Source organism: Taudactylus pleione, unplaced genomic scaffold (genome assembly GCF_031769625.1).
Source record: "Taudactylus pleione unplaced genomic scaffold, aTauple2 ptg000258l, whole genome shotgun sequence".
Taxonomy (NCBI): Eukaryota; Metazoa; Chordata; class Amphibia; order Anura; family Myobatrachidae; genus Taudactylus; species Taudactylus pleione.
The window spans coordinates 553,906-697,157 of NW_028284660.1; the positions used below are offsets into that span (position 1 = coordinate 553,906).

Here is a 143,252-nt window from a genome sequence, read left to right on the forward strand (position 1 = left end):
TACTATTGTCTAATTTTTGCTCCTTTTGTCCACAGGGAAAGGCCAGGGGTCAATTTTTCCCCAGGTTCCAGCGCTCTACCACCAAGAGTTCCAAGCCCAGGGGTAAACAAACCTGGACTACCAGACACCCTGCTACCAAGCCATCTGACAAGCCTACCACATGACAGAACAGGCTTCTACTTGGGAAGCCCCAGCGTGGGAGTCCAGCTTCTGCTTTTCTCAGAAACATGGATGGCGACCACGATGAACGCCTCGGTCAGAGGTCTAGTTTCCCAGGGCTGTGCCCCAACCTTTCTGGAGTTTCCTCCAACCAAATATTTTTTAACAGGTCTTCCAGTAGATCCAGGAAAAGCAGGAGCACTGCAGGAGTCTCTCTGTTCCCTTCTGACCTCCAAGGTCATCTTCCCAGTTCCCCCGTCACAGAAAGGCACGGGCTTCTAGGTCAACCTCTTCCTAGTTCAGAAGCCGGGTGCCTTCTTTAGACATATCCTCGACCTGAAGTTGCTCAACAGGTATTTACGTGTACCCAAATTCCACATGAAGTCTCTGGGCTCTATCATTCTGGCTCTAGAACCGAGGGACTTCATGGCCTCCCTGGATAACCAGGATGCTTATTTGCATATCCCCATCAGGGACAGTCACCAGCACTTATTGAAGTTGGCGTTGCGGGAGGAACATTTCCAATTTCAGGCATTGCCGTCTGGTCTTTCCACTGTTCCTCATGTCTTCACGAAGGTCATGGCAGTGCATCTCAGCCGAAAGGGGATACGAAATCTACCTTATTTGATCCTGGTCCAGTCTCCGGAGATCCTATGGGACCATATCCGTCTCTCAGTGGACCTTCTCCAGTCTCACGGGTGGCTAATCAATTGTCAATAATCCTTATTGACTCCATCTCAGGAGATGCTTCATCTGGGAGCCTGACTGGACTCCAGGGTCCAGCGGGTGTTCCCTTCCAGAGACAAATTGCAGTCCCTACAGACCAAGATTTACACTTCTTAGGCCAAGAATGGGTGTCCATCCACTCTTGCATGCAAAACCTTGGCTCTCTGGTCTCAACCTTCACCATGGTGGAGTATCTCCAGTTTCAATCCTGGCTCTTATAGTTAGAGATCCTGGCCCAGTGGAACCAGTCCCCTCTGCATCTGAAGTCGCAGATGAATATTCTTTCTCAGGCGGTCCATCACTCTCTCTTGTGGTGGCTCCAACAGTCTCACCTGGACAAGAGCCGCCCCTTTTGGATCCAGGATTGGGTCCTGCTTACCACCAATACCATTCTTCGGGGTTGTGGACAGTAACTTGTGATCAGACATTTTAGGGTTGTTGGATGGCTCAGGAGAGCCGGTTACCAACAATATTCTGGAACTCAGAGCGCTTTGTCTAGCGCAGGCCTTTCTCCAGCATTGACCGGTCAAGGTCAGTCAGACAACATGACAGCAGCCACCTATTTAAACCATCAGAGCGGCTCGCTGTAGCGCCTCCGTGGAGCAGCTTTGTAAAGCAACCATATGGTCCTATGCACATCCTCAGGTCTTATTCCTTTGATACCTTCGCTTCCGCGGATGTGGCCAGTGGTTTGCACAAGCCCCCATTACAGGGCCTGTTTTGTGGCGCCCCATGGTTAAGCCTGTGTCCCCCATGGATGAGAAAAGGTCATTTTTGCTCTTGCCTGTAAAATCCTTTTCTTTGAATCCATGGGGGACACAGGGCACCCGCTCTGACACTCCTGGCTTGCGGGGTTGTTTTGCACTGTTGTTGGTTCACCTGTTCTCCGCATATCTGTATGTTTGAACTGTGTGTTTGCCTGGGCTGCTGGGAAGAGAAGTTTAACTGTTTGGTGGTCGGCCAGCCGCGTTAGTCGGCTGCCGGCCACCAGGGTGAGAGGAGGGGGCCTGTGACGGGGGATGCGCAAGGGCGCCCTCCTCTCTAAAGACGCCCCTGATGCTGCTCATAATTCCCTCTGCAAGTGCCAGCACAGCTACAATATAAACGACAGGACGGTCTTCCTCTAGTTGCATCACAGGAGCTCTGAAATCATTTCAGGAAACTGCAAGGGGAAAGTAACCAGTCATAACCAGACATTACATGAAAAGGTCTTATTATAGATATAGGAAGAGAAAGTGGTCATGCCATCCATAGTCTCACCAAACATGTTATTCACAGATCACTATGTAAGTGAAAGCATCTGTACCAGATTAAGGGTGAGATGTACTAAGCCTTGGAGAGAGATAAAGTACCATGGTACAGACGGTCTGGCATATCTTCACCAATCAGCAAAATAGGTGTTTTTTTTCTTCAGGTTGCTATTAATTTGTATGTCATTACCATGGCAACCACAGTGACATGCTGGGCCATTGAGACAACTGCAGGGTAGGGATGGGAAAAGCATTCAACATCGGCCATAAACCATCGATGGGGGAGAACCTAACCGAATAGTTTTTGTTTTTTTCAAGGTGACAGGACACGGAGCATAGCTCCGCCCCTGACACCCGCGAAGCCACACCCCCGGTTCTGATTGGCCCACGAGCCAGTCAGTTATGGAACAGGGAGGACCACCGGTTGGTGAAGCCATCGATGGTCATTCATTACATAGTTGATTACCATCGATGACCACTTTATATTTTACCATCGATGGTAACCATACCAATGGCCATCCCTACTGCAGGGCCTGGGTAATGAAGAGGCATGACCAAATCCGGGTGGAGTGGCCATGCCCCTTCCAAAGAATTGTAAAATACTATGCGCAGCACTGTAAAGGGGGGCGTTTGTTCCCCTCAGCCACTGGCCCGCGCCCCTCCGAGAGGCCCCGGTAATTTGTACCTGCTTTCCCCCACCACAGCTTGCATGATGTAGTGAGAAGGGAGGCTTTGGAACACCCCTCTAAGCTCTGCACTGTGACATCCTCCCTCTCCTTCTCCCCCTACTGCCATCACATTACATGCTGAGAGATATGAGCCTGTGTCAGGCAGCCATTGTAGTTTGTCCACCAGAGAAATTTTGAAAAGGCGATAATTTAAAGGAGGATATCTAAAATGAAGAAAGATGATACATGCTTTAAAGGTACTTGGCGTACTAATAACAAAATTAACAAATGTAAGATTGCTGCTTTAAATTGTTTATATGGAAGTTATTATTTTATCTAAATTAAAATATTAAGACATTTTTGGATTTCTATCACTATACTTGCGGGTTCTGATGCGCGCTGTACTACTGTGTCACTGGCATCAGGCCGCGTATGGGCATAGAAACATGAGGGAGAAGAGGAGCGCGCTGCCTGCCGGGGAGGATTTTCCTCTCCAGCCGGGCATTCCTTATACTATAGGAACAAGAATTATGGCCTAAGTCACTTATATATTAGGCCCCTAAGACTAACCGGGATGTGCATTGTGTTTTCTAGAATCACTGCTCCAGACTTTGGTCACTAAACCAACTTTTCACACAATAAACAGCTGTCTGGAGACATGTGTTCCAATTCCACTGTTGGAACCCAGGCTGTAAGAACCATAGGGCCTGATTCAGAGCCGTTCGCTATTTGCGTTCGTTCGTTCAAAAACAAGGGGTGGCTATTCAAATGATCCGTTCGCACATTGCAGTCTGTTCACACCTCTAAGTCTGAACGAGCGAGCAAAACATACGCTCTTTTATTTCTTAAAAACGCCCCCTGGCCGCTCGCACCATACGTCATGTCCGCTATTTATTAGATTAATCGAGTACATCGAACAGGATATGAACTGCTCGCTATTCTTGTGGTTGGTTTTTTCAACCGCTATTTTGCGAGCAGTTCTGAGTTAAAAAAAAACAAATGACGTGGTCATTGACGCTGCTATATTAATTATGCAGACCCATAAAACGCCCGTTTTGACCTTTAAGCACGCCTGCGTTCGGATCTCCACTCCCCGTTTTCAAGCACCTTCCCCTGTTACCACCCACATACGCCTCATTCTGTCACTCAAAATAGCAGGCACTCGCTATATTGCGTACAAACGATTTTCGGCCGCACTGACTGGTTCGCGCATGCGTACTAAAAACCGTACGCATGCGCAGATGTGCGAACATCGCTCGGAACAAGCGTACTGCCGCTAGCGAGTGGCTCTGAATGAGGGCCATAGTGTCTATATAAATCCAAGTGTAACTCTCTATCTATAAAGAAAGCAATCTCATTATGCTGACTATTGTACAGGTAGAACACATGTATTTCTAGTTTCACCTTCCTCTGACATAAAACCATTTAGGGAACACCAAGATTCAAACCATGGTCTCTGGTCAGTTTTCTAGAACCACCAATCCGTGGTGGGGAGGCAAACCACTACCCCTGCACTGGTTTAGGAGAGGTAAAGTGCATGACCTGCTAAGGAGGAGAAACTAACACTTGTTACTCAAAAAAAAAGTTTACCATAGAGAACGGTGAAGGAGCCATCTTACAAGTCTTCCTGAGGACACTGGTTCTCCCAGTGTCATCTCCTTGTAACCTTGGATAAGTCACTTAATCTCCATCATGTCTAAGATTTCTAAAATGTAGGTTATAGTAACCTGCGTGTTATGCTGGAACATACCAGAATTGTTCTATATGAATCAAGGTGTCTCTAGGAGGCAGCTGTTACTTAAAAAGAACAAAACAAATTTTGTTATGCTATTTACTAAACAGACCTCACAGCACTCATAGCCCACAATCTTCTTACTCTTGGAGATGACCATCAAACTAGCCAAGGAGCAAATACCAAGGCTCGAACCAAGGTCTCCATCAAGAATATTAGGGCCAGCGACCCATAGGCTGAGAAGCTAGCCACTTAGCTCCTCTGAGGTCCTTGGCTCACCTGTCTATTGTTTTTTTTTCTCCACCTGATTGGATTTTGGATGGGTTCAACCTGACTTCTCCAACCACTCTCCTACTTCTTCACCCAAATCATCCTCCCTAACTTCCTGATACATGCACATCTTCAATGCCCCAATACATAGTATGTCACACTATAGTGCCCCCAATACATAGTATGTCACACCATAGTGCCTCCAATCTATAGTATGCCACACCACAGTGCCCCAATACATAGTATGTCATACCATAGTGCCCCCAATATATAGTATGCCACAACACTGTGCCCCCAATACATAGTATGCCACACTATAGTGCCTCCAATACATAGTATGCCATACCACAGTGCCCCAATCTATAGTATGCCATACCATAGTGCCCCCAATACATAGTATCCCACAACACTGTGCCCCCAATGCATAGTATTTAACCCCACAGTACCCCAATCCATAATATGCCATACTGTAGTGCCCCAATACATAGTATTCCACTCAACAGTGCCCCCCAATACATAGTATGCCACACCATAGTGCCTCCAATACATAGTATGCCATACCAGTGCCCCCAATCTATTATATGCCATACCATAGTGCCCCCAATACATAGTATGCCATACCACAGTGCCCCAATCTATAATATGCCATACCAAAGTGCCCCCAATACATAGTATGCCACACCACATTGCATCCAAAATGTGTCAATGTGTATAAAGTAAATAAATGTGTACAGGGAGGCTAGGCTGCTGTCCCTGCATCTCCTGCCTTGGCTGGGTTCTGAGACACCAGCAGAATGACCTGGCTGGGCCACATTGACTCTTCACAGGTGGGCAAGTACTTTACTTGTAGCTGGGCAGCTGCAGGAGCACCGGGAGCTCATCTTTGTCAAGGTGGCATGGTCTATTAAGGAGCTCTGGGAGCTGGTCTCATTCTGCAGCCTTAGCCCACTCTGTCCCTGCTATTGTTGGCAAGTGTACATTTGTGTTGTGCAGTAAGAGCTCTTGCAGAATGAGCAGTCCAGGGAGCTTTCTAACAAACCAGTGAGTGACAGTCACACAGCAGCCCTGTTCCCCGCATAACAGTCCTCCACATCTTCAACCTGCCTGGGACTCTGTGCGACTGTAACTATTAGGGACCGTTCTGGGAAGCCCAACACCGTCCTCTACGCTCAGGGACCCATGAGCTAGCCTGTCTTGTGATGGCAGAATGGAGGATGGAAGCAGCTGGGGACAGCATCAAGGCGGATCTAAAGCTTTGAGCGGCCAGGGCCAGGTGCCACCGTGCCAAAACTCTTGGCAATGCTGCTGCGTGTCCTTACTTAGGGATGGCCATCAACGATTTGAAATCATCAATGGTTTATCACCGATGCTGAATGCTTTTACCATCAATGGAAGAGAGCCAATGGTTCTTAGCCATCGATGGACAAGTGGGAGTAGTTTTTTTTTAAGAACTGGATGAAGCGTAGCCCTGCCCCAGGCACTTACTAAGCTCCACCCTCATTTTTTATTGGCCTGCGACCTGGAGATAAACCAGAAGGAGTGACCATCATAGATGGTTTGTGTGCCATCAATGGTAACCATCGATAGACACCCCACCGATGGCCATCCCTATCCTGACTCCTGCAGGACCCGCGCTCATTTTTAAACAGTGGCACTAATCACAAAACGGGGGTGGGTTCTCATTTGCACGATTACCACTGAAAGCAATAGTCATGCAGAGCTGTGGAGTGGAAGGACGAAGCAGAGTTTCGTTTCAAAACTAAACCTAGTTGTCATCACTGATGGGCTGGGGTTTCTGCAAATCATGGCGACCAGTAGACCGGGATTTGTCGAGCCCTGCATTAAATATCTAGTGTACCATGTGCCTGATTCAGAGGCGCTCGCTATTTTGCGAGCGCTCGCTCGCTCTGAATCAGGGCATATTTTTTTTTTAAATCCGCCTCCAGACCGCTCGCATAGCTGTGTGCGGGTGGCCTGGCGATAGTCGCGATTATCGCGACCATCGGGCTTGCGACGAGACCCTTGTGGTAGGGTCTCGTCCACCGCAAGCCCCAGTGAACTGCCTGCTCTAATAGAGCAGGAAGTTCACTACTGACGTCACGTGTGATGTCAGTAGGGCCGCCCACAAACGGCAGGCGCTCCTTCGGGAATGCCTCAGTTTGTGCAGCCACCACCCCTGCACGCCTTCAAAATGGGGCGAGCTGTCAATCAACATCGACAGCCGCCCCGTTTTGCTGCGAGCCCCGAGCGAGTGAAGTTCTTACTCGCTCCGGGGCTCGCACATGCCGCGCGTGCGCACTGCCCGACCATCGACCCGCTTGCGAGCCAAATGCGCTCGCAAGTGGGTCTGAATCAGGCCCCATGTTCTTTAAACAAACAATTGTTAGCCTGTACCATGTAGACCGATGTTTCTAGTGATGGGATTCAGGGCCACCATCAGAAATTTTGGGGCCCGGGACGGACCAAATAGGCAGGGACCCCTAGCCCCCATTATACAGAGCCTCACAGCAACCCCCCCCACCTCCCAATGAGGGGCCTGCCCAGCCCGCGTACTACTTCCCCCCCTGCCAAATTTACAATCACTGACAGGCTCGGCCCAGGGGGTCCGCTTCTACCAGCGGGCAGACGCCCACGCCCACTGCTATATCCCCCTCCTTACCTCTCCAACCACCCGCCGCTGCTGCCTTGTTTATGGCTGGCTGTGGGAGGCAGGCAGAGAAGATGCTCCCGGCTGCTCGATTGTGTTGTTGGCTAGCAGAACAGAGCAGGCAGGGAGCATCCACTCTGCCTGCCTCCCACAGACAGCCATATACACGGCAGCAGCGGCGGGCGATTGGAGAGATAGATAGAGGACATAGCAGTGGGAGCGGGCGGCTGCGGACCCCCAGCCGAGCCTGTCAGTGAATGTAAGTTTGGCAGACTGGAAGTAGTGGACAGGCGGAAGGGGCGGGCCCCCAGAGTGTCAGGGCCCGGGACTCCAGGCCTGGCAGTCCCCCCCTGATGGCAGCCCTGATGGGATTACAAGCTTGGAAACTGCAGGGTGAAAGAGCCACGTCACAGGTGAAATAATCTGGGGGGGAATGTATGAAACCTTCTAAAAAGAGAGGAGAAGATGCCCATATCAACCAATCATTCAGTATTCATCAAGTCCATTCAATAAATGAAGGGTAGAAGCTGGTTGCTATGGACAACTTAAACGATTGTCCATCTCTTCACTCTTTAGAAGGTTTGATACATTTCCCAGCCCTATCCGGGACTGAATACCTGGCATATCATCCTGAAGCCATGGGATCCAAACTGACCTCCAGGTCTTAGTGACCCGGGACGAGTTACCTAATCCCCTTATGTACCAAGCTATGGAATGTAGACTGTAGGAACCATTTCTCTGCAGGTTATTGCAATAAACAAGTTCTCTCTCAGAGGCAGTTGTGCTTTACATAGCTTCTTATTACGCTGTTTCCCATAGTAGGTGTCACTGTGCGAAGAATATATTGCTGTCTCCTTATTCCTGGGACAGAGGGAAGACCTGCCAACTATGCCCACCAAGATACAGATCAGCGTCACCAACAGGTTTATCCTGACCTCCATAAACGCAGATCAGAACCGTCAGGCTTTGGGTCTCATTGTATACCTATAAAGGGAACCATTGTTCTCCTCCACCTTGCACTTCGGTGGAGGAGGGAAGGTGCACTCCGATCAATGTGATAGAAAGTCGCACAGACATATGCACACAAGTGTGACAAAGACAGTCCCGATACATGTTTCCTAACTCTCATGTTATAAATGAGGCTAAACAGGAGCTTAGGAGCAGCAGACAAATGTTATCTAATGAAAGAGGTCTGGCGCTGAATTGGCAGAAATTTTGATGTGTTGTTAAAGGGGGTGTGGCCTCGCGGGGAATGGCCTTGCGGCACAAACCCGTTTTCATCGCTTTGATGGTGAGCGCGGCACTCCCGGAGATGCTGGGCTGCCCTCAGGGCACTCCCTGTGCGCATCTGGCCTCCAGACTGGATATCCTTCAAACCTTGACTGTAATGGCGGAGTTTGGGAGCCTCTGACATCGAGTATATGAAATAGCTCCTGCATTTTCTCCCCCACCTCCTGCCTCCAGCCCTCAGTTAAATATCAGTCCAGTTGCCAGTCTGAGGACTTGGTGGCATGCCCAGCTACGCATCGTGACTGTTTACTAGGAGGAACTGCAAGTTGGGAAGCTCATTGTAATAGCCGGGGACTTCCACAGTTTTTGGTTTTGCTGCAAAGTCAGAAACGTTAACCCAGAGCTTTCCCAAACTGAGCCGTTACAGTCCACGTTTTAAGGATATCCATGCTTGAGCACAGGTGACTGAACTAGTACCTCAGTCAATTTGATGTAACCATCTGGACTCAAGCATAGATATCCTTAAAACCTGGACTGTAATGGGGGAGTTTGGGAACCTCTGCTTTAACCAATGAACTAAACATTTTGGAGCTTTTTATTTGCACATATCTAAATGAAGTAAGTTTTATCATGGAATAAGTTGTGTTGCATTTAAATGAAGATAAATGCAGTACTATATGTACAGAACACAGAACCACAATATGCCCGCAGGTCAGGCGTACAGCCCCACTCTCTCACATCATAACAATATTTATTTTCTTGGTCATGTCAGTCTAAACAATGAGTGTCCTGTCCTATCCAAGAAGAGATAGAACTAAAGATAGCAGGAAAAAAGACGGACTGCTGTCACTTTGTCCTAATTGGTTAGAATAGTCAGGAAACCCTTTCTATTCCTGTGGCGCAGTGACTTGGTGGTACAGGGGCTCAGCAGCAGACAAAGGGTTAGATGGGGGATGTGAATGCTCAGTCTCGGTGTTTACCATGTTACTAAACGGGGCAGACATAAGGTGGGTACACACTACCCCATCCCCCCGATGCGATGCCTGATGGTACCGATGAACGACATATCGGGTGGTTGGTGCACACTGCATGATTCAGTGACCGGCCGGCCGATATGTTCACTGGCACCATTGAACTTGCCGGCGTTGGCAGCTGGGTCGCCCCGTTGTCCATGCATGCCAGATGATGGAACGACCCCGATGTCGGGAAGCAGGGACACGCATAGCGAGTACACACTAGACAATGTGCCTGACGTGTCGGTACGATCCGCGGGATCGGACTACATATCGTCTAGTGTGTACCCGGCATGACATGATACATATGAATGGACCTTGGAAGATTCTATTCTGTTCTGAGAGTACACCAGTCTGGCCATGTAGCATTTCTTAGTGCATACTGTACAACAATGGATTTTGCATCACAATAATTTCTTATTGATGGCCCTATGACATGTGTGTGTGAGTTTGACACCCGCTGGTGGTGGAGGGGGGACCATACTGGTTAAAAAGAGAGACTCCAGATTACTGGAGGGCTTGGGCCTTATGAGAGATAGAGCTGATGTTTCGGGGATGAGTACATTGTCTAGTCTGAGTTATCACCCCCACCCCTACCTCTGACTATTATAGAGAAAGCTGGCTGCTATGTGACCATGGGGGAGATGTATCAAATCTTGGAGAGAGATAAACTACCAACCAATTAGCACCTGTCAGTTTTCTAACACAGCCTGTACAGTCACAGTTAGGAGCTTGTTCATTGGTACTTTATCTCTCTCCACGGTTTAGTACATCTCCCCTACAGTCTTTAACATGACAGTTAGGAGCTGATGGGTTTGTACTTTATCTCACTCCAAGCTTTGATAGAGCTCCCCTCCAGTGAGTCAGGGTACTCAGAGGATACGGTGCAGAGAATCAGGGAGTGAGCTCAGGAGAGATGACAGGGCTGGATAATGCTGACCTGTCAGGGAATGTGAGTGTGACACAAGTGACAAGTGAGACAGCAGAGAGGAGTGTACGGTGCCCGGTGTGGGAGAGAAAGATGGTGTGCGCTAACACACAGTAGTAAAACCCTCCATCCCCTGTGTGTCTAAAGTGGAAGGTAAGAGCTCTGCAGTCAGTGCCACCTCCCCATAGCCATAGAGCAATCATTACTATCACACTTGTCAGTTCTGCAGCGCACGACTGCACGTAACCAGTCATTCGCTGTTCTGCCAGTGTCTGCGATACTCAGTCATGCGGGAGCACATCGTCTTACTCACCCTGTAGGGCAGTGTTGGCTAACCTTGACACTCCAGCTGTTATGGAACTACATAATCCAGCATGCACGGCTACAGTTTTGCTATTAGGGCATGCTAAAACTGTGGCAGGGTATGCTGGGATATATAGTTCCACAACAGCTGGAGTGTCAAGGTTAGCCAACACTGCTGTAGGGCATACTCACATTGTTGGGAGGAACGTTTGTTATATTGGGGCCTTCTGTCCAGGAGACGTGACTCATGTATAATCTCTCTTCACCGTTACAGGTTTACATGTTATTACCAGGAAATAATGAGCAGACTTGATTTTTTTTTTTTTTTAAGATATAGATCTGTATTTATAGAGATGTATATTTACATAATGTATAGAGAGCTCTGTGACGGTATGTATAGATTATATACACACATACTTAATGTACATATCATTTCAACACACTTATTTACCAGGTTTTAATGTCCAACATAAAGCCTAGAAGGTCAAAGCAATTCATCTATGAGAACCCCTGATTACATTACAGTAAGTCAGGATACGTATCACCATATATACATGAGATAAGAGTCTTCTACAGACCCCGCGACATAAAGATATATTTCTCTCTCTATATATATGTAGGTAGAGAGCGAATCGCACTCCCGGTCTCTTATATACAGGGCGCCCTTCGGTATCACATTGCTTGTATCGCCGCAGATCATTGAACGCCATTGGCTTGCGACATTCGTACATTCCCAGTATTAATCCCAGGAGACTAAAGTGAATTCATGCCTAGCACCCACAGCTGTACAGACAGTATCTACAGACAGTATAGCAGCTATTCACACCCAGCATTGGCAAAAGCATCACACCCATATATATATATATATAAACCAAACCTCTGACAGCATTGCACCTCCATATACAGGGTATGAGCGTTAATCGCACCCCTTTATATACCCAAAGTCTAACAGCTTCGCTCCCCTGGTATATTTCAAGCATTTTTGCAGGATTGCACCCTCTATGTACCCAGCATCTTTCCTAAGAAAGTAATATATATATACACATCCGGTGTCACACAGTTCCCGAGGCAGTGGCAGCAGGTGCACGGTGGTCTACTCCTATCATCTGGCGGAGCTGTCTGAAGATGGGGGGTCACGATCTGAGTCTTCAGGGTCCTCATTGCCGGCAGATTCACTACTGGGGGGCGGAGACCTAATGAAAGAGAGAGGGGTCACCGGTGATGGCTGGTCCCTGACTTCATACACATTAATTATATATACATGTTATTGGATGTCCAATATCACACAGCCCTTCTAACTGCGGGGTGCCGATGGTTTAAATACTGGCGCCGAAATCCCGACAGCGTCGGGATCCTGGCCCGCTATCACAGCATGTGTGGCCAAAAATCAGCTGCGATGCCCAGTAGTGGTTTTCTGGGTCTACGTCCCATGCAATTTGCCCACAACAGCACCAATTCCTCTTTGTGTTTGGCCAGCATAATCCCTTATATCTGATACACAGTTGTCCCATCTGTCACGATCACCAAAGAGATGATTAGTTCTTCACTACTGTACAGGTGTCCAGCCCCTCAGCATCACACCTTATTGGGTGTCTTCTGTCGATATGTACCAGCATCTGCTGTCATAGAACAACTTCCTTTATTTTTTTTGAATGGGTGGCGGGTCACTTACTTCTCCTCCTCCGATTGGTTGATCAGCCTCCGGCATGTCTCCATCTGGACGTCGAGCCCTCTCTTCATGCTGCACATCTCCATATATTCGTGGAGGTGGCGCGTCATGTCGTCCTTGGCTGTCGCCAGTTCCAGCTGCAAACAGTGCAAAGTTAGGTGTCACTCCCGAAAGCCTTCTAATCCTTCTCTCACGCTCCCCTTTCCCCCGGGCCATGAGCTGGCCGTCCATACTGCCCTTCCATACTGCCAGTCCATACTGCCCGTCCAGAGCACTGTAGCCCCATTTCATTCAAGGTATGTTCTCACTTTCTTACCTCTATCTGGCCAATGGTTTCCTGGTATTCTTTCTCCCGGCTCTTAAAGAGAGACTCTGTGTCCTTTATCACCTCCTCCAGGCTGTCATCCTGAGCCTGGGACAAAGAAACACAGAGGGTTAGGGGGGTCTCGGGTATCCTTTCTACAATGGGGCCTCAGATTAATACGAGGTCCCCCCACAGTTCCCGGGTCTCACTCTCCCATCAAATATACATGGGAGATTGTAGCACAAATACGATGGAGTTTTGGCCACAGATGTTTTTTGTTACTTGTCTATTGACATTTGCACCCAAATGTGGTCAAGCTCCACGTCGTTTTCCTAACGGACAGCAGGCTGAGAAAGCCCATCAAGGCTGTGGCTGGCAACTTCACCATCCAACATTGTCAATGTTTGGGAGAGCCCAAGATCTATATAAAACTTTTTTTTTTTTTAAATTGACCCAGGTGGGAATTTACTTGTGCCGAGAGAATATACTATGTGGCCAGTGGTTATATGAGGGTCAATAAGTGAGAGTGGGAGTGGGCAGAAGTTGAGTTCACAACTCTCAGCATGCCTCGTATTGCTCTGGTACCTGGCTGAGACCAGTGGCGTAACTAGGGTATTTGGAGCCCAGGGTAAATTTGAAAATGGTGCACCCCACCACACTATGTATGAGCACCGCAGAAGCGCTTAAAAAATTGGGTATGGTCACAAGGGGCGTGGTCACTGAAAAATGGGGCGTGTCAACATGACACACACCCCTTTCTTGTCACTGGGACCATTTCTTTCCATTTGCACCTTAATGCAGTGCCCCTTATACAGTCCCCCCTATGCAGTGCCCCTAGTAGTGGTCCCCCTTATGCAGGCCCCCAGTAGTACCCCTTATATAGTACCCCCAGTATACAATGCCCCCAGGAATGATCCCCCCTTATGCAGGCCCCCAGTAGTGCCCCTTATACAGTACCCCCAGTAGTAGTCCCCCTTATACAGGCCCCCAGTAGTTATCCCCCCTATGCAGTGCCCCCTGTAGTGGTCCCCACTGGGCAGTTCCCCCAGTAGTAAGCCCCTTTTATAGTGCCCCAGTAGGAGTCCCCCTTGATGCAGTGCTCCCAGTAGTAGTCCACAGTAATGGTCCCACCCAATGCAGTGCCCCCCGTAGTAGTCCCCCTTATGCAGGCTCCCAGTAGTTATCCTCCCTATGCAGTGCCCCCTGTAGTCGTCCCCCCTGTGCAGTTCCCCCAGTAGTAAGCCCCTTATATAGTGCCCCAGTAGGAGTCCCCCTTGATGCAGTGCTCCCAGTAGTAGTCCCCCTCCCCAGTAGTAGTCCCCAGCAATGGTCCCCCCCAATGCAGTGCCCCCAGTAGTAGTCCCCCCTATACAGTGCCCTTTATATAGTGGCCCCAGTAGGAGTCCACCTTGATGCAGTGCCCACTGTAGTAGACCCCAGTAGTGGTCCACCCCCAATGCAGTGCCCCCAGTAATTTCCCCCCCAGTAGTAGTCCCGTCCCCCGAACCCGAAGCAGTGCCCCCAGTAGTAGTGCCCTACTTAGTAATAGCCCCCCCCTCCACCGATAAATACACACTGAAATGAAACAATAAATAAAGGAAAAATTCTTACCTGAATCCACGCTCCGGCTCTCGCCGCTGTCCGCACGTCAGTCCTCCTGGGCTGGCGTGCTCTGCATTATGGGAGAGACGTCATGACGTCTCTCCCATTACCCACTGCAGGAGCCGGCTCTTACAGTGGGCGCTGCGGCTGCAGTAGCCAATGAGAGTCTATCTGACTCTCATTGGCTGCTGATTCACACACACATCGCTCCCGCGCGCCGGTCCTGTGTAAATGTGTAGTGCTGACCACACTCACTGCGATCGGCACTACACTGGCTGACTAGGGCGGACCGGGACCGTGGCCGGCGGCTGAAAACCGATCACACCTGAACTTTGGGGTTCCAAGTAGAACAGAGTCCTGGCTCGGATCACTTTTGGGGTTCCGAGTAGAACAGAGTCCTGGCTCGGATCACTTTTGGGGTTCCGAGTAGAACAGAGTCCTAGCTCGGATCACTTTTAGGGTTCCAAGTAGAACAGAGTCCTTGGTCGGATCGCTTTTGGGGTTCCGAGTAGAACAGAGTCCTTGGTCGGATCGCTTTTGGGGTTCAGAGTAGAACAGAGTCCCGGCTCTGGTCTTCCCGTAAGTCCGAAACTCAGATCTAAAAACCGGATCTCGGGTTTTGGATTGCAGGTACACAGATCCAAATTACATGATTTTATCTATTTTTATCAATTTTGAAGAAATCCAAAACTGAACCAAAACACATGTGCGTGGTTTTACCAAAACCAAAACATGAGGGTCCGTGCACATCTCTATTTAAAACCTCTAAGCCTGTGCTTTCCAAACTTTTTGAATCTCGGCACCCTAGTGTATCAGAATTGTTTTCATGGCACCCTTAAGCCAAACGTTTGTTATTGAGAAATTCTGAAAGAAATGTAGTAAAGTGAAGTAAATTGTGCTGACCACTCATCCTTAGGGTCAGTTATGTGATGGGGACAGGTTTGCGTTTCTGTTTGTCCACATATTTACATTACATTGACCATAAATAATATGATTTGGTGCTGGACCACCAACCTGAGGCACCTCTGCAAGTGTCCTGAGGCACCCCAGGGTGCCACTGCGCACAGTTTGGGAACCACTGCTCTAAGCAGTCTTTCAGGTAACACTTCCTGTATGTATAGCCATGGATATTACCAGTATTTACGTGGTGGAAAGTATCTGACTTGTATCTCTATGTCAGGGTAAGCAGCTAATACCTCTCCTTGGTTCTCCCCTCCAGACACTGCATATCCAGAGAAATCCTCCCACAGTAACAGAGTTTCTTCCGTCTCCTCCCAGGCAAGACTGTCACAGTCATCCTCAAAGTCGTAATCGCGCCTGGCATAGACAGACAATCGTTATACGAGGTACAGCACATGCGCATCGTACAGTAACAGATGGGCTTCTTGTTTTTTTTTTTTATACTGTACATATTCCTGTGGGTCTATCTGCTGCCTGAAGTTTATTTGTTTCCAAACAGTGATGTCACTAATTCCTAGAGAAATTATGAACTGCATTCCCACTGATATTACTATGTCTTAGTGAAAGGACAGGCTCATCGTCAGTGATGTCATGTAGCCCTAGTGAAATAATAGTCTGCATTGCCAGTGATGTCATGTAGCCCTAGTGCATTGTTAGGCTGCATTCCCAGTGATGTCACTCAGTCCCAGTTAGATGACATACTACACTCTCAGTGATGTCACGCAGTCCTAGTGAAAGGATAGGCTGCGCTCTCAGTGATGTCAATCAGTCCTAGTGAAAGGATAGGCTGCACTCACAGTGATGTCACTCAGTCCTAGTGAAAGTATAGGCTGCACTCTCAGTGATGTCACTCAGTCCTAGTGAAAGGATAGGCTGCACTCTCAGTGATGTCACTCAGTCCTAGTGAAAGGATAGGCTGCATTCCCAGAGATGTCACTCAGTCCTAGTGAAATGATAGGCTACATTCCCAGTGATGTCACTCAGTCCTAGTGAAAGGATAGGCTGCATCCAAATTAACATTTGTACAGCTGACAAAACTGATGCTCCTACTGTGGGTGGTGACAGGTGAATGTTAAGGCAATACATCCACAGTGCACATAAATGTTTATTGGATTCAGTTTGGCATCTTGTTATCACTGTTGCGATTGGTTTCGCCACTAGGTCATAAGCTAAAGCTATTCAACAGGAAGAATTACACAAAGTATTAAGGATGCGCTTGTTTTGCTAAGAAACCCTGTAAGCCAACAGCTCACTTCTACATTTATACCGAGAGTACTTAGGCTGTGATGTGTAAGTATGCTTAACTATATTGGAAATCAATTATATTTTCTGATGCAGAAGAGTAGACCAACATGTAGACGTGTGTGTGTGCACTGGTTTGGAACTCTGTTACACAGTACACAGAAAGTGAGTTTGGAGAATATATATATATATATATATATATATATATATATAAAAAATCACGTACAGCTGGTTCAGCATTCTCTGCATCTCCTCGTTGATGCTCAGCGCTGTACTTTCATCTTCCTCTCCTCCCCTGGCGCTCTCGCTCTCACAGGCGGATGTCTCATCATCGGCCACAGGCTTCCTCTCTTTTCTTCTCCCCAAAACTTTCATGGGAGAGAGGTGGACAGTCTGGAGAGAAAGGATGGGAATATAATATTACCAACATCATCACTTATCCATCCTGTGCACATATAAGAGGGACGCAGTCACCAACATCATCACTTATCCATCCTGTGCACATATAAGAGGGACGCAGTCACCAACATCATCACTTATCCATCCTGTGCACATATAAGAGGGACGCAGTCACCAACATCATCACTTATCCATCCTGTGCACATATAAGAGGGATGCAGTCACCAACACCATCACTTATCCATCCTGTGCACATATAAGAGGGACGCAGTCACCAACATCATCACTTATCCATCCTGTGCACATATAAGAGGGACGCAGTCACCAACATCATCACTTATCTATCCTGTGCACATATAAGAGGGATGCAGTCACCAACACCATAACTTATCCATCCTGTGCACATATAAGAGGGAAACAGTCACCAACATCATCACTTATCCATCCTGTGCACATATAAGAGGGACGCAGTCACCAACATCATCACTTATCCATCCTGTGCACATATAAGAGGGACGCAGTCACCAACATCATCACTTATCCATCCTGTGCACATATAAGAGGGATGCAGTCACCAACATCATCACCTATCCATCCTGTGCACATATAAGAGGGACGCAGTCACCAACATCATCACTTATCCATCCTGTGCACATATAAGAGGGACGCAGTCACCAACATCATCACTTATCCATCCTGTGCACATATAAGAGTGACGCAGTCACGAACATCATCACCTATCCATCCTGTGCACATATAAGTGGGATGCAGTCACCAACATCATCACCTATCCATCCTGTGCACATATAAGAGGGACGCAGTCACCAACATCATCACTTATCCATCCTGTGCACATATAAGAGGGACGCAGTCACCAACATCATCACTTATCCATCCTGTGCACATATAAGAGTGACGCAGTCACGAACATCATCACCTATCCATCCTGTGCACATATAAGTGGGATGCAGTCACCAACATCATCACTTATCCATCCTGTGCACATATAAGAGGGACGCAGTCACCAACATCATCACTTATCCATCCTGTGCACATATAAGAGGGACGCAGTCACCAACATCATCACTTGTCCATCCTGTGCACATATAAGAGGGCCGTAGTCAATAAGTCAACAGTTTAAGATGTTGACATACTTAAAATGTCAACATCATTAATATTGACACCTAGAAAATGTTGAAATTGACATATGAGATGCCGACATTTTCATAATGACGACGTGCATTAAGATCATATGAAAGACATTGTCGACATTACATATTATGTCGACATTATGCACATGTTGACTTGTTCACTGTTGACATAACAACCATGTCATGTGAACCCTATGAAAGTCGACATAACTGGTGACATGATATATCGAACCCCATACATAATGTCATCAGGGTATTACATTTCAGCCTAAGGAGTGTACAGACCTAATCTGGGCTCCTGAATAATGGTTCTCACCCAAGTCACATGGGGCACATTTAAATGGTGTAAAGCTACCAATCAGATTTTTCCAGTGTAACCAATCATCAGTTGTTGCTAAGGGCAAGTCCATTCTTTCCCCCTTTACGCCATTATTTACGGATTTTCCCCATAGGTCAGAACCACACGCAGACCTGTAGCATGTTTATCATGTCCTCACAGCTCCGCTGCTGAGCCACGTCGCACAGTTTGGCCGTGATATCAATACGGCGGCAGATGTCCATGTCCACCTTCATTGCCTTCTCCTGGATCTTGGTGTCCAGGTCAGTCAGGTTCTAGGACAGAGATTAGAAGATGTTACATTGGGAAAGGTTTTAGAGAACATGTTTTTGCCTGGCTCCCCATGATGAATAAATGAATGGTCCCGCGACTTGGAGGTGCTACATTCCAAATCTAATGCTTATTGCTTACACACAGTGGAGACGGCCATAATGTGGGCTGAATCAACGTCAATAAGAAATCAGTGAACTAGGGGTTTGTTTAGTAAACATAGCTTTAATTGTGCAGGTCTTTGACTTGGTATTGAATAGTTCCTGCACCTTGTCTGAGGTCTGGGCTGCACCGTTTCTCTGAGCTAGATGGGCCAAGGGGAACCTGATGAAGATGCACCTGAAACAAAAGGCTAAAGACCAAATACTCACATTGCTCATTAACCCTTTGAAGACCACCAGCTCAGCTTTCAGCTGCTTAACCTTCATCGCCAGCTCCTCCTGGTAGAGTGCAGACTCTTGGGCCTCCTGCATGGAGAGGGTAAATATAGAAACCAGGTGGCACCAAGGTCAGGAGGGAGAAGGGGGGGGGACAGTATACAGCAAAGGGGAAATGGTGGTTCCTGCCGTGATTGGATAACTTTGGCTGGTCTGTTCCCCAATAACAATAATAATGTACTACCTGGCACACCTGCCCAGCTGTGAGGAGAAGGCTCATGGCTCAAGGGGGGGCTCTCTGAGGCCTAGTCGGGAGGGTCCCCACTCCACAATTCTGTGTGGAGGATTAGGATGAAGTGGTAGGCAGGACAAGAGGAAGGCGATGCAGCTGAATTCAGACAATGGGCTCCAACAACGCTGCCATTTTAATTGCTTTACTAATGGGAATGATATATGGGAGCAGTGTCTCAAGATTACTACACTTAAAAGTTTAGCCAAGGGAGTCCAAGGGTGGTTATTTAAGGAGACTAGTAATACTCAGGGCCACGTGTCCTGACCATACCTTGATGGCTAAAGGAACCTTCTTCTTAGAAAGACTCAGCCAGAATTTCACCATTGCCTCCAATTCCCAGGGTATCTTACTCAAGCGTGGAGCAATTACTGACTTCTGCCCCAGTGCTTGTTTTGGATACAACTGTAGTCAGACATCATCTTTATGTAATGCCCCAGGTTAACAAACAAGCTATATTTCCTGATGATATAAATACAAGGCTGAAAACCAGACATGGATCATCCATTAGGCAAACTTGGTACCTGCCTATTTTTGCACTGGTGGGCCCGGATTACTCTGATACATGTTGTTGGTTTTTTTGATGAATGAAGGGGAGGGGGGCAAACCAGTATATTGCCCAGAGCCCCATGTGTTTTTAATCAGGCTCTAAAGGGGTCCAGTAAATGAGAAAAATCATTGTGCTTAGCAATGGCAGAAGGGCGGTTACAATATACGGACTTTACACATTCTTGATGTCATAGTCACTGTTTTCCATGGAGAACATACACGGCTGACACCACGGCTGACACCTGGATCCTATTAGAGCAGCCTGTTTGTGTGAGTTGTGCTTTCAATAACCCCAATGAAGCAAGAGGAGGCACATAATTCTGTAGGTGGGCTACATCTGGCGCAGGGCATCGCTATGAACGAGACCCAATCATAGCACCCTGTAACACTTCTGATTACATGGATTAATGGCAGTATTATAGGTAGCAGATCTAGAAATATGTACAAACAGTACAGTTTTTCCTTTTCAGTATTCGCAATTCTGAACCTGGTAATTACTATGGATTAAAAAAAATAATAATAATTGAAATGATACTATAGGGATGCCGACCGACCGCGGCGAATCCGGCGGTCAGAATACCAGCGCCAGAATCCCGACACCTTTCAGAATCGAGGTGCCGGCATCCCGAAGGTAAGAAGCGGGGTTAGAGGGAGGGTTAGGCCTAGGGGTTAGGCACTATGGGAGAAGAGTTAGGTTTAGGGTGCGTGGAGGGAGAGGTTAGGTTTAGGCACTAGGGGGGAGGTTAGGTCTAGGCAATGGGGAGGGAGGGTTAGGCACTAAGTGTGCAGGGAGAGGGAGGTTAGGTTTAGGCACCAGGGAGGGAGGGTTAGGGAGAGGGTTTAGGAATAGGATACTGACCGACAAGTGTCAGTATTCTAATGCCGGCGTTGGGCATTAGCGCACCCAACCCGTTACAAATACTGTATGTTGCATCCTGGAAAGCGTTTCATTAGCTTCTCTGTGGGAGACTGTTTACCTTGAAAAGGCCTCATGTAATAGATACATATTACTCTGCTTCACATTCACAATCTTCATAGCCAGATACCATAATAGAAAAGGTAATAATACAACAGCAAAGAGATAGCCAGTCAGTCAGCATACAGTACATGTACAGGGGACACAAAATAGCCTGTCAGTCAGTATATATGTACAGGAGACACAGAATAGTCAGTCAGTATATATGTACAGGAGACACAGAATAGACAGTCAGTGTACTAGTACAGGAGACACAGAATAGTCAGTCAGTCAGTCAGTATATATGTACAGGAGACACAGAATAGTCAGTCAGTCAGTATATATGTACAGGAGACACAGAATAGTCAGTCAGTCAGTATACATGTACAGGAGACACAAAATAGCCTGTCAGTCAGTATATATGTACAGGAGACACAGAATAGACAGTCAGTGTACATGTACAGGAGACACAGAAAAGACAGTCAGTGTACATGTACAGGAGACACAGAATAGACAGTCAGTATACATGTACAGGAGACACAGAATAGACAGTCAGTATACATGTACAGGAGACACAGAATAGCCAGTCAGTATACATGTACAGGGGACACAGAATAGTCAGTCAGTCAGTATATATGTACAGGAGACACAGAATAGTCAGTCAGTATACATGTACAGGAGACACACAATAGCCAGTCAGTCAGTATACATGTACAGGAGACACAGAATAGCCAGTCAGTATATATGTACTGGAGACACAGAATAGTCAGTCAGACAGAATACATGTACAGGAGACACAGAATAGCCAGTCAGTATACATGTACAGGAGACACAGAATAGCCAGTCAGTCAGTATACATGTACAGGAGACACAGAATAGCCAGTCAGTCAGTATACATGTACAGGAGACACAGAATAGCCAGTCAGTCAGTATACATGTACAGGAGACACAGAATAGCCAGTCAGTCAGCGTACATGTACAGGAGACACAGAATAGACAGTCAGTATACATGTACAGGAGACACAGAATAGCCAGTCAGTCAGTATACATGTACAGGAGACACAGAATAGACAGTCAGTATACATGTACAGGAGACACAGAATAGTTAGTCAGTCAGTATACATGTACAGGAGACACAGAATAGTCAGTCAGTCAGTATACATGTACAAGAGACACAGAATAGCCAGTCAGCGTACATGTACAGGAGACACAGAATAGCCAGTCAGCGTACATGTACAGGAGACACAGAATAGACAGTCAGTATACATTTACAGGAGACACAGAATAGCCAGTCAGTCAGTGTACATGTACAGGAGACACAGAATAGTCAGTCAGTATACATGTACATGTACAGGGGACAAAGAATAGCCAGTCAGTCAGTATACATGTACAGGGGACACAGAATAGCCAGTCAGTCAGTATACATGTACAGGAGACACAGAATAGCCAGTCAGTCAGTATACATGTACAGGAGACGCAGAACAGTCAGTCAATCAGTATACATGTACAGGAGACACAGAATAGCCAGTCAGTCAGTATTCATGTACAGGAGATACAGAATAGCCAGTCAGTCAGTATTCATGTACAGGAGACACAGAATAGCCAGTCAGTGTACATGTACAGGAGACACAGAATAGACAGTCAGTATACATGTACAGGAGACATAGAATAGCCAGTCAGACAGTATACATGTACAGGAGACACAGAATAGCCAGTCAGTCAGTATACATGTACAGGAGACACAGAATAGCCAGTCAGTCAGTATACATGTACAGGAGACACAGAATAGACAGTCAGTATACATGTACAGGAGACACAGAATAGACAGTCAGTATACATGTACAGGAGACACAGAATAGCCAGTCAGTCAGTATACATGTACAGGAGACACAGAATAGCCAGTCAGTCAGCATACATGTACAGGGGACACAGAATAGCCAGTCAGTCAGTATACATGTACAGGAGACACAGAATAGCCAGTCAGTCAGTATACATGTACAGGAGACGCAGAACAGTCAGTCAGTCAGTATACATGTACAGGAGACACAGAATAGCCAGTCAGTCAGTATTCATGTACAGGAGATACAGAATAGCCAGTCAGTCAGTATTCATGTACAGGAGACACAGAATAGCCAGTCAGTGTACATGTACAGGAGACACAGAATAGACAGTCAGTATACATGTACAGGAGACATAGAATAGCCAGTCAGTCAGTATACATGTACAGGAGACACAGAATAGCCAGTCAGTCAGTATACATGTACAGGAGACACAGAATAGCCAGTCAGTCAGTATACATGTACAGGAGACACAGAATAGACAGTCAGTATACATGTACAGGAGACACAGAATAGCCAGTCAGTCAGTATACATGTACAGGAGACACAGAATAGCCAGTCAGTCAGCATACATGTACAGGGGACACAGAATAGACAGTCAGTGTACAAATGTAGTACAGGATACACCAAATAGACAGTCAGTATACATGTACAGGAGACACAGAATAGACAGTCAGTGTACATGTACAGGAGACACAGAGTAGACAGTCAGTATACATGTACAGGAGACACAGAATAGACAGTCAGTGTACATGTACAGGAGACACAGAATAGACAGTCAGTGTACATGTACAGGAGACACAGAATAGACAGTCAGTGTACATGTACAGGAGACACAGAATAGACAGTCAGTGTACATGTACAGGAGACACAGAATAGCCAGTCAATCAGTATACATGTACAGGAGACACAGAATAGCCAGTCAGTCAGCATACATATACAAGGGACACAGAATAGACAGTCAGTGTACACATGTAGTATAGGATACACCGAATAGACAGTCAGTATACATGTACAGGAGACACAGAATAGACAGTCAGTGTACATGTACGGGAGACACAGAGTAGACAGTCAGTATACATGTACAGGAGACACAGAATAGACAGTCAGTGTACATGTACAGGAGACAAAGAATAGTCAGTCAGTCAGTATATATGTACAGGAGACACAGAATAGTCAGTCAGTATATATGTACAGGAGACACAGAATAGACAGCCAGTGTACTAGTACAGGAGACACAGAATAGTCAGTCAGTTAGTCAGTATATATGTACAGGAGACACAGAATAGTCAGTCAGTCAGTATACATGTACAGGAGACACAAAATAGCCTGTCAGTCAGTATATATGTACAGGAGACACAGAAAAGACAGTCAGTGTACGTGTACAGGAGACACAGAATAGACAGTCAGTGTACATGTACAGGAGACACAGAATAGACAGTCAGTATACATGTACAGGAGACACAGAATAGACAGTCAGTATACATGTACAGGAGACACAGAATAGCCAGTCAGTATACATGTACAGGGGACACAGAATAGTCAGTCAGTCAGTATACATGTACAGGAGACACATAATAGCCAGTCAGTCAGTATATATGTACAGGAGACACAGAATAGACAGTCAGTGTACATGTACAGGAGACACAGAATAGACAGTGTACATGTACAGGAAACACAGAATAGACAGTCAGTATACATGTACAGGAGACACAGAATAGACAGTCAGTATACATGTACAGGAGACACAGAATAGCCAGTCAGTATACATGTACAGGAAACACAGAATAGCCAGTCAGTATACATGTACAGGGGACACAGAATAGTCAGTCAGTCAGTATATATGTACAGGAGACACAGAATAGTCAGTCAATATACATGTACAGGAGACACAGAATAGCCAGTCAGTCAGTATACATGTACAGGAGACACAGAATAGCCAGTCAGTATATATGTACAGGAGACACAGATTAGTCAGTCAGACAGTATACATGTACAGGAGACACAGAATAGCCAGTCAGTATACATGTACAGGAGACACAGAATAGCCAGTCAGTCAGTATACATGTACAGGAGACACAGAATAGCCAATCAGTCAGTATACATGTACAGGAGACACAGAATAGCCAGTCAGTCAGTATACATGTACAGGAGACACAGAATAGCCAGTCAGTCAGCGTACATGTACAGGAGACACAGAATAGACCGTCAGTATACATGTACAGGAGACACAGAATAGCCAGTCAGTCAGTATACATGTACAGGAGACACAGAATAGACAGTCAGTATACATGTACAGGAGACACAGAATAGTTAGTCAGTCAGTATACATGTACAGGAGACACAGAATAGTCAGTCAGTCAGGATACATGTACAAGAGACACAGAATAGCCAGTCAGCGTACATGTACAGGAGACACAGAATAGCCAGTCAGCGTACATGTACAGGAGACACAGAATAGACAGTCAGTATACATGTACAGGAGACACAGAATAGCCAGTCAGTCAGTGTACATGTACAGGAGACACAGAATAGTCAGTCAGTATACATGTACATGTACAGGGGACACAGAAAAGCCAGTCAGTCAGTATACATGTACAGGGGACACAGAATAGCCAGTCAGTCAGTATACATGAACAGGAGACACAGAATAGCCAGTCAGTCAGTATACATGTACAGGAGACGCAGAACAGTCAGTCAGTCAGTATACATGTACAGGAGACACAGAATAGCCAGTCAGTCAGTATTCATGTACAGGAGATACAGAATAGCCAGTCAGTCAGTATTCATGTACAGGAGACACAGAATAGCCAGTCAGTGTACACGTACAGGAGACACAGAATAGACAGTCAGTATACATGTACAGGAGACATAGAATAGCCAGTCAGTCAGTATACATGTACAGGAGACACAGAATAGCCAGTCAGTCAGTATACATGTACAGGAGACACAGAATAGCCAGTCAGTCAGTATACATGTACAGGAGACACAGAATAGCCAGTCAGTCAGTATACATGTACAGGAGACACAGAATAGCCAGTCAGTCAGCGTACATGTACAGGAGACACAGAATAGACAGTCAGTATACATGTACAGGAGACACAGAATAGCCAGTCAGTCAGTATACATGTACAGGAGACACAGAATAGACAGTCAGTATACATGTACAGGAGACACAGAATAGTTAGTCAGTCAGTATACATGTACATGTACAGGGGACACAGAATAGCCAGTCAGTCAGTATACATGTACAGGGGACACAGAATACCCAGTCAGTCAGTATACATGTACAGGAGACACAGAATAGCCAGTCAGTCAGTATACATGTACTGGAGACGCAGAACAGTCAGTCAGTCAGTATACATGTACAGGAGACACAGAATAGCCAGTCAGTCAGTATTCATGTACAGGAGATACAGAATAGCCAGTCAGTCAGTATTCATGTACAGGAGACACAGAATAGCCAGTCAGTGTACATGTACAGGAGACACAGAATAGACAGTCAGTATACATGTACAGGAGACATAGAATAGCCAGTCAGTCAGTATACATGTACAGGAGACACAGAATAGACAGTCAGTCAGTATACATGTACAGGAGACACAGAATAGCCAGTCAGTCAGTATACATGTACAGGAGACACAGAATAGACAGTCAGTATACATGTACAGGAGACACAGAATAGACAGTCAGTATACATGTACAGGAGACACAGAATAGCCAGTCAGTCAGTATACATGTACAGGAGACACAGAATAGCCAGTCAGTCAGCATACATGTACAGGGGACACAGAATAGACAGTCAGTGTACAAATGTAGTACAGGATACACCGAATAGACAGTCAGTATACATACACAGGAGACACAGAATAGACAGTCAGTTTATATGTACAGGAGACACAGAGTAGACAGTCAGTGTACATGTACAGGAGACACAGAATAGACAGTCAGTGTACATGTACAGGAGACACAGAATAGACAGTCAGTGTACATGTACAGGAGACACAGAATAGCCAGTCAGACAGTATACATGTACAGGAGACACAGAATAGCCAGTCAGTCAGTATACATGTACAGGAGACACAGAATAGCCAGTCAGTCAGTATACATGTACAGGAGACACAGAATAGCCAGTCAGTCAGTATACATGTACAGGAGACACAGAATAGCCAGTCAGTCAGCATACATGTACAGGAGACACAGAATAGACAGTCAGTATACATGTACAGGAGACACAGAATAGCCAGTCAGTCAGTATACATGTACAGGAGACACAGAATAGACAGTCAGTATACATGTACAGGAGACAGAATAGTTAGTCAGTCAGTATACATGTACAGGAGACACAGAATAGTCAGTCAGTCAGTATACATGTACAAGAGACACAGAATAGCCAGTCAGCGTACATGTACAGGAGACACAGAATAGCCAGTCAGCGTACATGTACAGGAGACACAGAATAGCCAGTCAGTCAGTGTACATGTACAGGAGACACAGAATAGTCAGTCAGTATACATGTACAGGGGACACAGAATAGCCAGTCAGTCAGTATACATGTACAGGAGACACAGAATAGCCAGTCAGTCAGTATTCATGTACAGGAGATACAGAATAGCCCGTCAGTCAGTATTCATGTACAGAAGACACAGAATAGACAGTCAGTATACATGTACAGGAGACACAGAATAGACAGTCAGTATACATGTACAGGAGACACAGAATAGTCAGTCAGTATACATGTACAGGGGACACATAATAGACAGTCAGTATACATGTACAGGAGACAAAGAATAGACAGTCAGTGTACATGTACAGGAGACACAGAATAGACAGTCAGTGTACATGTACAGGAGACACAGAATAGACAGTCAGTGTACATGTACAGGAGACACAGAATAGCCAGTCAGTCAGTATACATGTACAGGAGACACAGAATAGCCAGTCAGTCTGCATACATGTACAAGGGACACAGAATTGACAGTCAGTGTACACATGTAGTATAGGATACACCGAGTAGACAGTCAGTATACATGTACAGGAGACACAGAATAGACAGTCAGTGTACATGTACGGGAGACACAGAGTAGACAGTCAGTATACATGTACAGGAGACACAGAATAGACTGTCAGTGTACATGTACAGGAGACACAGAATAGTTAGTCAGTCAGTATATATGTACAGGAGACACAGAATAGTCAGTCAGTATATATGTACAGGAGACACAGAATAGACAGTCAGTGTACTAGTACAGGAGACACAGAATAGTCAGTCAGTCAGTCAGTATATATGTACAGGAGACACAGAATAGTCAGTCAGTCAGTATACATGTACAGGAGACACAAAATAGCGTGTCAGTCAGTATATATGTACAGGAGACACAGAATAGACAGTCAGTGTACATGTACAGGAGACACAGAATAGACAGTCAGTGTACATGTACAGGAGACACAGAATAGACAGTCAGTATACATGTACAGGAGACACAGAATAGCCAGTCAGTATACATGTACAGGGGACACAGAATAGTCAGTCAGTCAGTATATATGTACAGGAGACACAGAATAGTCAGTCAGTCAGTATACATGTACAGGAGACACAAAATAGCGTGTCAGTCAGTATATATGTACAGGAGACACAGAATAGACAGTCAGTGTACATGTACAGGAGACACAGAATAGACAGTCAGTGTACATGTACAGGAGACACAGAATAGACAGTCAGTATACATGTACAGGAGACACAGAATAGCCAGTCAGTATACATGTACAGGGGACACAGAATAGTCAGTCAGTCAGTATATATGTACAGGAGACACAGAATAGTCAGTCAGTATACATGTACAGGAGACACAGAATAGCCAGTCAGTCAGTATATATGTACAGGAGAAACAGAATAGTCAGTCAGACAGTATACATGTACAGGAGACACAGAATAGCCAGTCAGTATACATATACAGGAGACACAGAATAGCCAGTCAGTCAGTATACATGTACAGGAGACACAGAATAGCCAGTCAGTGTACATGTACAGGAGACACAGAATGGCCAGTCAGCGTACATGTACAGGAGACACAGAATAGACAGTCAGTATACATGTACAGGAGACACAGAATAGCCAGTCAGTCAGTGTACATGTACAGAAGACACAGAATAGTCAGTCAGTATACATGTACATGTACAGGGGACACAGAATAGCCAGTCAGTCAGTATACATTTACAGGGGACACAGAATAGCCAGTCAGTCAGTATACATGTACAGGAGACACAGAATAGCCAGTCAGTCAGTATACATGTACAGGAGACGCAGAACAGTCAGTCAGTCAGTATACATGTACAGGAGACACAGAATAGCCAGTCAGTCAGTATTCATGTACAGGAGATACAGAATAGCCAGTCAGTCAGTATTCATGTACAGGAGACACAGAATAGCCAGTCAGTGTACATGTACAGGAGACACAGAATAGACAGTCAGTATACATGTACAGGAGACATAGAATAGCCAGTCAGTCAGTATACATGTACAGGAGACACAGAATAGCCAGTCAGTCAGTATACATGTACAGGAGACACAGAATAGCCAGTCAGTCAGTATACATGTACAGGAGACACAGAATAGTCAGTCAGTATACATGTACAGGAGACACAGAATAGACAGTCAGTATACATGTACAGGAGACACAGAATAGCCAGTCAGTCAGTATACATGTACAGGAGACACAGAATAGCCAGTCAGTCAGTATACATGTACAGGGGACACAGAATTGACAGTCAGTGTACAAATGTAGTACAGGATACACCGAATAGACAGTCAGTATACATGTACAGGAGACACAGAATAGACAGTCAGTGTACATGTACAGGAGACACAGAGTAGACAGTCAGTATACATGTACAGGAGACACAGAATAGACAGTCAGTGTACATGTACAGGAGACACAGTCTAGACAGTCAGTGTACATGTACAGGAGACACAGAATAGACAGTCAGTGTACATGTACAGGAGACACAGAATAGCCAGTCAGTCAGTATACATGTACAGGAGACACAGAATAGACAGTCAGTATACATGTACAGGAGACACAGAATAGCCAGTCAGTATACATGTACAGGGGACACAGAATAGTCAGTCAGTATACATGTACAGGAGACACATAATAGCCAGTCAGTCAGTATATATGTACAGGAGACACAGAATAGACAGTCAGTGAACATGTACAGGAGACACAGAATAGACAGTGTACATGTACAGGAGACACAGAATAGACAGTCAGTATACATGTACAGGAGACACAGAATAGACAGTCAGTATACATGTACAGGAGACACAGAATAGCCAGTCAGTATACATGTACAGGGGACACAGAATAGTCAGTCAGTCAGTATACATGTACAGGGGACACAGAATAGTCAGTCAGTATACATGTACAGGAGACACATAATAGCCAGTCAGTCAGTATATATGTACAGGAGACACAGAATAGACAGTCAGTGAACATGTACAGGAGACACAGAATAGACAGTGTACATGTACAGGAGACACAGAATAGACAGTCAGTATACATGTACAGGAGACACAGAATAGACAGTCAGTATACATGTACAGGAGACACAGAATAGCCAGTCAGTATACATGTACAGGGGACACAGAATAGTCAGTCAGTCAGTATATATGTACAGGAGACACAGAATAGTCAGTCAGTATACATGTACAGGAGACACAGAATAGCCAGTCAGTCAGTATACATGTACAGGAGACACAGAATAGCCAGTCAGTATATATGTACAGGAGAAACAGAATAGTCAGTCAGACAGTATACATGTACAGGAGACACAGAATAGCCAGTCAGTATACATATACAGGAGACACAGAATAGCCAGTCAGTCAGTATACATGTACAGGAGACACAGAATAGCCAGTCAGCGTACATGTACAGGAGACACAGAATGGCCAGTCAGCGTACATATACAGGAGACACAGAATAGACAGTCAGTGTACATGTACAGGAGACACAGAATAGCCAGTCAGTCAGTGTACATGTACAGGAGACACAGAATAGTCAGTCAGTATACATGTACATGTACAGGGGACACAGAATAGCCAGTCAGTCAGTATACATGTACAGGGGACACAGAATAGCCAGTCAGTCAGTATACATGTACAGGAGACACAGAATAGCCAGTCAGTCAGTATACATGTACAGGAGACGCAGAACAGTCAGTCAGTCAGTATACATGTACAGGAGACACAGAATAGCCAGTCAGTCAGTATTCATGTACAGGAGATACAGAATAGCCAGTCAGTCAGTATTCATGTACAGGAGACACAGAATAGCCAGTCAGTGTACATGTACAGGAGACACAGAATAGACAGTCAGTATACATGTACAGGAGACATAGAATAGCCAGTCAGTCAGTATACATGTACAGGAGACACAGAATAGCCAGTCAGTCAGTATACATGTAAAGGAGACACAGAATAGCCAGTCAGTCAGTATACATGTACAGGAGACACAGAATAGTCAGTCAGTATACATGTACAGGAGACATAGAATAGCCAGTCAGTCAGTATACATGTACAGGAGACACAGAATAGCCAGTCAATCAGTATACATGTACAGGAGACACAGAATAGCCAGTCAGTCAGCATACATATACAAGGGACACAGAATAGACAGTCAGTGTACACATGTAGTATAGGATACACCGAATAGACAGTCAGTATACATGTACAGGAGACACAGAATAGACAGTCAGTGTACATGTACGGGAGACACAGAGTAGACAGTCAGTATACATGTACAGGAGACACAGAATAGACAGTCAGTGTACATGTACAGGAGACAAAGAATAGTCAGTCAGTCAGTATATATGTACAGGAGACACAGAATAGTCAGTCAGTATATATGTACAGGAGACACAGAATAGACAGCCAGTGTACTAGTACAGGAGACACAGAATAGTCAGTCAGTTAGTCAGTATATATGTACAGGAGACACAGAATAGTCAGTCAGTCAGTATACATGTACAGGAGACACAAAATAGCCTGTCAGTCAGTATATATGTACAGGAGACACAGAAAAGACAGTCAGTGTACGTGTACAGGAGACACAGAATAGACAGTCAGTGTACATGTACAGGAGACACAGAATAGACAGTCAGTATACATGTACAGGAGACACAGAATAGACAGTCAGTATACATGTACAGGAGACACAGAATAGCCAGTCAGTATACATGTACAGGGGACACAGAATAGTCAGTCAGTCAGTATACATGTACAGGAGACACATAATAGCCAGTCAGTCAGTATATATGTACAGGAGACACAGAATAGACAGTCAGTGTACATGTACAGGAGACACAGAATAGACAGTGTACATGTACAGGAAACACAGAATAGACAGTCAGTATACATGTACAGGAGACACAGAATAGACAGTCAGTATACATGTACAGGAGACACAGAATAGCCAGTCAGTATACATGTACAGGAAACACAGAATAGCCAGTCAGTATACATGTACAGGGGACACAGAATAGTCAGTCAGTCAGTATATATGTACAGGAGACACAGAATAGTCAGTCAATATACATGTACAGGAGACACAGAATAGCCAGTCAGTCAGTATACATGTACAGGAGACACAGAATAGCCAGTCAGTATATATGTACAGGAGACACAGATTAGTCAGTCAGACAGTATACATGTACAGGAGACACAGAATAGCCAGTCAGTATACATGTACAGGAGACACAGAATAGCCAGTCAGTCAGTATACATGTACAGGAGACACAGAATAGCCAATCAGTCAGTATACATGTACAGGAGACACAGAATAGCCAGTCAGTCAGTATACATGTACAGGAGACACAGAATAGCCAGTCAGTCAGCGTACATGTACAGGAGACACAGAATAGACCGTCAGTATACATGTACAGGAGACACAGAATAGCCAGTCAGTCAGTATACATGTACAGGAGACACAGAATAGACAGTCAGTATACATGTACAGGAGACACAGAATAGTTAGTCAGTCAGTATACATGTACAGGAGACACAGAATAGTCAGTCAGTCAGGATACATGTACAAGAGACACAGAATAGCCAGTCAGCGTACATGTACAGGAGACACAGAATAGCCAGTCAGCGTACATGTACAGGAGACACAGAATAGACAGTCAGTATACATGTACAGGAGACACAGAATAGCCAGTCAGTCAGTGTACATGTACAGGAGACACAGAATAGTCAGTCAGTATACATGTACATGTACAGGGGACACAGAATAGCCAGTCAGTCAGTATACATGTACAGGGGACACAGAATAGCCAGTCAGTCAGTATACATGAACAGGAGACACAGAATAGCCAGTCAGTCAGTATACATGTACAGGAGACGCAGAACAGTCAGTCAGTCAGTATACATGTACAGGAGACACAGAATAGCCAGTCAGTCAGTATTCATGTACAGGAGATACAGAATAGCCAGTCAGTCAGTATTCATGTACAGGAGACACAGAATAGCCAGTCAGTGTACACGTACAGGAGACACAGAATAGACAGTCAGTATACATGTACAGGAGACATAGAATAGCCAGTCAGTCAGTATACATGTACAGGAGACACAGAATAGCCAGTCAGTCAGTATACATGTACAGGAGACACAGAATAGCCAGTCAGTCAGTATACATGTACAGGAGACACAGAATAGCCAGTCAGTCAGTATACATGTACAGGAGACACAGAATAGCCAGTCAGTCAGCGTACATGTACAGGAGACACAGAATAGACAGTCAGTATACATGTACAGGAGACACAGAATAGCCAGTCAGTCAGTATACATGTACAGGAGACACAGAATAGACAGTCAGTATACATGTACAGGAGACACAGAATAGTTAGTCAGTCAGTATACATGTACATGTACAGGGGACACAGAATAGCCAGTCAGTCAGTATACATGTACAGGGGACACAGAATACCCAGTCAGTCAGTATACATGTACAGGAGACACAGAATAGCCAGTCAGTCAGTATACATGTACTGGAGACGCAGAACAGTCAGTCAGTCAGTATACATGTACAGGAGACACAGAATAGCCAGTCAGTCAGTATTCATGTACAGGAGATACAGAATAGCCAGTCAGTCAGTATTCATGTACAGGAGACACAGAATAGCCAGTCAGTGTACATGTACAGGAGACACAGAATAGACAGTCAGTATACATGTACAGGAGACATAGAATAGCCAGTCAGTCAGTATACATGTACAGGAGACACAGAATAGACAGTCAGTCAGTATACATGTACAGGAGACACAGAATAGCCAGTCAGTCAGTATACATGTACAGGAGACACAGAATAGACAGTCAGTATACATGTACAGGAGACACAGAATAGACAGTCAGTATACATGTACAGGAGACACAGAATAGCCAGTCAGTCAGTATACATGTACAGGAGACACAGAATAGCCAGTCAGTCAGCATACATGTACAGGGGACACAGAATAGACAGTCAGTGTACAAATGTAGTACAGGATACACCGAATAGACAGTCAGTATACATACACAGGAGACACAGAATAGACAGTCAGTTTATATGTACAGGAGACACAGAGTAGACAGTCAGTGTACATGTACAGGAGACACAGAATAGACAGTCAGTGTACATGTACAGGAGACACAGAATAGACAGTCAGTGTACATGTACAGGAGACACAGAATAGCCAGTCAGACAGTATACATGTACAGGAGACACAGAATAGCCAGTCAGTCAGTATACATGTACAGGAGACACAGAATAGCCAGTCAGTCAGTATACATGTACAGGAGACACAGAATAGCCAGTCAGTCAGTATACATGTACAGGAGACACAGAATAGCCAGTCAGTCAGCATACATGTACAGGAGACACAGAATAGACAGTCAGTATACATGTACAGGAGACACAGAATAGCCAGTCAGTCAGTATACATGTACAGGAGACACAGAATAGACAGTCAGTATACATGTACAGGAGACAGAATAGTTAGTCAGTCAGTATACATGTACAGGAGACACAGAATAGTCAGTCAGTCAGTATACATGTACAAGAGACACAGAATAGCCAGTCAGCGTACATGTACAGGAGACACAGAATAGCCAGTCAGCGTACATGTACAGGAGACACAGAATAGCCAGTCAGTCAGTGTACATGTACAGGAGACACAGAATAGTCAGTCAGTATACATGTACAGGGGACACAGAATAGCCAGTCAGTCAGTATACATGTACAGGAGACACAGAATAGCCAGTCAGTCAGTATTCATGTACAGGAGATACAGAATAGCCCCTCAGTCAGTATTCATGTACAGAAGACACAGAATAGACAGTCAGTATACATGTACAGGAGACACAGAATAGACAGTCAGTATACATGTACAGGAGACACAGAATAGTCAGTCAGTATACATGTACAGGGGACACAGAATAGACAGTCAGTATACATGTACAGGAGACAAAGAATAGACAGTCAGTGTACATGTACAGGAGACACAGAATAGACAGTCAGTGTACATGTACAGGAGACACAGAATAGACAGTCAGTGTACATGTACAGGAGACACAGAATAGCCAGTCAGTCAGTATACATGTACAGGAGACACAGAATAGCCAGTCAGTCTGCATACATGTACAAGGGACACAGAATTGACAGTCAGTGTACACATGTAGTATAGGATACACCGAGTAGACAGTCAGTATACATGTACAGGAGACACAGAATAGACAGTCAGTGTACATGTACGGGAGACACAGAGTAGACAGTCAGTATACATGTACAGGAGACACAGAATAGACTGTCAGTGTACATGTACAGGAGACACAGAATAGTTAGTCAGTCAGTATATATGTACAGGAGACACAGAATAGTCAGTCAGTATATATGTACAGGAGACACAGAATAGACAGTCAGTGTACTAGTACAGGAGACACAGAATAGTCAGTCAGTCAGTCAGTATATATGTACAGGAGACACAGAATAGTCAGTCAGTCAGTATACATGTACAGGAGACACAAAATAGCGTGTCAGTCAGTATATATGTACAGGAGACACAGAATAGACAGTCAGTGTACATGTACAGGAGACACAGAATAGACAGTCAGTGTACATGTACAGGAGACACAGAATAGACAGTCAGTATACATGTACAGGAGACACAGAATAGCCAGTCAGTATACATGTACAGGGGACACAGAATAGTCAGTCAGTCAGTATATATGTACAGGAGACACAGAATAGTCAGTCAGTCAGTATACATGTACAGGAGACACAAAATAGCGTGTCAGTCAGTATATATGTACAGGAGACACAGAATAGACAGTCAGTGTACATGTACAGGAGACACAGAATAGACAGTCAGTGTACATGTACAGGAGACACAGAACAGACAGTCAGTATACATGTACAGGAGACACAGAATAGCCAGTCAGTATACATGTACAGGGGACACAGAATAGTCAGTCAGTCAGTATATATGTACAGGAGACACAGAATAGTCAGTCAGTATACATGTACAGGAGACACAGAATAGCCAGTCAGTCAGTATACATGTACAGGAGACACAGAATAGCCAGTCAGTATATATGTACAGGAGAAACAGAATAGTCAGTCAGACAGTATACATGTACAGGAGACACAGAATAGCCAGTCAGTATACATATACAGGAGACACAGAATAGCCAGTCAGTCAGTATACATGTACAGGAGACACAGAATAGCCAGTCAGTGTACATGTACAGGAGACACAGAATGGCCAGTCAGCGTACATGTACAGGAGACACAGAATAGACAGTCAGTATACATGTACAGGAGACACAGAATAGCCAGTCAGTCAGTGTACATGTACAGGAGACACAGAATAGTCAGTCAGTATACATGTACATGTACAGGGGACACAGAATAGCCAGTCAGTCAGTATACATTTACAGGGGACACAGAATAGCCAGTCAGTCAGTATACATGTACAGGAGACACAGAATAGCCAGTCAGTCAGTATACATGTACAGGAGACGCAGAACAGTCAGTCAGTCAGTATACATGTACAGGAGACACAGAATAGCCAGTCAGTCAGTATTCATGTACAGGAGATACAGAATAGCCAGTCAGTCAGTATTCATGTACAGGAGACACAGAATAGCCAGTCAGTGTACATGTACAGGAGACACAGAATAGACAGTCAGTATACATGTACAGGAGACATAGAATAGCCAGTCAGTCAGTATACATGTACAGGAGACACAGAATAGCCAGTCAGTCAGTATACATGTACAGGAGACACAGAATAGCCAGTCAGTCAGTATACATGTACAGGAGACACAGAATAGTCAGTCAGTATACATGTACAGGAGACACAGAATAGACAGTCAGTATACATGTACAGGAGACACAGAATAGCCAGTCAGTCAGTATACATGTACAGGAGACACAGAATAGCCAGTCAGTCAGTATACATGTACAGGGGACACAGAATTGACAGTCAGTGTACAAATGTAGTACAGGATACACCGAATAGACAGTCAGTATACATGTACAGGAGACACAGAATAGACAGTCAGTGTACATGTACAGGAGACACAGAGTAGACAGTCAGTATACATGTACAGGAGACACAGAATAGACAGTCAGTGTACATGTACAGGAGACACAGTATAGACAGTCAGTGTACATGTACAGGAGACACAGAATAGACAGTCAGTGTACATGTACAGGAGACACAGAATAGCCAGTCAGTCAGTATACATGTACAGGAGACACAGAATAGACAGTCAGTATACATGTACAGGAGACACAGAATAGCCAGTCAGTATACATGTACAGGGGACACAGAATAGTCAGTCAGTATACATGTACAGGAGACACATAATAGCCAGTCAGTCAGTATATATGTACAGGAGACACAGAATAGACAGTCAGTGAACATGTACAGGAGACACAGAATAGACAGTGTACATGTACAGGAGACACAGAATAGACAGTCAGTATACATGTACAGGAGACACAGAATAGACAGTCAGTATACATGTACAGGAGACACAGAATAGCCAGTCAGTATACATGTACAGGGGACACAGAATAGTCAGTCAGTCAGTATATATGTACAGGAGACACAGAATAGTCAGTCAGTATACATGTACAGGAGACACAGAATAGCCAGTCAGTCAGTATACATGTACAGGAGACACAGAATAGCCAGTCAGTATATATGTACAGGAGAAACAGAATAGTCAGTCAGACAGTATACATGTACAGGAGACACAGAATAGCCAGTCAGTATACATATACAGGAGACACAGAATAGCCAGTCAGTCAGTATACATGTACAGGAGACACAGAATAGCCAGTCAGCGTACATGTACAGGAGACACAGAATGGCCAGTCAGCGTACATATACAGGAGACACAGAATAGACAGTCAGTGTACATGTACAGGAGACACAGAATAGCCAGTCAGTCAGTGTACATGTACAGGAGACACAGAATAGTCAGTCAGTATACATGTACATGTACAGGGGACACAGAATAGCCAGTCAGTCAGTATACATGTACAGGGGACACAGAATAGCCAGTCAGTCAGTATACATGTACAGGAGACACAGAATAGCCAGTCAGTCAGTATACATGTACAGGAGACGCAGAACAGTCAGTCAGTCAGTATACATGTACAGGAGACACAGAATAGCCAGTCAGTCAGTATTCATGTACAGGAGATACAGAATAGCCAGTCAGTCAGTATTCATGTACAGGAGACACAGAATAGCCAGTCAGTGTACATGTACAGGAGACACAGAATAGACAGTCAGTATACATGTACAGGAGACATAGAATAGCCAGTCAGTCAGTATACATGTACAGGAGACACAGAATAGCCAGTCAGTCAGTATACATGTAAAGGAGACACAGAATAGCCAGTCAGTCAGTATACATGTACAGGAGACACAGAATAGTCAGTCAGTATACATGTACAGGAGACACAGAATAGACAGTCAGTATACATGTACAGGAGACACAGAATAGCCAGTCAGTCAGTATACATGTACAGGAGACACAGAATAGCCAGTCAGTCAGTATACATGTACAGGGGACACATAATTGACAGTCAGTGTACAAATGTAGTACAGGATACACCGAATAGACAGTCAGTATACATGTACAGGAGACACAGAATAGACAGTCAGTGTACATGTACAGGAGACACAGAGTAGACAGTCAGTATACATGTACAGGAGACACAGAATAGACAGTCAGTGTACATGTACAGGAGACACAGTATAGACAGTCAGTGTACATGTACAGGAGACACAGAATAGACAGTCAGTGTACATGTACAGGAGACACAGAATAACCAGCCAGTCAGTATACATGTACAGGAGACACAGAATAGCCAGTCAGCATACATGTACAAGGGACACAGAATAGACAGTCAGTGTACACATGTAGTATAGGATACACCGAATAGACAGTCAGTATACATGTACAGGAGACACAGAATAGACAGTCAGTGTACATGTACGGGAGACACAGAGTAGACAGTAAGTATACATGTACAGGAGACACAGAATAGACAGTCAGTGTACATGTACAGGAGACACAGAATAGACAGTCAGTGTACATGTACAGGAGACACAGAATAGACAGTCAGTCAGTATACATGTACAGGAGACACAGAATAGACAGTCAGCGTACATGTACAGGGGACACAGAATAGACAGTCAGTGTACATGTACAGGAGACACAGAATAGCCAGTCAGTCAGTGTACATGTACAGGAGACAAAGAATAGTCAGTCAGTATACATGTACATGTACAGGGGACAAATAATAGCCAGTCAGTCAGTATACATGTACAGGGGACACAGAATAGTCAGTCAGTCAGTATACATGTACAGGAGACACAGAATAGCCAGTCAGTCAGTATACATGTACAGGAGATGCAGAACAGTCAGTCAGTCAGTATACATGTACAGGAGACACAGAATAGCCAGTCAGTCAGTATTCATGTACAGGAGATACAGAATAGCCAGTCAGTCAGTATTCATGTACAGGAGACACAGAATAGCCAGTCAGTGTACATGTACAGGAGACACAGAATAGACAGTCAGTATACATGTACAGGAGACATAGAATAGCCAGTCAGTCAGTATACATGTACAGGAGACACAGAATAGCCAGTCAGTCAGTATACATGTACAGGAGACACAGAATAGCCAGTCAGTCAGTATACATGTACAGGAGACACAGAATAGACAGTCAGTATACATGTACAGGAGACACAGAATAGCCAGTCAGTCAGTATACATGTACAGGAGACACAGAATAGCCAGTCAGTCAGCATACATGTACAGGGGACACAGAATAGACAGTCAGTGTACAAATGTAGTACAGGATACACCGAATAGACAGTCAGTATACATGTACAGGAGACACAGAATAGACAGTCAGTGTACATGTACAGGAGACACAGAGTAGACAGTCAGTATACATGTACAGGAGACACAGAATAGACAGTCAGTGTACATGTACAGGAGACATAGAATAGACAGTCAGTGTACATGTACAGGAGACACAGAATAGACAGTCAGTCAGCATACATGTACAAGGGACACAGAATAGACAGTCAGTGTACACATGTAGTATAGGATACACTGAATAGACAGTCAGTATATATGTACAGGAGACACAGAATAGACAGTCAGTGTACATGTACGGGAGACACAGAGTAGACAGTCAGTATACATGTACAGGAGACACAGAATAGACAGTCAGTGTACATGTACAGGAGACACAGAATAGACAGTCAGTGTACATGTACAGGAGACACAGAATAGACAGTCAGTCAGTATACATGTACAGGAGACACAGAATAGACAGTCAGTGTACATGTACAGGGGACACAGAATAGACAGTCAGTGTACACATGTAGTACAGGATACACCGAATAGACAGTCAGTATACATGTACAGGAGACACAGAATAGACAGTCAGTGTACATGTACAGGAGACACAGAGTAGACAGTCAGTATACATGTACAGGAGACACAGAATAGACAGTCAGTGTACATGTACAGGAGACACAGAGTAGACAGTCAGTATACATGTACAGGAGACACAGAATAGAGAGTAAGTGTACATGTACAGGAGACACAGAATAGTTAGTCAGTCAGTATATATGTACAGGAGACACAGAATAGTCAGTCAGTATATATGTACAGGAGACACAGAATAGACAGTCAGTGTACTAGTACAGGAGACACAGAATAGTCAGTCAGTCAGTCAGTATATATGTACAGGAGACACAGAATAGTCAGTCAGTCAGTATACATGTACAGGAGACACAAAATAGCGTGTCAGTCAGTATATATGTACAGGAGACACAGAATAGACAGTCAGTTTACATGTACAGGAGACACAGAATAGACAGTCAGTGTACATGTACAGGAGACACAGAATAGAAAGTCAGTATACATGTACAGGAGACACAGAATAGACAGTCAGTATACATGTACAGGAGACACAGAATAGCCAGTCAGTATACATGTACAGGGGACACAGAATAGTCAGTCAGTCAGTATACATGTACAGGAGACACATAATAGCCAGTCAGTCAGTATATATATACAGGAGACACAGAATAGACAGTCAGTGAACATGTACAGGAGACACAGAATAGACAGTGTACATGTACAGGAGACACAGAATAGACAGTCAGTATACATGTACAGGAGACACAGAATAGACAGTCAGTATACATGTACAGGAGACACAGAATAGCCAGTCAGTATACATGTACAGGGGACACAGAATAGTCAGTCAGTCAGTATATATGTACAGGAGACACAGAATAGTCAGTCAGTATACATGTACAGGAGACACAGAATAGCCAGTCAGTCAGTATACATGTACAGGAGACACAGAATAGCCAGTCAGTATATATGTACAGGAGAAACAGAATAGTCAGTCAGACAGTATACATGTACAGGAGACACAGAATAGCCAGTCAGTATACATATACAGGAGACACAGAATAGCCAGTCAGTCAGTATACATGTACAGGAGACACAGAATAGCCAGTCAGCGTACATGTACAGGAGACACAGAATGGCCAGTCAGCGTACATGTACAGGAGACACAGAATAGACAGTCAGTATACATCTACAGGAGACACAGAATAGCCAGTCAGTCAGTGTACATGTACAGGAGACACAGAATAGTCAGTCAGTATACATGTACATGTACAGGGGACACAGAATAGCCAGTCAGTCAGTATACATGTACAGGGGACACAGAATAGCCAGTCAGTCAGTATACATGTACAGGAGACACAAAATAGCCAGTCAGTCAGTATACATGTACAGGAGACGCAGAACAGTCAGTCAGTCAGTCAGTATACATGTACAGGAGACACAGAATAGCCAGTCAGTCAGTATTCATGTACAGGAGATACAGAATAGCCAGTCAGTCAGTATTCATGTACAGGAGACACAGAATAGCCAGTCAGTGTACATGTACAGGAGACACAGAATAGACAGTCAGTATACATGTACAGGAGACATAGAATAGCCAGTCAGTCAGTATACATGTACAGGAGACACAGAATAGCCAGTCAGTCAGTATACATGTACAGGAGACACAGAATAGCCAGTCAGTCAGTATACATGTACAGGAGACACAGAATAGTCAGTCAGTATACATGTACAGGAGACACAGAATAGACAGTCAGTATACATGTACAGGAGACACAGAATAGCCAGTCAGTCAGTATACATGTACAGGAGACACAGAATAGCCAGTCAGTCAGTATACATGTACAGGAGACACAGAATAGACAGTCAGTATACATGTACAGGGGACACAGAATAGTCAGTCAGTCAGTATACATGTACAGGAGACACATAATAGCCAGTCAGTCAGTATATATATACAGGAGACACAGAATAGACAGTCAGTGTACAAATGTAGTACAGGATACACCGAATAGACAGTCAGTATACATGTACAGGAGACACAGAATAGACAGTCAGTGTACATGTACAGGAGACACAGAGTAGACAGTCAGTATACATGTACAGGAGACACAGAATAGACAGTCAGTGTACATGTACAGGAGACACAGAATAGACAGTCAGTGTACATGTACAGGAGACACAGAATAGCCAGTCAGTCAGTATACATGTACAGGAGACACAGAATAGCCAGTCAGTCTGCATACATGTACAAGGGACACAGAATAGACAGTCAGTGTACACATGTAGTATAGGATACACCGAATAGACAGTCAGTATACATGTACAGGAGACACAGAATAGACAGTCAGTGTAGATGTACGGGAGACACAGAGTAGACAGTCAGTATACATGTACAGGAGACACAGAAGAGACAGTCAGTGTACATGTACAGGAGACACAGAATAGTTAGTCAGTCAGTATATATGTACAGGAGACACAGAATAGTCAGTCAGTTTATATGTACAGGAGACAAAGAATAGACAGTCAGTGTACTAGTACAGGAGACACAGAATAGTCAGTCAGTCAGTATATATGTACAGGAGACACAGAATAGTCAGTCAGTATATATGTACGGGAGACACAGAATAGTCAGTCAGTCAGTATACATGTACAGGAGACACAAAATAGCGTGTCAGTCAGTATATATGTACAGGAGACACAGAATAGACAGTCAGTGTACATGTACAGGAGACACAGAATAGACAGTCAGTGTACATGTACAGGAGACACAGAATAGACAGTCAGTATACATGTACAGGAGACACAGAATAGCCAGTCAGTATACATGTACAGGGGACACAGAATAGTCAGTCAGTCAGTATACATGTACAGGAGACACATAATAGCCAGTCAGTCAGTATATATGTACAGGAGACACAGAATAGACAGTCAGTGAACATGTACAGGAGACACAGAATAGACAGTGTACATGTACAGGAGACACAGAATAGACAGTCAGTATACATGTACAGGAGACACAGAATAGACAGTCAGTATACATGTACAGGAGACACAGAATAGCCAGTCAGTATACATGTACAGGGGACACAGAATAGTCAGTCAGTATATATGTACAGGAGACACAGAATAGTCAGTCAGTATACATGTACAGGAGACACAGAATAGCCAGTCAGTCAGTATACATGTACAGGAGACACAGAATAGCCAGTCAGTATATATGTACAGGAGACACAGAATAGTCAGTCAGACAGTATACATGTACAGGAGACACAGAATAGCCAGTCAGTATACATGTACAGGAGACACAGAATAGCCAGTCAGTCAGTATACATGTACAGGAGACACAGAATAGCCAGTCAGCGTACATGTACAGGAGACACAGAATAGCCAGTCAGCGTACATGTACAGGAGACACAGAATAGACAGTCAGTATACATGTACAGGAGACACAGAATAGCCAGTCAGTCAGTGTACATATACAGGAGACACAGAATAGTCAGTCAGTATACATGTACATGTACAGGGGACACAGAATAGCCAGTCAGTCAGTATACATGTACAGGGGACACAGAATAGCCAGTCAGTCAGTATACATGTACAGGAGACACAGAATAGCCAGTCATTCAGTATACATGTACAGGAGACGCAGAACAGTCAGTCAGTCAGTATACATGTACAGGAGACACAGAATAGCCAGTCAGTCAGTATTCATGTACAGGAGATACAGAATAGCCAGTCAGTCAGTATTCATGTACAGGAGACACAGAATAGCCAGTCAGTGTACATGTATAGGAGACACAGAATAGACAGTCAGTATACATGTACAGGAGACATAGAATAGCCAGTCAGTCAGTATACATGTACAGGAGACACAGAATAGCCAGTCAGTCAGTATACATGTACAGGAGACACAGAATAGACAGTCAGTCAGTATACATGTACAGGAGACACAGAATAGACAGTCAGTATACATGTACTGGAGACACAGAATAGACAGTCAGTATACATGTACAGGAGACACAGAATAGCCAGTCAGTCAGTATACATGTACAGGAGACATAGAATAGCCAGTCAGTCAGCATACATGTACAGGGGACACAGAATTGACAGTCAGTGTACAAATGTAGTACAGGATACACCGAATAGACAGTCAGTATACATGTACAGGAGACACAGAATAGACAGTCAGTGTACATGTACAGGAGACACAGAGTAGACAGTCAGTATACATGTACAGGAGACACAGAATAGACAGTCAGTGTACATGTACAGGAGACACAGAATAGACAGTCAGTGTACATGTACAGGAGACACAGAATAGACAGTCAGTGTACATGTTCAGGAGACAGAGAATAGCCAGTCAGTCAGTATACATGTACAGGAGACACAGAATAGCCAGTCAGTCAGCATACATGTACAAGGGACACAGAATAGACAGTCAGTGTACACATGTAGTATAGGATACACCGAATAGACAGTCAGTATACATGTACAGGAGACACAGAATAGACAGTCAGTGTACATGTACGGGAGACACAGAGTTGACAGTCAGTATACATGTACAGGAGACACAGAATAGACAGTCAGTGTACATGTACAGGAGACACAGAATAGACAGTCAGTGTACATGTACAGGAGACACAGAATAGACAGTCAGTCAGTATACATGTACAGGAGACACAGAATAGACAGTCAGCGTACATGTACAGGGGACACAGAATAGACAGTCAGTGTACATGTACAGGAGACACAGAATAGCCAGTCAGTCAGTGTACATGTACAGGAGACACAGAATAGTCAGTCAGTATACATGTACATGTACAGGGGACACAGAATAGCCAGTCAGTCAGTATACATGTACAGGGGACACAGAATAGCCAGTCAGTCAGTATACATGTACAGGAGACACAGAATAGCCAGTCAGTCAGTATACATGTACAGGAGACGCAGAACAGTCAGTCAGTCAGTATACATGTACAGGAGACACAGAATAGCCAGTTAGTCAGTATTCATGTACAGGAGATACAGAATAGCCAGTCAGTCAGTATTCATGTACAGGAGACACAGAATAGCCAGTCAGTGTACATGTACAGGAGACACAGAATAGACAGTCAGTATACATGTACAGGAGACATAGAATAGCCAGTCAGTCAGTATACATGTACAGGAGACACAGAATAGCCAGTCAGTCAGTATACATGTACAGGAGACACAGAATAGCCAGTCAGTCAGTATACATGTACAGGGGACACAGAATAGACAGTCAGTATACATGTACAGGAGACACAGAATAGCCAGTCAGTATACATGTACAGGAGACACAGAATAGCCAGTCAGTCAGTATACATGTACAGGAGACACAGAATAGCCAGTCAGTCAGCATACATGTACAGGGGACACAGAATAGACAGTCAGTGTACAAATGTAGTACAGGATACACCGAATAGACAGTCAGTATACATGTACAGGAGACACAGAATAGACAGTCAGTATACATGTACAGGAGACACAGAGTAGACAGTCAGTATACATGTACAGGAGACACAGAATAGACAGTCAGTGTACATGTACAGGAGACACAGAATAGACAATCAGTGTACATGTACAGGAGACACAGAATAGACAGTCAGTCAGCATACATGTACAAGGGACACAGAATAGACAGTCAGTGTACACATGTAGTATAGGATACACTGAATAGACAGTCAGTATACATGTACAGGAGACACAGAATAGACAGTCAGTGTACATGTACGGGAGACACAGAGTAGACAGTCAGTATACATGTACAGGAGACACAGAATAGACAGTCAGTGTACATGTACAGGAGACACAGAATAGACAGTCAGTGTACATGTACAGGAGACACAGAATAGACAGTCAGTGTACATGTACGGGAGACACAGAGTTGACAGTCAGTATACATGTACAGGAGACACAGAATAGACAGTCAGTGTACATGTACAGGAGACACAGAATAGACAGTCAGTGTACATGTACAGGAGACACAGAATAGACAGTCAGTCAGTATACATGTACAGGAGACACAGAATAGACAGTCAGCGTACATGTACAGGGGACACAGAATAGACAGTCAGTGTACATGTACAGGAGACACAGAATAGCCAGTCAGTCAGTGTACATGTACAGGAGACACAGAATAGTCAGTCAGTATACATGTACATGTACAGGGGACACAGAATAGCCAGTCAGTCAGTATACATGTACAGGGGACACAGAATAGCCAGTCAGTCAGTATACATGTACAGGAGACACAGAATAGCCAGTCAGTCAGTATACATGTACAGGAGACGCAGAACAGTCAGTCAGTCAGTATACATGTACAGGAGACACAGAATAGCCAGTCAGTCAGTATTCATGTACAGGAGATACAGAATAGCCAGTCAGTCAGTATTCATGTACAGGAGACACAGAATAGCCAGTCAGTGTACATGTACAGGAGACACAGAATAGACAGTCAGTATACATGTACAGGAGACATAGAATAGCCAGTCAGTCAGTATACATGTACAGGAGACACAGAACAGCCAGTCAGTCAGTATACATGTACAGGAGACACAGAATAGCCAGTCAGTCAGTATACATGTACAGGGGACACAGAATAGACAGTCAGTATACATGTACAGGAGACACAGAATAGCCAGTCAGTATACATGTACAGGAGACACAGAATAGCCAGTCAGTCAGTATACATGTACAGGAGACACAGAATAGCCAGTCAGTCAGCATACATGTACAGGGGACACAGAATAGACAGTCAGTGTACAAATGTAGTACAGGATACACCGAATAGACAGTCAGTATACATGTACAGGAGACACAGAATAGACAGTCAGTATACATGTACAGGAGACACAGAGTAGACAGTCAGTATACATGTACAGGAGACACAGAATAGACAGTCAGTGTACATGTACAGGAGACACAGAATAGACAATCAGTGTACATGTACAGGAGACACAGAATAGACAGTCAGTCAGCATACATGTACAAGGGACACAGAATAGACAGTCAGTGTACACATGTAGTATAGGATACACTGAATAGACAGTCAGTATACATGTACAGGAGACACAGAATAGACAGTCAGTGTACATGTACGGGAGACACAGAGTAGACAGTCAGTATACATGTACAGGAGACACAGAATAGACAGTCAGTGTACATGTACAGGAGACACAGAATAGACAGTCAGTGTACATGTACAGGAGACACAGAATAGACAGTCAGTCAGTATACATGTACAGGAGACACAGAATAGACAGTCAGTGTACATGTACAGGGGACACAGAATAGACAGTCAGTGTACACATGTAGTACAGGATACACCGAATAGACAGTCAGTATACATGTACAGGAGACACAGAATAGACAGTCAGTGTACATGTACAGGAGACACAGAGTAGACAGTCAGTATACATGTACAGGAGACACAGAATAGACAGTCAGTGTACATGTACAGGAGACACAGAGTAGACAGTCAGTATACATGTACAGGAGACACAGAATAGACAGTCAGTGTACATGTACAGGAGACACAGAATAGACAGTCATTGTACATGTACAGGAGACACAGAATAGACAGTCAGTATACATGTACAGGAGACACAGAATAGACAGTCAGTGTACATGTACAGGAGACACAGAGTAGACAGTCAGTATACATGTACAGGAGACACAGAATAGACAGTCAGTATACATGTACAGGAGACACAGAGTAGCCAGTCAGTCAGTATACATGTACAGGAGACACAGAATAGCCAGTCAGTCAGCATACATGTACAGGGGACACAGAATAGACAGTCAGTGTACATGTACAGGGGACACAGAATAGTCAGTCAGTATATATGTACAGGAGACACAGAATAGACAGTCAGTGTACATGTGCAGGAGACACAGAGTAGACAGTCAGTATACATGTACAGGAGACACAGAATAGACAGTCAGTGTACATGTACAGGAGACACAGAATAGACAGTCAGTGTACATGTACAGGAGACACAGAATAGACAGTCAGTGTACATGTACAGGAGACACAGAATAGACAGTCAGTGTACATGTACAGGAGACACAGAATAGCCAGTCAGTCAGTATACATGTTCAGGAGACACAGAATAGCCAGTCAGTCAGTATACATGTACAGGAGACACAGAATAGCCAGTCAGTCAGTATACATGTACAGGAGACACAGAATAGACAGTCAGTGTACATGTACAGGGGACACAGAATAGACAGTCAGTGTACACATGTAGTACAGGATACACCGAATAGACAGTCAGGATACATGTACAGGAGACACAGAATAGACAGTCAGTGTACATGTACTGGAGACACAGAGTAGACAGTCAGTATACATGTACAGGAGACACAGAATAGACAGTCAGTGTACATGTACAGGAGACGCAGAATAGACAGTCAGTGTACATGTACAGGAGACACAGAATAGACAGTCAGTGTACATGTACAGGAGACACAGAATAGACAGTCAGTGTACATGTACAGGAGACACAGAATAGACAGTCAGTGTACATGTACAGGAGACACAGAATAGACAGTCAGTATACATGTACAGGAGACACAGAATAGACAGTCAGTGTACATGTACAGGAGACACAGAATAGACAGTCAGTGTACATGTACAGGAGACACAGAATAGCCAGTCAGTCAGTATACATGTACAGGAGACACAGACTAGCCAGTCAGTCAGTATACATGTACAGGAGACACAGAATAGCCAGTCAGTCAGTATACATGTACAGGAGACACAGAATAGACAGACAGGAGGGGCGGGCTCACCTCATCTAGCTCCGACACTCTTTGCTGCAGCTGGACGCGAGCAGAATATTCTTCCTCCCATCTGGAATAAAAACACCTCATACTATCAGGTCTTATACTATGCTATGGCCGGATAATGGGCTGGCAGGACCATTGTAATGATGATACTGGTCATGTGTATAACATCTAATAAAGATCCAAATTAAAAAAACAATAATAATAATAATTTTGTAAAATAAAATGGGTCTATCATGAATGATTGGTGGTTATTTGAAGAACAGCGTGAGATGTAGTTATCTACGAGAAAAGAGAAATGTCTGAGGGACACCGAGCCTGGAACAGAGCTCAGCAGAATTAAACACCAAGCCTGGACAAATGCCTGTACAGCAGCCATATTTGATAAGGGGAACATGAGGTGACGGAGCAGATGACGGGTGTCTTGGGAAGGAACATCTACGGTTTTCTCCCTTTTTTTAAACAAATTTTTTATTTACCAATAACAGACAAGTGGAGTTGGACACAGGGACACAAAAGCAGTAACCTATTGCAGATTGGCCACTGGACACTAATACTGACCATACACCTACGCGATTTCGGGCCAATTACCCAATTTTCGACGCGCCGTACGATGGATCGTGTGGAAATCGTGCATTTTTAAAGTAAGATACGATCTGATGCGCGCTCCCGCAGCTCCTAAAACGGATCGTATGATCAGATGAACAGCCCATATTGTCCATCGCATCGTGTGCAGATCGTACCGTTTATTTTCTGCATGCGATGAATCGTGCGTCCATTCACTTTTCCCTGATGAGTGCGTGAGGCACACGATCGATTGTACGACAGATCGTGTTCAATGGAAAACAACAAATCGTGCCGCCGGGACGGCCAGGGAGCTCCGGGGAGTCGTGAGATGATTCTTATCTTAAGTTGGTCGTGTAGGTGTATGGCCAGCATTAGGAATATAGTGATGTGTCGTCAGGCTGAATGGCCCAGTACATTGTGCTACAGCCAACATTGTAACACATTGTGCTCTAACTGCTGAAACTCTGTAGCCTAAACTGAATACAATTACTAGAATCACAACATAATGAGGTCCATTTGCAGGTCACAGGACCCTCTGATGTTATTATATTGACTTAACTACATGGTGCCATGTACATAGCAGTATAACCCAGGGGTCACCACAGTGCTCTCTACTGTGACAGCTGGTCCTGACATCGGCTGGAGCTTTCATACTGTACTATTCAGGAGCAGAATAGCCTAGGCCCTAGGGCAGTGTTGGCTAACCTTGACACTCCAGCTGTTATGGAACTACATAACCCAGCATGCACTGCTTACAGTTTTGCTATTACGGCATGCTAAAACTGTGGCAGGGCATGCTGGGATATATAGTTCCACAACAGCTGGCGTGTCAAGGTTAGCCAACACTGCCCTAGGGCATCATTGGCCCATATAAAATTTTTGGGTTATACAGTAACAATGTAACATAGGAAGGCTCTAAAGTATATAGTAAAGTACACACACATATATATATATATAAATATATCCAAGTGGAGGCACTCACCAGAAAGATATAGCTAATAACGATTATTTTATTTCAAGGTATGCCAGAATCATAGCGACGTTTCGGTCACATCCGGAACTTTCTCGAGCCAACAGCATACTACAATAGCAGTCGAGTGTAGGTATCATACAGCCTCAGTCCCTGGGGCTGAGGCTGTATGATAAAGGTCAGGATGTGACCGAAATGTTGCTGCTATGATTCTGGCATACCTTGGAATAAAGTATTCGTTATTGGCTATATTTTTCTGGTGAGTGACTCCTTTTGGAACTTTTATTAATGCCCTCTGTCTAGTACCTGGACCGATTTGGCTGGAGTGCACAGTCTCTCATCCCCACGCATTACTTGCTCCCAATCACTGTTACAGGACTTTCTTCGGCTGCACTCACTCTATGGAATGCCTTACCACGCACAATAAGACTTTCCTCTAGTCTCCAACCCTTCAAGCGTTCCCTGAAAACTGACCTTTTCAGGCAAGCTTATCAGATTCCAGAACTGCTCACATAACCTTCATAGCTTTCATGTCTAATTACATCCCCTCTCACAGTCCACACATAACCTCACATATTGTCTTTCTTTCACATCCTCCTGACATTTGGCCGACATTCCTGTGTGACTGGATCATGCAGCCCACCAAGAAACTCTGCATTCTGGCTGGACCAAAATGCAATATATAGCACCTATCCTTGTGTATCAATGCCTATTTTCCTATAGATTGTAAGCTTGCAAGCAGGGCCTTCCTGCCTATATATCTGTCTGTTATTACCCAGTTTTATTCTATTACTGGTTCTAATTGTAAAACACAATGAAATCTGCTGCACTATTTAAGAAACTGTTAATAAATAAATAAATATATATACACTAATATAATAAGAACTTTGTGTCTGTTTGTTCCAAGTAAACGTAAAAAAAAATGACTGAACCGATTTCGGGGTGTAAACTCCTAGAAATAACCTGCACTTTGTTTCATCTCGATCCGTCAAGTTAAAACTGAGCAATAACAAATTCAAACTTTATTGACATCATCAATGCAAGAGACAGGTGCAGCACCATGCACATGGCCGGTAAGGGGTGGGGGGAGAGGTGCTTTTAGCCCGCGGTCACTGGAATAGGCTACATAGCAGTCATGGGTGACATTGGTGGGAGTGGTGGGTGAAGGTGCTGCTGGTCACGTGGGCCATTCCCACAGCAGGGGCCCTATGCAAAGCAATACAACGAGAATACTTCAAATAAAAAAAATATGTTGGCAGAAGCGATTTAATCATGGACGAAGCCGCGGGCAACAGCTAATCTATGTATATAATACATGAATGCCACACAGGGAAAGGATGAATGCTGATGTAGAATAATAATGGATACTGAGAACAACACCCATTATGTGACACAGTCTGGACGCCATGCAGTCGCCTGTACACGTGTAAATAAGAACAGGTACTTAGGGAGAGATGTATAAGGCCTAAGGAGGAGAGGCGGAGAAGTTGGATAGCAGCCAATCGGCTTCTACCTGTTATTTTACAGAATGTTCTAGATTATTGATAGGTAGTAGCTGATTGGTTGCTATGGGTTATCTCCACTCGCCCTTTCTAGAAGATTTGATACACCTCCCTGTAAGAATGATATACAGAACCCGGAAGTGGCACTGTGCACATGTCTATACATGCAGAATCAGAAGACATCTTCAGGGTAACAGCACATGGCACAGTGCGGCTGCCCACACATGCAGATGCTAACACTGTCTCAGGCCATACAGAAAGAGATCAGTAGTACTGTGCACTAATGTCTTAGGCCATGCAGAATGAGATCAGTGGTACTGTGCACTAATGTATCAGGCCATGCAGAACGAGATCAGTGGTCATGTGCACTAATGTCTTAGGCCATACAGAAAGAGATCAGTGGTACTGTGCACTATTGTCTCAGGCCATGCAGAACGAGATCAGTGGTACTGTGCACTAATGTCTCAGGCCATGCAGAACGAGATCAGTGGTCATGTGCACTAATGTATCAGGCCATACAGAACGAGATCAGTGGTACTGTGCACTAATGTCTCAGGCCATAAAGAACAAGATCAGTGGTACTGTGCGCTAATGTCTCAGGCCATACAGAACGAGATCAGTGGTACTGTGCACTAATGTCTCAGGCCATGCAGAACGAGATCAGTGGTACTGTGCACTAATGTCTCAGGCCATACAGAACAAGATCAGTGGTCATGTGCACTAATGTATCAGGCCATACAGAATGAGATCAGTGGTCATGTGCACTAATGTCTCAGGCCATACAGAACGAGATCAGTGGTACTGTGCACTAATGTATCAGGCCATACAGAACAAGATCAGTGGTACTGTGCACTAATGTCTCAGGCCATATAGAACGACATCAGTAGTACTGTGCACCAATGTCTCAGGCCATACAGAATGAGATCAGTAGTACTGTGCACTAATGTCTCAGGCCATACAGAACGAGATCAGTGGTACTGTGCACTAATGTCTCAGGCCATACAGAACGAGATCAGTGGTACTGTGCACTAATGTCTCAGGCCATACAGAACAAGATCAGTGGTACTGTGCACTAATGTCTCAGGCCATACAGAACAAGATCAGTGGTCATGTGCACTAATGTATCAGGCCATACAGAATGAGATCAGTGGTCATGTGCACTAATGTCTCAGGCCATACAGAACGAGATCAGTGGTACTGTGCACTAATGTATCAGGCCATACAGAACAAGATCAGTGGTACTGTGCACTAATGTCTCAGGCCATATAGAACGACATCAGTAGTACTGTGCACCAATGTCTCAGGCCATACAGAATGAGATCAGTAGTACTGTGCACTAATGTCTCAGGCCATACAGAACGAGATCAGTGGTACTGTGCACTAATGTCTCAGGCCATACAGAATGAGATCAGTGGTACTGTGCACTAATGTCTCAGGCCATATAGAACGACATCAGTAGTACTGTGCACCAATGTCTCAGGCCATACAGAATGAGATCAGTAGTACTGTGCACTAATGTCTCAGGCCATACAGAACGAGATCAGTGGTACTGTGCACTAATGTCTCAGGCCATACAGAACAAGATCAGTGGTACTGTGCACTAATGTCTCAGGCCATATAGAACGACATCAGTAGTACTGTGCACCAATGTCTCAGGCCATACAGAATGAGATCAGTAGTACTGTGCACTAATGTCTCAGGCCATACAGAACGAGATCAGTGGTACTGTGCACTAATGTCTCAGGCCATACAGAACAAGATCAGTGGTACTGTGCGCTAATGTCTCAGGCCATACAGAATGAGATCAGTGGTACTGGGCACTAATGTATCAGGCCATACAGAACGAGATCAGTGGTACTGTGCGCTAATGTCTCAGGCCATACAGAACAAGATCAGTGGTACTGTGCACTAATGTATCAGGTCATACAGAATGAGACCAGTGGTACTGGGCACTAATGTATCAGGCCATACAGAACAAGATCAGTGGTACTGTGCGCTAATGTCTCAGGCCATACAGAACAAGATCAGTGGTACTGTGCACTAATGTCTCAGGCCAAATTCTATTTGTTTCAGAATATTTTTTTAAAATAATTATACGTATTTAAACTGTTGACTATAGGCTTCCATGTTGTTTTGTCTTTTCAAATTCCATGATAAATACTGTAGCAGCTTCTGCTGCGTTGCCATGGTAACAGTCAGTGGCATGCAGGGTCGTAAGTTCATGCCAGGCACCCAGGGGCGAAGTAGAGGGTAGTGCCCCCCATCCCACCCCCTTTTGTCTCATCGTCGGTGGAGAGTTAGGTAATGTGGGATACCAGTGGCATATTTGTTAATATGTGATTGGTTGGTACTTTCTCTCTCTCTCCGCGGTTAGTACATCTCCCCCGTAATATCGATAGTTATATAGACATTGTTTTGTTGACATTCTGAGCATGTTGACATTTCATCGGTGCCGACATGCTGAATGCCAGCATGCTAAAGTTCTAGTCATTACAACCACATCGACAAAACATACCAAACCCGTATAGATTATCAGAGAGAAGTATTACAGTAAAAAAAAAAAAAATACATGCATAAGCTATATCCTATATAATATCCACATAAACTTGAACGTATTTTAAACTAAAAGTTATTGAGAGTCTAAAACCCCTCTAGACTCAAAGCTGCACATTCTGATCAACTGAATCACTAAAATTATTTTAATTCAATCACATTACAGATGAATCATCGCTGTGCTATGTGATCAGACACATTCTGACCATTCCAGAAAATGTTACTGAGTTACTGGAAGTGTCAAAGTTGTTGTTTTATTTTATTATTATTTAATAAACTGTGATGCTGTTGTTTGGTGTCTGTTTATTGAGTTACATCTAATGCTGGGCATACACGGCCAGATAAAATGCCTGCCAGCCCGCAGATGTCGCCGGCATACAGCCCGACATCCGCGCTCCGCCCCCGGGGGAGGAGACATTTCCCTGTTCCTTCCGTAGGAAGGAACATAGGAAATATCTGTCTGTCTGCCGTGGCTGGGCATACACTGCCCGATGCGGCCGACAGTTTACCGGAAAATATCACATTGGACGGGCATGCTGGACAATCCGGCATGCCCGACCGAGCAATATTTAACCCTCGGTCGCCCCCCCCACACGCTACAATTATCGGGCGATCTGCTTATATCAGGCGGATCGCCCCGATAATTGTAGTGTGTATGGCCAGCTTAAGTTGAAGATGAAGTCGGACGCAGCAGCGATATCGGACGCAGTGGAGAAATGGTTTAGTCTGTGCATGCGTCGGAGTGGCATCACACATAGATAGCCTGATTCAGAGATGGAACGCAGATCACACAGCGCAGAGGCCGTGTGGTAATATGCTGACGCCTCAGGAAGCGTCCTCTGTAAATAGATGACTCGTGTTGGCTTCTCGGATCCGCTGCGGTGTCCGTATTGAAAGCAAGAGAGGTTGTGTGAAAAACGGTAACTACCAGTTCAGTGCTATCGGTATAACAACTGTGCCTCATACATCTCAGCTCTGTTATTCCTGTATCCGCGCAAAGACATTGACTCGCACACCAGCAACACAAACTCTCATGTAAAGGTTTTTTTAAAATATTAAATAAAAATACTTGTGAGTCCCCCTCGGGGTCAGCTGTCAGCCAGTGCTTAGGCGGGAGATTTAAAAATGGCAATTCATATAATGCTTCCTCCCCCCACCCCCCACTGAGGAAGACTCCGAGGCCATTCTGTCTTACCCAAAGCAACACTTTCATAGCTCTAGGCCTACGCACATTCGGACATGAAGCTTCCCCCGTTCTGCTGGAGGCGTGGTGTGACCTGGCACATCTGCCGAAATAGCTGATGTCAGTTACTGGTAAATGATCTGAGATGGATAAACAGCTACAGTGCTCAGTCACTATAAATCAGGGAGTTCATAGGAATAGCAGGGAGGGAAAAGAGAGACCTGTAAATGTTATCACAGGGCCTGATTCAGAGAGTGCGCTATTCCGATGTTTACGCAGTAGTGGGCAATAGGCAGCCCTTCAGCTGTTGTTAAACTACAAATCCCAGCATGCCTTGCACCAGTTTTAGCATGGCCAAATAGCAAAACTGTGGCAGGGCAGGCTGGGATGTGTAGTTCTACAACAGCTGGGGATGGGGCGCTTATTGCCCACCCCTACGAGTAAGTATAGTGATTATCTGCAATCCGCGCATGCATCGGAGTTGCACTGCTCTTGCGTCAAGGTGCATTACCATATTCGCTCGCAGCGAGATTGACAGCCAGTGAGCGTTTGTGGGAGGTAAATAAGGAGAGTGGTGGCAAATAAGGTGACTGCGTTTTGGGGTGTGTCACAGCGCTGCGTCTGAGATCCCCTACACAGTGAAAGTGGCTCCGGAGTCGCAGTACACGCGGCCATTCTGCGCGACCTTAGGGCTACTTAGAAATCCGGTCATGAAAGGATCTGCGACCGAGGCTTCGTCTTTGTACGCGGACGCTTGGATTTGCAAACTGCGGGTGGGCGTCCCACTACATTCCTCAGCGTCTGCGACATTTGCACAGCAGCTGTGATGACATTAGCGTACATCTCAGAATCAATTAAGTGGGGCACAGAGGCGTTCACATGTAGGATGCGCTCAGTGGGCGTGTAGGTGGAATTGCACGCTATTCGGAGGCGAGCGTACGCAGGGATCCATCCGATAGATCTCTTGCACCAAGAATGGGACTGGTGCAAATGCGCATTGAAAGTGGTGGCGGCTACTCCCACAAGCGGATGTTTAGGGGCGTGCGGCCAACTCTGAATTCAGATGGAAAGTTATTTCCGAGCATTCAATGCGGCCGAACTGCACACAACTCTGAATCAGACCATTTATATGCTTCCATAACGGAAAACCTGATGGGAGCTTCACTGTGAAACGCGTGGACCCCACTGACGGTCAGAGTGAGGCTGCCAGAGTGGATGGACCTATATCACCAGGCTGCCAATTTTGTGATGGGGCTCAGTGGTCACATCTAAAACACCTGGATGAAGGGGGGGAAATTGGTTCTCAAAAGGAAACATATTGATGACGATATCCCTAATTATTCTGCCACCTGGGACTGCAGCCAAAACGCTCCCTTACCCAGGCTACTGAGAACATATTTGTATGAGGTGAGGCGGCTTAGGGCAATAAGTAAGTAGATGGGAGGAGGGACTGTGAACGTGTTGGGTCCCGGAGTTGAGATGGATTCTGAAATGCTCCGCTGCCCGCCATTCTGCGCTGGAGAAAAGGAAAGAGAACCAAGAGGGTGGGGGGACCTGTTTGTGAGAGCTTGAAGTATAAAGTGTTAGGGGGTAAAACTGGGAGAAAATGGGAGGGAGGGCACAAGGCGTGAAGTTAGGAGTGTGAGGAGGGCTGGTAGGCATAAATTAACAGGTGCCTTTTGAGGGAACGTTTGAAGCCCCTGCAGGCTGGCAGACAGTCAAGGAGGTGGAGTGAGTTCCAGAGTAGATGGGCAGAATGGGACGTGTCTTGGATGTGGGAGGAGGTATTCAGTGAGGCGGCAAAGGCGAGGGTGAGAGGGAGTGTGGAGTGGACTGAGATGAGGTCGGAGATGTAGGACGGGGAGGATTGATTGAGTGAACGTGAGGATGAGGAGAGCATAACCTGGACTCTGTAGGGTGAGGGGTGCCAGTGAAAGAGTTGAAAGAAAAGAGAGGTTGAACGAGAGCGACAAGATAGGAAGACGAGGTGAGCAGCAGCATTGAGGATAGATTTAAGAGGGGAGAGAGGAAGACTAAAGAGTAGGAGGTTACAGTGGCTGAGACGGGAGATGAAAAGGGCATGAATTAGAGATAGTCATAAGATAAATGACACAAATTTAGACATTTACATCAAAACGATTGGTATTTAATAATTTTCATTGTGCTGCCCGACAAGACTAACAACGTATAACATTATACAAAAGGCCATCAGGAAGAGATCAGGATTTTAGCCTGAGAGTATACTGTATTCTCTAGACTGCATTTAGCATGGTTATTATAGAGGAAGATCAAACAAACCTATTTAGCAATTCTAAAACATAAGGCCTGGGGTCACGCTGAATTCCTGGTAACTTACTACATTTCTGTCCTGTAAACAAAACAGACCGAGGAACATGGGGCCTTCATCACACATAAGAAATAAAGTGTGGAAGAAACATGAGACTGTTGAACAATTTTGTCTTATTCTGTAACAATCACAATGAATCATTTGGAATTCAGATTACAGAGAGATTTAACGGAGACGGTGAATTGGCGTGCAGCGAGGGGACCGGGGGGCGACAACACAAGTATAGGTCTGGGCATGCACTCTACCTTTAGGATACAGCTGCGAAGTACGTCCAACATTTTCTAAAGAGGTATGTGGGCCCGCAAATGTGTTCTTCGCCCTGGGCCTAATAAGGGATTTACAGCCGCCCACGAGCACGGATTCATTTTTTCGAAGATTGATCACATTTAATTTTCATGTGCGATTGACATTACCTGAGGAACATAGAATTCTTCCCCCTGGCAGTGTACTTCATGGTGCTTTAGACAGAGCCCTTAGAGCTCACTGTAGGTTTCCTCATGAGTTTGCGCACGGAATGAGTAGAGTTTTGGAATACACGACCGCACTCAAATGACAACAGGAATGGGAACGGTAACACTACTAACAATGGTTTCTAGCATCATTTTGCAAAGTCATGTACTGTAAAAGATAATTTTTCAAAACGTGAGACGGATCCCCAAAGATGGACATGTATCTCTAGAATATGGCTTGTACGTAATTAATGGCTCATCTTAGACTTCCATGGTTACATACATCAAATATATACAGACTGATTTATGCATGCGATACCCTAATTCATTAGTTAATTTAGATTAATTTACCAATAACAATAAATGATTCATGATTTTTAATCCCGTAAAATAGGTGCAAAGCGTGAATCTTTCTTCAAGTATAGGAGTCTATCTATTCAATTAATTCTGACCGTAAAACATAAAGGAACATCTGCTTGCGCATGTTTTAGGCAGAACCAAGTTTCGCTCATAGGCCACGATTCAATTCAAAGTGATGATGCATATCCCTGGGAGGGAGCTCCCGGAACTATTCAATTCAGCGTGGTGTTTGGTCTGACTACAGTGGCAAACGCAGGAGTGTGGCCAGTCCACGAAGAGAGCAGAATTAGTACTTATCCAGCTTTAATATGTGCCATACAAAGTGTATTGTGTGTCCAGCGATCACAGTAAGCCATTAAATGCAGGAATAGGGCTATCCTGCCTGAGCTGAATGATTTTATTTTAGAAGTGGGCTTCATTCCAGACAATTGGAGCAAGTCCGGGAGCCTGAGAGAGCAGCAGAAGAACCTAGCACTGCCTTGGACATATAAGTACATATTAGGCTCTATAGCAGTGCATCCCTAACAGTGCATGTTTTCCATATCTCCTAGTTGGTGCACAGGTTATTTATTACTGACTAATACATGTTAAAAGATCCGCACATGGTGCTAATTATTTCATTTGTGATACTGAGAAGAACATGCAGCACTAGTAAACTTCTGTTATAATACTGTTTCTATTGTGGTCATGGTATGTCCTGGGGAGGGGGGTTTCCAGGCAGACGGAAACCCCCCCTGCGTTTGCCTATGGACTAAAGGATTTCTTCTTGCAAAAACAGACAAAAGTGCCGGCCGCGAGAAACGGCATTTTCCAACTTAGTGCACTGAATTGAATAGCTCTGGGAGCTCCCTCCAGGGACTATTAAGCATTGCGCTGGATTGAATCGTGGCCATAGTTAGCTTTCTATGGCTAATGGCTAGTCCACAAGCTCTGCGGTGGCTAATGCCACCTTCACTTGGCGTCAGCCCTCTACGCTTGCGATCCCTCTCCGGTGAGATGGAGTGAATGCGATGGTCATCACAAGTTATTTGCAGACTACATTAAGGACATTATTACCAGTTATTTATATAGCGCTCTTCGGAGAGCTTCTAGCCGGCATTTATCTAGTACTTTCTATAAAATTATAGGCAAAAATGGTTGCTATGGGAAACTTTTTTAGAAGGTTTGAAACATCTCCCTCTATACTCCCCTACGTGAACACACGTACATGTATATTTGCCAGAAGCCAATTTACCTGTTAGTATGTCTTTGGGGTGGGATGGATTATATATTGCATATACTTTGCGATACATCCCACCATTTATCACATTCGTACCTTGTGTTTAATAACACCGGTACACATGCAAGTCTACCTCCTGGTGGAGCCCTTCCGCTAAGAGCTGTCCCTAAGTTGTGACAAGAGGACTTCCGGGGGTCCTATTGTGCAAGTGTCAGAAGCTCCGTAAAGTTTCGCTCTGTGGAGCTTGCTGCATACGGGCACATCGCAGCCCCATAGAATTCTATGAGGACGGCTGTGCCTCAGATATCTGTTGCAGGCCCTTTTAAATATATATGGGGAACCAAATATATTGCTGTAAACTCCAGAAAACGGTAGTCTGCAGTGGTTTAACTGCATTATTAACTCTGATACATCCCGCCCTCTGTGAGGAAACGGGAGCACCCGGGAGGAAACCATGCAAATACAGAGAACATACAAACTCCACAAACACGGTTCTGTTGAGAATCTAAGCCCCAATGCTGCGAGGTATCAATGCTAATCTGTTGAAAGTGGAGTGCACTACTGCACAGACTTCATCTTCAGACTTCATTCCCTGTACCAACATGGCTGCCGGACTTAGTGCTGTGCATGCGCAGCGCCATTTTTCCACTGTGTGGGGAGACATAATAGGAGATGGATGTCTCCTAGTTATCTCCTAACAAGAGATCTGGTTGTAACCTGCTATGATGCTGTTCCAGCATCCTGCACTGCTACCCACAAGCATCATACACTCAGCGACTGGTGAGATATATTAAACCCTGTTCCGCCCACGTTTTGATGTATATAACAGTGAGTACGGCTGTACCTGCTATCTATCAATAAACCAACACCACTGGTTAACTAACTGGGCTGTTCATAGTTTGTCAGCCGCTGGTGTCTGCCTACATAACTCTGCAATATCAACACCTGCACACACATCATTTCCAACATAACCACTGTGGCACTATGCACTATGCTGCCCACAAAGAAGATGATCTGGTCAATTGTGAATACTATGATACACATCCAAATGAATGAAAGGGGAAATTTGAAAACTGTTAACAATCGGGGCAATGAGAGGGTAAGGAGACATTTGGAGGTCTGCAGGATGCGAATATCGGGACAATAAGCACACTCGTCTACTCTACTAGCATATCTGAGAGGGTCAAAGAACTGCGGGGAGTTCTCCCTGATTACTGAGAGAGAGATTCCCCTTTCAGACATGCCGCGTATGTCTGAAAGGTACCTACTCAGGAACACGTTCCCGGGTAGCCGACCCTTCAATCGACCCGGGAAATTACCCTGCTTATGTCTGAATGGTGCTACCCGGGAATTTGCTACTCCCGGGCTGCACCAGGCAGCTTTTACATTGATTTGGCAGCGCAGAGCGTCCTATAGGACGCCCAGCGCTGCTGCTTTGAGTTGGCAGCACGGACGTTGAGCGCTGCTGCTTTGAGATGGCAGCTCAGAGTGTCCTAAAGGACGCTCAGCGCTGCTGCTCACCACCCCCAGCGCCGGACGCCGGGGACACCTGCCGGCGGGTCTCTGCCACAGCGGGACGCCCACACTCCCGCTGGACCATCAGGGCACATTTAAATAATTTAATAATAATAATAAAAAAATAAAATATCTGTAGTGATTGGTCGGCTGCCTGCTCCATGATGATGACATCATCAGCGGCAGCCGGAGAGGGGATAGGCTAGGAAGGGCAGAGAAGAGGCGGGTAATATTAAAAACTAAAAAAAACCTGCTTATGTCTGAAAGGGGTCTACCTGGGAATTTCCCGGGTAGACGCTGTAGTGTGAAAGGGGGGTCTCGACCAAATACCCGGGAAAATGTCCTGGAGGAATTCCCGGGTCTGAGCATGAAATTTCCCGGGTCGTATGTCTGAAAGGGGTATAAGCCAGCCTCCCGCATCCCTCTCCACTTCCTGACACAAGTCCAGGGGCTCAATGACGTGAATCGCTCCTTTGTACAGCAAGAGTAGGGACTGCAATGATAAGATTTCCGGACACGTGCCCTTCCCACCTGGGCCTACATGGGGGGGCCCGGGAATAAAGTCACCATATGTGACTATAGACTCTAGGCACACTCTGCCAGTCATTGGAAGCACAGAGGTTGGAATATGTAGATAAGTTGCTCCTGTAGGATACCTGGAACAGTGGTGGAGAAGCTATTGTACACACAGCGCCAACTCTGCGAAGAATTATTTTAATTACAGTTCAGCATTCGCCCCTGAAACAAAGACATTCATACCAAACCAGCCAACCTTAGGAACCCTTATAAGCTGGAATTAATATACATTCAGTAAAGAGAAGGTAATATTAAATATATGTAGAACAATCGTATCAGTATAGGGCCTATAGGGGCAATAGCGGTCGTTATCTCATAGCTTTGTCTGCCACACACCGTTCCCGCTGGTGATAAACCTACTGCCGGTAAGTGACACTGGCTGCCCTGGTGATGTGGTTTTTTTTGGATAATTGCTGTTGCCCTGAAATTTGTTGGCATATGCAAACATGACACATTTCATCTGGTCACCCCACTGTCCTCTGCCAACTGCCCCCACCCACCCTCTGCTAGAGGTACGGACTCATGGGCTGATCAGAGTGCAGCTGTTCCATACACTCAGCAGAGGCATTCCTGAGATTACCGAAATCAGTGGGGACCAGTGATATCACCGAGGCATTTGTGCTGCACTTCAGATTAATGTGATCTATTTGGAGTTTGCGAGACATATTTATACCGGGTTAATGCTATAAGTGGTATACCACAGGGGTAACTACTGGGGGTCTTATCCTTTCCATTACTTTTATGAATGTCCTTGTACTTGGCCTAGAAAGGGTCCATATCTGCTGGTGAGACTGCACAGAGCAGGATAGGAACACGGCAGATGGAATTTAATGTAGATAAATGTACGGGTGTGCACTTAGGTCGTGCTACTAACTGTGCTGCTTACTCATTAAATGGATTACGGCAGGAAAAAACTTAAATGGAAAAGGGCTGAGGAATACACAGACAGCAGAGTAGCAACGCTCAGTGTCAGGCAGCAGCTGCAAAGCCGAATAAAAAATTGGGATCCATAAAAAGTGGGACAAAGCTAGAAAAACTAGGGCTGTTTACTTTGTTGGTTTTTTTTACTAGTGATCATTTTGAACCGGTAACCATACAGAGGACATGGGCTCATGTAATGCTGAGAGACAATAGATTTCACCATGAACAGAGGAAAGGCTTCTTTATGGTAAAGGCGGTTAAGCAGCGGGATTCCTTACCACACGAGGCTGTGATGGCAAATTCATTGACCAGATTCAAAAATAGTTCGGCTGCCTTTCTTACTATATAATAATAGTTTTCTTATATTCAGCGCTTACATTTTGCGTAGTGCTTCACAGACTAAAGGTGCATACACATGGAATGATATGAACGATAATCATATTGTTCAACTATATATATTGTTCCGTTTGTATGCATTGAATGACCAACGATGCTCACTCCCGCTGGACGATAATGATATCGTCCATCGGGCATGCATGCAGGCCAATCTGGACGATATCATAAATTTTCTATATGATAGAACAATCGTTGGTGTGTGGATGAACAATATCGTTCATCCAGCACACCAGGAATTTCAAGGGAGATCGTTCAGTGATATAGAGCCTGATTCAGACCCCGGTCGCCAGCGCTGAGCGCTCGCAACCAGGTCGATGGTGGCCCAGAGTGCATGCACACGACGGAGCTGGCTCCGTCATGCGCGAGACCCGGACAGCGATGGGCACTCCGTCGCTCCGGGTCTCGCATCAAAGGGGGTGAGCTGTCGATGTTGAGTGACAGCTCGCCCCCTTTGGTGAGCGGGCCGGGGGGGTGGCTGCCCAAACGGAGGCGTTCCCATGAGAACGCCTACCGTTTGGGGGCGGCCCCACTGACATCACAAGTGATGTCAGTGGGAGAGCTTCCGACTCAATTTGAGCCGAATGCTCTCTGGGGCTTGCGGCCACGAGACCCTACCACAAGGGTCTCGTCGCAAGCCCGATGGTCGCGATGGTCTTGACCATCGCGACCATCATCATGGCCGCTCGCAATAGCTGTGGCCCTGATTCAGAGCGAGCGCTCTGTCAGAGCGTCCGGCTCTGAATCAGGGCCATAGTTCGCTGAACAGATCGTCCCATGTGTACCCAGCTTAAACCATTATCTGTGACTTTAATTTAGTGAACAGCATTGCACAGTTATTGGATACGTTAAATGTATACAATGCAAGCTTTTGTGGTCAGGATGGAATATTTTTCCCCAATAAATCAAATCTGATAACTGTCCCATGGCGGTTTTGTTTATCCTTCCTCTGGATTAACACATTTAGAATTTATAACAATGTACCTGCCTCTCTTTTCAGTCTCACGAATGACAGAACTGTAAGAACAGAATCTAGTAACTTAAGATATCTACAAAAAAATCACCCTATAACTTGATGCACTGCAGATCCGGCATTGGGGCAGAGCTTTCCCTGGCAGGGACCTGGTCTAAAGATCTACAGTAAAAAGGTAGACAATGTCTAGATAGATACCAGATGTTAGATAGTCAATAGGTTGACAGAGACAAAAGGTCGACATGTAAGAAAGTCGACAAGTACTAATGGTTGACAGTGTCAAAAGGACGAAGTGAAAATGGTCGACACAAAAATGGTCGACACGTGACTTTTTTTTTGTTAGGGTTAGGTTTATAGACATTGTCTAGCTTTTTACTGTAGATCTTTCAATCCACATCCCTTGGCAGCAGTGCTATAACTCTGTGTGGGAATGTCATTGTTTTTTTGGGCACCTTAACTAATGGGCACCCGATCGAGCAATTTTAATTGTTCTTCCGTTTGGGAGCGAGAGCTGCCGGTGCCGACATTCCTGCGCGCAGTCTCCTGAGGTGGTGAGCAGAAATGTGCGAAAAGTCCGTGGTTTGGGCACCAAGCGGCAGTTTGGGTGCTATAACCAGGACTTTACCTGGGTTTAGCTGCTTTGCGCAGCTAAACCCAGTACTTTTGGGCACATCCAGCGCAGTAATTAATGGTTGCCTAAAACAATTGAATTGCTCTGTCGGACGCCCATTAATTATCGCTGCCCAAAAAGCAATTGAATCCCCCCCATCAAACCACATTTCACTGTACCCCAGGCAGCTGCCGGTCTCACCCCACTTTGGCCTACAAAAGCATAGCAATATATCGCTTCGTCTGTATGTAGTCCTCATGACCTATCTCAGCTCTCACCCACAGTGTAACAGGAAAGCCGCTGAGGATCAAGCTGTGTGCTACAAGCTCGAGCAGGCAGTATTATGTTCCCGGCGTGCAGAGAAATTGCACCCCTTGTATCTCAGCTTTGTCTACCCAGGTGCAGATTTATACCCTATAGGGATTTGCTCCTAGATCTAATAAATGAGGCCCTATGACTGTGAGTATTAGAAGTTAAGATTTAAAGGTAGTCATTTTATTTACCTAGTGCTTTTCTCCAAAAAGGACTCAAGCTGCTGGGAACATAAGCAGTTAAATACATGGAAATGTTATTCCAACCACGTGCAGCGTTGGCGTTAGAAGGCTGGGGCTGAGACATGTTCCCAAGCCCCGTTCTGTGACCGTGTACATGACAGTTGTACAAGAAATACACCACTGCAGCCTAGCGCCACGTACTAAGGAAGTGACTTAGTATATCTCCCACAGGGGAACCCGAATCGTACAAAATTCTGTCTGCTACATTGTGCAATTATACATTTATGTGTGGTGTAATGCTAATATAAATGTGTATATCTTATCCATGCGTGTTGACAGTGATATTGCTGTATTACCATTACAGTTTGATGAGCCTAGCTTGATCCCATCCCCTTCATGTAAGCTAGGTGTGTATGTTTGCTTTTAATTCTATGTAATCAAAGACACGTTATAGGTTTCCTAAATATACAACCAGCTGTATATCATTCTACGAAATCATATATACAGGAGAACTTTACCTAAAACTAAGTACATCTCTTCCTATCCCGATCTCTACCGGGCCTGTATACACCAGTCAGCATCATTCCACCTACCTATCTTAAAAGTTGATTTAGGGACTGAAATCTGTGACTGTACACAACTATCACCCCAGGAAGCTTCCCTATATCTCTCTCTCAGACCCTGTATCTGTTTCCCAGCACTATATACAATGGAACGGCCTGCACGGTGCAGTTTTGTACTGTGTCTGCCATTGCCTAAGGAATTTAAAATGCTGAGCTTGTAATTTGAGTGGTGACCGCAAGTTTACGGTTTGCTGGAGAAGAGATACGCTCTCTATGGGGCTGTGCACATTTTGTAAAACCGAACAATGTATTTGTACACATAGAATACATAAGAATGCCATCATACCTCTGTTTATAGGCATCTCGCTCCCTCTTCACCTTCCCCAGAACATTATAAAGGGCTCTGATTTCCGGGGTGATGGTGTCGATCTGCACTCCAACGCCATCGGCATGGCCCCAGTAGGCTGTGCATCCAGTGCTCACTGACCCAACATCGGACCTGGTCAACAACCTCCTTGTCCCATAGACCCATGGCTGAGGAGGAGGACTGGGCACTGGACGCGAGAGCCCCAGTAATGGCGGGGGTAAGATGGGCCCCACAAAGCCGGTCTGGACTGCCTGGTCCCGGGTGATGGGCCCTGCCCCTTGGGCTCTCTCCAGCGCCCTCTCCAGAGAACGGTTTCTTCGCTCCAGCTCATGCACCTTGGCCAAGAAGCAACGGAATCGCAGATTGAGGGTCTTCAGGACGCTGATGTTGGAACCAAAGTCATTGCGCAGAGCGGAGGCCCCCCCACTCTGGGGATAGGGGCCCCCCATTAGTAACGAGGACTGAGGAGATGAAGGGGGGCTGTCACCCGGCTGCAGAGGGGGATCTGATGACAGCAGGAGGAGATTGGGAGTTAATAGAGGATTCATGGCTGGACTATTCTCAGCACTGCAGAGAGGAGGGAGAGGAGGGGAGGACCAGGGAGAAGAGGAGGGTGGGGGGACTCGCATCATCTGTGATGCAAGGACAGAGAGAGAAAGAGAGTGGTAGAGAGGGGATTGCAGGAGGATAGGAGGAAAGGAAGAGAGAAATATGATGAGATGGGGAACTGGGCTGGATGTATAAGACACAGAGGCTGTGACGTGGTGGGAGAGGGGGGAACATTCCTGTTTTATTCACCGCAGGCAACAAACAGACCAACTGCAGAGAGAGGGGGAGGACTCAGAGATGGGGGAAAGAGGGATGGAGGCTGCACATTCTGACTGCTAGGGAGAGAGACAGCAACTGGCTGCACACACAGACATATGAGGGCAGAGATAACGGGGAGGGTACAGATAACGGGGAGGGCACAGATAATAGGGAATAATGAGAGTGTCTGAGACATGGGGACAGCAATACCTCATCAGTGAGGAATAATGCACAACATGTACTGGAATCATGTACAGACGGTATAGAGTCTATAAGTTATGGGGCTTATTTCAGACTAGCTGTTGGAAAATGTAAATATTGAAGAAGAAAAAAAGTGGTGCAGTGTGACAGGTCTGTGTATACAGAGAGTACAGGCTGCAGTGTGACAGGTCTGTGTATACAGAGTACAGGATGCAGTGTGACAAGTCTGTGTATACAGAGAGTACAGGATGCAGTGTGACAGGTCTGTGTATACAGAGAGTACAGGCTGCAGTGTGACAGGTCTGTGTATACAGAGTACAGGATGCAGTGTGACAAGTCTGTGTATACAGAGAGTACAGGATGCAGTGTGACAGGTCTGTGTATACAGAGAGTACAGGCTGCAGTGTGACAGGTCTGTGTATACAGAGTACAGGATGCAGTGTGACAAGTCTGTGTATACAGAGAGTACAGGATGCAGTGTGACAGGTCTGTGTATACAGAGAGTACAGGCTGCAGTGTGACAGGTCTGTGTATACAGAGTACAGGATGCAGTGTGACAAGTCTGTGTATACAGAGAGTACAGGATGCAGTGTGACAGGTCTGTGTATACAGGGAGTACAGGATGCAGTGTGACAGGTCTGTGTATACAGAGTGTACAGGATGCAGTGTGACAGGTCTGTGTATACAGAGAGTACAGGATGCAGTGTGACAGGTCTGTGTATACAGAGTACAGGCTGCAGTGTGACAGGTCTATGTATACAGAGAGTACAGGCTGCAGTGTGACAGGTCTGTGCATACAGAGAGTACAGGCTGCAGTGTGACGGCTCTGTGCATACAGAGAGTACAGGATGCAGTGTGACAGGTCTGTGTATACAGAGTACAGGCTGCAGTGTGACAGGTTTGTGTATACAGAGTACAGGCTGCAGTGTGACAGGTCTATGTATACAGAGAGTACAGGCTGCAGTGTGACAGGTCTGTGCATACAGAGAGTACAGGCTGCAGTGTGACGGCTCTGTGCATACAGAGAGTACAGGATGCAGTGTGACAGGTCTGTGTATACAGAGTACAGGCTGCAGTGTGACAGGTTTGTGTATACAGAGTACAGGCTGCAGTGTGACAGGTCTGTGCATACAGGGAGTACAGGCTGCAGTGTGACAGGTCTGTGCATAAAGAGAGTACAGGATGCAGTGTGACAGGTCTGTGCATACAGAGAGTACAGGCTGCAGTGTGACAGGTCTGTGCATACAGAGAGTACAGGCTGCAGTGTGACAGGTCTGTGCATACAGAGAGTACAGGCTGCAGTGTGACAGGTCTGTGCATACAGAGAGTACAGGCTGCAGTGTGACAGGTCTGTGCATACAGAGAGTACAGGCTGCAGTGTGACAGGTCTGTACATACAGAGAGTACAGGATGCAGTGTGACGGCTCTGTGTATACAGAGAGTACAGGCTGCAGTGTGACAGGTCTGTGCATACAGAGAGTACAGGCTGCAGTGTGACGGCTCTGTGTATACAGAGAGTACAGGCTGCAGTGTGACAGGTCTGTGTATACAGAGAACAGGCTGCAGTGTGACAGGTCTGTGTATACAGAGTACAGGATGCAGTGTGACAGGTCTGTGCATACAGGGAGTACAGGCTGCAGTGTGACAGGTCTGTGCATAAAGAGAGTACAGGATGCAGTGTGACAGGTCTGTGCATACAGAGAGTACAGGCTGCAGTGTGACAGGTCTGTGCATACAGAGAGTACAGGCTGCAGTGTGACAGGTCTGTGCATACAGAGAGTACAGGCTGCAGTGTGACAGGTCTGTGCATACAGAGAGTACAGGCTGCAGTGTGACAGGTCTGTGCATACAGAGAGTACAGGCTGCAGTGTGACAGGTCTGTGTATACAGAGAGTACATGATGCAGTGTGACGGGTCTGTGCATAGAGAGTACAGGATGCAGTGTGACGGGTCTGTGCATACAGAGAGTACAGGATGCAGTGTGACGGGTCTGTGCATACAGAGAGTACAGGATGCAGGGTGACGGGTCTGTGCATACAGAGAGTACAGGATGCAGTGTGACGGATCTGTGTATACAGGGAGTACAGGATGCAGTGTGACAGGTCTGTGTATACAGGGAGTACAGGATGCAGTGTGACAGGTCTGTGTATACAGAGTACAGGATGCAGTGTGACAGGTCTGTGTATACAGAGAGTACAGGATGCAGTGTGACAGGTCTGTGTATACAGGGAGTACAGGATGCAGTGTGACAGGTCTGTGTATACAGGGAGTACAGGATGCAGTGTGACAGGTCTGTGTATACAGAGAGTACAGGCTGCAGTGTGACAGGTCTGTGCATAAAGAGAGTACAGGCTGCAGTGTGACAGGTCTGTGTATACAGAGTACAGGCTGCAGTGTGACAGGTCTGTGTATACAGAGTACAGGCTGCAGTGTGACAGGTCTGTGCATACAGGGAGTACAGGCTGCAGTGTGACAGGTCTGTGCATAAAGAGAGTACAGGATGCAGTGTGACAGGTCTGTGCATACAGAGAGTACAGGCTGCAGTGTGACAGGTCTGTGCATACAGAGAGTACAGGCTGCAGTGTGACAGGTCTGTGCATACAGAGAGTACAGGCTGCAGTGTGACAGGTCTGTGCATACAGAGAGTACAGGCTGCAGTGTGACAGGTCTGTGTATACAGAGAGTACATGATGCAGTGTGACGGGTCTGTGTATACAGAGAGTACAGGCTGCAGTGTGACAGGTCTGTGTATACAGAGTACAGGATGCAGTGTGACAGGTCTGTGTATACAGAGTACAGGATGCAGTGTGACAGCTCTGTGTATACAGGGAGTACAGGATGCAGTGTGACAGGTCTGTGTATACAGAGAGTACAGGATGCAGTGTGACAGGTCTGTGTATACAGAGTACAGGCTGCAGTGTGACAGGTCTATGCATACAGAGAGTACAGGCTGCAGTGTGACAGGTCTGTGCATACAGAGAGTACAGGCTGCAGTGTGACAGGTCTGTGCATAAAGAGAGTACAGGATGCAGTGTGACGGCTCTGTGCATACAGAGAGTACAGGATGCAGTGTGACAGGTCTGTGCATACAGAGAGTACAGGCTGCAGTGTGACAGGTCTGTGCATACAGAGAGTACAGGCTGCAGTGTGACAGGTCTGTGCATACAGAGAGTACAGGCTGCAGTGTGACAGGTCTGTGCATACAGAGAGTACAGGCTGCAGTGTGACAGGTCTGTGTATACAGAGAGTACAGGCTGCAGTGTGACGGCTCTGTGCATACAGAGAGTACAGGATGCAGTGTGACGGGTCTGTGAATACAGAGAGTACAGGATGCAGTGTGACGGGTCTGTGAATACAGAGAGTACAGGATGCAGTGTGACGGGTCTGTGCATACAGAGAGTACAGGATGCAGTGTGACGGGTCTGTGCATACAGGGAGTACAGGATGCAGTGTGACAGGTCTGTGTATACAGAGTACAGGATGCAGTGTGACAGGTCTGTGTATACAGAGAGTACAGGATGCAGTGTGACAGGTCTGTGTATACAGGGAGTACAGGATGCAGTGTGACAGGTCTGTGTATACAGAGTACAGGATGCAGTGTGACAGGTCTGTGTATACAGGGAGTACAGGATGCAGTGTGACAGGTCTGTGTATACAGAGAGTACAGGATGCAGTGTGACAGGTCTGTGCATAAAGAGAGTACAGGATGCAGTGTGACAGGTCTGTGTATACAGAGTACAGGCTGCAGTGTGACAGGTCTGTGTATACAGAGAGTACAGGCTGCAGTGTGACAGGTCTGTGTATACAGAGAGTACAGGCTGCAGTGTGACAGGTCTGTGTATACAGAGAGTACAGGCTGCAGTGTGACAGGTCTGTGTATACAGAGAGTACAGGCTGCAGTGTGACAGGTCTGTGTATACAGGGAGTACAGAATGCAGTGTGACAGGTCTGTGTATACAGGGAGTACAGAATGCAGTGTGACAGGTCTGTGTATACAGAGAGTACAGGATGCAGTGTGACAGGTCTGTGTATACAGGGAGTACAGAATGCAGTGTGACAGGTCTGTGAATACAGAGAGTACAGGATGCAGTGTGACAGGTCTGTGCATAAAGAGAGTACAGGCTGCAGTGTGACAGGTCTGTGCATACAGAGAGTACAGGCTGCAGTGTGACAGGTCTGTGTATACAGAGTACAGGCTGCAGTGTGACAGGTCTGTGTATACAGAGAGTACAGGCTGCAGTGTGACAGGTCTGTTAATACAGAGAGTACAGGCTGCAGTGTGACAGGTCTGTGTATACAGAGTACAGAATGCAGTGTGACAGGTCTGTGTATACAGAGAGTACAGGATGCAGTGTGACAGGTCTGTGTATACAGGGAGTACAGAATGCAGTGTGACAGGTCTGCGTATCCAGAGAGTACAGGATGCAGTGTGACAGGTCTGCGTATCCAGAGAGTACAGGATGCAGTGTGACAGGTCTGCGTATACAGAGAGTACAGGATGCAGTGTGACAGGTCTGCGTATACAGAGAGTACAGGATGCAGTGTGACAGGTCTGCGTATACAGAGAGTACAGGATGCAGTGTGACAGGTCTGTGTATACAGAGAGTACAGGATGCAGTGTGACAGGTCTGTGTATACAGAGAGTACAGGCTGCAGTGTGACAGGTCTGTGTATACAGAGAGTACAGGCTGCAGTGTGACAGGTCTGTGTATACAGGGAGTACAGGATGCAGTGTGACAGGTCTGTGTATACAGAGTACAGGATGCAGTGTGACAGGTCTGTGTATACAGGGAGTACAGAATGCAGTGTGACAGGTCTGTGAATACAGAGAGTACAGGATGCAGTGTGACAGGTCTGTGCATAAAGAGAGTACAGGATGCAGTGTGACAGGTCTGTGCATACAGAGAGTACAGGCTGCAGTGTGACAGGTCTGTGTATACAGAGTACAGGCTGCAGTGTGACAGGTCTGTGTATACAGAGAGTACAGGCTGCAGTGTGACAGGTCTGTGTATACAGTGAGTACAGGATGCAGTGTGACAGGTCTGTGTATACAGTGAGTACAGGATGCAGTGTGACAGGTCTGTGTATACAGGGAGTACAGGATGCAGTGTGACAGGTCTGTGTATACAGAGAGTACAGGATGCAGTGTGACAGGTCTGTATACAGGGAGTACAGGATGCAGTGTGACAGGTCTGCGTATACAGAGAGTACAGGATGCAGTGTGACAGGTCTGCGTATACAGAGAGTACAGGATGCAGTGTGACAGGTCTGCGTATACAGAGAGTACAGGATGCAGTGTGACAGGTCTGCGTATACAGAGAGTACAGGATGCAGTGTGACAGGTCTGCGTATACAGAGAGTACATGATGCAGTGTGACACGTCTGTGTATAGAGAGAGCACAGGCTGCAGTGTGACAGGTCTGTGCATTAAGAGAGTACAGGATGCAGTGTGACAGGTCTGTGTATACAGGGAGTACAGGCCGCAGTGTGACAGGTCTGTGTATACATGGAGTACAGAATGCAGTGTGACAGGTCTGCGTATACAGGGAGTACAGAATGCAGTGTGACAGGTCTGCGTATACAGAGAGTACAGGATGCAGTGTGACATGTCTGCGTATACAGAGAGTACAGGATGCAGTGTGACAGGTCTGCTTACACAGGGAGTACAGGATGCAGTGTGACAGGTCTGTGTACACAGAGAGTACAGGATGCAGTGTGACAGGTCTGTGTATACAGGGAGTACAGGATGCAGTGTGACGGGCCTGTGCATACAGAGATTACAGGATGCTGTGTGACAGGTCTGTGTGCACAGAGAGTACAGGATGCAGTGTGACAGGTCTGTGTATACAGGGAGTACAGGATGCAGTGTGACGGGCCTGTGTATACAGAGAGTACAGGATGCTGTGTGACAGGTCTGTGTGCACAGAGAGTACAGGATGCAGTGTGACAGGTCTGTGTATACAGGGAGTACAGGATGCAGTGTGACGGGCCTGTGTATACAGAGAGTACAGGATGCTGTGTGACAGGTCTGTGTGTACAGAGAGTACAGGATGTAGTGTGACGGGTCTGTGCATACAGAGAGTACAGGATGCTGTGTGACAGGTCTGTGTGTACAGAGAGTACAGGATGTAGTGTGACAGATCTGTGTGTACAGAGAGGACAGGATGCAGTGTGACAGGTCTGTGTATACAGAGAGTACAGGCTACAGTGTGACAGGTCTGTGTATACAGAGAGTACAGGCCGCAGTGTGACAGGTCTGTGTGTATACGGGGAGTACAGGATGCAGTGACAGGTCTGTGTATACAGAGAGTACAGACCCGGAAGCCCCTCAAGGACAGCTGTTACCGAGAAAATGATTATTTGCGTGATCTACATGCATACCGGGTGGTGGGATGCATTGCATCCCGAATGTGATGAGTCATGCATTCTCGCTGTAGGGCCCTTAATGCGGTAACTTTCCTAGGGGGAGAGATAAAGTACCAACCAATCAGCTCCTAACTGTCATATTACAGGCTGTGTTTGAAAAAGGACAGGAGCTGATTGTTTGGAACTTTATCTCCATCCACTTTATCACTCTCCAAGGCTTTATATATTTCCCCCTTAGGGCCATATTCAATTAGCTGCGAAATTGTCCGATTTAAAAAAAAAAAAAAAAAACTCTGACAACAATTTTCACCATCTCAGATCAGGTGAAACCAAAAAAAATGCAAACCCCTCATTTTTTACTAAAACTTTAGGGATTTTTTTTCCAGAACCCTTTGGACCCCCTCCCCCTTTTTTGAAAGTTGCGTAATTTGTCAAAAAACGACCGGTCAAATTTATGGTAACCCCCCCCCCCCCAAAAAGGAAAAAAACGTTGGGTCTGATATTTCGGGGGGCGATTGTGATACGTCAAGTGTTTTAAATATTGCACGTGGTTGCAGCAGGCACGCATTTAACGGTTTTTAAAAGTGCGCTTTTACGACACGAAAATATACTTGCACCTATTTTAACGTTCCCCGAAATTACGTGAAAAAAAAAAAATTGCTTTCTATACATTTTTTTTTTTAATAATACTCAAATTACCACTGACGCAATTTAAGTAGCCTAAATACTTTTATTACGACCAATAATACACTTCTGAATTATTTTCCGATGTACATCAGGAATATTTTGGGGTACAGATGCGGTTTTCTGTTTGTGCTGATTTTTTTTCTATTTTCGCCAATTTTTTTGGGGGGCGGTAATCATCCGTTTTAGTCCTTTTTTTATTGGCGTAAATCGTTCGATTTTGCTGCTAATTGAATATGGCCCTTAGCTTGAAAACTGCAAGGTCTTGTTAGGAAGCAGTGTTAACGTTTAAATCGAAACAGCTATTTTTTTTTTTTTTTTACAAAAACAAAGTATCCATTTGAAGTGCAATTTTTTTTTCCGTGATGACTCACACGTTGAATCTTGCTGGTTGCAATTTTTAAACAGTTAGTTATTGCTGAAATAAGAGACTTTAGTATAGAAAAAAAAAAATGTTTGTTTTTGGTTCACTTTTTTGAAATTTCAGCAAATCCCCTCCTCCACCACACACTTTCTGTTCATTCTGGTTACATTTCATTTGATGAGTGAGAGAATGAGAAATAAATAAAAAAAACTTTTAATATTCTCTGAAAATACAAAGGCTTCTGCAAAAATGTTTTACAAAATTTTTTTAATATTTATGTTGTAATGGGAGAAGCGCAAAATTTGATAAATGGCCTCAGCCTAGAAGTGAGAAAATCCTCAGCAGCGAAGAGGTTGCAATGGTGACATCTGTAGCTCCAAGGACCAGCCTAGTCCACACCAGGCCCGCCCGATGACATGTAAGCATCTCCGAGTCCTCGTTATTTTATTTTTTTCAGCATGATGGAAGGGAAGAGCTGGAAACAGGTAGTATGAAGGTGAGCGAGGAGGTCAGGCAGCCTGAAGAACATCAGGCAGAAGGTAAGAGGGTGCTGGAGCGAGCTGGAGTGTAACAGGGGTCATCAGAGACAGGGGGTGGTCATGAGGCTGGAGACACAGGAAGGCTTGAGGGCGACGATAGGACAGGGAGTCATGACTCATGAGGCGGTAGAGACTGAGTGACATGAGGCTAGAGAGAGACAGAGGGGCTATAGGCTAAAGAGGCAGCAGATTCTAATCTCCAGGGCCCAGGCAAAGTGTGTGATTGATGTCAGTTTCCTTTTCCATTAACGGTAAGGGTTAGCCAGGGAGGTGGAGGGTGAGTTTTGGAGTGTGGACTTCTAATCTGTGGAGGGGGCAGTGAGAGTGTGTCCTGGGAAGGGAACAGTGAGAGAGAGGCCTGTGGAGGGGGCAGTGAGTGTGTCCTGGGAAGGGGGCAGAGAGAGAGAGAGAGAGAGAGAGGCCCGTGGAGGGGGCAAGAGAGAGGGGCCCGTGGAGGGGGCAGAGAGAGGGGCCCGTGGAGGGGGCAGAGAGAGGGGCCCGTGGAGGGGGCAGAGAGAGGGGCCCGTGGAGGGGGCAGAGAGAGGGGCCCGTGGAGGGGGCAGAGAGAGAGGCCCGTGGAGGGGGCAGAGAGAGAGAGGGGCCCGTGGAGGGGGCAGAGAGAGAGAGAGAGGCCCGTGGAGGGGGCAGAGAGAGAGAGAGAGGGGCCCGTGGAGGGGGCAGAGAGAGAGAGAGAGGGGCCCGTGGAGGGGGCAGAGAGAGAGGGGCCCGTGGAGGGGGCAGAGAGAGAGAGAGGGGCCCGTGGAGGGGGCAGAGAGAGAGAGTGGGGCCCGTGGAGGGGGCAGAGAGAGAGAGAGGGGCCCGTGGAGGGGGCAGAGAGAGAGAGAGGGGCCCGTGGAGGGGGCAGAGAGAGAGGGGCCCGTGGAGGGGGCAGAGAGAGAGAGGGGCCCGTGGAGGGGGCAGAGAGAGAGAGGGGCCCGTGGAGGGGGCAGAGAGAGAGAGGGGCCCGTGGAGGGGGCAGAGAGAGAGAGAGAGGGGCCCGTGGAGGGGGGCAGAGAGAGAGAGAGGGGCCCGTGGAGGGGGGCAGAGAGAGAGAGAGAGGCCTGTGGAGGGGGCAGAGAGAGAGAGAGAGGCCCGTGGAGGGGGCAGTGAGAGAGAGAGGCCCGTGGAAGGGGCAGTGAGAGAGAGAGGCCCGTGGAGGGGGCAGTGAGAGAGAGGCCCGTGGAGGGGGAAGTGAGAGAGAGGCCCGTGGAGGGGGAAGTGAGGATGTCTGTTTAGAGGCAGTGAGCGGCCTGTGGAGGGTTGCAGTGAGCGGCCTGTGGAGGGTTGCAGTGAGCGGCCTGTGGAGGGTTGCAGTGAGCGGCCTGTGGAGGGGGGGGTGGGCAGTGAGAGGCGATAGGTGGAGGGGACAATGTGCTATGTCAAATGTTTACATATTTATAAATTCATACCTTCTGCAAAGTGGTACTTGATCTCGTCCCATAGGAAGATGCTGGAGCAATCTTACACCATTTGCTATCAGGGCAGAGACAGACTGATAGGACAATCTTCCTTATTAGTGTGGACGGAGTCTACATCATTAGGTAGAAAAGGAAGGAATTGTACATAACCCGTATGAAAAGTTGAAAAAAAAAAAAAAAAAAAAGACTCATTGCAGAATGAGGCCCCAATTTCTGAATCCAACGCCCGGCGACGGGGGGGTTATGGTACCGGGCCCGACGGGCACAAAGCGGACGGCAGATAGTCCCAGCCGGCATAGAACGGCCGCAGGTACCCATCGTCCAGCTTCCTGGGGAAGGTGATGGGAGTCATGGGACTAAGGGCTGTGGAAGGTGAAGAATGTTGGGCGCTAAGGAAGTTGATGGCGGTCTGATGAAGGTGCTGAGGTCTGGGGATGGTGATGAGGGTCTGAGGCTGAGGAAGGTTAGGAGTAGCCTTTAGGCTGATAATGGTGATGAGAGGCTGAGGAAGGTGATGAGGAGCTTTTGGGCTGAGGATAGTGATGAGAGGCTGAAGGTTAAGGAAGGTGATGAGGGGCAGAGGACTGATGATGGCTGGCTGCAGACACCCTCCCTCCTACTCCTGAGACATATCACACATGCAGGGGAGGGATGTGCGTCATCGTGGGTGGTGACGAGAAGGTGGGGCCTCAGAGACATCAGTGTACTGAGCCCCGAGATTTCTGATGCTGGCCCTAATTTGGAGGCGTATTTTCTGCACCAGCGTCAAGCGGTTCTCACGGATGAGGATCTGCAGCAATCCAGGCACATATGCTACACAAGACACAGTAAAAAGTATTCCCCCAGCACTCAGAATGAAATCAGCAATAAGATTTGAAAAGTTACATGGTGATAGATAATTCAGAGATCTCAGTTGCATATATTTGCAAAAATATGGCTAAGCCTCTAGGTCACGCCACAGCTACTGTGATTACTGGAGGTCCCTAATACTTGGTCAGAGTCTAGGGTGCAGAACTCCAAAAAGCCGGCAAAGGCCAGCCACCCCAGAGAAGCACACCAGTGAAAGATTAAAGTGTTAGTTTTTGCTTTATTCTTATTAACACTTACTAACACTTTAATCTTTCACTGGTGTGCTTCTCTGGGGTGGCTGGCCTTCGCCGGCTTTTTGGAGTTCTGCACCCTAGACTCTGACCAAGTATTAGGGACCTCCAGTATCAGAGAAGCCGTAATGTGGCCTGAGTCTGATAACCTTATCCCATCATTTCTTAAGGCAACATGGACAATTTCTCTATGTAACTAAATTAAGCAGTATCAGAATCACAGACTTGGTGCCAGCCCTGTAAAGAGGCGTTAGACATTAATGGAGTGGTATATCGCATCGCTGTAGTTTTAGCTACACGTAAGAAAATGGAAAAAACGACACTTGGAAAACCATCCATCATATCCACAGTACGTGCTATGGATGTCTCCCCAGAACTTCACATGCTCCAATTTCAGCCGTCTCCAGCACAGCTGCCGTGTTACATACATGGAGCAAAGAATAGAGACAGCTGCCCTGTAACACACCCTGTCTGTACTCATTAAAGCTCCATGTCTGAGCCACAAGACACTGACCTCACTGTATGAAACAAATACACAGAACTATAGATTTCCTCATCGCATCCCGATATACCCCAAGCTCAGCTCTTCCGCTGCCCACATGCTAATGTCACCTTCATCTGTGTAAAGTGGGGATCTTCCCTAAAAATAACAATGGGCCTCATGCCGAGTCGCACGCAGGAACGAATGCGCTATAACGGCTATAGGAATTTTTGTACATCTCCGTATGTGAAACGTTTGTTACTGGATGGCAACTGGGAACCATCTAGTGGGAGCGTGGTGGGCCAAGGCTACACCATACTCGGAATAATGCGTATGCAGGAGAGACGCCTATTTCTGGCAGTGCTCCTGGCATGGGATAGGTGTAAGCGCTAATAATAATAATGATGACTGCTCTAGCGGACAGGGGGCTTGGAGCGGTGCATTTGCAGAGATCTGGGCGAAATAGAATATGGTCAGGTACTCGCATTTGAGTTCTGATTGCAGACGGCATATGGTAGCTTTACCCAGGTGCAGAAGACTCATTACCAAACCTCCCCCTGATCTTAGGAAGCATTTAATATACTTTCCTATTGTCATTCTAAATAACACACAGCACTACTGCTCTAATTTGGTATCTAACAGTGTATAACATTATCATTTATGTATATGGTGCCACAAATGTTCCGCAGCGCCTTACCAAGTTCATAAACAAGTTGTAGACAAGCGACTTACAGAACAATACAATAGAGAACAATACAATACAGGTCCAGGACATGGATAATATATATTGCTACATAAGTGACCATAACACCCAGATAAGCAACAGAACATAAGCAACCAAGTGTTAGGTGCCCTAGTGGTGAGTAAGAAGTAGATGACACTAAAGGAGAAGCACAAGCGGGTAGAGGGCCCTGCTCGTAAGAGCTTACATTCTAAAAGGGAGGGGAAGACAAACAGGGGTGACACAGATGGGGTAGATGGGGAGGAAGGAGCATGTAGCAGGGAGTTAGAATGATAGCTGGAAGGCTTTGATGAAGTAGTGGGTCTTGAGAGCCCGTTTGAAGGATTGCAAAAAGGTGAAGAGTCTGGTGGGGTTCCAGAGGTGGAGAGCAGTGCGGGCAAAATCTTGGAGGCGGGAGTGGGAGGAAGTAATCAGCTGGCATGAAAGGCGGCGTGCATTAGTTGAACGAAGACAGCGGAGAGGAGAGTGAAGGGAGATGAGATCAGAGATGTATATGGGAGAAGATTGGGTGAGGGCTTTGAAAGAGAGCGTGAGAACCTTAAATTGGGTTCTAAAAGGGAAGAGGAGCCCAGTGGAGGGCTTGTAGGAGAGGGGAGGCAGATGTGGAGTGTTTGGAGAGGAAGATAAGCAGTGCAGCAGCATTAAGGATGGACTGGAGAGGAGAGAGATGGGATTTGGGGAGGCCAGATAGGAGAAGGTTACAGTAGTCCAATCTGGAGATGACCAGTGAGTGTATGAGGGCTTTTGTAGCATCCTGGGTGAGATAGGGTCTGATCTTAGAAATATTTTTGAGATGGAAATTACAGGACTGAGAGGTTCTGAATATGTGGTTTGAAGGAGAGGGATGAGTCCAGGATAGCTCCAAGACAGCGCACCTTGGGACTAGATGAGATATTTATTCCATCAATTGATAAAGAAATAGTGGGAGGTGAGGTTATGTTGGGTGGGAAGACAATCAGCTCTGTCTTAGCCATATTAAGTTTAAGAAATCGCTGGTACATCCAGGAAGAGATAGCAGAGAGACAGTTGGAGATACGAGTCAGAAGAGAGGGGGAGAGATCAGGGGAGGAAAGGTAGATTTGAGTATCATCAGCATAGAGATGATAATGTGGGTCAAAAGAGCTGATGAGTTCACCTAGAGAGGAAGTATAGAGGGAGAATAGGAGAGGTCCAAGAACAGAACCTTGGGGAACATATACTGTAAGAGGTTGTGGGGGGGAAGAGGAGTCATGAGAGGAAACGGAGAAAGATCAGTCAGAGAGGTAGGATGACAGCCAGGAGAGGGTAGTGTCACGTAGACCAAGGGAGTGAAGGATATTCAGCAGGAGAGGGTGGTCCAGTGTCAAAAGCAGCAGTGAGATCAAGGAGAATGAGAAGAGAGTAGTGGCCCTTTGATTTGGCAGCAAGGTGGTCGTTGCTGACTTTCATGAGGGCAGTTTCAGTGGAGTGGAGAGAACGGAAGCCAGACTGAAAAGGGTCAAGGAGGGAGTGGGAGGAAAGAAAAGCATTAAGGCGTTTGTAAACAATCCGCTCAAGGAGTTTGGAGGCAAAAGGGAGGAAAGAGATGGGTTGGTAGTTAGAAAGAAGGTTAGGATCAAGTGTAGGTTTTTTAAGAATGGGGGGGAAGACAAGGGCATGCTTGAATGCAGAAGGAACAGTGGGCCTGATTCAGAGCCGAACGCTCTGACCAGAGCGCTCGCTCTGAATCAGGGCCCTCCCTCCATAAAAATGGAGCGTCCTCCTGGACGCTCGCATAGCTGTGGGTGTCCACAGCTATGACCATCGCGACCATCGGGCTTGCGACGGAGACCCTGCGGTAGGGTCTCGCTGCCGCAAGCCCTGGAGTGATTTTGGCTCTATCAGAGCCAAAATCACTCCCACTGACATCACTAGTGATGTCAGTGGGGCCGGCTTCAGACGGTAGGGAACGCCTCTGTCTGGCAGCCACGCCCCCAGCACACCCACCAAAGGGGGCGTGCTGTCAATCAATATCGACAGCACGCCCCCTTTGGTGCGAGACCCGGAGCGACGGAGAGCCCGTCGCTATCCGGGTCTCGCGCATGCGCACGATGGAGCTCCCTCCCTCGTGCGCATGCGCAGTGGGGCAACATCGACCCGCTTGCGAGCGTCCTGCGCTCGCGAGCGGGTCTGAATGACCCCCTCTGTCTCATGAGAGGGAGAGGTTAATGAGGTGGGCAAGATGGGAGCAGGCAGAAGGAGAGAGGAAGCGGTGGAGATGGGAGGGGATAGAACTTCCTCTCCAGATACAAGGGAGAAGGATTGGGGTGATCTGGGAAAGGAGGAGGAGGAGGAAAGCTGGGGGACTGGTTGGATATGATGTCCTGACGTATGGAATCAGTTTTAGATGTAAAGTAGGTAGCAAAGTCAAGGCCAGAAAGCAAGGAGGGGAGGAGGGGGTGGGCGAAGGAGGGAGTTAAAAGTGGTGAAGAGACGCTGGGGATTAGAGGACTGAGAGGAGATGAGGATCTTGAAATATGACTGTTTAGAGAGGGAGAGAGTAGCACTATAGGATGAGAGCATAAATTTGAAATGGAGAAAATCTGCCTTAGAGCGTGATCTTCTCCACTGTCGCTTGGCGTTTCGTGAACACTTTTGCAGGTATCTGGTGCATTTGGAATGCCAAGGTTGAGGAGCAGATCTGTGAGTGTGAGTAGTGATCGCCAGAGCAACAGAGTCCAGAGCAGAAGTAAGGGAGGCATTGTATAGGGAAGTGGCTCATTACTAAACATATTGAAAGGTGAAACCGATATTAAATAGTGGGATTGCTTCAAAGTAATATAAAATCCCTTATTTACAAAATCAATAAATCTAAATTTATTTCTGCCATTTTAATCTCACTTTATCCTCTTACAGTACAAACATAATCAGGACTCACATGAGTTAAAGGTCCCTGGACCCAACTATTGCATTTATATACAGTATATGCTTTGTGCTGTGTTATCTTACAGATGTGCGCCCAGCAATGCACGCTGTGACAGCACACGTCTACACTCTCCATCTACCCTCTCTGCAGAGTTCCCGGCGTCTCATCCACGCCCTGCCTGTTATAGGTGGGGGAGGGACCTGTTACTGTAATGTAACCGTGGCGTAACTGACTTTGCCCATCAGACCCCTGGAGACGGATAGTACCGGGGATCCTGGGGAGAAAGCTGGTTAATGGTGCAAGATATACAAGGCAACATAACCACGGAGATGTCTAGGGCCGCTAGGAATATATCACCAATTGACCTGGATATATCATGATTAAAAAATCATCACATTATCCTTGTAAAGTGAGAAAATTGCTAAATTGAAATCAGATCTAAAATTGTTGGGGGGAGGGGTGTTAGCAGAAGAGCACCGCTTCAGAATACAGGTACAACAACGGTGTTCCCAAAAACGTTCAAAGGGCTTGGACGAAAGATGGAAACGGGAAAAAAAAAACACAGCCAGATCCTTTGTGTAAACTGGTTTCTACCACGGTTCAGGCAAAGTCATCTGAGAGCAAGAGGGGTGACAGGACCCAACAGATCAGAGACACCCTGGTTCTTGCCAAGGGAAAGGAATATAATGTGGGTAAAGGCAGAAACCTCTGGTGCCCCCTCGGAATTGAGGTATGGAGGAAGGTTCCTTTAAGGTCTATATAAGGCTATATAGTTTGCTGGTGACATGGGGTCATGATTCTATTATGAAACTTCTGAGAGATAGAGACGTTTAAAATCAAAATCAGCCAGAATCATCATCCTTGACCAACAAAGAGACTGATATATAAACCAGACCGCGTCAGACAGCTTGGAATGAGTTTCAGCACCTTGGCAGGCTGAAGGCGCTTAAAGCAAACAAGGCCTGGGCTAGGACACTGTGCCTGGTAGTACTGAATCTTGAAGGGGAAAAAAAAAAACCCCACAGGGAATGAGAGGGAGGTTCCTCGAGACAATACCATAGAAAAGAGAGATGGATACACAATCGGGAGATGCAGCTTCCTGAAAGTCCATGATGCTCCAAAGTTGACAGAATGGCATTCCGAAGATCATAGGCGGAAATGGAAAGCTCACCTCTGCAGCATCTGTGCCAGCCGTTAAAACAAGAGATATGGTAAGAACTTACCTTTGTTATCTGTTTCTACGAAGTCCATAGGATCCACAGGGTTGACCTTGGGGGTATAGCTGGATCTGGATCCACGGGCACCACGCAGTTAAAGCTTTAGCTGCTCCCAGGATGCACTTGGGTCCATCCTCCTCTATATCCTGCCCCCGAGCCACAGGCACTCCAGTTGGTAAGCAGCCAAGGCCTGAGGAGGAGACTAAACAAAGAGAAGGAAGACTGGAACACACAAGAAACCATACTCACAGAAATGGGAGACGGAAAACCAGTGACCAGCAACACAGCCCATTTGAAGCCAGGTGCGTCAGGGTGGGCACCCTGTGGACCCTATGAACTTCGTAGAAACAGAGATAACAAAGGTAAGTTCTTACCATATCTCTTGTTTTCTACTTCAGAGTCCATAGGGGGTCCACAGGGTTGACCTTGGGGATGTCCCAAAGCAGTTCAACTAAGAGTGGGGACGCTCCTGTGCAGAAAGGAGAATCCTGCGCCCAAAGGATGTATCCTGAGAGGCAAAGGTGTCAAACGCATAAAACCTCAAAAACGTCTGAATTGTGGCTGGCTTGCACAGCTGAACAGCGGAGGCACCACGTCTAGCAGCCCAAGAAGGACCCACAGATCGAGTGGAATGAGCCTTAACAGAGGCCGGGACAGGTAAGCCTTCCTGTATATAAGCCTCTCGAATAACAGAACAAAGCCAACGGGCAACAGTTTGTTTGTTGGCAGGCCAACCCCTCCTGTGAAAACCAAAGAGGACAAACAATCAGACCTTCTAACAGAAGCAGTCCGGTCCACATAAATTCTGAGGGCACGGACAACGTCCAACGAAGCCTCACCAGCTGTAAGATCAGGTGACTGAAAAGCTGGCACCACAAGTTCCCGATTGATGTGGAGCTTAGAGATTACTTTAGGCAAAAACTCAGGACGAGTGCGAAGCACCGCCCAGTCCTGCTGAAAAATTAAGGGGGGACTACAGGAAAGCGGCCCCAACTCAGATACCCTCCTGGCTGAAGCAATTGCCAAGAGAAAAACAGTCTTAAGTGTTAACCACTTGAGCCTGTTGAGTCAACCGACTCAACAGGCTCAAAAGGAGGTCCCTGCAGGACCCGAAGAACCACCGCCAAGTCCCACGGAGCCACAAAGGGAGGCTGGATTCGAAGAACACCTTGGAAAAAGGTGCGAACATCAGGCAGTGTAGCGATCCTACGTTGGAACCACACAGACAAAGCAGATACATGAACCTTCAGGGAAGCCAGACGTAAGCCCAGGTCAAGACCTGACTGGAGAAATGCCAAAATCCTAGAAACCCTGAACACCTGAGGATCAAAGTTTCTGGACTCACACCACTGAAAGTAAGTGTGCCACACCCTGTGGTAAATCCGAGCGGAGGCAGGTTTTACGTGCCCTCAGCATGGTACTGATGACAGAGCTTGAAAATCCCCGGGACCTTAAGACGGCTGTCTCAAGAGCCACGCCGTCAAAGACAGTCGACCCAGATCCGGGTAAAGGCAGGGCCCCTGAGACAGCAGGTCCCGACGCTGAGGCAGAAGGTACGGCACGTCGGACAAGCTCCTGAGATCGGAGTACCAAGGACATCTGAGCCACGTTGGAGCCACCAGCAGAAACGTGCCTCCGTCCTGTTTGTTTTTCTTAGTACCCAAGGCAGCAGGGAGATCGGAGGAAACAGGTACGCTAGGTGAAAAGTCCACTTCACCGACAGCGCGTCCACCAGACTTGCGCCTGCGTCTTGTCCTTGAGCCGTAAACGAGCAACTTGTAGTTGTGACGGGAGGCCATCAGGTCCAACTCCGGCAGTCCCCATTTGTCCACGAGAAGTTGAAACACCTCTGGGTGAAGCGACCATTCCCCTGGGTGCATGTCGAGACGGCTGAGGAAGTCCGCCTCCCAGTTGAGGACTCCCGGGATGAAGATTGCCGAGATCGCAGGAAGGTGGCACTCCGCCCAAGCCAGGATGCGAGACACCTCTAACATCGCCGCTCGACTGTGAGCTCCTCCCTGGTGATTGATGTACGCCACCGTGGTGGCGTTGTCGGATTACACCTGTACCGACCTTCCGTGAAGAGCAGTGCCCGACGACAGCAGAGCCCTGTACACGGCCCGCAGCTCCAGAACGTTTATGGGATGAACTGCTTCCTCCGCACACCAACGGCCCTGAAGAGCCGGTCACTGCCCCCAAACCCCGGAGACTGGGATCTGTTGTGAGCAGAACACAGTCCGGGATCCAAAAAGGGGCGACCCTCGATGAGATGAGCTGTCTGAAGCCACCAAGCTAGAGACCGGCGCACTTCCGGGGACAAGACCAGCGTCTGGTATCGGATCCACCCAGGAGATGGCCATGGACGGTCGGGCCACTGCCCCTGAGAGGGAGTAAATAGACTTTAAGCAAGTCTCAACTTTTCTGTCCGTGGGATCCTTCAGCGAGGATATAGACAGTAATGGCAGAGTAGCGCTCCTTATTAAATGGGTGACTTGGGAATCCACAGCCGGTGGAGTTTCCCATTTTTTACAATGTGCCTCAGGAAAAGGATAATTAGAAGCTAACCGCTTCTGTGGCAGGAATCTCTTACTGGGGCGCCTACCAAGCCACCGCCATATGATCCGTCAATTGATCAGACAGGGGAAATACCGCAGAAGCCACCTTAGTCTTTTTGAAACTAGGATACTTCTACTTAGGAGCTGGTGCCTCATCCTCTATTAGGAGAATGGCTCACACCGCCCTAACCAGTGCTCGCACATTAATGGACGACTTGGTATCTACCTCCTGGACCGAGGTGTCCGAGTCAGTGTCGTCATGAACCTCCCCATCATCTGAGGACCCATCGGAGTCCGAGAAATGCGCCGCCTGCGCCATTAGTGTGCGTTTTGACACCCTTGAAGGCATGTCACTCTGCAACATTGACTGAAAAGCCGAAGACGCGGCCGCCAAATTTTGGACTGATTTGGAGAGCACATCCACCCAGGGTGGATGAGCCGCCACAAGGGCCTGAAAGGGCACCACAGACTGCTGCATCACAGGGGTAGACTATATACATAGGTAACCTCGCATAAGGACCAACAGACTGAGACCCAGGGAGGCGCTGCAATAATTGCGGGACACCCGGGGAATGGGGGATGGCAGGCTGCGGCAACGCCCTAGTAGGGACAGCAGTCGGGACCGACAGACAGTCCGCAATAGACACCAGCACCTGAGAAAACATCGCCCATGGTGGTTCCTGCGTCATAGGGGGTTTTGATGGGCCAGGAACCACCTGGCACAGTCTACACAGGCCATCCTGTGACAAATCCTCCCCATCCACTCAGGCAGAACAGCGTCTGCAGGAGACCAACACCGGAGCCATGGAGTGCTCAATCTCCTCTTCCGACAAGACAAAATATATTATATAAATAAATATATATGGCAACAGAGCAGAATCAAGAGCACTCACCCGTGTGCTGAACAACAGCCCACAATATGGCACTGTGTAGCACACAACTGTATGTGACGGACCTCACAAATACGGGATTTATAGAAGTGAGGTCTGTAGAAACGCCCCTCCCCCACACACCTGCAGGGCTTCGGAGAAGGACATAGGTATAGGCTGACAGTAAGTAGAAATAAGCACAGACAGGCAGCACTAGCAAAAGTCACATACCATGCAGGAATAAATACTCACTGCACCTTTCCACTACAATCAACCACCCAGATTCAGTGTCTGGGAGGGCTATAGTGCTGTGTACGCTGTCCTAAAACAGGGAAGAGGTACACAGGGGGACCGGTCCGCGTGCTCCCTGGAGAGATCTGCGCTGCCACAGAGAAAATGGCCGCCAGAGACCTCAGAGGAGGAGTGGCCGAGGAATCTGCAGCTCAGCGACGACAGACTTCGTGCTGAAAGGCGCGCTGAGCTGAGGATCCGCTAAACAGGGAAGGCTTCCTCCTCTGGCTAGCAATTAACCCCCGGTTGCCGGCTTCCCGCTAGCCACAAATGTAACCCTGGTGGTCTAGTGGTCTGACGGGGCATGCCTCCGAGGAGGCGGAGCCCGCCGCCACAGCTAGCAACCCCCGGTCTGTCTCCACGAACCGGGGGACAACGTGACTGCATCTTAAAAAGGTACCCGCGAGCCGCCGCTAACCAGCGACACGCGGCTTACCTTTTACTCCCCGGCCGCAGTCCAGGGAGGTCCCCAGAGTCCGGCTAGTACGGACTCTGGCCTCCCACCGCGATCCCCAGTGCAATACTGGCGTCGCGGCGCCAGCGAGGAGTAGAAGCGGCAGCATGGACGTCTATATAGACAGTCCATTGCTGCCGCTCTGAAGAGCCAAATGTGTTAAAAAATAAATGACTCCTAATAAAAATAACAAGAGATATGGTAAGAACTTACCTTTGTTATCTCTGTTTCTACGAAGTCCATAGGGTCTACAGGGTTGACCTTGGGGTATAGCTGGATCTGGATCCATGGGCACCACGCAGTTAAAACTTTAGCTGCTCCCAGGATGCACTTGGGTCCGTCCTCCTCTATACCCCGCCCCCGGCCACAGCACCTCAGTTGGTAAGCAGCCAAGGCCGGAGGAGGAGACTAAACAGAGAGAAGGAAGACTGGAACACACAAGAAACCATACTCACAGAAATGGGAGACGGAAAACCGGTGACCAGCCACACAGCCCATTTGAAGCCAGGTGCGTCAGGGCGGGCGCCCTGTGGACCCTATGGACTTCGTAGAAACAGAGATAACAAAGGTAAGTTCTTACCATATCTCTTGTTTTCTACTTCAGGGTCCATAGGGGGTCCACAGGGTTGACCTTGGGGATGTCCCAAAGCAGTACAACTAAGGGCGGGGACGCTCCTGTGCTGAAAGGAGTACCCGGCGCCCAAAGGATGCATCCTGAGAGGCAAAGGTGTCAAACGCATAGAACCTCAAAAACGTTTGAATTGAAGACCAAGTGGCCGCCTTACACAGCTGAACAGCAGAAGCGCCACGTCTAGCAGCCCAAGAGGGACCCACAGAACGAGTGGAATGAGCCTTAACAGAGGCTGGCACAGGTAAGCCCTCCTGTGCATAAGCCTCACAAATAACGGAACGAAGCCAACGGGCTAACGTTTGTTAGTTGGCAGGCCAACCCCTCTTGTGAAAACCAAAGAGGATAAACAAGGAATCAGACTTCCTAACCGAAGCCGTCCGGTCTACATAAATTCTAAGCGCCCAGACCACATCTAAGGAAGTCTCACCAGCTGAAAGATCAGGGGACTGAAAAGCTGGCACAACAAGTTCCTGATTAATATGGAACTTCGAGACCACTTTGGGCAAAAACTCAGGACGAGTGCGGAGCACCGCTCTGTCCTGGTGAAAAATCAGGAAAGGAGGGCGACAGGAAAGCGCCCCCAATTCAGACACCCTCCTGGCCGAAGCAATTGCCAGGAGAAAAACCGTCTTAAATGTCAGCCACTTGAGCTCCACCGCCTCAAGAGGCTCAAACGGAGGACCCTGCAGGACCCGTAGCACCACCGCCAAGTCCCAAGGAGCCACAGGAGGCACAAAGGGAGGCTGGATCCTGAGAACACCTTGGAAAAAGGTGTGAACGTCTGGTAGTATTGCAATCCGCCGTTGAAACCACACGGACAAGGCGGACACATGAACCTTCAGAGATGCAAGGCGTAAGCCGAGATCCAATCCTGACTGAAGAAATTCCAAGATCCTAGAAACTCGGAACACCTGAGGATCATAAAGTCTGGACTCACACCACTGAAAGTAAGTGTGCCACACTCTGTGATAAATCCGTGCTGAAGCAGGCTTGCGTGCCCTGAGCATGGTACCAATAACCGAACTGGAGAAGCCCCGAGACCTCAAGACGGCTGTCTCAAGAGCCACGCCGTCAAAGACAGCCGACCCAGATCCGGGTAAAGGCAGGGCCCCTGAGACAACAGGTCCCGACGTTGAGGAAGAAGGTACGGAGCGTCGATGGAGAGGCTCCTGAGATCGGAGTACCAAGGACGTCTGGGCCACGCCGGAGCTACCAGCACGAGCATGCCGCCGTCCTGCTTGAATTTCCGCAGAACCCGAGGAAGCAGGGATATCGGAGGAAACAGATACGCCAGGTGAAACGTCCATGTCACCGACAGTGCGTCCACCAGACTTGCACCTGCGTCTCTTGTCCTTGACCCGTAAACGGGCAACTTGTGATTGTGACGGGAGGCCATCAAGTCCAGCTCCGGCAGTCCCCACCTGTCCACGAGTAGCTGAAACACCTCTGGGTGAAGCGACCATTACCCGGGATGCACGTCGTGACGGCTGAGGAAGTCCGCCTCCCAATTGAGGACTCCGGGGATGAAGACCGCCGAGATCGCTGGAATGTGACCCTCCGCCCAAGACAGGATACGAGACACCTCCGACATCGCTGCCTCACTGCGAGTTCCGCCTTGGTGATTGATATACGCCACCGTGGTGGCGTTGTCGGACTGCACCTGTACCGCCCTTCCGTGAAGAGCGGGGCCGGACGACTGCAGGGCCTTGTATACTGCCCGCAGTTCCAGGATGTTGATGGGGAGAAGTGCTTCTTCCGCTGACCAACGACCCTGAAGCGACAAAGAGCCGGTCACTGCCCCCCAACCCCTGAGACTGGCATCCGTCGTGAGCAGGACCCAGTCCGGGATCCAAAATGGGCGCCCCTCGACCAGATGAGCTGTCTGAAGCCACCAAGCCAAAGATAGCCGAACGTCCGGAGACAACACCAGCACCTGAGAGCGGATCCGGTGAGGTAACCCGTTCCATTCTGATAGAATCAGCCCCTGCAGGGGCCGGGAATGGAACTGGGCAAATTCCACCATGTCGAATGTCGACACCATGGACCCCAGAACTCTCATGGCGGCAACGGCTCAGGCAACTGCGTATCCGCAGCTGTAGGGAGGCGACCTTCTCCGGAGTCAGGAAGATCCTTTGCTGACGCGAATCCAGCAGGGCTCCCAAATGAACCATCCGCTGTGATGGAATCAGAGAGGACTTTTTCCAATTTATCAACCACCCGTGTGCTTGCAGGCAAGCGATCGTCAGGTGGAGATGTTGAAGCACTACCTCCGGGGAGCTCGCCAGCAACAGGAGGTCGTCCAGGTATGGCAGCAGCCGTACATTCTGGTTCCGAAGATGTGCGGCCATGACCGCCATAATCTTCGTGAACACCCTCGGTGCCGTGGAGAGACCAAAGGGTAGCGCCCGGAACTGATAGTGGTGTTGAAGGATAGCGAACCTCAGATACCGCTGGTGTGAAGATGCTATCGGAACATGGAGGTAGGCGTCCTGGATGTCCAGGGACACCATGTAATCCCCCGGTTCCATCGCCAGAATAATGGAACGTAACGTTTCCATCCTGAACTTGGGAACTCTGAGGAATTTGTTCAGAGACTTCAAGTTGAGGATAGGGCGATGAGAACCATTGGGTTTCTGCACCAGAAACAGAGACGAATAATACCCCGTCCCTCGTTGTGATAGAGGAACGGGAACAATGACCCCTGCTTTCAGCAAGGACTCTATAGCCTCCTGAACCTGTAACGCCTTGGTCTTGTCCTGAGAAGGACTTGTGCAGAAAAACTGGTGGGGTGGTCTGTGCCGAAAAGACAGGGCGTACCCCTGGGAGACCACTTCTCGAACCCAGGCATCCGTGGTGGTATTGTGCCAGCACTGGGCAAATAGAAGAAGTCGGCCTCCCACTCTGAGGTCCCCCAGAGGGAGGCCCGTCCCATCAGGCCGCAGGTTCTTCCTGCTTGGAAGAAGGGCGCCGAGCACTCCAGGCTTGCTTCTTGGGTTTAGAGGCCGTCTTACTCGCAGACTGTCTCGGGAAGGACTGACCTTTCGCCTTACCCTGAACCCGAAAGGAATGAAAAGCCGAACTCCGAACCTTAGCAGGCAGTGCCGCCGAAGGGAGGAAAGCCGACTTGGATTTAGCCAGGGTGTCCACTATTTTGTCCAAGTCCGGACCAAATAGTAATTCCCCATTGAAAGGTAAGGCCTCCAGACCTTTCTTTGAATCAGAGTCCGCTCTCCAGGACCACAACCATAAGGATCGGCGGGCAGACACCGCTGCAGCCGATACCCGCGAGGTCAGCAGACTAGCATCTAAAGAAGCTTCTCCAATGTAAGAAGCAGCGTCCCTCATTTGTCCCAACAACGCCCGCTGGACATCCGGAGCGTCGTCCGGGAAGGTATCTTCCAATGCATTGGCCCACCCCTCAATGGCCTTGGCCACCCAGGAAATGGCCATGGACGGTCGGGCCACCGCCCCGGAGAGGGAGTAAATAGACTTTAAGCAAGTCTCAACTTTCCTGTCCATGGGATCCTTCAGCGAGGATATCGACGGTAATGGTAAGGTGGCGCCCCGAGTTAAACGGGTGACATGGGAATCCACCGCCGGTGGAGTTTCCCATTTTTTACAATGTGCCTCAGGGAAGGGGTAATTAGAAGCCAACCGCTTCTGAGGAAGGAATCTCTTACTGGGCGCCTGCCAAGCTACCGCCATATGATCCGTCAACTGATCCGACAGGGGAAACACCGCAGAAGCCACCTTAGTTTTTTTGAAACTAGGAAACTTCGACTTAGGAAGCGGTGCCTCATCCTCTATAAGAAGAATAGCTCGCACCGCCCTAACTAGTGCTCGCACATTAATGGACGACTTAGTATCCATTTCCTGGACCGAGGCGTCCGAGTCAGTGTCATCAAGGACCTCCCCATCATCTGAGGAACCCTCTGAGTCCGATACCTGAGCAGCCCGTGTCATGAGTGGGCGTTTTGAAATCCTAGAAGGCATGTCAGTCTGCAACATTGACTGAAAAGCCGAGGAAGCGGCCGCCAAATTTTGCACAGAGTTGGAGAGCACATCCACCCAGGGTGGAGGAGTCACCATAGGGGCCTGAAAAGGTACCACAGGCTGCTGCGGCACAGGGGAAGCCTGTATATACATAGGCAACCCCGCATAGGGACCCACCGACTGAGACCCAGGAGGACTCCGCAATAACTGCGGGACACCCGGGGAATGGGGGATGGTCGGCTGGGGCAACGCCCTAGTAGGGAGAGCAGTCGGGACCGACAGACGGTCCGCAATAGACACCAGCACTTGAGAAAACATCGCCCACGGTGGTTCCTGCGCCAGAGAAGGTCTGGATGGGCCAGGAGCCACCTGGCATCGACTACACATGCCATCCTGTGACAAATCCTCCCTATCTACTCCTGCAGAACAGCGTCCGCAGGAGGCCAACACCGGAGCCACTGAGCGCTCAACCTCCTCGTCTGACATGACAGAATATATTATATATCTGGCACCAGGGTAGAAGTAAAACGCACTCACCGGTGTGCTGAACAGCAGCCCACAATATGGCACTGAGTAGCACACAACTGTATGTGACGGACCTCACAAATACGTGATCTATATAAGTGAGGTCAGTAGAAACGCCCCTCCCCCACACACCTGTAGGGCTTGTAGGAGAAGTAAAGGGATAGGTATAAGCTGACAGTAAGTAGAAAATAAGCACACACAGGCAGCACTAGCAAAAGTCACATACCATGCAGGAAGATATACTCACTGCACCTTTACACTACAATCAACCTGCCCAGATTCAGTGTCTGGGAGGGCTATAGTGCTGTGTACGCTGTCCTTAATCAGGGGAGAGGTACACAGGGGGACCGGTCCGCGTGCTCCCTGAAGATCTGCGCTGCCACTGTGAGAAAATGGCTGCTGGAGACCTCAGAGGAGGAGTGGCCGAGGAATCTGCAGCTCAGCGACGCCAGACTCCGTGTTGAAAGGCGCGCTGAGCTGAGGGGAGGAGCCGCTGACAGGGAAGGCTTCCTCCCCTGGCTAGCATATTAACCCCAGGGCTGCAGGCTTCCCGCTTGCCATATATCCCTGGTGGTCTAGTGGTCCCACGGGTTATTCCTCCTCAGAGGGGGAGCCCGCCGCCACCGCTAGCGGCCCCCGGTCTGTCCCCTAGGACCGGGGGCAAAGGACTGCATCTGCAGGCAAAACCCGCGAGCCGCCGCTAATCGGCGACTCGCGGCTTACCTTGTCCCCGGCGACTCCGGCAGCAGTCCAGGGAGGAACCCAGAGTCCGTGGCCTCCCGCCGCGATCCCCAGTGCAGTACTGGCGTCGCTGCACCAGCGGGGAAGGAGAGCGGCAGCGTGGGCGTCTGCATAGACAGCCCGTCGCTGCCACACTAGAGCCTCTGTTGTAAGATAAAAATCTAACAGGCTCTTTTTTTTTTTTTTTAAATAAAAATAGAAAGCTTTTTGGGGGCTGCTCCTGCAGCCCCCCTGCGCAGGTGACCCGACTCCGGCCGGGCACCAACTCAAACTGAGGTGCTGTGGCCGGGGGCGGGGTATAGAGGAGGACGGACCCAAGTGCATCCTGGGAGCAGCTAAAGCTTTAACTGCGTGGTGCCCATGGATCCAGATCCAGCTATACCCCAAGGTCAACCCTGTGGACCCCCTATGGACCCTGAAGTAGAAAAAATTGCTTTCTGGGGGCTGCTCCTGCAGCCCCCCCCCGCAGGGTAACCAGACTCCGGCCGGGCACCAACTTAAACTGGGGTGCCTGTGGCTCGGGTATAGAGGACGGACCCAAGTGCATCCTGGGGGCAGCTAAAGCTTTAACTGCGTTGTGCCCGTGGATCCAGATCCAGCTATACCCCCAAGGTCAACCCTGTGGACCCCCTATGGACCCTGAAGTAGAAAGAGGGACTATTGGATAACAAGTAAGAGTTTTCGAGAGGCCCCGATGACTATGAAAGTAGTATGCGATTGCTAGGAAACTGAACTCAATACGGGCATACGGAACGGCTGCAAGGATAAAGTATGAATGGCCACCGAGCGTTGAGGGAGGGTCATAGCGTTTTGCAATGTAGCGGAGAGAGGCAGGAGGGCAAGTGGTCCAGTATGACCAATGTGTAATGTAGACTGGGCAGTGGCTGGAAACAGTAGATGTGCAAAAAATTATGCTGGAGCCGGAGACCCCTTAGCGAGGCATGCTAATAAAAATGCTATTAGGAAGTTAGGAGGACACCTTTGGTGAGGTGAACAATTTTTGACTGCAAAAGCATAAGCCAAGGATTAAGACCAAGGCCCGTATTCAATTGCCGGCGAAAAAACCTAATCCGCAAAAAAGTATTGCGGATGACGTAATTTCGTCCAGGCGGAAACTTTACGCCGTATTCAACTGCATACGCGAAAAGTCAATGCAATGTAATCGACGGAAAAGTTTCGCCTATGAATAGCAGGCGGACAAGTGTGTAGAATTGTGGTTTTGGGGTGCAACTTTCAGGGAACCCCTCAGCACCCTTGGTTTAGTCCTCCAATGATACACTGTCAAAAAAAAAAAAAAAAATGAGTTTAGAACACCCCAAAGTAGTTAATTTCACATAAAAATACTGCAATATGCTATTCTTCACCACCTGTGCTAATTGCCACCAATTCATACAACCAAAGCACCCCAAATACCTTCATTAGGGCTAATCGGGGGCTCTTATAGTGAACCCCAATGTTGGAGCATCTTTTGGAGGGAGACAGGCTGAGTTCACCATATTTGACAGGACTTTGCGCCTGTTTAAGTTTAGTCGGGTGCCGTTTTCGCGTCCTTTGAAATTGAATAGGGTAAAAAGTGAATGCGCCAAAAACACGCGATGTAAGCGAAAAGTACATTTCGTCGATGGCGACAAAATTATTGCAGCTAATTGAATACGGCCCCAAGTGGTGCACCACCACAGGTACCTGGAAGGAAAGCCACCAATTATCCCTCACTGAAGTCATTGCGGTAGGATCAGGGATGAGGGAGATAAAACCTGCGAAGCTGTGAGGGGGCTGGAGCCTCTTTTTCCCCATTCGCCTATTCAGCTGTGGTTCTATAAAGCCGATTAAGACAGACCTGGGTTATAACAGGGTAGATGATGGATGGAGCACCATCTACCTTCTGACAGCTCTGGTTGTCCAGTGGTCACGGCACGGAGGTAAGAAGCAAGGAATGTAAAACAAAAACATAGAACACAAAATAAAAACTATACCAGTCCCAGAAGCCACCTGTAGGGTTAAGGACATACGAGGGTTTATAGGGCGATGATGTATCAGTTCTAAAAGTGCTCTGCATTATAGAAGGTGGAGATTACCCGCCCCATCAGTGTCCCACTCGTGCAAAAGAACCCCCCCCCCCGAAAAGTACGTGTCATATACCCCGTACCAACGTCCCATAGGAGCAGCTTGTGACCACCTATTAGCACCAGTGTCCCCAAATGCAAAAAATGTCTTAAAGCAGTAATGCCCCCATAACGATCATTTCCGCAAATTATACCAGCACAAGTGTACACCATATCCGGTCTATGGGCCTGATTCAGTAAGGATCGCTATCGCGATTATGCACGCATGCTCACTGCAAAGATATGCTAATGATAGCAATCGCAATGCCATACGCAGCCAAACATAAGCACGCCCACTTTACCTTACACACATCCATAATACAACTCTGCAAAACCATCGGTAACATCAAGTACCATCGCAGCCTCCTGCACACTTGCACAAGCTTTGACCTTACTCAGGAGTTGCAAACCTCATCGCACGCAGTGAAGGCCCAAGCTGCGTATGGCATCGCAACAGATCATTTATGCACGCTCCTGTAACAGCGTTCAAACGCACTGGAACGCCAGCGTTTCACAGAGAAGCAGAAAAGCCGTTGCGCTCTGCGATGCATAAGCAGTACGCAACAATCGGACGATTGCATGCATAATCGCAGTTGCAATCGATAATGAATCAGCCCTATATCCACAGATAATTGTTATGAGTTCCCGCACAGACTTATTATTGTCAGTCTTGAAGCCCCTACTGATACATTTCAGTTATCGTGATGACAAGAATGTACATTCTGTTTTGTACATACTTTGATATGGGAGTTGTCACTTCTCTAACGTGTGCCAACAAGTCACATATATGTTATATTAGTGTCCATACGGAGCAATAATAACTTGAGAATAACAATACTCTTACAAGTAAAAGTGCAATATTAATTTGTTATACCTGTACGCTAAGATCATATGAGATCAAACACGTGGGACATAATTATTCAGTCCACTATACTGATAGATAAAAAAATATTAAACTAAAATATAAAACGGAGATTTAAATATACTCTCTCCAGGTCAATTAATCCAGTAACATACTGTGTATAATATTTTTGTATATACTAACATTATTGAAAAGAACGAGAAATTACAGAGGTATATTCACAGCCTGTTACAATGTATATTAACTGTGGACCAAGACAACTTTGAAGCAAAAACTAGCTTACATTGTTGCAGTTGCTCTTCTCAGAGCAACTGCAACAATGGAATAGATCATTTCTTGTTATATGAGACATTTACAGTGTGGACATAATACACAATTGTTTTACTGAATATAAATATACCTCAATATAATAGGTTGAATACAGAGGATCGTACATATATATTTGAATGTCTCAAGTTATTACATAAATATATAAGAGCCAACATTATCTCTTACTGTGACTCAGTGAATAGAACCAACCAATTTTAAACACTTTTTCCTACTATTAACACTTCTTATCCTTTTTATTTTAATAACAGCAAAATACATATGCCAATATAGGTATTGTTTTAAATATGAAATTAAAAGTTATGTTTTATTAGTTTAGTTATTTTCTAATTTTGTATGTCTAATGGTGCATACACACGATCAGATTTTTCCTTCAGATATGAACGATAACGATTTAAAAATCGTTCAGTCGTTCATATCTGATGGAAAATCGTTCATATCTGACATGCCTGAACGATGGACGATCAACGATGCGCGTTCCCGTTTGTCAGATAACGATATCTGACATCTGATGTGTTTGCAGTCAGACTTGGACGATTCCATTCATTTTAATGCAGTCAAAAATCGTTCAATCGTTCAAATCGTTCAAAACTTTGGTCAAATCGTCCAAATCGTTTAATCGTTCAGTCGTTCATCTGACAAATCTGACAAGTCTGACAAATCTGACCGTGTGTACGCTCCATTAGTGTGCCACCTTATCAGTCTCACACTATTTTTTTTATTGATGTAATACTATCAGCCCTATATCCCTAAACAATTATATTGCCCTGCATGGGGCATGCGATGTCACGCTGGTTCCTTACAAGCCGCTGGCAGAATATTAACCTACAAACCGTCAAGCATTGCCGTTAGTATGAATGATACCACAGGAATCCAATGCCAGGGCTTAGAGGGGATATATGGACCACCTATCAGTACTGCAGATATATAGAAAACAAATGCCTTAAGTTTGGGCATTACAATTGGAACTTGATTTTTAATGCAGAATATAGAAAAATGTGTAAAATGTATAAAATGCTGTGAAAATCCTGCAGGTTATAGGTTGATTGATTTACTTACAATAAATATCAGTAGCTGTCTCACTGGGACAATAACACAGATGAATAATTGTTTTTTTTATCCAATTTATAATAAAACAGGAAAACACGTCATCAAGGGGAAAATCATCAGAGCGTGCACTGAACATCTCACCCGTCCAGGTGGAGCACAGAACACGCCTGCAGAGCATTTCACCCTCCCTAGACTGTCCAGTGTCCTCTTGCAGATTCTCTCACCCTCACGGAGAGTCCAGGGTACGCATACAGAACACGTCCCCTTACAAAGAACGCTGAGCACTTGTCATTTCACTCTCCTGGGGAGTCTGGTATATTAGAGAACCTCACCCTCCTATACAGCGGAATACTGATCAGAGCCCATTGCCGAGCAGAAGGTGCTGGGTGGTGACACAAGGTTACAGAGGCCGCAAAAAGTGGGAATTATTTGCTCTTTTTCTTTTTAGTAAAAAACTTTTGTTTTTTCAGAGAGGTTTTTTTCCCTTGTTTCATCTTCAGAGGAGTTTTCTTCTTATGTTTTGAAGCAGGAATTTTCTTTCCTTGTTGACCCGGAGAAGTTTTCTGTCCTTGTTTCCACGCAGGAGAGTTCTGTCCTTGTTTCCACGCAGGAGAGTTCTGTCCTGGTTTCCTCGGAGGAGTTTTCTGTCCTGGTTTTGCTGGAGGAGTTTTCTGTCCTGGCTTCCCCGCTGGAGTTTTCTGTCCTGGTTTCATTGGAGGAGTTTTCGGTCCTGGTTTCATTGGAGGAGTTTTCGGTCCTGGTTTCCCCGGAGGAGTTTTCTGTCCTGGTTTCATTGGAGTTTTCTTCCCTTGTTTCATTGGAGGAGTTTTCTTCCCTTGTTGTTGCGCTCCCTTATTCTCGGAAGCAGTTTCTTCACTTTGATTGGCGCTGGATGATTCGGTCACTTGATCGAGAGAGAGAGGAATAAGATTAGTGCATGAGCATTGGAATGGGTGTGATACATAGGAAGCTGCCCTGTGTATGGGACATGATCTATATTATTGATCCTCTTTTCTTTTCCCTTTACACCTCTTCCTTTGGAAATCTCATCAGCTCCTTCAGCCTCAGATACCATCTATAAGCTGATGACACCCAAATCTCTTGCTCTCTACGGTCTCAAACTGGCTGTCTGACACTTCCCTCCTGGATGTCCATGTATTTCCCAAAATGTGAACTGGTGAAGACCAAACCCATTGTCCTTTCTTCAAGGGTCCCTCTCACACCCAAGGATTAACAATAAGTAGATATAATGCTGGTATATTCAGAACATTCCAAAATGGATTAAATGATCTGCCTAACTACCAAGGGGAATAATTACCCCTGTACAGTAAGGTACCCTACTTATTGTTAATCCTTGTGTCCTTTATGATTTTTTATTTTTTGTCTGGTTGGGGTTTTGTGTATTTAACCTTCTTATAAGGAGTTGATGGCTTTGAAGAATATACTTTGGATTTTTCTCCAAATTAAGTGTCTAACGGACTTTATGCCTATTCTGCATGTATTTATTACATTGCCCACATTTATTAACCAATGGGCTTCACAGGATACATAATCTGTGATCGTTTACAGTATTATCACATTGATGTATAATGGTTATATCTTCATTTTCAGCGTACATTGTGTTGCTAGGTGACGGTGTTTTTATTTACTTTTTGAATCACGTGGTGTGCGCGACTCCAGGAATGGGAGATGACGTCATCAAAGTGCATCATCGGCATCATCAGTGGGGACCACACACAGGACGCCGATTAGGGGGAGGTTCACGTGGTGCAGGTGGAGGTATACGAAGGTATGTTGTTTGTCTTTTTTTGTACTGCTTGAAAACAGTTTGGTGATAAAACTGAAACGTTGTTGCTACATGGTGACTGCGTCTTTCTGTCTTAATTTGATGTGCCGGAGTGCCGCACCTTTGAGGTCGTGTGTATGTATGTATGTGTGTGTGTATATATATATATATATATATATATATGTGTGTGTATATATATATATATATACACACACACACACACACACCCCTCTCACCTCCACCATGGCCAATTCCTCTCACGCTTGCCACCAAGATTCTGATCGACTTGCCCCAACCTCTCTAACCTAGTCAAGAGTCTCTATTAGTTTCTCCAGCTTTAAACGTGCATTTTAATTACAGACTGACCACCCCTCCTCATAATTGGCCTCTCATCTCCCCTACTTATTCAGCAAGTATCCTTCCCAGTTTACCCTCCAACTGCTCACCTCTTCCCTTCAGTATGCAAGCTCTCACGGGCAGGGCCCTCCTCCCTCGTGTTGTCCGTTAGCACACTCCATGTCACCAGCGCTCTGCTTCCTAGTCTCTTACGGCAGACTCTGGCTCTGTTCGCCCATACAGTAGGTACAGGACCACTGAGAGCCAAACTGACTCCCCCCTTTTTGTACTTCTCAATATGTGTTATTTATAGCATATATGTTTTGCATTTATGCTATGTACTTACTCTTTGGTTACCTGTTGTGCTTTGTACTTATTGCTCTGTATTTTGTATTGTTTTTATATTTTACCCACTTGTATGGCGCTGCGGGTATTTTGTGACGTCATATAAATAATAAAATAATAATAGGCAACTTTTCACTCTCTAGCTACTATTAATCTAAAACTGGGAGGGCTTGCAGAGGATTCTAGTGCAACAAGGACCCGACGAGAGACACAATGGCCAGCTATGGCATAGGGGCAGCTGCAGGCCCCAGAGCTCCACGTAAATAAAAAGTTTTATGGGTCTTGGGATCTCTATGTGTGGTGAGACGCTGGAAGGCGAGCTACTCAGATTTACAGCTGTAACAGGAGGACGCCGCCCACCTTCCTTGGTCACCGGGATGGTGTTGGAGAACTTGCGTAGCTTTGCGATGAAGAATCCGTCCATGTTGTGAGTGTGAGGGTAGAATCTGCGGGACAGCCGCAGGGACTGGTGAAACCGCCGCTCCTTGAATCTGAGGAAGAAGCCAAAGTAAACATTGTGCGGGGTTCACTTAAGTTCAAAGTCCATGATCCACCTACAGCCACCTAACTCCCCATGTATCAAGCGTGGATCCCCCACCAACCTCCCCATCTACCTGGAGTGACCCGTCTTTACCCCCACTACTGTGGAACTTGTCAGCTTAGGGCGAGGACGTGGGAGTGCATTATGGGATTTAAACCGACCGTTTATGTTAATTTATCAGCACCTCTTTTAGGGATTTGGTTATGAGACCGGCGGCCTTCTCAATACAGACATCCGAATCCCGACAAGGGACTTAAGATAGGCGCCGCAATACTGACGCCTATCTTAATCCCGATGCCAGAAGGAGGTAAGTGCGTGGCGCCCTTAGCGATAGCTGCGTGGGTGGTGGTAGGATTAGGTTTAGGGAGCGTAGCTGGGTTAGGTTTTTTTTTTGGGGGGGGGTTAGGGTTAGGCACCCCTAGGGGGAGGGTCAGGCACCCCTCCCAGAAGGATTAGGGTGTGGTAAGGGGGGGGAGGTTAGTTACCACTGAGGGTTGGGGGTGGGGGGGAAGAGAAAGAGGTAGGGATAGGGTACTTCTCTGTCCTGTCTGAATCTTCTCCCTTCGGGCTGCCGGCGGCGGGATATTCAGCCGCTGGGACTTCGTACCCATTCCCCAATTTTATGGTTGGAATTTGCTGAATGGCTTCTTGCTACACAGATTACCAACTATTTACTAACACACAGCAAGTGAGGACCAGACCGATCACTGCACTGTCTCTCCCAGATGTTACCGAGCGATCACTATAACAGGACCTTACCTCACAAAGCCTTCTTTCCCAAAGTCCAGGCCTGTGGGTACAAGTTTGACGTTTCTCTTCTTCAGGGCATAATCCACAACGCACTCATTCTCCTCCACCTGCAGCCAGAAATAACGGCAGCCTCAGGGTAAAGCAGCAGTGTACATTTCCTATGGGCATCATCATAGAAAGCCCGGTTCCAGTGACGCGGGTGGAAGGACAGGTGATACAATAAGTGGGGGGGAGTATCGGTGTGACACTTACAGTGATGGAACATGTGCAATAGACCAGGAATCCGCCACTAGACGACTGAGCATCCAGAGAGTCAATAGCGCTCAGTATCAGCTCCTTCTGTATGTGGGCGCATCGCTGGACGTCCTGTACGCTCTGCATGGAGATATAACGCACATGGTGAGCACCCTGGCAGGTCCTACCTGTGATACATGTACCACTACCACCTTTCCTGTATCCACCCTCATTCCCCAGGTCTTCTATATCAGAGTTTACCAACTCCAGTCCTCAGGGACCTCTGTCACTGCATGTTTTCCAGATCTCCTAGTTGGTGCACAGGTGTCTTCAATAGATCCACCGGTCGTGCTCATTATTTCACTTGTGCTACTGATGAGATCTGTAAAACATGCACTGTTAGGGCACTGGGGACCGGAGTTGGGAAACACTGGTTTATGCTTCTCCCCTCTCCACTGTTACCCTGGCCGGGTCATAGCGCCATTGTCCTGCCATGAGCTCACTCACCTTGTTGGTTTTCACAGATGGATCTTTGCTGATGATCCCGGTTCCACTGCATGGAGCATCCAGGAGAACCCGATCAAATCCTCCTAGGACCTGGCGTTAGGATAAGGATTGAGAGAGCGATAAAACAAACAAGATTAGGTTTTTACCATTGGAAAGGAAGGTAACCAAGGGATGCCAAGGATTATTTACCAACACTGGGCCTAATTCAGACCAGCTCGCGAGAGCTGAGCGCTCGCAAGCAGGTCGATGTTGGCCAAGTGCGCATGACAGAGGCGGCTCCGTCGTGCGCATGCGCGAGACCAGAGTAACGACGGCCAAGCCGTCGTTATGGGTCTCGCACCAAAGGTGGCGTGCTGTCGATGGTGATTGACAGCACGCCCCCTTTGGTGGGCATGCCAGGGGCGTGGCTGCCCAGACGGAGGCGTTCCCATGGGAATGCCTACCATCTGGGGCCGGCCCCACTTTTTGCACTCCAGGGCTTGCGGCAACGAGACCCTTCCGCAAAGGTCTCGTCGCAAGCCCGATGGTCGCGATGGTCTTGACCATCGCGACCATCATTTTGGCCGCTCGCTATAGCTGTGGGTGGTCAGTCACAGCTATGCGAGCGGCCAGGAGGCCGCTCTTAAATTCAGAGGGATGGCCTTGATTCACAGAGAGCGCTCTGTCAGAGCGTCTGGCCCTGAATCAGGGCCACTGTTCAAGAGGTGCAAATCTGCACTCAGTAGACCGCAATAAGTCAGTAATTCTCTGTCTGATTGGCTGCAATGGCTGAGTTCAGATTTGCATATGTAGGCAACATTAAGTACGACTCAGAATCCTGCCCTGCACAGACTGGCTACACCCACGTTCCCTGTCCTGCAGACGCTCGCTCTCCCCCCTTCCATGAGATCCTTCCCCAACCACTACCTCATTCCTTTCTCCACGACTATACTGCACTTACCTTGGAGATTTGCCGGCCATCGTAATTGCAGATTATAGAGTTGGTGATTCCCAGTCTGTGCAGATTTCCCACCACACTCCGGAGGCGCTCAGCGTTCATATCATTAGCGACGATAACCCCTGTATTCTTCATCAGCTGGGCTGTGGACGAGGGAATGACGACATACATTCAGCACAACGCATCACACCATCGTCAGCTCCCCAGGACGAAATATGTCACAGTCCATAATGTATAGTGACTCTGTGAGCGCTACTCACCCATGTAGCTGGTCTTCCCTCCGGGGGCACAGCACATGTCCAGCACCCGTTCATTCTCCTGGGGTGCCAGGGCGATGACTGGTAACAAACTGGATGCACCCTGTAACATGTAGTGTCCCGCCAGATACTCAGGGGTGGCACCTGGGTGGTCAGGGGGCATTAAACAGTCAATTAACCTCCACTGGCCCAAACAAACAAGACGCTGCGCTCTATCCTTCTCCCGGCTTTCAAAACTTACCAATCGGAACAGAGGAATCGTAAATGACCAGTCCGGTCTTCGACCATTTACCCAACGGGTCCAAGTTTACGCCGCGGTTGATGAGAGCCTAAAAGCACAGCGCAGGAAACAGAAATTAGTTATGAATGAGGAATAAGTAATGCTGATGTGAGAGGGGAAAAGTAATAGGCAATGAATAATTGGGATAAGAGTCAAACAAGGGAACGGAGCATTGGGACCAGCTGAAAGGGAAGACGTCGGAAAGCTCAATATGAATGGGAGAGAAACCAAAATAAAAAAACCTGATCGGTAAACGTAGGATACTACACACAAAAAAACTACCTATGTTACTCCCGATTCAGGGACGGTAACGATTACTCCTATATAAGCGCAGGACAATCTAACTATATCTCCCCTAAGATTCCTGCCGCTTCTGGTTATGGCTTAGGCCACGTATTTTCTTGTAGAATGTTAACTTGCTGGGGCAGAATTATCATTCCACTGTAATATTAACGGCAGCTTCCTTACACCGGTCAAAACTGTCTTTTAATAGCTGGTTATATAATCTAGTTAAAAGGACACCAGGGGGTCAATCCAATTAAGTGTAAACTGCGAGTTGCTGTTTTCTCATCGAATTCACATAGCAAATTCATTCTGCAATCCAATCAGTCAGATTGAATTCGCATTTTTCCATTCACTCCTTTCTGAGGATGAGAGATGGAAAGGAAAATCTTTATTTTAAGGTTAAAATGTCGGACCCCTTAGACACCCTCCCTGATGACTAATTAGGCAATTGGAAGTTTCCAATTAACTTAATTAGTCCAATAAATACAAGTCATTAATTGGGGTTAAAAAAAAAAAAATGGCCACAAATTACCCCAAAATGATCTTTTTCATTAGATCAGGCACCGCAAATTTAATTACAGTATTTTTTAATTGAAAAATAATAATTTTTAGTTTTTTTTTTTTTACAATTTTTTCAAAGTGCCCTCTAAGTACCCCAAAAATCACCTTATTTTTTACCTACTTTTTTCTTTGCATTTTTCATTTAATTTGTTTGAGATTAAAAAAAACAAAAAACAAAAAAAAAAAACCCTTTTTCGATTAATCTTTTTTTTTTTTTTTTCTTAAACACAGCCATTTGACACCATTTAAAACCTTCAGTACTTTCGTAATGCCCACAAACAGCCTTCTATACGGTCCTGCTAATGAAATCATCAATTTTGGGAGGTCCAGGATGGTCTCCCCACTTTTTCATGCACTAATCTCACATTGCATTTGCCAGTCAATTCGCAAACCTAAGCTGCGAGTACCGTGAATAGGCATTTTTTGATTGGATTGGAGAATTCTCGGGTGGGCAAATTCATGAGAAGTCTGCGAGTTTCATGAAACAAACTCGCTACTTGCAATTCGCACTTAAATGGATTGACCCCTAACACGGAAGAAAATTATTTGCATTCTGGTCGCTGCCTCCAGAGGTCCTTATATTGGTCACAATCAAAGACGTCCATGTCCTCACCCCCTCCGGCCTCCTGTCCTGCTGCTTCTATCAAACTTTATTCTGAAAAGACCAATTTCCACAAGTAGTGAAACGATCAGACAATAAGACAAACGTAAGCGGAGTGGTCGATAATTGGGTGTACAGAGGGCGATGTAGGACTGGGGGGCGTTTTACCTGCGCCAGGTCACGTCTTCGGGTCTTTAACGTATTGGTTCTGATGGTGACTGGACGATGAACTTCACAGGACTCCAGAAAGTCCACCAACTTTTGAGGGAGAGGAAGAGAGTTGTATCAAGTTTTAGGCATGTAGTCATTATGTCGACAAGGATGAAATGTCAACCGTGAAAATGTTGACACTGATGTTTACTTTTGTGACGGTCGAGTGTCTCAATTTTCAGTGTTAGGTTTGGGCTGCGGTTAGTGCTTGGGATTAAATACTGTAAAAACTCTATGCGGACATTTCATATCGCACCCATATTTTCGCCCTAGCACCCGCCTCCATTCCTCCTTTCTACCCCAGAGCTTCATCACAGACAAACAATGGTGCCGTCCTCACCTCTGATACAGGGAACAGGCCGCTGAGGGTTTCGATCATGTAGTCCCCGTAACTGTAGTAGGTGCTGAGATCCTTGCAGAGCACAGAGAGGTATTCCTGCCTGGAACGCTCCCCTCCCCGCTTCGCAAAATCCTGTAACACACCCACAACATCCTTGATGCGTTCCTGCACTGCGGCAAGGTCCAAGGGTCCCGAGACTGGGCAGTGATGTAAGGAATCTAATACTACTCTCAATGGGTAGGGGCTCAAATGCTACAGGTGCTACCTGCTGATTCCTCTCTAGCCAGCACTTAACCCTCCATTACTTGTACAGCCAGATACATCATACCCATTCATTTACATAACCCCCTGAGCAGTGCTGCCCTAAGCATGTTTCCAGTTTCCCCGTATGGACATCACATGACTTAAAACCAGAACGCACACACAAGGATACGCTCTTTATTCATTTCCTCTGTAGTTGGCAGGGTAAAATGCTCGTCATCCACATTGAGCTGAATGTCGTCATCTTCCTCCATCTTCTCCCTGGATAAAGCCAACAATGTACAATAGATATATTATTAATTACTGAGGTCAGTCTGTGCAGCCTTTCTGTGTGCAGCCAGAGGGGGAGAGAGGCAGGGCACGCCGTGCGCAAGCAGAGGGAGAGAGAGAGGCAGGGCACGGCGTGCGCAGGCAAAGGGAGAGAGGGAGGCAGGGCACGCCTTGTGCGCAGGCAGAGGGGGAGAGAGGCAGGGCACGCCCTGTGCGCAGGCAGAGGGGGAGAGAGGCAGGGCACGCCCTGTGCGCAGGCAGAGGGGGAGAGAGGCAGGGCACGCCCTGTGCGCAGGCAGAGGGGGAGAGAGGCAGGGCACGCCCTGTGCGCAGGCAGAGGGGGAGAGAGGCAGGGCACGCCCTGTGCGTAGGCAGAGGGAGAGAGAGGCAGGGCACGCCCTGTGCGTAGGCAGAGGGAGAGAGAGGCAGGGCACGGCGTGCGCAGGCAGAGGGAGAGAGAGGCAGGGCACGGCGTGCGCAGGCAGAGGGAGAGAGAGGCAGGGCACGGCGTGCGCAGGCAGAGGGAGAGAGGCAGGGCACGGCGTGCGCAGGCAGAGGGGGAGAGAGGCAGGGCACGGCGTGCGCAGGCAGAGGGGGAGAGAGAGGCAGGGCACGGCGTGCGCAGGCAGAGGGGGAGAGGCAGGGCACGGCGTGCGCAGGCAGAGGGGGAGAGGCAGGGCACGGCGTGCGCAGGCAGAGGGAGAGAGGGAGGCAGGGCACGGCGTGCGCAGGCAGAGGGAGAGAGAGGGGCAGGGCACGGCGTGCGCAGGCAGAGGTGGAGAGAGGCAGGGCACGCCGTGCGCAGGCAGAGGGGGAGAGAGGCAGGGCACGCCGTGCGCAGGCAGAGGGAGAGAGAGGCAGGGCACGCCGTGCGCAGGCAGAGGGAGAGAGAGAGGCAGGGCAAGCCGTGCGCAGGCAGAGGGGTAAGGCAAGCAGCGATGAGGCAGAGAGGCAGGGCATGGGGCACGCAGGCAGAGGGAGAATTGGTGGTCATGGAAATTACAACATATCGAGTGCAGATTAACAGTGTTTATACAAGTCCAAATTTTACCTTTCATCTTTTTTTCTCTGTTTTCCAGCCGCTTTCTCTATTGGGAGAAGCTAAAACAAAAAATTTGATATATGGTAAGAACTTACCTTTGTTATCTCTCTTTCTACGAAGTCCATAGGGTCCACAATGAGACCTTGGAGTATAGGTCATTCAGTCATCCGGCCACCTTACGCAGTAAATTTTTCTCCCAGGATGCACTTGGGTCTCCCTCTATACCCCGCCCCCAGGCCAAGGTACCTCAGTTTTGTAGCAAGCCAGAGGATAAAAGAGAAGAAAGTCTGGAACACACAAGAATCACATTCTTACACAGAAGGAGACGGAAAACCGGTGACCAGAGCAAAGCCCATCTGAAGCACAGATGCGACAGGGTGGGTGCCCTGTGGACTTCGTAGAAAGAGAGATAACAAAAGTTCTTATATCTCTAATTTTCTACTTCAGGGTCCATAGGCTTCATAGGTAGACCTTGGGGATGTCCCAAAGTAGTACCTTCAAGGGTGGGGAGACATCTCGAAAGGCAAAGGTATCAAAAGCATAATACCTCAAAAAAGTCTGGACAGAAGACCACGTGGCCGCCTTACAAAGCTGAACAGCCGAGGCGCCACGGCGAGCTGCCCACGAAGGACCCACAGACTGAGTAGAATGAGACATAACAGAGGGCGGCACTGGAAGGCCCTTATGAGCCAAAGTTTGTTTACTGGCTGGCCAAACCTTCTTGTGGAAACCATGAAGAACAAACAAGGAATCTGACTTCCGTAGGGAACTGGTACGGTCCACAAATCCCCTGAGGGCACATACCACATCCAATGAGGCCTCACCTGCCAAGAGATCTGGGGAATTAAAGGCCGGCACAAAAATTTCCTCATTAATGTGGAAACTAGAGACCACCTTATGAAGGAAACCAGGGTGAGTCCGAAGCACCGCCCTGTCCTGGTGAAAAACCAGAAATGGGGAACGACGAGAGAGCCCCCAAATCTGACACTCTTCTGGCAGATGCAATAGCCAGAAGAAAAACAGTCTTAGCAGTAAGCCATTTGGAATCGAGCGGCCCTGGAGGGCCCTAAGAACCACAGCCAAATCCCAAGACGCCACAGGAGGGAATGCGAAGGACACCCTGTAGGAAAGTGCGGATATCATGAATAGGAGCAATCCTACGCTGAAACCACACTGAAAGGGCAGAGACATGCACTTTCAGTGAAGCAAGCCGAAGATCAAGGTCCAACCCCGCCTGCAGGAAAGTCAAAACTCTGGAACTCCGAAACACCTGGGGGTCGTATCCTCTGGGCCGACACCAAAGTAGGTATGCTACACCCCGTGGTAAATCCTGGCAGAGGCCGCTTTCCATGCTCCGAGCATGGTGTTAACCACAGAGCCAGAAAAACCCTTGGACCTTAGGAAGGATGTCTCAAGAGCCATGCCGTCAAAGACAGACGACCGAGGTACGGGTAAAGGCAAGGACCTTGAGACAACAGGTCCGGACGCTGAGGTAACAGCAACGGAGTGTCGATGGAGAGACTCTGAAGCTCTGGAGTACCAGTGCGTCTGGCCCACTCTGGAGCCGCCAGCAGGACAGTGCCTCCTTCTTGTTTGAACTTCCAAAGTAATCGAGAAAGAAGGGAGATTGGAGGAAAGAGGTACGCAAACTGGAAGGTCCACTTGACTGACAAAGTGTCTACCAAGAGAGCCTTGGCGTCCCTTGTCCTGGACCCGTACAGAGGCAGTTTGTGATTTTGTCCGAAAGGCCCCACTTATCCACTAGGAGCTGAAACCATTCCCCGGGATGCACGTTGTGACGGCTGAGGAAGTCCGCTTCCCAATTAAGAACTCCTGGAATGAACACTGCCAAAATGGCTGGTAGATGGCCTTCTGCCCATGTCAGGATGCGGGACACCTCTGACATTGCCGCCGGACTTCGAGTCCCTCCTTGATGGTTTATGTAAGCCACGGTCGTGGCATTGTCTGACTGAACTTGCATGGGTCTTCCATAAAGTATGAGTCTGGCTTGTTGCTGGGCCCTGAAGACTGCCCGAAGTTCCAATATGTTGGTTGGTAGAGCAGACTCCTCTGCTGTCCACCGTCCCTGAAAGGAGTGTGGACCTGTCACTGCGCCCCAACCCCGGAGACTGATGTCTGTCGTTAGAAGGACCCAGTCCGGAATCCAAAAGGTGGACTGACTGCAGCCACCAAGTCAGAGACAGACACACCTCCGGAGAGAGCACCATCATTTGTGTCCTTATCCGATGGGGTAATCCGTCCCACCAGGAAAGGATCAGTTTCTGCAGAGGCCGGGAATGAAACTGGGCATATTCCATCAAGTCGAATGTCGACACCATGGATCCCAGTAACTGCATTGCCGAGTGGATCGACACTCAGCGACTGTGGAGGGATCTGCGCACCCGCGTCTGCAAAGTGGATATCTCGTCTGCTGCCAGAAAAATCCTTTGCTGTTGGGAATCTAACAGAGCCCACAGATGGAGCATCCTTTGAGACGGGATCAGGGAGGACTTCTTCCAATTGATCAACCACCCGTGCATCTGCAGCAGATATTGTGAGCTGTAGGTGGTGGTGAAGTACCTCTGGAGACCCTTAACAGTAAGAGGTTGTCCAGGTATGGTAACAGGCGGACCCCCTGCAGCCGCAGATGGGCAAACATTACCGACATAATTAATGTAAACACCCAAGGTGCAGTAGAGGCCAAACAGCAGAGCCCGAAACTGGAAATGTTGTTGTGACACAGCAAACCTGAGAAAACGCTAGTGAGCAGAAGCAATCGGGATATGCAGGTATGCATCCTCAATATCCAGTGACACCATAAAATCCCCAGGTTCCATAGCCAGTATGATTGGGCGTAGGGTTTCCATCCTGAACAGAGGTATTTGTTCAGGGACCTGAAATTGATGATAGGTCGGTGGGATCCGTTCGGTTTTTGAACTACTGGAAAAATAACCCGTTCCCCTCTGGGATAACGGGACCAGTACGATGACCCCTGCCTGAAGCAAGAACTGTACTGCCTCCTGAATAGCCAAAGCCTTGTTGGACAGGAGGCCTGTGCAGTGGAACTGATGGGGAGGCCTTCTGCGGAAGGAGAGGGCGTACCCCTGAGAGCCCACTTTTGTTCACCCAGGTGTCTGTGGTACTCTGACACCAGCATTGGGCGAACTGAAGTAGTCGGCCTCCCACCCTGGGATCCCCCGGGGAGAGGCCCGCCCCGTCAGGCCGAGGGCTTGTCAGGCTTTGCAGCCGGACGTCTTGCACTCCAAACCTGGTTCTTGGGCTTGGTAGTTTTCTTGGTGTTTGAATGCCTAGGAAAGGACTGAGTTCTAACCTTACCTGGGGCCCGATAGGTCCGAAAAGGACGAAGTCCGAGATCCAGGGGGAGCAGAAGCAGAAGGCAGACAAGCCGACTTAGCCGCTGCCAATGTATCCACAATTTTGTCCAAATCGGGTCTAAACAGAACTTTACCGTTATAAAGGTAAACACTCTAGGCCCTTTTTCGAGTCCGCATCTGCTCTCCAAGAGCGAAGCCAAAGAGAGCGGCGAGCCGCAATGGCTGCAGTGGAAATCCAAGCATTCAACAAGCTGACATTCAAGACAGCCTTGTTAATATAGGTAGCTGAATCTCTTAGGCTGCCCACAAGATTCAACTGCTCCCTGGTCGCATCCAAAGACAAGGACCCTTCCAGGGTGTTTGCCCAACATTCTATAGCCTGAGCCACCCAGCAGACAGCCATAGCTGGTCTGCACGCGGCACCTGAAAGTGAATAAATGGATTTCAGGCAAACTTCCACCTTCCTATCTGTAGTATCCTTCAGGGACGACATGGAAGGCATAGGGAATCCACCGCCGGTGACGTTTCCCATTAGTAAAATAGTCCACGGCAAAAGGGTAAGCATAGGCCAGATGCTTCTGCGGCTGGTAACGCTTTCCAGGCATTTTACCAAGCCACCTCCAGGTGTTCCACCAGCTGGTCAGAAAGGAAATATAGCAGCGGTCACTTTTATGTCCTTGAAATATGCATGTTTGGACTTAGGTGCTGGAGGTTTGTCCTCCTCTATGACCAAGGCTGCCCGAACAGCTTGTATCAAACATGGAATATATATTTTTGGTTTGGTCTCTACCTCATGTGTGGTGTCAGGTTGGTCTCTACCTCAGAGTCAGGTTCATCCAGGAGCACCCCATAATCAGATGGCATAGCATCGTCATCATAGAGTAGATTGAGACGACGGCAAAAATCTCTTAGCTGGTCTACCTTGGGGTGCCTCACTCTGCCGCACCTCAGCCACGCTCTAACGCGGTGGGAATCGTATTAACCCACGGAGGGGACACCTGTATGGATGCAGCCGGCTGATGCAGGCTCTGAGAGGGCACAAGCTGCTGCTGTGTGAACCCTAACGGGGAAAACACAGGAGGGACAGCTAAACGACCCGCAATGGCCGTTAGTGCTTGTGCAAAGCACGCTCAAGGGGGATCCTGCGAAGTGACAGAGACTGTATAGGAACCTGGAGTAGCATAACACCTCATACATAATCCCTCAAGGACCATGTCTCCCACCCCCAATTCCACTGCACATTTTTTACAGGACAGCCGGGCGGGAGCCAAATTTGCCATATCACTCTCACTGCCAGACATAGTGAAAAGGATACCAATATACTGTATGTGACCCCCTGCACAGAAATCAACAGACTGAGAGGTTGCACCACGACAACACCAGTGTTAGTGCTCAGTGAGAAAGAACAGGCACAGGGAAAGTAAAATGGCTGACAGTTCAGAAAATGAAACTCAGACAGACAGTGCTAGCAAAGTCACATACAATGCAGAATAATAACACCTGCACATAATGGCACTTACTGATCAACTACGCAGACTTAGCGTCTGGTAGGACAAAAGTGCTACATACACTGACCACGTCCAGGAGGAATGTAGGGGGACCCGGGCTCCGGCACCACCTGCCGTGACCTGTGACTTTCAGCCAGGAGAAAATGGCCGCCGGAGATCTGAGGGGGCGTATCCAGAGGAGGGAAGCTGCCACAGCCCAGCCAGACCGCGGTGGAAAGGCGAGCTGGGGAGGAGCCGGCTGTTAGATAGGGAAGGCTGCCTCCCCTGGCCAGCGTTTAACCCCCGGGACCCTGGAGCGTTCCGCAGAACTCCAGCCCCGATGTCCCTGGTGGCCTAGTGGAAGCCAATACCTGGCTCCACTTGCTGTCATCCCCAGCGCTGGGGGAAAACTAAAAAACAAAACAAAACAAAAGACTAACTCGGCGCACACCATCGCAGTGACGTGACGTGCCGCTTACCTGCGTCCCCGTAGCGTCCGGCCGCAGTTCAGGGATCCTCCGGGGTCCCTGCTAGCCAAGACCCCAGAGGCCTGCCGAGATCCCTGGATCAGTACCAACGGGGTGACGCGTGGACATCCCCTGGACTGTCCGCACTTGAAGGAATTTTCTTTGAAAATAAAAAATCTTCAGAGGCGGTTTTAACAGCCCCACCGCGAGTGTGTGACCCGACTCCCGCCGGGCACCCAATAAAACTAAGGAGCTTCTGGCCTGGGGGCGGGGTATAGAGGGAGACCCAAGTGCATCCTGGGAGAAAAATTTACTGCATAAGGTGCCCCGTATGAATCTGCATCACCTATACCCCAAGGTCTCCCTGTGGAGCCTATGGACCCTGAAGTAGAAAGTAAAAAGAAGCAAAAAATGTCTCTAGATTATGTTAATAAGCCAGGAGCTACAGTTGTGCCCTTAATCTTCCCCTGACAGAGCCAGGACTAGCACAGTGTATCCTCGCCAACAGCTACAATTGTTATTCTACAATAGGATGAATCAGGTATATCTGAGCCAGCTTAAGCTGGGTACACACTAGGTCGACGGGTCGGCCTTTAGTATACACACTTACCAATTTGTCTGCCCGATGTGCCGGGCTTGACAGCTCAAACGAGCGGGCATTTAAGTCACCAACCCAGTTGAGCTGTCAATCAGCGCCGAATGACATAGCATGTGAACGGACGATTGGTGGGTCGCCCGTACACCAGCAGATGGTCGATAGATCTTTCAGATATGTTGGCCATCGGCTTTGCTGCACAGCAGATCAGATATGTCTGTGAGTGACGTAGTTCACAGACATATCCGCTGTACACACCCAGCGATGCACTATAGATATAAACAAGTGGGCGATTGATTGATTTATATATATATATATATATATATATATCTCAATCAATCAGTGTGTACCGAGATTTAGACTGTAAGCTTATTGCGCTTTATAAAGAAAACAAAAAGTACATGATATCTGGTGTATGAGCAATCCAGGTGACTTACATCCTCCTCATCCTCTGAAGAAGCTCCAAAGTCATCTTGTAGATCATCGCTGTCCGAAAGCTCTAGTGCTTTACTGGGTTCATCCTCTTCACTCTCCTCCTCCTCATCATCATCATCAGGTTCACCCTCTCCACTCTCATCATCCTCGGATTCATCCTCTCCACTCCCTCCCTTCTGATCACCTGGCACATCTTCTTCACTGTCTACTTCCTGGTGACCAGGTTCCTCCTCCTCGCTCTCCATCTCCTCCTCGCTCTCAGCTTCTTTCTCCATCCTCGCTTTCTTAACAGGTTTCAGCCACTCGGCGTTATCGTCACTGAATCCAGCAGATTTTTTCTTCCCTTTCAAGACCACTCCAACATTTCCTAAGAAAATATAGAACAGAAATAAAAAATAAAGCTTGTGTCCAAGATTAGAGACTCCAGTTGAGATAACCAGTTGGTGCAATATGATGGGGAGATAGTCTCTAGTTACCATTCTGCTTTGCCTCCTCTGGTTTCTTGGGCTTGGTTTGCGGTTCCACGGCATGTCGTCTTTTTGCTGCTCTATAATAGGATTGGGAATAATTAGGATACAAAATAATTACAAGATTCTAGAAAATGCAAGAAGGAGCCTTAAACCCCAAAGTTCCTCTCTCTCTCACCTCTTCCTGCCGCGGCTGGACAGACGTTTCCCTTCGGAGTCTGGAAAAGCCAAAAAAAAAAAAAAATACAATAAAGGCAAAGTGATACAATGCGCCATCGTCGTGTATTTATCTTGAAAAAAAAAAAAAAACAACAACCACGCTGCCCAACCCGCAAAAAACAACTTATTGTACAGATCGTTTTCTCTCTGCAATACAAAAATATCTCCTGCTAGGACATATCTGGAATGACATCTATAGACAATCTTTAAGAAATTAAAAATAATGGTCGTGTCTTTTTTTCAATCGTAAAAGCACCTAGAGGTCAATATAAAAATCTGTCTCCAGCTCAGGTTAGAAAGTGGGTTTAACAAAGGCAGAATCAGCCAGTCATGGAGACTGAGTACAGTGATCTGCACTAGAGAAGACTTACAACAGTCCAAACAGCATTAGCAGGTTTAATAAATATTTTAAAGGTACTACTTAAGCTGTTACTCCATCTCCCATTCATAATATATCTGCCCCCTCTTTAATGGGTCCATCTTTCATTGGGCAGTAACACTGTACATTCTGAATCAATGTACTAAGATATGACATTTCTGTTAATTAATCTGGTCTACCGCGTTTCAGCGATGAACGTGTCCCTCACACCTAAATAATACACGTCTACATGGACACTGCAGTCATGCGTTGCGCTACTTGCCTTCACTCAGAAACTTGCTCAGCTCATTCTCGGCCCCTGGCTGCTTTCTTGACTTTCGCCCAGGTCCCCGGGGCACCTTCTTCAGCGGGTCCAGTTTCCTACCCATGATGCAACTGTGAGGACGGAGTGAAGCTTCTGAATGGCTGCAAGAAGAGCAAGGTGGAACATATGAGCCCGGCAGCGGCTACATTAGCATCAGTATGTCCGATGCACGGTTTAAGGCAATTCCTCAGCTACACGACGTATTATAGGCACCAAGAGCAGTTCTGCAGTCTATTATGAACCAATCACCAATTCTTTATGACCCGAGCCAATAGTCTTCAGAACGGCTTATCAGTTTGATCCATTGTGGACCCTGCGTCCTAGTGAATCGGGAAGCGGACTTCTCTTGGATGCTTGTTGAGCTCACCAAAGGCTGCATCCAGTGTTAATTGTCTGCGCTACATCAACTCTATTTGGCTATCTAATCAGCCCTATGTATAAACGACAGCAATTCAGGACTAAATGTTAAGGTTATGTGCCCACAGCAGCACTGGCCATCTCCTGGATCTGGAACACAGACCACCGCTTGGAATGAGGAGCTACTGATGCTGTAAGAATGGACACGGCAGGTCCCTGTTTTTCAGAGCTTGCAAACTACAGAAAGCAATACAATGCTGAGACATGAGCAGGTATTGGAGATCGTAGTGACATCACCGACCTTAAATAAGAATAAATATGCATTCTGCTCAGGGCATCTGTTACCTAGGAGACTGTAATTCCCACAAGCTTTGGCCTTGTAAGGGTGGCAGAGTAATGGCAGACAGAGGAGCAACACCCTCATCCTCCGCAACCTCTGGGTTGAGTAAAAGCAGAAGTGGCCATCCCTCTGCTGTAGAACTACAAGTCTCAGCATAGCCAGGGGTGTCGGGTATGGTCAGCGCGCAACGGGGGCACCTTACGGAGACTTCTAGCGCATTATATTGCTCTCTAAAACACACATTAATATACACGCTATCAGATCGCTGTGCCTGTGCTTTAAAGTTATTTATTGAGTTAAAAAAATAAAATAAATTGGTCAAAACTTTGTCCTGAGGAGTTACAGGAAGAATTTGGTAGCATGTACTGGTGCAGCCAGCACAGGACACACATGGGGTACTTGGGCCATTAGAGGGACTGGTGCAGCCAGCACAGGACACACATGGGGCACTTGGGCCATTAGAGAGACTGGTGCAGCCAGCACAGGACACACATGGGGCACTTGGGCCATTAGAGAGACTGGTGCAGCCAGCACAGGACACACATGGGGCACTTGGGCCATTAGAGAGACTGGTGCAGCCAGCACAGGACACACATGGGGTACTTGGGCCATTAGAGGGACTGGTGCAGCCAGCACAGGACACACATGGGGCACTTGGGCCATTAGAGAGACTGGTGCAGCCAGCACAGGACACACATGGGGCACTTGGGCCATTAGAGAGACTGGTGCAGCCAGCACAGGACACACATGGGGCACTTGGGCCATTAGAGAGACTGGTGCAGCCAGCACAGGACACACATGGGGCACTTGGGCCATTAGAGAGACTGGTGCAGCCAGCACAGGACACACATGGGGCACTTGGGCCATTAGAGAGACTGGTGCAGCCAGCACAGGACACACATGGGGCACTTGGGCCATTAAAGGGACTGGGCCAGAGATCAGGCTGAGACCGGGGACAGAATATGACGCCGCCGGTACCTGAGCTACGAGCTGCCGCTACCTCCGGCCGCCGACACTCCTGCTGCAGCTTCACGTGTCTGAGAGATCCCTGCCGCTTAGTGATGACGTCAGACGGACGCGGCGGCTGGAGGCAAGGTGACGTGCAGCCGAACATGGGGACTGAATGAATGTGGTCTCCTGTAAAATGGCGGCCAGGGGACATTGTTCCGGTTGTGTCACTAGAGCAGCGCTCCACCTGGGGGGCAGAGTCTTCGTACAGAGATGATGATGATGAGCCTGGGGGAGATGTATTATTATTATTACACGGTTAGGAGGCCGCTGCCGTCTGTGCGGCCTCATGGTGGATTTTTTTTCACAGTTATCCGGGCTCAGGGCCTGGTTCAGAGCCGGACGCTATTTGCGGACGCTCGTTCAGAAAAAGGGGCTGGCTATTTAAATTAAGCGCTCGCTCTTTGCGGTCTGTTGACGCCTCTATGTCTGAACGAGCGAACGAAACATGCGCTCACTATTTTGGAAAAAACGCCCCCTGGCCGCTCGCGTCATACGTCGTCTCCACTATTTATTTGATTAATCGAGTACATCGAAAGGCGTATGAACTGCTCGCAGTGCTTGTGGTTGGATTTTCGCAATCATGCGAGCAGTTCAGGCTAAAAGACAACCAACTGACGTGGTCGATGACGCTGCTTTGTTAATTATGCACACCCTTAAAACGCCCAATTTGACCATTTGGCACGCCTGCGTTCGGATCTCCACTCCCTGTTTTCAAGCACCTTCCCCTGTTACCACCCACAAATGCCTCATTCTGTCACTCAAATTAGCAGGCATTCGCTATTTTGCGAGCACACGATTTTCGACCGCAATGACTGGTTCGAGCATGTGTACTACAACCCATACGCATGCGCAGATGTGCGAACATCGCTCGGAGCGAACGAGCGGCCGCTTACGAGCGGCTCTGAATCAGGCCCTCAGCTCATTAGCTGCCATCAACCTCTTACAATAGAGCATTTAGTCCATGTTGGTTCAGTCAGATTATAAATGGAAAATCGTGGAGCAGAACATGTCTGTTGTAGGACTACTAGTCAGGCAGAGCATTCTGGAACTTGTAGTTTTAGGGCATCCGGGGAACAAAGGTGCACCGTATTTACCTTTCATTCTGGTGTCCATTTCCTGGGCCCGCAAAACCTTCTCCTGCACCCCAGTCCTGTATCCCATAACCCCAGTCCCTCTCCTGCTCCCCAGTCCTGTATCCCATAACCCCAGCCCCTCTCCTGCTCCCCAGTCCTGTATCCCATAACCCCAGCCCCTCTCCTGCACCTTAAGCTGGCCACACACTAGACCAACTTACATCCAACCAGCCAACTAGTTGATTGGTTGGAATGAAAATCTGGTAAGGAATGAAAGCAAATGACAATCAGCAATTTGCTCCCAAACGCCGGAAAATTAACAAAAACTGTTGTTTGAACAAATTGCTTAGATCAAACATTTAACAAACTTGTCTGACGACCATTTTCATCTGTTTTCTGGCATTTAGGAGCAAATTACTGATCATCATTTTCTCCCATACGTTACCAGATTTTCATTCCAACCAATCAACAAGTTGGCTGGTTGGATGTAAGTTGGTCTAGTGTGTGGCCAGCTTTAGTCCTGTATCCCCTAACCCCAGCTCCTCTCCTGCTCCCACCACCAACCTACCAGGCCACAGGAAGAATGGCGCCAACCCCATCCCACCCCACACCTCCACCCACTTACATTAATCCCGAAACCATCTACCCCTCCACATCCTCCGCTTCTGAGGTTCTGTACAAAGCCATGTTGCCTGAGGAAGATGATTCTCCACAATTTGTTAATTTTTGAACTTACATTAATGTTACAGTATCAAACAGTTTTTCCTCTCCCAATACATGCTGCGGTGCGGATTGGACAGGGTCACTAAGCGCATGGCGGAAGGACAGATTGTGATTTACCCGGGCCACAATCTACAGCCATGTGCTTCTTGCCCTGTTCAATCCGTCATTTGACACACCGTATACCATGCAGCCGGCTATCGGGCGACAAAAAACTGGTTGATATACTAGTTTTTATAATATACAAACCATGTTGGTTTTGTAAAACACTAAAGCAGTCAGGTTAGTTACTCTTATAAGTTTCAATATTTACAGCCATGTTGTTAAAAAAAAATGTGTTGTGTTTTTACTCACCTTGAAGTGGAACTTCAGGACTTTCACAATGGCATCATAGGTGTCCGGGATGATGCGCCCCAACGTCTGGGGGGAAATGAGGGTCCCAAACTTCAGGTCTTCAAATGACCTCCCTGTAGCCAGGTACCTCAGCGTTGCAATGAGCCTCTCCTCAGGCGGGCTGGCCCTCATATTGGTGTCCTGCCTCTGGATATAGGGGATCACCAGACACCAACAACTCCTGGAAGGTGGCGTCATCCATACGCAGGTAGTTGCGATAATCGTCCAGGTTGTTCTCCCTAATCTCCATCAGTAGGTGCATATGGGAGCGAGTCTCCCTCCTCGTCAGCAACTCCTTAGTCCAGCACGACCTCATCCTCCTCCTCTCCTCAGCTCCTTCACCTTTCAGCCTCAGATAGCCATAGGCTAGCAGAAGCTTATGGTGATATGAATCCATCATCAGACGATAGAAAGCAAAATACACATACTTTGTAAAGGCAAGCCTTCAAACAAAGCAGAACACACTAGCAAAGTACAACGTTCAGCAGGGTATAAAACCAAGCCTCACTAGTCACTGAGCAGAGTGTGCACTGATCTAAAATGGATGCTGCCTTTTATACCCCCTAGAAAAGCCCTCCCCTATTCAGATTACAGCAGATTCATCGTGAAGTTTTTGGCAGTAAATGATGCATCGTTAATGATTTGCAATCGCAAACGACGCATCGGTATTGTATGTACAATCGTACACCATTTGACAAAATCATATAGAGAATTTCAAGGGAAATTGTACAACAAATCTTAACGATAGGAATTTGCACCGTGTATGGCCGGCTTAAGTCCTGTATCCCATAACCTAGCTGCTCTCCTGCAACTTAGTCCTGTATCCCATAACCCCAGCTCCTCTCCTGCACCTTAGTCCTGTATCCCATAACCACAGCTCCTCTCCTGTACTCCAGTCCTGTGTCCCATACCCCCAGCTCCTCTCCTGCACCTTAGTCCTGTATCCCATAACCCCAGCTCCTCTCCTGTATCCCATAACCCCAGCTCCTCTCCTGCACCTTAGTCCTGTATCCCATAACCACAGCTCCTCTCCTGTACTCCAGTCCTGTGTCCCATACCCCCAGCTCCTCTCCTGCACCTTAGTCCTGTATCCCATAACCCCAGCTCCTCTCCTGTATCCCATAACCCCAGCTCCTCTCCTGCACCTTAGTCCTGTATCCCATAACCCCAGCTACTCTCCTGCACCCCAGTCCTGTATCCCATAACCCCAGCTCCTCTCCTACACCCCAGTACTGTCTCCCATGACCCCAGCTCCTCTACTGCAGTCCAGTCCTGTATGCATAACTCCAGTCCCTTTCCTGCATCCCATAACTCCAGCTCCTCTCTTGCACCCCAGTCTTGTATCCATAACCCCAGCCCCTCTCCTGCACCCAGTCCTGTATCCATAACCCTAGCCCTCCCTCTCTGGTTGTTGCTAGATCCAAGTTGGAGAAAGATCCTATGACGTCACAACCACTTGACCGCTGCAGCAGGGCCAGACCGCTACCAGTGTTACCATCCATATGGACATAGAGGGGGAATATAAACCTGTGGTGAGCGAAGCTAGCCCGCGAGGGGACACTTTTGGCCCCTGTTGTTAACCTTTCCCCTCCCCCTTTTGCCATGGGTCACGTAGTTGTGACATCAGAGGTCCAGTACACCACCTTGTTCTAGACCTAACCGCCCCTCTCCTGCTCCCAGTCCTGTATCCCATAACCCCAGCTCCTCTCCTTATCCCAGTTCTGAATCCCATAACCCCAACCCCTCTTCTGCACCCCAATTCTGTATCCCATAACCCCAGCACCTCTCCTGCACCCCAGTCCTATATCCCATAACCCCAGCCCCTCTCCTGCACCCCAGTCTTGTATCCAAGATCCTCAGCTCAGAAGCTGATTGGTTACACATACTATGGGCAATATCTTCACTTTTCCACTCTGTAGAAGCCCTGATACATCACCCCCATAGTATGTATCCATTTAAGAGTGACATACCAGTGGTAATATTTTTTGTGACTGGTCTTAACACAGAGGTGATTAAGAGATGAACTATTCTGTTTTCCCAGACCTCTGAATCAAGGATTTCCCTCCATATCCTCTTCCCACCCAGCACATGGGGTCCTTAGCTGGCCGCTTGTGTTGTAGTATCAGTTAATGAAAGGCTTATATGTGAGGTTCTAAGCAGAGACTCCAGGGGAAGGGGTATGGTGCAGACCAGGATGATCGGATATAGGGTGCCTATTTCATAGGTGCACGTAGTGGCGATGTCAGACGCACATACGTCTGTGTCATGATGGTTACCTCTCAGATGCAGAGTGAATTTGTTGCAGAGAGCTTGATATTCAGTAGGCATTCCTGGGAAATAACGGGGGCGGCTAGCCCGGTGTGTCATTGACCATCCAATAGCTCATAGGCACTTAAATTTGGTTCTTTGGACCTTGCAACTTTCCCTTATTGAGCCCTTACTTGGAGGACAGTATTCTTTCTAGCTGTCTCCTTTGTGCGGATTTCTGAATGGAGTGCCCTGTCTTGCAGAGCATCATTCTTGTATTCTATATGGACAGGGGCTGGCCTGTGCACCAAACCATCTTTCCAGCCCATTGTGGCGTCAAAGTTCCACTTGAATCAAGGTAGAGTGACTCTTCCGCCAGTGACCAGTCAATTAATTTGTTAGATCTGGCCAGAAATTTGACGATCTGGATAGATCTTCATGTTTGCAACAGATAATCTTCTGGTCCTTTAGCTACACAGTAGAGCGATTGTCCATCGACAAAACAGACAATTGCTAGATCTATTAAAGCTGTGATTTAAGAGGCTTACATCAGTGCAGACAAGAAGGTTCATGAATATATAATGGGCCAATCCACCAGGTCAATGAGTGCTTCCTGGACAGGGCCTTCGGCTAAGTAGCTTTGTTGGACGGACATCTGTTCCTCAATCCATACTTTCACAAATCTTTACCACTTCAATATTTTTGACCCCAAAGATGTTAGCTTTGGAAGGAAATCTTTGCCCACAGCTGTAGCAGAGAATACCCAACTTTACATTGGTTAAATCTTTTACCATATCCTGCTTTATTACTTATTAACAGAAAATCCACTGGACAGTGTTTATAGAGAGGAGTCGTTTCTGAAATTGTGCCAAGTTCTAAGGGATCAGGCCCTGCACTGGTCTGTGTACCGCTCATGTGCAGTGTCCACCAAAAGGGATCAGCCAAATGGATTTATCCTACAGTAATTACACAAATCTTCTGACTTAATGCACAAAATGTACAAGTCAATATTACAGTCCTGATATGGTATGTTTGAGGCTGGCTGGCTGTTTACGAATCCAGCAATTAAGTCTAATAAAGAGCTAGCTGAAAAACAGACTAAAATCTAGAGCTGCATAACCAGGATGAAAACAGAGGACGCAAATGTGGTCTAGCCAATGGATTGTGTAAGACTGCATCTCTCTCATTATAAATACAGTACCTTGCAAAAGTATTCACATCCCTTGGCTTTATACCTTTTTTGTTACATTACAACCTATATTTTTTATTATTATTTTTTATCTGAATTTTATGTGATAGATCTGCACAAAATAGTCTAATGTGGTGAAGTGAAATGAGAAAAATATACAGTATATCAAAAAGAATCTTTATAAATAAAATTCTGAAAATTGGCATGTGCATATGTAATCACCCCCTTTGCTATGAAGCCCCTCAAAAGTTCTGGTGCAACCAATTACCTTCAGAAGTCACATAGTTAGTGAAATGAAGTCCACCTGTGTGAAATCTAAGTGTCACATGATCTGTCAGTATAAACACACCTTTTCTGAAAGGCCCCAGAGGCTGCAACACCACTAAGCAAGAGGCATCACACCATGAAGACCAAGGATCTCTCCAAACAAGTCAGGGACAAAGTTGTTGAGAAGTACAATTCTGGATTGGGTTATAAAAAAAATATCCAAGTCTTTGATGATCCCCCGGAGAACCATCAAATCCATCATCAAATGGAAAGAACATGGTACCACAACAAACCTGCCAAGAGAGGGCAGCCCACCAAAACTCACAGACCAGGCAAGGAGGGCATTAATCAGAGAGGCAGCACAGAGACCAAAGGTAACCCTGAAGGAGCTGCAGAGTTCCACAGCAGAGACTGGTGTATCTGTGCATGTGACCACAATAAGCCATATAATCCATAGAGCTGGGCTTTATGGAAGAGTGGCCAGAAAAAAGCCATTACTTAGTGATAAAAATAAGAAAACACGATTTGAGTTTGCCAAAAGGCATGTGGGCGACTCCCCAAATGTATGGAGGAAGGTGCTCTGGTCAAATGAGACTAAAATTGAACTTTTCGGCCACCAAGGAAAACGCTATGTCTGGCATCCAACACATCCCATCACCCCAAGAACACCATCCCCACAGTGAAATGTGGTGGCAGCATCATGTTGTGGGTAGGGGTGTGCACCAGCCACTTTTTGTGTTTTGGATCTGGATTGGTTTTGCCAAAACCACCCTTCCGTGTTTTGGGTTCTGGGTTTTGTGTTTTGGATCTGTATTTTTTTTTTAAAAAGCATAAAAACAGCTAAAATCACAGAATTTGTGGGTTTTTCTACTCCTATGCTATTATTAACCTCAATAACTTTAATTTCCACTCATTTCCAATCTATTCTGAACACCTCACAATAGTGTTTTTATGTCCAAAGGTTGCACCGAGGTAGCTGGATGACTATGCTAAGCGACACGAGTGGGCGGCACAAACACGTGACCCATCTAGGAGTGATACTGCAGTGGCAGACAGGATGGCAGTTTGAAAAACTAGGCCTCAAACTGTACATAATGCAAAGAAAAAAAAGAGGTGCAAGATGGAATTGTCTTTGGGCCCTCCCACCCACCCTTATGTTGTATAAACAGGACACTTTACCAAACCAATCATTTCAGCGCCAGGGTCTGCCACACAACTGTGGCTGAAATTATTAGTTCGTTTGGGCCCCCACAAAACAAGCTGGCAATTAATCTGTCCCTGCACAAACTGGCTCTACGGAGGCAAGATGTCGTCCTCATCCACCGATTCCTCACCCTCTTCAGTGTTGTGTACATCCTCATCCTCACAGAGTATTAATTTGTCCCCGCTGGAATCCACCACCAGAGGTCCCTCTGTACGTTCTGGAGGCTGGTGTCCCTGGAAGAGTTGATAATTCATTTTTATGAACATCATCTTCTCCACATTTTGTGGACGCAACCTCCTACGCCTTTCGCTGACAAGGTTCCCGGCTGCACTAAACACTCTTTCGGAGTACATACTGGAGGGGGGGCAACTCAGGTAAAATAGAGCCAGTTTGTACAGGGGCCTCCAAATTGCCTCTTTTTCCTGCCAGTACAGGTACGGACTGTCTAACATGCCTACTTGGATGCTGTCACCGATGTAATCCTCCACCATTCTGTCAATGGTGACAGTATCATATGCAGTGACAGTAGACATGTCAGAAATTGTTGTCAGGTCCTTCAGTCCAGACCAGATGTCCAAACTTGGTCCTGCCTGCCCTGCATCACCGCCAGAGAGTTGCTTTGGATACCTAAGTTTTTTCCTGGCAGCCCCAGTTGCGGGAGAAAATGAAGAAGGAGCTGTTGACGTGTCACGTTCCGCTTCAGCTGACAGTGTTTTCACCAGCAGGTCTTTGCACCTCTGCAGGCTTGTGTCGGCCGGAAAGAGAGACACCACATAGGCTTTAAACCTAGGATCGAGCACGGTGGCCAAAATGTAGTGGTCTGATTTCAACAGATTGACCACCCTGGAAACCTGGCAAAGCGAATGAAGGGCTTCATCCACAAGTCCCACAAATGCCGAGCGGAATCGCTCCATCTTAGCTCCTCCTTCACTTTCTCCAGCTGCTTCTGCAAAAGCCTGATGAAGGGAATGACATGACTCAAGCTGGCAGTGTCTGAACTGACTTCACGTGTGGCAAGTTCGAAGGGCTGGAGAACCTTGCACAACATGGAAATCATTCTCCACTGTGCTTGAGTCAGGTGCATACCCCCTCCTTTGCCTATGTCATAGGTGGATGTATAGGCTTGAATGGCCTTTTGCTGCTCCTCCATCCTCTGAAGCATATAGAGGGTTGAGTTCCACCGTGTCACAACCTCTTGCTTCAGGTGATGGCGGGGCAGGTTCAAGAGTGTTTGCTGGCGCTCCAGTCTTCGGCACGCAGTCGCTGAATGGCAAAAGTGGCCAGAAATTTTTCGGGCCACCCAAAGCATCTCCTGCACGCCCCTGTCGCTTTTCAGGAAATTCTGCACCACCAAGTTTATTGTGTGAGCAAAACATGGGACGTGCTGGAACTTGCCCAGATGTAATGCCTGCACAATATTGGTGGCGTTGTCAGATATCACAAATCCCCAGGAGAGTCTAAGTGGGGTAAGCCACTGGGCGATGATTTCCCTCAGTTTCTCTAAGAGGTTGTCGGCGGTGTGCCTCTTACTGAAACCGGTGATACACAACGTAGCCTGCCTTGGAACGAGCTGGCGTTTCTGAGATGCTGCTACTGGTGACGCTGCTGTTGTTGATGCATAAGGTGATACATCTACCCAGTGGGCTGTCACAGTCATATAGTCCTTAGTCTGCCCTGTTCCACTTGTCCACATGTCCGTGGTTAAGTGGACATTGGGTACAACCGCATTTTTCAGGACACTGAGGACACTTTTTCTGATGTTTCTGTACAGTCTCGGTATCGCCTGCCTAGTGAAGTGGAATCTAGACGGGATTTGGAACCGGGGACACACTACCTCCATCAATTGTCTAAATCCCACTGCACTAATGGCGGATACCGGACGCACATCTAACACCAACATGGCAGTCAAGGCCTCAGTTATACGTTTTGCTTCAGGATGACTGCTGTCATACTTCATCCTCCTCGCTAAGGACTGTTGGAGGGTCAATTGTTTAGTAAAAGTAGTGGTGTTCCTACTTCCTCTCTGGGATGATGAACGACTCCCAGCAGCAGCGGCAGCAGTAGGCGTAGCAATGCAGGATCCTCCGGAGGAATCCCGGATAGGAGAGTTAGTCATGTCAGTGACATGGCCTGCAGGACTACTTCCGAACCTGACTAAGGAGGAAATTGACGAGGAGGGAGTTGACGGTGTGGTTTGTAGGTGCTTGGATACAACAGGACAACGGGATTTAGGTGTCCCTGGACTACTTACGGTCTTAGCCAAAGTTTTTGAACTTGACAGTAACTTTTTATGAACGCGCTGCAGGTGCCGTATAAGGGAGGATGTTCCTAGGTGGTTAACATCCCTACCCCTACTTATTTCACCTTTACATATGGTACATATGGCAAGACAGTTGTCCGGATTTGGATAGAAATATTGCCAGACCAAAGAGGTGTAATGTTTGGTCTTCTGCCCAGGCATGACCGTGATGAGCTTTTTCATCCCACGGACAACAACTGTCTCCCCCGTAGCCTGATTTAAACAAACCACATCACCATCAGAATCCTCCTCGCCAACTTCCTCCTCAGCACCAGCTACACCAGTATCCTCATCCTGTTGTACTTCAACAGTGACATCTTCAATTTGCATATCAGCAAGTGGACTGTGGGTGCTTCTATCAGCACTTGCAGGGGGCGTGCAAATGTTGGAAAGAGCCACCTCTTCCCGTCCAGTGCTGGGAAGGTCAGGCATCGCAACCGCCACCACACTTGGACTCTCCTTGGGGATTTGTGATATCTTCTTAGAACACACAGTTCTTCGCTGTGCTTTTGCCAGCTTAACTCATTTGATTTTTTTAGCGGGAGGAGGGCTTCCATCGTCATGTGAAGCTGAACCACTAGTCATGAACATAGGGAAAGACCTTAGCCGTTCCTTGCCACTCCGTGTCGTAAATGGCATATTGGCAAGTTTACGTATCTCTTCAGATTTAAATGTTTTTTTTAAGGTAATTTTCTTGAACTTTGTCATTTGGGATTGTATGTGCCCTCTACTATGACATTGGGCATCGGCCTTGTCAGACGACGTTGATGGCATGTTATCGTCTATGTCATGACTAGTGGCAGCAGCTTCAGCACTAGGAGGAAGTGGTTCTTGATCTTTCCCTATTTTATTTTTATCGGAGAAAGTTTGGTCCTCCATTTATGTTATATTGATATATACGTGCGGCTAAGGCGCACACAAACACAGAAAATAATTTTTTATTTTTGTTGGAGACTAGTGCACTTTGTGGGTTACACCACCCTTTAAGAAATGAGCCAGCCGGCTCTTTACTTATGGGACACAGGCGCACGCTTGGCGCCGCTCATTTGTTGATGCACGTGCAGCTACAGTGCACACAATTCACAAAGACAGAAAAAAAAAAAGAATTTTTTATTCTTTGTGGAGCGCACTTTGAGGGTTACACCACCCTTTAACAGACAGACGCACGCTTGGCGCTGCTGCTTTGAGGATGCACGTACAGTGTAGACAATTCACAAACACAGAAGAAAATGTTTTATTTTTGTTGGAGTGCACTTTGGGGGTTACACCGCCCTTTAACAGACAGACGCACGCTTGGCGCTGCTCCTTTGTTGATGCACGTGCAGCCACAGTGCACACAATGCACAAACACAGAAAATTATTTTTTATTTTGTTTGGAGTGCCCTTTGGGGGTTACAGCACCCTTTAACGGTCAAGCCAGCCGGCCCTTTACCTATGACACAGGCGCATGCTTGGCGCTACTTTGTTGATGCATGTGCGGCTACTGCGCACACAATTCACAAAAAATTTTTTTTTTTTTTTCCGAGTGCACTTTGGGGGTTTCAGCACCCTTTAACGGACAAGCCAGTCGGCCCTTTACTTATGGGACACAGGCGCATGCTTGGCGCTGCTCCTTTGTTGATGCACGTGCAGCCACAGTGCACACAATTCACAAAACACAGAAAATTATTTTTTATTTTGTTTGGAGTGCACTTTGCGGGTTACAGCACCCTTTAACAGTCAAGCCAGCCGGCCCTTTACTTATGACGCTTGGCGCTACTTTGTTGATGCACGTGCGGCTACTGCGTACTAGGACTAGGACACAGCCCCTATGGACAACTGACTGCACAACACAGTCCAGCCAGCCCCTATGGACTTTGGAGGAGTGGACACAGCCCCTATGGACAACAGCAGCACAACACAGCCAGCCCCTATGGACAACAGCAGCACAGCACAACACTACACTGCACTACACTGTCCAGCCAGCCCTAACTCCCACCCTCCCTCTTCATTGTCCACAGCAGAGTGAGAAAATGGCGCCGACGCGGGTACCTTATATAGAATCCAAAACCCGCGAGATCCGGAAGGCGGGATGATAACGTTTTGCCTCTATTTCAGATCCGAGTCAGGCGGGAAAAGTCGAGCCTGACTCGGATCGGGGGGGCTCGGATTTCAGAAATCCGAACTCGCTCACCCCTAGTTGTGGGGTTGTTTTTCAGCAGCAGGGACTGGGAAACTGATTCGAGTCGAGGAAAAGATGGATGGTGTTAAATACAGGGATATTCTTGAGCAAAACCTGTTTCAGTCTGCCTGTGATTTGAGACTGGGATGGAGGTTCACCTTCCAGCAGGACAATGACCCGAAGCATACTGCTAAAGCAACACTCGAGTGGTTTAAGGGGAAACATTTAAATGAGTTTGAATGGCCTAGTCAAAGCCCAGATCTCAATCCAATTGAGAATCTGTGGTCAGACTTGAAGATTGCTGTTCACAAGCGGAAACCATCCAACATGAAGGAGCTGGAGCAGTTTTGCCTTGAGGAATGGGCAAAAATCCCAGGGGCAAGATGTGGCAAGTCATAGAGACTTATCCAAAGTGACTTGCAGCTATAACTGCCACAAAAAGTGGCTCGATAAAGTACTGACTTTAGGGGGGTGAATAGTTATGCACGCCGAAGTTTCTGTTATGTTGTCCTAAATGTTGTTTGATTCACAATATTGAAAAAAACTTCACAGTTGTAGGCATGTTCTGTGAATGAAATGATGCACACCTTCAAACAATCCATTTTAATTCTAGGTTGAGAGGCAACAAAACATGAAAAATGCAAAGGGCTGTGAATACTTTTGCAAGACACCGATTATATATATATAAAAAAATCAGATGTACTGACTGACTCATCAATGCCCAGCCTAAACTCCTGGACCTAGAAACATGAAAATTGGGGAGTATACTCTTTCCATGATGTAGGTGCCCACTAAGAAGGGATTTTTAAGATTTCAACTCCTAAGGGGGTGAAAAGGGGTGCAAAAATGTTACCTCTCCACTGTCCAATGTCCTGACTGACTCATCGTGGCTGTAGCACAGTTCATATTGACACTGTCATCCCAAGTGCTGCCAAACGTCACTGGCATATAGTGTCGCTCCCATATTTGAATACTGAGGAAAGGAAATGTGATACTACAGAGCGGAGCGAGGAAAAGGAGAAAAATAAGTCCTTTTCTTCGAATTCCATTGGGGAGTCAGGGACTACACTGGGTATAGAGTGGGTACCAAACAGTTAAATTATTCAGACTTGATCAACCCAGGCTCCTCCTCCCCTATACCCAGTCCTAGGCAGGCCACACAAGTTAGCAAGCCAAGATAGGAGGGGGAAGAAGAAGGAACAGCACAAGAAACAAACACCCAAAGAGACAGGGAAATCAGAACGAGAACCCCGCCAGCCAGGTGTGTCGGAGGGGGGGGGGCGATACCATCGGCGAAGGTATCAAATGCATAAAAGTGTGAGCAGAAGACCACGTGCTGCCCTGCAAAGCTGCTCTACAGAGATGCCACAATGAGCTGCCCAAGAGGTACCAACCGACCTGTTGGAATGAGCCATCACCACGGGTGGAGCAGGAAGATCCGCCATCACGTACACGAGGCGGATGGTTAAATGGAGCCATCTGGCCAAGGTCTGCTTCATAGCTGGCCAACCTCGCTTATAGAAACCATAGGAGCATGAAGAGAGAATCCAACTTCCAGATATCGCCGGTACGTTCCACATTAGGTATTGTGAGGGCCCTCACAACATCTAAAGAGGCCTCCGCCGAATCCTCCAGAGACTGAAAAACCGGGACCACAATCTCCTGATTGAGGTGGAATCTGGAAACTACCTTCAGGTAGCAAAGCTGAGTCAGAAGAATGGCCCGATCCAAGTGAAATACCAGAAAAGGAGAGCGGTGCAACAGCAAGCTCAAGTCTGACACTCTACGAGCCGAAGCAATAGCCAGAGGGAAAATAGTCTTCCACGTGAGCCAACGAAGGCCCACCAAGTTCAAAGGCTTGAAGGGAGATGACTGAAGAGCACGGAGCCACCGGAGGGACAAATGGAGACTGCATGTGGAGAACTCCCTAAAAGAAAGTACAGACATCAGGCATCAAAGTAAACCGGTCTCTGAAATAGAACTGAAAGTGCAGAGACCTGCACTTTTAAGGATGAAAGGCGAAGACCCAAATCCAGACTCACCTGTAGAAACGAGAAGACCCCTGGAAGAACACCAGGAGAAATATGTACACCAAACCCGATGATAAACTCTAGCGGATGAGGGTTTCCACACATTGAGTATGGTACGAATGACTAACCGCGAAAATCCTTTAGCTCTCAAGACGGATGTTTCAAGAGCCACCCCATCAAAGTGAGGGAAGTCAGGACTGGGTGAAAGTACGGGTCCTGAGACAGAAGATTTAATAGTGGAGGAAAACGCAGTGGCGCGTCAATGGAAAGGTTCAGAAGATCTGCTTACCAAGCACTCCGCGGCCATTCGGGAGCTACCAGAATCACGGTGCTGCCTTCTAACTTCAACTTGCAGAAAACTCTTGACAGAAGTGAGATCGGAAGGAATTTGTGCAATGAGATTAAAAGTCCACCGAACTGCTAAGGTGTACACCAAAAGAGCCCCCAGGTCTCTGGTGCAAGACCCGTACTTTGGTACCTTGTGGTTGTACCGAGACGCCATCAGATCGATTGACTAGAAGCTGAAAGACGTACGAATGAAGAGCCCACTCGTCTGGACATCCTGGTGGCATAGAAAGTCTGCTTCCCAATTCTGGACCCCCAGAATGAAAGCCTCCGAGAGTTGGAACATGACGCTCCGCCCAGCAAAGAATGGTGACTCACCTCTTTCATGGTGCAGAGACTGCGAGTGCCACCCTGATGGCTTATGTAAGCGACGGCCGTCGCGTTGTTTGACTGTACCTGGGCTGGGCGTTGCCGAATGAGTTTCTGAGCCTGACAGAGAACCCTGTAGACAGCTCAAAGTTCCAGGACATTGATCGGGAGGCAGCTCCATCGATCCGGTTGGACTGCTGGCAGGTCACAGACCCCCACCTGCAAAAACTTGCATCTGTGGTGAGGACCCATTCCTGAATCCAGATGGGGCGACCCCTGTTGAAATGGGAGCTCTGGAGCCACCACGCAAGGGAGAGACAATCCATTTAAGCAAGCCAGTATCTCCGCCTGGAGAGGCCGGGAGTGAAACCATGTCAAAGGTGGAGACCAGTTGTCAGAGTAGACTGCCATCTGCAGTACCTCTACCTTTGATGTGTTCAGGATCAGCAGTAGCGTTACAACATGAAGTGAGCAGACAGATAACCATGGTTGGAGAACAAATCAGACTCAGACAATGATGTAGTTACAACGTGGCACTGAGTAGACCACTCTAAAGAACAGACCCTAGTGCGGCTTTATTTATAGAAAAATCAAGCATGACACAGCATCTTTACTGGGTAGACAAACAACAACTTGGACCTACAGATAAGATAAGCATATGGGCTTTGTGATGCATGTTCTTGTGACATCTTGGAATCTTCTGTCTCGCCTGCCATCTGGTCATCTCTCTTGGGTTGATCATCCTAGACTGTCCATGGTCTCCACCCTCGATAGCATATATCATCCCATTCCAAGCTGTCTGGTAAACAACTTGTTTTTCTACTATTTTAGACTTAAATAATTCTTATGTCTTTCTTAAAGCAATACACACATTTAGAACATTTAATAAACTTATATCAAGTCTTCTATACGCTTACACCAGTGAACCCAGGATCCGTATGCAGGCGTGTATTGACACCCAGCGATGAAGTAAAAACCCTCAAATCCTGTCTTGCAGATCTCAAATTTGTCCACTGGGAGGAACACTCTTTGAACCCTGGATTTAACAGGGCCCCCAGATGGAGCATCTCCTGGGATGGAGTCAGGGAGGACTTCTTCCAATTGATGACCCAGCCACACGATTCAAGAAGATTTATTGTCAGATGGAGGTGCTCCCTGACAATATCCGGAGATCTAGCAAATCGTCCAGGTAAGGGAGAATTCTAATAACCTTGTGCTGCAAGTGAGCTGCTAAGGCCTGAAATTGGTAGTGCTCCTCCCTGACTGCAAACTGGAGAAAGCATTGGTGACTGAGCCGAGTAGGTACAACATGTAAATAAGTGTCCTGGATGTCCAAAGAAGTCATGAAATCCCCCGGTTCCAAAGCCAAAATGATGGAGGGCAAAGACTCCATGTGCAAACGGGGAACATGTAAATACTTGTTGAGGGACTTGACGTTCAGGATTGGACAGAAGGAACAGTTAGGCTTCTGAACAAAGATAAGATTGGCATAGAAGCCTGAGCCCCTCTGAGCCGGTGGGACAGGAACAATTACCTTGGAGTCTAGCAGAGCTTTCGCTTTTCCTGGATCCCCTGGAAGGCCTGTGGAAAAACCTTGCCAGTGGATGGCTCCAGAAGGTCAGAGCGTAGCCCTGCGAGACTACACCGCGAACCCAGGCATACATCATAGTTGCAATCCAGGCATTGGAAAAAAGCAGAAGCTGGCTTCCAACACTGGGGTCCCTCAGGGAGAGGCCCGCCCCGGCTTGCCGGTTGGCTTAGCACAATCGGGCGTCTGCTAGGCCAGGACTGCTTGCTGTTGGGCTTGGCGGTCTTAGAGATTGAACTCTGGAACCTAGAAAAGTACTGTCCTTTGGCCCTCCTTTGTGGGTGAAAGTAGTGAAAAGACGACTCTCGCGCTCTAGGAGCTGTTGCCAAAGGCAGAAATGCTGTCTTGGAAGCCGCCACAGTGGCTACTATTTTATCCAATTCCGGCCCAAAGAGAACATCGCCGGAGTAAGGAAGAGCCTCAAGGGGCTTCTTAGAGTCTGGGTCAGCATGCCACAAAGCTGACACCTTGGAGGTTAAGATACCGGTGTCCAGGGTCACTTTGTCAAGATAGGAAGCAGTCTGCTTAATATGCGCCACCAGAGGTAATAACTGGTTCCCATGGGGCCCCGACGAAAGGCCCTCCTCTAGAGCGTCTGCCAAAGAGCCAATTGCCTTAGCCACTTACGCAGATGCAAGGGCTGGACATGCGATAGCACCTGCATGAGCATAAAAGTACCTTAAGAAAATTCTCCAACTTCCTTTCCATCAGATCCTTAAAGGAAGCCGTATTAAGGATAGGGAAGGTAAAATTCTTGAGAAGACAGGCAATATCTGCGTCAACTGTAGGAGACTCCCACTTGTTATCCACCTCAGCAGGGTGCGGGTAAAAGGACACAATGCTCATAGAGACCTGAAACCACCTGTTAGCGGAGGCTTGGGTCACTCCTAATATTTCCTGAAGTTGTTCAGATTTAGGAAATTCCACTGAAACCCTTTTGATGCTTGAAACCCGGCACCTTGGATTTATGGGCCGGCTCCTCGTCCTCGATAGAAATGACCGGTCTAACCACCCTAACCAAGGAGACATGTCCACCTGAGAGACTCTTCCTGCACAGACAAGGTCTCTTCCTCAGAGGCACCAGAAAAATCCTCCTCCTGGTCTGAGATTTCCGAATCTGAAACATCACCCATCTGGGGGACAGAGCTCTCACGCCTGGACGGTATACGTCCAGTACGGTCCTTGTCCAGCATTTGCTGAAAGATGGACACTTGTGCTAAACCCTACACTGACTGGGAGGTGCTCATCCATGAGGGCTCTAGCGCAGGCAGCTGTAGCCGAAACTGCATAATAAGGGTAGCTTGAACCCGTAAAGGCAGGGAGGACAGGCGCAGGAGCTGTAAGGCGATCCACCAACTGCGACAGGTTACAATGTCGTAATCGTGCAGTCGTTTTCATGTCTGCTAGTGGGTGGGCACCTTAACTGTAGGCAGCACTTCAGTGAAATGGTCACTCAGTGTCTGTGCAAGGGAGGAGAGCGGAGTAACCCGATGGCGGGAAGCCTCCAAAAGGGACCACACCATGGGCCGGGTGAGGGGCTAACAGGGAGATCCTACCTCCCCCTGCTGACAGATTACCCAGGCAATGGCCACCTACTGTGCAGGCCCCCCGCTGCCCAAGTGCCCTGATGGTCTAGTTGGGGTGCGGGCGTCCTGGCCTCCCGTCGTCAGCACCGCCAGTGGTCTCCAGCACTAGCAGTGAAAGCCGTGATAATGCCTTGTTGCCCCAGGTGTCCGACTGGGATCCTTTGTGTGCTGCTAGGACCCGGACGAGGTCGCCGGGGGTAGGTGGAGCAGCAGCCCAGGCATCTTATAGAACGCCCGGCGCTGCCTGCTTGAAATAGAAAAAAAGTAGGCTGTTTTAGCAGCCCAGCTGTGACGGTGCCCAGTCCTGTGACACCAAACTTTAGACTGAACCACCTGGGGCTGGGGAGGAGCTTGGGCTGCTCACTAAAGAATTTAACCGTTTGATGCCCAGACTCAATCTGCCAGCCTATACCCAGCAAAGTCCCTGTTTCCCCTATAGACTGTGATGAAGAAAATTTTACTACACAGGTGAGGGAATGTCAAATATGTTACTACAGGGTAAAGGAAGGGAATGTGTTACAACATGGGCAAGGAAGGGCAATGTGTTGCTACAGGGATGAGTGGGGGTAATGTCTTACTATAGCAGTGATGCATTTCTATAGAGGTGAAGAATTAATGTGGTATTGGAGTAGTGATATGGAAACAGTGAATATTGAAGGTACATCAGCTAGTCTTAAATATGGGGAAAAACAAGAGATATGGTAAGAACTTACCTTGGTTAGCTCTGTTTCTACGAAGTCCATAGGGTTGACCTTGGGGTATAGGTTGGGAACCAAATCCGGGCACCATGCAGTTAAAGCTTTTAGCTCCCAGGATGCACTGGGTCCACTCTCCCTATAACCCCACCCCCAGGCCAGAGGCACCTCAGTTTGTAAGTAGCCAAAGGCCGGAGGAGGAGAGAAAAAGAGAGAGAAAAACTGGAACACTCAATAACCATACTCACAGAAATGGGAGACGGAAAACCGGTGACCAGCCACACAGCCCATATGAAGCCAGGTGCGTCAGGGCGGGTGCCCTGTGGACCCTATGGACTTCGTAGAAACAGAGATAACAAAGGTAAGTTCTTACCATATCTCTTGTTTTCTACTTCAGGGTCCATAGGGGGTCCACAGGGTTGACCTTGGGGATGTCCCAAAGTAGTTCAACCAAGGGTGGGGACGCTCCTGTGCTGAGAGGAGAATCCGTCGCCAAAAAGAAAGCATCCTGAGAGGCAAAGGAAACCAATGCCTAGAATCTTAAAAAAAGGTGTGGACAGAAGACCACGTGGCCACCTAGTAAGGCAAAACAGCCGAGGCGCCACAGCGAGCCGCCCACAAGGGTAACGTGGCCCAAGAAAAAACAAGCATCAACAGAAAGGCCTACACATGGGTAGGCCCCTGAGGAAGATATACGAAGCCAGCCAGCCAACATTTGGTTATAGGCCGGCCATCCTTTCCTGTGAAAACCAGAAATCTCAGACCACCAATAAGGAGTCCGATTTCCGTAAGGAACCTGAACGGATCACATAAATCCAAAGAGGCCGGACCACAGTCAATGAGGCCACACCAGCCGAGAGGACTGGGGACTGAATGGTCGTACCATAAGTTCCAGAATAATATGGAACCTAAAAACCACTAAGAAGAAACACAGGGCGAGAGCAACTCACACCCTGACATGATGCCCTCCAGAAGAGGGAGCCACATGAGAACGCTCCCAATTCAGACACTCTCCTGGTTAATATAAACACCCTGAGAGAAAGAGAGAGCCTAAGCAATAGACCATGTAATGGCTATCACAACCAGCGGTTCCATCGACTGTCCCCGAAGGGAACGAAGAACCACTACTAACTCCCAAGGAGGCCCTAGGGAGGACAAATGGAGGCATAATCCAGAAAACACACCAAAGGATGAACTGGATACCAGAGTGGAGCAATTCCATATCTTAACCATACCGACAGTGTAGAGATCCGCACTGTCAGGAAGGCCAGGCCGAGGGTGAAACCCAAGCCAGCCGGAAGGAATGCCAGAATATCTGGAAATCCTGGACACCGGAGGATCATATCGACAGGTACGATACCATAAGAATTATGTATGCCACAGTCTGTGGCAGATCCCAGCAAAGTCTGGCCTATCTGCTCTAAACATCTCAATGAAGACAGAACCAGGGAAGCCCTAGGACCACAGTAGGGGCGCAGTCAAAGACAAACGATCCAGGTCCAGGGAAAAACAAGGACCCTGAGACAACAGGTCCAGATAGTAAAGCAGTAGGAACGGAGCATCGATGAGGAGACTCCGAAAATCTTAGTACCAGTGACGTCTGGGACGAACTGGAGCCACCAGAAGGAAAGCCCCTCCATCTCGAATTAAACTTCCGAAGACCTCGAGGAAAAAGGGAGACCAGAGGACACAGGTACACAAAGTGGAAGGACCACTTCACTGACAAAGAGTCAGTGAAGGTAGCTTCAGTACTCCTAGAGCTGGACTGTAACACCGGTAGTGTGTGATAGAGTCAGAAGGCCATGAGGATCAAATACCTCAGGGAGGCCCCCTCTGCTCACCAGGAGTTGAAACCTCTGTTGGAGAAGAGACTAGTCCCCGGGATGCATGTCGTGACGGCTGAGGAAGCCCGCTTCCCAATGGAGAGCTCCCGGAATGAACACTGCAGAGTTGGCCAGGAGAAGACCCTTGGACTATGACAGAATGACATTCCTGTCATTGCCACCCAACTACCAGTGTTGCCTAGATGGAAGCCACTGTTGTGACACTGTCGGACTGAACCTATTCAGGGTTTACCGTGACATATGGGTTAGGCCAGAGTGAAGGCCCAAGACAGCCTAAAGTTCCAACAAGTTAAGTGGCAGGGCGGAAGCGACAGACGTCCAGCTGCCCCGAAACAAATGCGGACCAGACACTGTAGCAAAGAATACCCTGGACGAGATGGCCATAGCCACCCGGACAGAGACCGACTCGCCTCCAGAGAGAGCATCATCGTGCGAACAGCGATCCGATGGAAAAAACTCGATCCATCCGGAGAGGAGTCAATTATGGCAAGGCCTGGAATGGAACTGAGCACATTCCACCCTACCAAAAGGTAGACACTCTGGTCGACCGCGCATCACCAAGAGTAATGACATATGTCGACTGCGTAGACATCCGCACACTCCAAGTTGAAGAGCTGAGATCTTGTCTTACACCAGAAAAATTCTCAGATTCTGAGAATCCAGCAGTGCTCCCAGATGAAGAATACCCTGTGAGGGATGCAGGGAGGACTTTTTCTCTGTTGACTACTTATCTGTGCCGAGAAGAAGCCACGGTTAGCCTGACCTGGCGGTAAAGTACCTCGGTGATCCTGCTAAAAGCAGGAGGCCGCCAAGATAAAGGAGCATTCGGATACACTGAACAGGTGAACTGTCAGAAAATCCATAAAGCTGGTAAACCCCGGTGGAGTTGAGATCAGTCCCAACAGGCAGAGCCCGAAACTTGCAAGTGTTGCTGTGGCACAGCAAACCTGAACCCATGCTGATGAGAGGGCTCTGTATGTACCCGTAGGGATGTATCCTGAATACTAAGATATACCATAAAGTCCCCAGGCTCCCAACATCGGATGATGGAGCATGGAGGATTCCACCTGAGTCCAGGCACCCTTGAAATCTGATTCAGGGATTTGAGACAGAGTATAGGCAAATGAGGACCAGTCGGTCACTGCCCCAGAAAGAAAGTAGAACAACCAGTCCCTCGCTGAGATAGTGAGGCTGGCCGAAATAGCTCTGCTTACCGCAAAGACTGCATAGCTTTCCGGGTATGTAAGGCCCTGATCGGGTCTGAAGAAGGGCCCATATAACAACGCCTGTGAGGAGGCCGCCTGAGCAATGAGAGACCGTTGAGAATCAGTATCTCACTCTGGAATCCCCCAGATGTAGCCCTGTCCCGTCAGGCTGAAGGTTTATCCTCAGGCATAGAAGTAGGGTCGTCCGGAAGTCCAGGACTGTTCGGTACTGGATATGGTGGCCCCCGTGGAGGCCAACAGCCTAGGAAAAAACAGGCCTTTAGGCTGACCTTGAGGACAAAAAGACTTAACAGAGTTAGTCCGAATGATGCAACAATCTTGTCAAGGTCAGGACCAAACAAGATCTTCCCCACGGGAGGAGTCTGCACCTCTGCTTTCCCATAACGCAGCCATAGGGTATTGCGGCGGATATAGTCGCAGCTGAAACCCTGAAAGTTAGAAGACCGGCATCCAATGTAGGTAATCCCACATATGACAACTGCATATTTTATGTGAGCGGCAAAAGACATTTGAACCCCAGGCGTGTTGGAGGGGAAAAAACGTTACAAATGCATCAGCCCAGTATGCAACAGTATTAACCAACCATGCGATGGCCATGGTAGGACGGGCAACAGGCCCTGAAAACGAGTACATTGATTTCAGGCAAAGTTACCACCTACGGATCCGTAAAATCCGTCCAGGCCGGGAGGCGTATTCATGCCTGTAACCCCACGATTATCATACAAATCCACCTCAGAAGGAGATTTCTATTACTTGTGAGGACCCTCAGGGAAGGGGAAACAGGAGGCCTTTGTGACCCCCCCGTATCTGGCGACAGCCAGACTCCCGCCATGAGATCCACCCGCTGGGCAGAAACGGGGAATGTATGATACAGGTGCAGGATCGACATTCTCTATATCCAGAATGAACCTGGCTACCAGCCCCAAAGCAGGGATAATAATACTTGAAATCGGCTCCCCCCATGCGAGAGGGATAGAGCTGAATACACCATCCAGTTCACGGCAGAGCCACTGGGAAGTAACCGAAGTAACCACAGGGCGTATAACACACCATTTAGTATAAAACTACATCCACCAGGGTGGCCGTTGTGGTAATCCCTGCAAGGGGATTGACAGACCGATGTAGTACCGGAGGTAATTCATGTGCTTGTGAAAAACCCTGGCGGGGAGCGATAGTCTGTGACACAGGGGTAAAGTGCAAGAAATTGCGAGATACCCCTAGTCGAAAAGGGCAGTATGGTGAAGTAACCCCAAGCGAGTTACGACAATGGGGCCCGCCCGGCGATCCTCAAAGGAGAGGAACCTGAGAAATAAACTGCCCAAGGGGGTCGTGCAAGGGGCCCGGCACCAGATGGCGCCGCATACATAAACCTTTCTGAGTCAAATCCTCCGCACTAATACCTGCAGGCCATGACCTGCAGGATAGCAATAATGGGTGCAGTATCGTGTGCAATCTCCTGGTCAGATATATTTGACTATCTTGACGGAAATATTAAGCAGCGCCATACCGGTCCTGACTGACGCTAAGATTAGCTGCAGGGACCCATTATCAGCGTATGCAACACACAGTTCCATCTAAAATATGGCAACGTGCAGCACGCAACAGTATGTGACAAACCTCACAAATATTAACAAGTATATATATATGCGAGGTCTCAGAACCACCCTAGGTACACCTGTATTAGGGCAGATAAAGAAAAGGGATAGATATGCACTGACAGGTGAGAGAAAAAGCAGACAGTCAGCACTAGCATAAGTCACATACAATGCAGAAAAATATATATACATACATTTGCATGACATATAATATACTGCACAATGTCGCTACATTCAACTGCCCAGATTCAGTGTCTGGGAAGGCTATAGCGCTGTGTACACTCACCCAAAATGGCCAGGTACGCAGGGGGACTGGGCTCACTACTATCCTAGGAGTTCTGCAGCACCACTGAGACATAATGGCCGCTGGAGACCTCAGAAGAAGCGTGGCCCGCGGAGGAAGCAACTCAGCGACGCCAGACTGTAGCAATGAAAGGCGCGCTGAGCTGAGGAGCTGCTAGACAGGGAAGGCTTCCTCCCCTGGCTAGCAATTAACCCCCCGGGATGCCGGCTCCCGCTATAATCCCTGGGGGGCTAGTGGACACACGGGGTATGCCTCCATGGAGGGGGAGCCCGCCGCCATCGCTAGCGCCTCAGGTCTGTCCCCAGAGACCGGAGGCATAAGGCTGCATACACACGTGGATCACCGCAAGTGGTGACCACGCGACTTGACTGTCCCAGTCGATCCGGCAGCAGCCCAGGGATTCCTCCAGAGCCCGGCTAGTACAGACTCAGGGGTCCCGCTGCGATCCCCAGATCTGTACTGGCGTCGCAGCGCCGGCGGGGGGTAGAAGCGGCAGCTTAGACGTCCATTGGACAGTCTGATGCTGCCGCTCTGAAGAGTAGTAAAAAATAATAAAATAAAACTCTTAAAATAAATTTTAAGCTTAGGGGCTGCTAAGCAGCCCCCTGCAGTAACGGTGACCCGACTCCAGCCGGGCACCAACTTAAACTGAGGTGCCTCTGGCTTGGGGGTGGGGTTATAGGGAGAGTGGACCCAATGCATCCTGGGAGCTAAAAGCTTTAACTGCGTGGTGCCCGGATTTGCTTCCCAACCTATGCCCCAAGGTCAACCTTGTGGACCCCCTATGGACCCTGAAGTAGAAAATTTTGGATACCTTACTGAAAGGAGGACTAGAGGGGTTCAGACAGGCATGAAAGGGTTAATCGGTAGCGGTTGTAAGAAAAATATATAAAACCATAGGCATCTTAGGATGTGTATTAATATATTCAAGGTCAATACAAATGATTTAGGCCAAACCACCTTTACATATCAAGGATCTTAACAGATCTTAAGGGGGGGGAGGTCTATTTTTAAACAAATCACTGTGGCATTTATATCTTCCTTTGTTCCTTCAGAGTGCTGATTAATGATTCTGCATATTTTCCAGTGTCATGTGACTAACACGGCAACCACAGTTACATGACTGTCAGCAGAGGCTTAGGAAAGCCACTCTAGGCCACTTTCACTGCAAAACAAAATCCTTCCCCCTCCTTACTCATATTCTGTTATATACAGAAAACGTATGTCTTTGTCTGGCAATCATAAAGGTTTTTCTTCAAGAGTGATTTAGAAAAGGATATTACTTGTAATAAAAAGGATGTATGCTTTAAAGAAGAAAACCCGCAACTTTAAAGGTCTTTTTCATCATTTGCATCATACGAGGCCCCCTGTACAGTTCTAGGGGGTTTATTTACTAAAGTGTGGATTTTTAGATGTGTAGCAACCAATCAGATTCTACTTATCTAGCACCATCTAGAAGAGAATACCTAGAATCTGATAGGTTGCTATAGGCAACATCTCCACTACTAAAAACCAGCAGTTTAGTAAACATACCCCTCGGTGTGCAATAGGTTATATACAACTGACATTGGTGACCGATAAGTAATATGCTGAGGAGCAAATATAAAAAGGTTTAGATATGTTGTTTAAAAATGTAGTTGTTTGATTATATGTGGAGGGCATTCGGTATGATTTACCGCCGGCGGTTCAAATCCCGGCAGCCCGACAGAGGAGGAAATCCCGATCGTCCTAAAGGCTGTCCGCGCCCAGCATCCCTTCGATCGGGATTCCCGGCGTCGGTAAAATTACAGGCGTCTAGATTTAGACACCAATCATATAACCCTCACCGGGATTAAGCAGTCGGGAAGCCTGAACGTATACCTGTGGAGGATTATAATATCCTGTCCTAAAGTTGTTGTTTTTTTTTGTAATTGAGCCTTTTCATCTTACAATGACCTGTCACAGCAGCATCCCAGGCACAGGAAGCAGATACCATTGGAAATTCAAGTGCATAAAACAAAGCCAACGCCTATTTTACAGATAAACAAGTCTTTCTCGTCTGCAGCCTGCTGGGCACGGTGGGACACTTCCATGTGTTTCAGGCTGCTTACATCCAGTTACTGCCAGACTTTTATTAAATTGAGGATTTTGTTAATTTTAAGTATAATGAGAGTATATATAGGTTTTATCATCCTGGAAAGAAGCCTGAATAGCGAGCCAGTCGCATGGCTTTGGGGGCGAATGTTCTATGTCCTTGCGTGATTACTGGTGCATAAGCTTATCATCCAGTACAGTCTAACTCTGGAGTGTTTTAGTTGTTTGCTATTTCTATTTAATGGTTCCAGATTAAGGTGTTTAATGACCACGTTCTACATAATAGTATATATTCTGTAGCACAAAAGGAAGCTCCAATACTGCGTCATCTAGCACTGAGCCACATAGGCCTATTCAAATTCATGTGCGCTATATATATATATAAATATATATATATATATATATATAAATAAAATAATGGGGAGGCATTAGCAGTTTCACAGCATCACAATGGTGCCTCGACCTCAGATACCACCAGCTCAGCACATGTAACTTCTGCAGCATAACTGGACGTTACTCTCCTGACCCCGAGGCCAGTGTGTAGTACAGATGCGCCCTCATACACTATTGCTGCAGTTGCGCTAAACATCCCTTCTCGGCACGCCAGGTCCTGTGTGGCTCAGTGTGCACCGAGCGTCTTTTACATCATGATGCAATGAGGCAAAACGGCTTCTCTAGATCACACTGATCAATTCGACATGCGACACTTGTATGTCTGGG

General features: G+C 47.3%; 2 protein-coding genes across 2 annotated transcripts; both read right to left on the minus strand.

Annotated features, from left to right (window-relative positions):
* Positions 1 to 11,252: 11,252 nt before the first annotated feature.
* On the minus strand, positions 11,253 to 67,939 carry IFFO1 (intermediate filament family orphan 1). The gene is made up of 9 exons (XM_088480909.1): positions 67,222 to 67,939; positions 49,687 to 49,747; positions 19,232 to 19,327; positions 18,725 to 18,865; positions 16,930 to 17,096; positions 15,698 to 15,818; positions 12,912 to 13,007; positions 12,599 to 12,732; positions 11,253 to 12,119 (listed from the first exon to the last, which is right to left on the minus strand). The coding sequence occupies exons 1-9, from the start codon at positions 67,872 to 67,874 to the stop codon at positions 12,029 to 12,031; spliced, it is 1,560 nt and encodes a 519-aa protein (XP_088337035.1). The 5' UTR covers positions 67,875 to 67,939; the 3' UTR covers positions 11,253 to 12,028.
* Positions 67,940 to 98,502: 30,563 nt separating this feature from the next.
* On the minus strand, positions 98,503 to 117,489 carry NOP2 (NOP2 nucleolar protein). The gene is made up of 17 exons (XM_088480910.1): positions 117,352 to 117,489; positions 115,635 to 115,777; positions 114,953 to 114,992; positions 114,784 to 114,854; positions 114,310 to 114,674; positions 107,998 to 108,047; positions 106,849 to 106,937; positions 106,416 to 106,612; positions 106,034 to 106,123; positions 104,380 to 104,467; positions 104,142 to 104,282; positions 103,885 to 104,024; positions 102,945 to 103,034; positions 102,456 to 102,578; positions 102,213 to 102,310; positions 101,273 to 101,403; positions 98,503 to 99,349 (listed from the first exon to the last, which is right to left on the minus strand). The coding sequence occupies exons 2-17, from the start codon at positions 115,738 to 115,740 to the stop codon at positions 98,871 to 98,873; spliced, it is 2,298 nt and encodes a 765-aa protein (XP_088337036.1). The 5' UTR covers positions 115,741 to 115,777; positions 117,352 to 117,489; the 3' UTR covers positions 98,503 to 98,870.
* Positions 117,490 to 143,252: the final 25,763 nt, after the last annotated feature.

Coding starts and splice junctions, on each gene's coding strand:
- NOP2 (XM_088480910.1), bottom strand. CDS start 115,740: ATGGGTAGGAAACTGGACCCGCTGAAGAAGGTGCCCCGGGGACCTGGG. Junction 104,283..104,379: donor CGATTCCTCTGTTCCGATTG/GTAAGTTTTGAA, acceptor CTGACCACCCAG/GTGCCACCCCTGAGTATCTG. Junction 99,350..101,272: donor CATCCCGGTGACCAAGGAAG/GTGGGCGGCGTC, acceptor CTCTCGATCAAG/TGACCGAATCATCCAGCGCC.
- IFFO1 (XM_088480909.1), bottom strand. CDS start 67,874: ATGATGCGAGTCCCCCCACCCTCCTCTTCTCCCTGGTCCTCCCCTCCT. Junction 19,328..49,686: donor GAGTGTCGGAGCTAGATGAG/GTGAGCCCGCCC, acceptor CTCTCCATGCAG/GAGGCCCAAGAGTCTGCACT. Junction 13,008..15,697: donor GAGGGGAGAACCAAGGAGAG/GTATTAGCTGCT, acceptor TCTTTGTCCCAG/GCTCAGGATGACAGCCTGGA.